Source organism: Saccoglossus kowalevskii, chromosome 11 (genome assembly GCF_978046115.1).
Source record: "Saccoglossus kowalevskii chromosome 11, keSacKowa6.1, whole genome shotgun sequence".
Classification (NCBI taxonomy): Eukaryota; Metazoa; Hemichordata; class Enteropneusta; family Harrimaniidae; genus Saccoglossus; species Saccoglossus kowalevskii.
Window position 1 is genome coordinate 22355395 of NC_140651.1, and position 144179 is coordinate 22499573.

Below are 144179 nucleotides of genomic sequence, written 5' to 3' on the forward strand. Positions count from 1 at the left end.
CAATTTTAAGCCTTTCCCTTGTTTTTCGAAATCGATCCAAAAAGATTTCAATGAAAATTGTTACACAGATGCTCTAAAATAATGCACAGACTTGATTAGTTTTTGGTTGAAATCAATGCAAATTAATGATCTTATTTTCATAATAATTAAATATTTGAACTTTTTTCTTGAGTAGAGATATGACAAACATATTGCAGAGAAGCATGTGCAACCATTGCTATAATTGAAGCATTGGACATGTGATATGACTGAAATATATAAGGTCATGTGATCTAATAAAGGTGCATAACTGTAATATGAAACACTGTTGTAACTTAGCAGATAGCAATACGTGACCTCATTAATTATGACAGCATATCATATTAACCGAATTAAACTGTAGATATGCATGTACAACAAACTGGCAATTTGTGACAATATTAAATATCATATGGTGTATAATGCATACACAACATGCTATTAGCCATGGTGCTCGAAACCCAGATATTGCTGCTTTATATTTCATTATGTAGTTTACATGAGTTAGTTCATGGTTAGCTTTTTTTTTACAGATATCTCAATACATTCGTCAGATTTTAATGAAACTTGAATACATATCTGCTTTAGTTTAGAGTCGAAACGTACCATATTAATTATCAAATTTGAATAATTTAACTATTAAGTACCACCACAGTTTAATGGAACTTCGTACATAGATGCACCGGGGTAATTCACAAATGCGTATAGGATTGAAATACATGAATATTAATTCCCTGAATTTGCACAAATTAGACAACGTTCTGATATATCATAAACACTTAAATTATGTATTATGTGCTTTCGAATAAATCAAAGTCAACAAACCAGAGATTTATGCAATCAGATTCTGTCTTTTGCTCTAATAGATCAAGAAGTGATGTGTTAGTAATATAAACTGTGGGTCACATTCCATGGCTATATTAGTCGCTTGTTTTTGTAAATGGCTTAATTTCAAATTTTGAAGTAATTTCTGTTCCGCGCATCCCCAATACCGTTTTTTGTTTGTTTAAAAGGTCCAACTTCAAGCTCAAGATTGACTCAAAAATCCGCGGTATGGAACGAAGAAGAAAGGGAATATAAGGCTGAAGGTTTGAAGCTAACTGCGTTACCATCTGATCTACTGACAACCTACAAACATGCAACTCGAGTAGATTTAAGTAAAAACAGATTGGCAACATTGCCAAACACTATATGCAACCTAAGACAATTGACTGTACTACTTCTAGAGAAGAATTACCTCCAATCACTCCCTGATAATATTGGTGATTTACAGCAGCTCTATCTCTTGAATGTAGTACATAATAGATTGACATCATTACCTGATAGCATGAGAAATTTACATCGGCTTGATTTCTTGTTTTTGAGCAACAATTCATTGGAGGATTTACCTGATAGCATTACTGATCTAGACCAGCTTGATTATTTGCATCTGAACAATAATGCAATAAAGTGTTTATCTGACAGGATCGGTAATCTAACAGAGCTTACTAAATTGTTTTTGGATGGTAATAAATTGCATACTTTACCGGATAGCATCTCTCAACTTCGTAATCTTGATATACTAGATGTCCATTCAAATTTGCTTGAATCCTTACCTGATAAGATTGGCGATATGTCTTCTCTGCTTAATCTGAATTTGGAAGACAATCTCCTGACAGTTTTACCCAAAAGCATTACAAACCTACGTAATTTGAGAGTTTTCAATGTTGGAAGTAACTCACTTGAAAACCTACCAGATTGTATCGGTGAGTTACAACAACTTGGCGAATTGTATCTGTATGACAATCAACTGGAATCTTTACCTGACAGTATTGGGAGTCTACGAAAACTCACAATATTGAAAATTAGCAAAAATATACTGATATCAATACCAAATATTGGTAATCTACAGCGACTGGAAATATTAATGTTTCACAATAATCCTATACAATCACTGCCTAATGGTATTGGTCAATTACGTCGTCTTCACACTGTGCAGTTTGACGCAATTGGAAATGTAACTGCCAAAAGTATTCACAATAATATAGACGAGGTTGCTAAACTATTAAACATATTGAGCAAAGAATAACAAGTCGCAACAAGTCATTACAATACCACTTCTAGTATATTGATAGTTTGAAATAACCGAGACAAAGTAAAGTTTTCATGAAATATGTGGCACCTTTAGTCCTAATTATTTGTCTTCAATAATTATGACCTAAAGCTGTCTCCACTCTTACCAAATGAAGCTATATTTGTCAAATTCAATTGTTGTTGTTGGAGTAACTTGTGGGAATGTGGATGTATTCTATCAATTTTATATATGATGATGAGTAATCATATTTGTACAAAGTTAGACAATTTGTAATCTATTAGTCACATAATAGGGTCTATGCATGGTTGTGTTAAATAAAGAACAATTATATCCAATTGGTTTGATGGCGTGTATTTCTACTTTTTATAGATGCATTACGACGATTAATTAAACTTATTGTCAATAACAAGTCGGATTATTTTATTATTATACAGCAAATCGTGAGCAATATGTCACGGCTTCTCTTTGTTTACATCAGGGATTTTTGTACCAGTGGTAACGATCGACCCATTATGTATTTTTGTATGTGAGACACGTACGATTTGATATGACGTTCAAGTATATCCAGTACCATACGTGCTGAACTAACCAGATGTGTGTTAACCACAGCTAACAGCATGTACTACCCGGTAAGAAGAACCCCCTGTCCAGTGCGAGTCCTTTTCAATATCAATAAGCAAGCCTTACACTGTGACAAATTGTACACAAGGGATATTTTTTTTCGTTCGAACGAACGAACGAACGAACGATCTATTCCTTTCATGCCTTGATGCGCCTGTGCACAAAACAAAGCCATTCTGAAAACGTCATGCTCAGATATAGTCAAGTTCGCCAATAACAATGTAATGTGCGAATTTAAATATTATGATATGTGAATGGTTTCTAACCTATCTAATCAGTGTGTTTTTTCGCTGATTACAATAATTATTTAATATATGCGCATAAAATACACGTATGTAATTCAATAACTCTTTGAGACCAACTGGTGAGACATGAAGACTTGACATCATGAATGTATTGTTTTAAGATCTCACTATGCAAATTGGTCGGTCACATGTGGGCAAGAGCCGCATACATATGAATACAGTACACTCAGCTGTCAAAGAACAAATGAAGATAATCGTAGTAAAAAAAACTACCAACAAATGAAAAAAATTAAACATATTAATGAAATAGTGGATAAATTTGAAGTTCGCCTGAGTGACACTCAGATGTTTATAGTGAATTTTATTGTGAGATGTCGGAGAATGTTAAGCTTAAGAGTTTTAAAGAAAGGTGTATCTGGTAAGATGGGCAAACTGTTAACCCCTGTCTTAGTTAGACAAAATGAAAGAAATGGTGAACGGTGAAGACATTGAAATGTATGTTTGTATGTATATATGATCGAGGCAAAACCTTAGAATATAAGCAAATCACCCTACGAATATACATGGCATTCGTCGTGCAGTGTATGAACAGAACGGGTTTCTACTATCAGGGTTGTTATAGGTAAATGGCTCTTCGGGTTGAATGTACGGAAAGTGGTTTTATCGGGGAATGGGTAACTCGAAAGGCGGTGAGTAGTACATTAGGATCGCTCGACACTTATACGCACTATTCAGTCATAAAGACACCAGTAGTATAACATACCAATGTATTTATTGAAACTACAATCGTTACCATATGTCCCCGGTTCTTTTCCAAACTTATTACGCTAGAACCCTCCATTTTTATAATCGACAGTGTTAATTGTTCAACCAATAGTTTTAATACTTTACATGCGTTTCATAACTGCATGTGGAATACACCACTGAGAGCGTCGTCATGACAACATCAATGCAACTTTGTGACGATCCCCTGTATAGGTTGTACTCGATGCGAGGAATTTGGGATTTTAGGAGTTTGTATATTTACTTTTTGTAAAGGAAGTCCATATCAAGTATAATCATGTATGACTCGTTTGTATTCACTTATTTACTAATATGGATTGGAGCAATAATTTATTTAAATATTTACCTGATAGCATCGGTAGTCTACAGAGCCTTACTGAATTGGATATGAGTGATAATAGATTGGAGTCTCTACATCGGCGACCATACGCAACTTATATACTTAGCTGTGAAACATAACACATTGATATCCATACCCGTAACAATTAGAAAACTACTTAATTTGAAACAAATATTGATATCTAACAATGATCTTGAAACGGTATGATGCTATTGGTGATAGGAAAGCAGTGAATGTGCGTACATGTGCATCAGATGTCTGTGTAGGCACACTATATAATTTATGTCAACCAAATCAATTCGTGAGAATTATAATTAATGATATTGTACATCAAGGTGCACAATGTTTATTAGTATTACTTTACATGAATATTGAACCCCAAAAAGGCAGTACACAGGTTGTCCGATTCCCGAATTACTAAGATAACAGATGTGAAGTAATATTTAAAGAAATCTTTTAATTTTTATTTTAAGTAAATTTCCTTAGGTGTCCTTTTGGTTTGGACTTACTATTAACTACTGCATCAATGTCATTGAGCCCATGTCTACATGACTTATAATCATGAAACAGCAATTATCAGAGAGGGTATTCGAATAATTTATTCTTCGATCTTACAGCCGAGAGAATATAACCATTGTAACACTCGCATAAATTTACCTGCAAATTTTCAACTTTCAATACAACTTTATCATATAATTTGTAAAGTTGCCAATACATTCAGCAGCCTCTGATATCAACATAAATTTGTGACGGGCAATGACGTATACTAAAAACTGATTGTCAGTAGTAGCACATTTTACTGTATATTCTGAGTTTGTTTGAACTTAGTGTGTGTATATGAGTGTATTTACTGAACATAGATGTAAAATATTGATTTCAAATATATTCCTACGTTTCATTATATTACAGCTGAAAGAGGGTACAATATACTGCAATATACTACAATGTGATTCTGTGTAAATGTATTGAAGATCATTTTATTTTTTTTTCTGAATTTTGTTGCCAAAAACTACCCACGATAAAATTTACAATTTGGCAAATAAGCCTCGAACTAATACATTTATTACATGGTATAATTGTCATATGTCTTAGTAGTTGACATATGTGAAAATATGGGATATTCTTATTGACATATGATAAAACAGATATGATAATTAAGCAATAGTCGTCGCTCGGTGTGGTATACCACGAATTGAATGTGAATTATGTGACCTATACGAAATTAATTTTAGGAATACAAAAATTCCGAAAATCACACAAACTTATTCACAGTGCAACAGCGCCTTCAGGAATAAAGTGACAAACTGACATTCCACAATTTTACGACTATTGTGGTCGTATATTTTTCTTCTGAGGTGTAGAACAGTATACTACATAATTGCCAGCATGGCGTACGACACAATTTCCAGTACTGTACACCACAAATTCCCCATCCTGATATACCACACAAGTTCCAGTATATTTTGCAGACTACCATTAATTATTATTTAGCAATAATATTAATAATGTGATCCAAATCTTATTGGTGATGTGATAAAATAAAACACAATTCAGAATTAAAACTGGAACAAACTATCTAAACCACATAACCATTTGATTTCGTTCCTGTGTTGAATGTTGAAGATTTGTTGAAGCAAAATTCATATCTTCTATAAGCGCACGTGATATAATCAACATTGGGTTACAGGTAATATGTTGCTGTGTATTGATTTGAATAAAAATATTGAAAATGTATTGGTGAAGCTGATATGCTACAACAAAAATTGAACACAGAACACACACGCAAGCTGGGTTTCGGGCGTAAAATGTAGTAATAACTGCGACATATATTTGGTTATTGGGTGTATTAGTTACAACATGTTTTGAATGAATGTAATAATCTATCTAGTTTATTTCATAAACTGTTCACTTATAACTATAATTGTTAAATTTCCAGGAGAAGAACCTATGTTCTTACATTTATTGCCATATTAAATAAACTATATAGTATAAAATAGTGAACGACTGCCCAGCATTTGTCCCGATAGTTCTTCATACTTAAAATACTTAATACACTGTGTCATTTCACGCATTTTGCTTAACAAAAAACATGTTCTGAAGATAATTGGAGATTGCCACAGTATTTTGAAATTCAAATGTAATATTTATCTGAGGTTTGAGGATAAAAAAAAGTGACAGCAGCAAGAACCACCCTTATCTAAAAACTTCATCATCTGCTTTATTTGTTATTGATCCTGATACCATTTGAAAGTGCATAAACGATATAAAACATGATGGAGTTCAAAATATTGCAACACTTGGTCAGATGCGGTAACACATGTTATTGTCCTCCCATGAGACATTACCCAGGACGACCGGGTGAGATAAACCAGCGTATAAATAAAACCATTATTTTTTTTTCAACGTGCATATATATAATTTAAAAAATATAAAGACACTCTACCAAATAACGTATTAAGACAAGTCACGAAAGAAAAATGGTGTTTGATATTACTGTATTATGTCTTGTTTTAAATCAGCTGATTGGTTGAACATAATGTGTGACGTCACAAAGTGCACATCTTTTGAGGACGTGGAGTGGTTAGCCATATTCAATTAGATAGAAAAATAGATCATCGCCGATTATCAATTATTCGTACAGTAACAGAAGACTGTAATATATTGGCAGGTCAGTATAAGTAATTATGTATTTTTAAACGCATCCCATTCTGAATATATATAGCATCATGTTTATTTTTTTAGTTATGTTACATACATTCAGTTCATAACAATATCGTGCATTGCCTTCATTTTTGTATTCCCATAAACGACCATAATATCTTTTCTAATTTACGTTTATTTCATTAATAATACAATTGAATTTATTTACGCAGATATGTCATTACGTAACATAGACATATCATTATGAGAGGCACACTGATGAGCCTTGCGCATATATATTCATGTGTGAATGAAGTTGTTCCATGAAGTGTTGTTGAATTTACAAGGGCTGTACAAATAAGTAAATAATTAGCACAGTGTAGAGAGAAATATGAAATAAGCTGATTATGGAGAGCATCACAGAAATAGTTCTCTTGAACTAATTTAGTCCATGATCTTTAAAATAATAAATGAATAATATTTAGCAATAATGATGATGATAATTACTAAAAAATAAATCTAAATTGTAAATTTATTAATTTTATGCCCGAGCGCTTGCCTTTATTTATATCAGCTGTGGAAATATAATATCAATAAGTATCGCATAGTCACGAATCTCACAAAATGACATTCGATGATACATATTAATTCCAAATGGTGACATCACGTCATAAAAAGTCACTGTATTTTTGTCAAACAAATGACATCTAAAATGACAAATTTGCAATAATGACATTAAATTATATACGTATATAATATCTTCATGTTAATCAATTATTCACCATTCAGGTTATTTCTCACGATAATAACGAAATAGTGCATTCGCTAAAATGCCAAGAATATGTAAACTGACTGTTTAGTCATATAGTATTAATACGATATTTTATTTCAAACGAAAAATGGTTCATAATTTAATATAGAAAATGATTAACGAGATGTAATAATTACATTGATTTTTTTACAGAATGCGCGGATTGAACATGGTTGGGCTGATGGTGTGCCTACTTGCCAGTCTGGTTATGTCAATCAATTTCCACGGTCAAAACAGAAGAGTATGAACACTTTTTTTTCTTTTAACTATCTGTTTGCATATTGAGCATGGGTTGGCCTTTACAGGTTCTTTAGTGTGGCAAGTTTTGTGAGCAGGTGGTTGAATGTGACTTTGTTAAAACTCGCAGTGCAGTCTCATTTTAAATCCCACAAAGCAGCCAATGTGAAACAGACACGTCGCTATATCTGTCACAGAACGCTATCACAAAACCAGTACGACAGATCACTCACAACCAGTCCTCGCTAGCTACTCCGCCATCTTAGCTCCCCCTGTGTATATTCTTCCTGTCACAGAGGGCGCACCTCGTAAAACCACTTACGCAAATTAATGTAAGAATAAATAATAAGAATTCATGACAATATCATAACACGTGGAAGCAGAAGAATTAGCTTGCTATTACATATAAAACTTCACCAATGAATGTAGTCGTATACTATTTCTGTATTATATTTCAGAATGCATACAGAAAGGAAGCTGACATTGGTAAGTAAATAAACTGCAGTATAATGAAATTGTGGGTATATATATATATATATATATATATATATATATATATATATATATATATATATTCGTTTTTTCTCAAATGTCGCAATAATATGTTACTAGCATTTTAGTAGTGGTTTGTGGAAAAAAAATAAAGCTAAATTAAGATTAATTAAACAATTAAACAGTACCACATACATATCATTTTAAGATGATAAAGTTTGAGAAAATATAGTTTTTTTTTTCAACTTGAGTTGTAATACACTGAAACCATTAACTGATACATCATCACTAATACCCTATTATATTATTAGAGTGCTATACCAATCCAGACGGTTCTGATTATCGAGGAAAGAAGTCTATGTGTAATTTTCTCGGCATGCAATGCGAGAAATGGTCAGATCAACGAGGATTCACAGTCCGCGATTATCCCAATGCTGGTCTGGAAGGTGCCTACTGTCGTAACCCAGATCTATCTGAGTCAACCGCTTGGTGCATTATCAAAGATCACAATAGTGGTGTTACTGTGAAAGCGAAATGTGATATTGGAAGACCAAGCACACAATGTGGTAAGCTCACATGTATCCAAAATATAATTATTGATACAAGTATATATAAAAACATTTCCAGTGTGATATTCGATGTTAGTTATGTTCCATAATGCATTGAACAAATATGCAGTAACTTGTTCAGTATTGACGACAGTCACGTGATTCGTTCGATGGTTATAATCTGCTGGTGATTGTGATCGATCAGGTATGCTTAACGCATGTGCATAACACTTATTGATCCGTCCAAATGTAGTTTATATGACAAAGTACATGGTATGTGCAATTGGACTATTTACAAATTCGTATCCTACAACATGACAAAAAATAATGCGATGAAACCAAGTACTAATTATTGTTTCGTAACCAAAAACATGTCAGAAATCCCAAAATAGAATACGTTACTATAACTAAATAACAGCAGTGCGTTTTCTTGTACATTGTTTCATTTCACGATGGGTCCATTCATATATTTATTAATAATTAAATGAATGATAGATATAACCTCTTTATGATTGCCTTCGTCAGTGATCACGTGATACATTGCATGTTTTGTGAAAATCTAGACCACCAAAAACAATGCATAGACAGGTGGATCGAAAAAAACGTATACATAATGAATACTCATCTTTCATCGCATTCAGGGACAAAGTTAGGCGCCGGGGGAAATGGAGACCCTCACATGGTTACATTTGATGACGTTAAATACGACTTCCAAGGCTACTGTACCTATGTCCTTGTCGAAGACTGTGAACACTTTGGCCAGACGAACTTTCAAATCACGGCCGATTTTCGAGGACACCACAAATCTACACAACCTCCTACCCGAATGGTAGCCATTACTATAACTGGAATTGGGATACCAAGTATACGTTTACTAGAAGATAACACGTACATTGTGAGTACTCGTATTGCTGGGTAAAGTTGGTAATATTGATACAAACATATTGATGTTTCTGGTTAAAATACCAACACCGTGGTAATGTTTTAGGTTAATACGCTAAATTGCGCACTGATCATGTAGTAGATGAAGCCATTGAGGAATAATTTGTTTTGTATGTCCGTATATCAATTTTGACTTGGCAAGCTTGTCTTTGCCTAGGTTATTTCTATTAGATACATGCATGACATGATCTAATTCAGAGAACTTATTACGTCATGTACAGCTACCTGACTATTACAACATTGGTTTCAACTTCGATAGTTTGAGTTGATTTCTAATCAATCCTAGTGAGAAGGCAACATGTAGAATAAACCTATTACAAATTTACTGGGCATAGTATATACTAAAACTGGGATTCCATGACGTCTTTGTTAATTTCTATATTGAATTGTTTATATTGCATTTCACTTGTATTCACAACTCTACTTATTTTCACAGATTGGTGATATTATATACAACGATACAGAAGTCAATCTTGGTGACAACATTGGCTCTATCAAACCTATTGATAAAACAGTTGAAGTGAATCTAACGCAACTAAAGCTGTTTATCACGTGGAATGGAAAAGCGCATGGAGTAATTGTTTACATGGATGAAAATGATAAGTATGGAAGCGTCTGTGGGATGCTGGGTAATTTTGATGGAAATCCGAACAACGATTTCATCAAACCAGATGGCACTCTTGCGACAGATGTACAGGAGTTTGGAGACAGTTGGGCTCTACTGGGAAGGTCAGTGAATTATACACATTTGTGATTTATACATTATAAAAATAACTGGTTCGTACCAGTAAGTATTATGGTCATGATGTGACTAATGGGACACACCCAAGCTTTTTTCAATAGGGGATTCTCAAATTCGTCATCAAGGAAGTACTGTATACAGATTAAAGCGGAAGGGTCGTCATAACAACACACGATAACAACACGCGCTAAAAACGTAAAGGCTCATGGTAGACGCTTGTTTGTAAACTATGGCCATCTGAGGCATGCGCAGGTGACGACTCCCTCGCTTTAAATCAACCCGTCACCTAAAATACATGCAGATCCACAGGCTAATCATGATTGACACGTTTGTATATTACAGTTGTCCGTAATTACGCAACAGATTCAAGGAGAGGGATAAGCTGAATGTTGGAATTGCGACCTTTATGCTTCAAGTCCTGCGTTATATTATTACAAAGCTATTAGTACTACTTTGGTTATTATAGCTATTCTAAACCCACGGATGTATATATGTATGTGTCACGAAAATAAAGATCACTCAAACCATATTACGTATCACTTTTCACCGTTCCCTTTAAAAAATGGAGAATATGTTATGAATTTCAGAAACCTTACATTCATGTCTAGAAGAATTTGAAGGTAGTTTTTATTCTAGTTGAATTGATCAGACAATATATGCATGTAAAGATTTCTTTATGTGAATGATTCGTACAAAATATCAGTCATCTAGTGAAATATCAGTTGTATGTATTGTGGCAGTACTAGTGCTTAGTAACCACGTTTTTAATACTAAAATGATGCTATATCTTACTAATTATAATAATCATATCCCAACTAAATTTCCTAAAACAATCAAGGTTTCAATCTACAAATTTGAATTCAGCCTCAATTACAGATATAACATAGACTAGTAGGCAAATCAATTGCTGAATAGTGGAGTAGCTAGATTGATTATTTGAACAGATGTGAAATAGTAAGTGACGCATGTTATATGTGAAGACATCTAAATATATTGGTGTTTCATCAGTGTTCCCTCTAAGCCTTATTTTCGCTCAATTTTTTCAGATTGAATTGTAGTTTCTCAGTGAAATTTTGTTTTTTGAGAAACTTTCCATGCATTTTGTATGCAGAAAAAAACATTTCAAGGGGAAAATGGGCAAATTTTCACAGTATTTTCAAGATTCAAAAGAATTAAAGGGAACAGTATGTTTCATATGTGCTTAAATATCAATGCAAATACCTGCAAATAGGATAATACAAACATGCCTTATAACATTGGCCTCAATTTTGCGAGGATTCATAGTGACCTGGAAGTTTCACAATTCTGTGTTTGACCAACCATAAATATTCTACCACAGAATGGAATCTCCCAGAAAACAATAAGCAAACTCAAGAGACATTTTGATCTTGAAGACTTGAAGGTGTTACACATAGCCTGGACGCTCATTGCACTGGATGACCGTTACACTGGTTATCTACTCTCTACAAGTTTATGGATTGATCAGCTTATAAAACACCAGCTCCATTGTCAGTAGCTACTCATGATCTTGATTGGCTGATAAATATAGCTTGCAGCTAATCTGAATATGTTAATTTTCCAAACAGTGGATGACAGTTGTACACTTCCCCTTATGTGCTTTATCAACACAGCGATAGTTGGCACAGCGATAAACAAGCTTCCCAATGGTCGAAATAGCTCCTGCCTGTGTAGTGTCTTCCTTCCTTCCTTACTTTCAATGGTTATTAGTGTTCTCACAATGTTCTTGCTATATACAATTGTTATCATCTTGTTACATATTGCACAAGATTGCAATAAATGTTCATAGTTAGTCAGCGCAATGTCCACACCTTACTAAGGAGTGGATAACCAGTAGAGAGAAGTCCATCTGAAGTACCTATGTATATGTATAATATCAAAGCAATCAGACTTGCAGTTTTCAAAAAGAAATCAAAAATATTACTTTTCACTAAAAAATTTCAATAATATTCATAAAAATTAGAGAATAGAAGATATCATAACGAAATATAATATCAAAGCAATCAGATTTGTGGTTACCAGCAAGTCGAAAATATCACTTTTTACTCCAAAATGACAAAAATATTCATCAAAATTGAAGATATCATCACAAAATGAATAAATTTGAGAGAGGTTCATCTGAGGTTCCCATGTGTATAATATCAAAGTAATCGGACTTGTGGTTTTCAACAAGAAGTCGAAAATATCACTTTTTATCAAAAATATTTATCTAAATTAGAAAATTTAAGATATCATCACAAAAATAACAAAGAAGAAGTCGAAAAAAATTCAAAAGTTGACATGGACAATCAGTAATATGAACAGCTCCACTCAAGAAAGTCAACAGCGGAGCTAAAAATTGGTGGTAGATTTTGGGGGCACATTTTTATTCAAATTTATTCAACAAATTTATCAAGCTGCGTTTTCCCTTGACTTCTTTATTGGCTGCCAGTGGGTCATGCCAACATATCCCTAACCAAGTGAAGTGAATGTGTATGCCACCACATATATTTCAAAGCACATCTGCAAATTGATGTCATACACAAGTGTGCTCATTTTGATGCGTCACTGGCACAAGGGGATTCCAAATGATGCGATGAGAAATAATGATTATTGACACATCTTTGACACAATTAAACAAATGTAATTCATTGAAAAAAAAAATTCTTTCTGTAAACAAAGATTTGGTAACATATAAATTGATTGTAATTCAAAAAATGCCATCTACAGCCATCTTCAAAAATCGCTAACTGACAACTATATTACCCTCACCCATACTTGACATATCAAACTCAGAATGTGTAACACTGCTACTCATTGCTGATGTACAGATTGACTCACTAAAACATCTTTTTTTGACTCGCAAACCACTGTATGTTAGAGGGCACACTGACCAAACGTTTGAACACAAAATACAAAGTCCTTGTTCTGAACTTATTCCAAAGGGAAGTAACAACAATACAACCGAAGGCACTAATGTGTTAATTGCAAGAAGTAAAACTCTCAGTCTTTAACCGACTTCAAGCACCAACAACAAAATATTTATAGTCGCATTTTTTATTAAAAAATAAAAGGAATGTCACATTTTCTCTGTTTTGCACAATTTTTAGATTGAATTGAGCGAAAATAACAGAAAATGTGAGAAAAATTTACTCAAATTTTAGTGGGAAAACAAATTGGGCACTCAAATGGTTAAATCTAGCTTGGATGTGTCACGAAAGTAAAGATCACTCAAATGTAATCTAGTGTTATTTCAGATTTTAACCCATAATGAAGCAACAACCACTCAATGAGCATCTCAGTCTGAGCAAACACTACTGTAAAACATGTTGAAAAAGCGACACGCAATTTTAGCGAATTGTGGTAAAATGACGTAATAGCGAAATGTTGATTTAATGAATCTCTCTTGTCATTGTTGATTTCCTGTATACAGTATACAGAGTTTGCCTTCAGGTAAATCACTAATTCAGTCTAACTTAATTAATGAAATAAGCAAAATCCAAGTCAGTTTATATTTATTGAGTGATATATTGTACAAGAACCATGGGTGTAACTTTACTGTGCACTTAAGGGTTTTTCTAAAATGTATTATATGGGATTTCCTCGATTTTAATAAAATGATTTTATGTTTTCTGAAAACCCACATAGAAACATAGAATGTGGTTGCCTACAAACATCAAACATCAATAACAAAAAGTCCGCATTAGTTAAATGGTATACAAAACTGAAATAGGTAAGCCACTTTAAATCAGATCATGAAACAAATTACAAAATGTATATTGTAATTGTAAAATTTGATTGTAATCAGTCAAGAACAGCATTTGCATTTGACCATTTTGAATCTGATTATTAAAAGAATGAACATACATATGTATTCTAAGATGTACGATGTATGCGTAAAATTTGATCAGGCAAGGCATGTTGAGGTGGGCACGCACATACATACTGCGTCCAAAAAGAGATTAATATCGGTAATAACTTTTGAACCATTTACTATTGAGGAAAAACATTTTAACACAAAATGTCATGTGCAGTTAAACCCCTACAGACCATTTTGAGTTCAATATGGGGTCTATAGCGACATATATTTATATACAACGGATGTAATATACATTGTTTGTTTACATGAAATTTGAACACGCACTGTAGCACTTTACTAGAAACGGATACTTATGGTTTTCATGAATTATTAGAAACTTCTGCTGAACACTACATTTCAGCCTGTTCTTCTTCAAGAGTATTTTTTGTAAAGTTCATAAAACACTTTTGAAACAAAAAAATGTTGATAAATTTGTCACCCCTTATTGAATGACACGAACATTGAAATTTGTTTGTTTTCATAAAACCATTATAGTAGTAGTCCTGTATACATGTACCTAATTATACTACATTATAATACAAAATATATAAAACACCATATAGTATTTATTCATAAATGGCAGCATATGCTTCCTGTCCCATCCTGATATATGTTTCCTTCTCAGTAGGTGACATTTTAGCTACCATTTCATCAGTGACTTCACTCAGCGGTACTTTCATGTTGCCAATGGTAACCATCTCCTCCTCCTCTTCCTCTTCGCTTTCCATTTCCATAGTGCTTGTGGTCGCTATGGCTGGTGGTGCTTTCTTTGGCAGCATATCATCATCCGAATCGCTGGAATCGCTTGCGTCGCTGTCAGCAGCAGCTGCCCCAGGTATGGTTGCATTAGTTGCGCCTTTCCTTTCATGGGCCAGTAAAGCACGCATAATTTCTTCTCTGTCCTGCTGCGATTTACTAGCTTGTGTCATGTCTTCTGAGCTACCAGATGCTCCCATAGACAGGTCCATTGATTCCATAGATGCACCTTTGACCGTGCTCTCCGTCATCCAAATTGGTCTTTCCTTTGCCTGTACGGTTTCCTTGGCAACCTGCTGCATACCTTCTTCTTTCATGTCTATTGTGACTGTTTGGTCATAAAGATCGTATGTCCTGTTTCTGGTTGCATCCCCACTCCATGCCTCCATGCCCTGGTTTTCCTTGTGACCACCTTGGCCAGGTCTCCTGTGTGATAAAAAAAGTGACAAGTTGTTCACAAAGTAAGTCCTTGGTAAAATCTAAGGCCAGTGAGCACTCCACTTAGCAATCACCCGCTACATGTAACTATCACTATAATCTAAATCCATATCATTTTTAAGAGATATGGCATAGCTATTCACTCATGTTACTGTATACAGAAAAGACATTTTCAATTCCAACGTTATTTCAAAATGGCAAGGCCTGATCACTGTATAGCAATCGTTCCTCTAAAACAAAATTGGCATTGAGTAATATTGTGATTTCATCTTAAGAAACATGTTAAATGTACATTCAGAATTACATTGAATACAAAATTCATGAAAGTAAAAAGGTGTAGCAAACATTATTCATAATTTTCGGTTCTAAATGAGAACATTAAGCAAAAAAAAGAGAGAACACTGCTGCCTGTTACAGACAAATTCCACTAATTGTATATGAAATAATTACCAACTTTGAACAAAAGTGAATGAATCCAAAGAATAATATTTGCATATACATGTACATAGAACAGACCATGCATAACTTAACACACAAGCTGGCACTCAGCAGGCTTTGGGTTGTCATATAAACTTCCAATTATTAAATAATTGGCCACCGGTCAGCCATTTTTATCGGATCATCAAGCCAATACATTTGTATATCTATGACATTATGTGTAATAAATTTGAACATAATGATATGGCTCTAGAAAAAAAATTCAGCAATCAAATCATGAAACAAATAGACATGCATTTGTATAATATTGTGTATGAAGTATGTGGGAAGTTTGAATGTTATTTATCCAAGCACATCTAAGATATACGGCCGGATGCGGATATACGGCCTATTTTCAGAGTGATTGCTATGAGAAATGTTATTTTCTAAATGGACATCTTGAACTAGTACATGTACAGCTGTACATATATAGCATGGTACACATTGTACACATTATACATTTCAAGCAATTTTTTTTTCTGGGTTAATTGCAAGAATATGCACGATTTGTGGCCATAAATGCTGTACTGTGAAATACTTTATTTTAGCTTGGATTAATTTTTCAAAAATATCAAAAAAGTAAAACATGGTTGATGCATGTAATAACATGTATGAAAGCTTTCAATACATTCAATACATAGAAACAAATAATAAATCTGGTTTATAAAACAAAGAATGGGAGCGATGAATTACTGTCTATTGTATGCCAGTAGCATCCAATATAATATTTGAATGAAAATTATAGAAATTGAACCAGAATAAAACAATAAACACATTGGATGAAAATTTAAAATCCACACCACATACCTATGTGTATCCCCTGGAGCTGAGGTCATTGGTTCTGGCTCCAATATCGATGGAGCAAGTCTCAACTCCTCAGTCTCTCGAAGCAGATTATACAACGGTTGCATTTCATCATTAAATCTTGCAATCAGAGTACGGGAATCCTTTTTAGGCATGGCGCTTTCATCTTCGTCGACGACAGTATTACAAAACGTACACTTCATTTCCCCGGTGTATGGATCATACAAGTCTTTAGCGTCAAAATCATTGTAAGTCTTCATACAGTTTGTACACTTGAATGACGCCTTGCAGCTAGAGTCCCGCTCCTCTGTTTCGAGTTTCTGACGCATACGGTCAAGTTTATATTTAACAACGTTCACCAATATTTTATAATTAATGAAATAATAATTATGTCTGTTCATCTTGCCATCTTCCTGAGTTTCCACTCGCATACGCTGCTTGATAAACTGGTCATTTTTCAGCTGATTCAGTATACTCCGCAATTGTTTTTTGTCATATTTCAGAAGCGCTGCAAGATCTTCCTCTTTGATGCAAGGGCTGACAATCAGAACATCAATTACTAAAGCAGCCTCTATGCCGTAAAAACCTCTGACAATGAACTTGGCCAGTTTTTTCAGTTCACTGGGTACCACAGTCAACAACTCTGATTCGGATACAGGAACAGACATGGTTGTTGTGAATCTACTAAAAAAATAATTTCAGTAGCATTAAAAAATCAAACAAATTTATTGCTATTTATTCTCCCTCAGAGAAATACTAGAACATGGATACAAGAATGGGCAAATAAAATATTGTTGTTTCGGTAATATTAAAAATGTGTCCTTATTTTTTTTTATTTTAAGGAATTTTGCAATTATGGAGAATTCTGGGAAAGACTAAATGAAAAAAGTACTCAGACAATCTTGTGTTTCTTTGACTATTACCCGGTATTACAGAAAATCAGTTAAATTTTGGTCATTTCATTTTATGTTTGGGGGCGTTTTTAAATAATTGTATTTATTACACTGTATTTTCATGAAAACTTTCAAAATAGAATTTATTAAAGCGAGGGAGTCGTCCCCTGCGCATGTGTCGGATGACTAAAGGAATTCAGTTTTTTATCCGACATCAATCTTTTGACGTCGTCCCTTACTTGATTAATATAACAATGGAAAACAAAACACAGATTAACATTATAAACAAAAATACATGTCCTTGGTAAAATCTCAGGGATTGACTGGTTCCTCTTCAAGGTCTTGAGTATAAGTTTCTTTTTTTCTGCATTTGTTTCATATGGAACAATTTTTTATGTTTTCCAGAGTGAATACATGCATGTGGATTGACATCAATTACAAAGACTATTGCCCATCAGCTCCAAGCAGTGTATTAGCCAGTCAACTTGTTAACTTGACGGACAACTATTTTTTTTGATAGGCAGCATGTTATTATTTTGTTGGTGTTTTCTTGATTCACAGTCAATTCGTCCCAATTCACATTCGTCCCAACACATTCGTCCCACAAGTCGATTCGTCCCAATTCACATTCGTCCCACGAGTCGATTCGTTCCAATTCACATTCGTCCCATTTCACATTCGTCCCAATTCACATTCGTCCAATTTATTTAATTTTTGGTCAGCATTACGATCTTGAGCAGGGTCAATTTCTATGCCAACTGTTACGTGTGTCATGCTAATTAATAACTCCACGCTGCGTGAACGGTGTATTTGTATTTATTTATTTATTAACTAATAACTCTACGTTGCGTGTACGGTGTATTTGTATTTATTAACTAATAACTTGGGTGTATTTGTATTTATTAACTAATAAGTTGTACGTTGCGTGTAAGGTGTATTTGTTTTTATTAACTAATAACTCTACGTTGCATATAAGGTGTATTTGTATATAACGTCGGCAAAAACAGTGCGTGGGACGAATCGACTTTGGGACGAATCAACTTGTGGGACGAATTGACTTGGGACGAATTAACTTGTGGGACGAAACGACTTGGGACGAATGTGATTTGGGACGAATCGACCGTCCCCCGTTTTCTTTTGTTCTTTGACAATTAATTTGTCAAATACAATGTATAATGCCCAAAATCATCCTATTAGCATATTTTAGACAGACACTTTCAAGTTCCCGAAGTACAACCTGACACCAAGTAACTGCGAATAAAACTAAATCATATTCAATAAAGTCGGAAATATTATTGAACAATACGCAGTGGGAAAGTTCACATATACGTAACAAATCAATTCTCGATGACCACTTAAACGTTCCCTTTTTGTCGATAAATTAGATTAATTGTGAATAATACGAAAGTCACATCACTAAACAGGCGTGCGCACATACCTGTGTTTGTGAAATTTATCAGACTAAAATTAACAAAGTCAGCATATTTCTATCAAATCCCCGGCAGATCAACACCTTCTTGTCATTGTCAGTTCACTTCAGTTGTCATACACGTGAAAGGTTCTACTTCCGGGTCAACTGACTGAAACCCGTTAAAATGGACGAATATGCAATCTGTTCATGTAATCGTGGTATTTGAATTAGGATAACAATTTTTCACTAGCAATTTAACAACTTTGACGATATTTTGTTAAAACAAACAGTTATTCATCTACCCACAATGCAATGAAAAAAACATAATTTCAAAATGGCCGCCATCGATATTGATAAAGTTCGCATTCTCGTTGTCGGGGATTCAGGTATGTAAACCTAATCATTTAGTTTCAGTTTGCTGATGTTTACTTGACTGGTAGTTTGAAAAGTCTTCATAGGCGAAGTTTCAAAAGTTTTCCTCAATGAGAAAAGTGTTTTTGTACTGTCTAGATACCATGGTCGAGTGACGTGAATTGATTGATTTAGTAAAACAGCTGTGACAGCGTGTACGTTGTATGAAACTCATAGTCATACGCCGATGTTACACGTCATCTTTTTGACTTACCATCAACGTCTAACAATTGAGTAATCCGGCAAATGCAACTGTGTCAGAACAGTCATAAACTAGAAATTAACAAATTGTATTTATTTATTTATTTACACGTTATAAAAAGCAGTGTCGTGGGTTTATAAGAAATTATGAAAGAATTAGAAAAAAAAAAATATGACAAATTAACCAATAACTATTATTTTAGTGGGCTCTCACTGCATTTTTAAAGTGTAATACTAAACTGTACTAACAGTAAAATTCTTTATTTAGAAAGGTATGATGTAGACGAAAATAGCAAATATTTAAATATTAACACTTGTGAGGACAATATCACGATTTGTTGCCTGTTCAAGGGATAGTACCCGAGGGCAGACAACAAATATAGTGATATTGCTTGAATCACCACGTGTTATTTATTTTATCACATCGAACAGACATCGGTGTTCTCCACAAAAGGGTTTTAGGTGGGCCATCAAGTTTTACGGCCACCTAGTAACTCTCAACACCCGCCCACCAATGTACATCCAGCTGAAATTATTTGTAAAAGCTTGCATTGTTCTTCCCAAGCCTAAACAAAAGAGTAGTTGCCCAACCCTTTATTTTGCTATTGTTCCAAGAGTCCAAACATAAACAATGACCACTGGAAGTCTGCAAGCAGTTAACAAGTGTATTCATGGCAAAGTGTCAATCGCCTGAATTCATTGTCGCCCGACATTGTTGCCACTCATTGCTCACGATACGCAACTACAGTGGTTTCAATTTACAGCTGTATTTTTAATAATCGTCTTTCGATCACGAAAGAAAGAGTAAATAGGAACGAAATGTATATGCACAGAAAATAAACAAATATATTAGCAGACTGCATGTAAACTCGAACAAAAATTAAAATTCTAGCCGTATTTACAACGTTCGCTCAATTTTCATCGTAAAAACAGCATGGAGAAGGCAAACTGGTTACCTTTTGGCCTACCCCATTCAACGACCATCAGCCACCCACCGCTGTTGACGCTGTAACGATTTAGTATCTAAGTTGCATAGGGGAACAGTGCATTCTGGGTGTTCGTGTACTGAATTCGGAAAGCGGTAATAAACATCAAACATGGCTGCCGGATTAGTTTACCGCGTGTATTTGTAATTGAATAATATTTTAGTTATCTTTTCCACATACTTTTTTCAATTTATCCATTTTTTATGTCTAATCTTTCGAGAACAAAGCAGATTCTTTTATTTTGCCGATTGCTAGCATTTTTTCTTTAATTCCAAAACAACGTGTGAAAACGCAACGTATCGTGACCATACATGCGTAAATGCATCTTACCGTCCATCTGCACGGGTGAGTACTGATGCCACAAATAAAAAATGAGTTTTATTTTGACAAATCGCCCGTTTTGGCGTTGGGGACAAATCACCTCGTATATTTTCTACATTGTACTTGCTCTTGGTTACTCGAATTGCATTTCATGAACGCAGAATAATTTGCGAACGTATAAATCACCGTTTTCATTGCATTTCGTAAATATTAATAGTGACCAATCTGTTTGTAACATGTTTCAATTAAATTAAAAAAAGAGTTGTAAATAACTTGTATTGTGTATTGCAGTTCATGACATAAATGCTAGAATGCTGTATGTAAATGATATGCAAATTAATATGCAAATTTATGCTAATTAGGCCGCCCACCAGCTATTTTTGATTGTGGAGAACACTGGACATCCACTATTCACAACTACATTGAACATACATCTACTCGCTCTCCCACAAAACAAAACAACGCTTATATTAGAAATATGCAATATTGCCTAGACTGATTACAGTCAAAATTCACACATGCATCATATTATACATTAGCACATCTATTTGTTTCCAAATTTGATTCAAGATGGCTGAATGGCGGCCATTTGTGTGCTGAATAATCATCGAAATCAAGCATTTCTGGTATTCCGGAACCAGATTTTGTTTACAGATGGATTTTGTTGAAACTTGATACACACAGTGGACATTATGAGACCTTGATGCAGATCATTGTGTTTTTCAGATAGGATTCAGAGTGGCTGACTGTTGGCCATTTTGTTTTAATGTATGCGGTTCTAGTGCCATACATTGTATCTCTGACATGCTTTGACTGATTATGTTCAAATTTTGGATATTAATTATACATTGTGTCACAGATATACAGATGTATTATTGGTTTGACGAGCCAATTCAAAATGGCCGTATGGTGCTCATACCATGCTGTTGATTAAGTTGATTTAATATATAATTGTTATTTTTTTTTCCCAGGAGTTGGAAAATCATCTCTAGTTCATTTAGTGTGTCATTCAGAACCAATTGCCAATGCATCATGGACGATAGGTGCTGCGGTTGATGTCAAGGTGAGGGAACGAACATGAAGTGTGAATTTGAATATGCCATCTATTGATGTAGGGTCTATTATTAAAGTGTTGAAATTAAGAATTGATGACAGGTTCATCTTCTCTCTTTTTCATAAACTAGTATTCTCAACCGTCACACTTTACAATTTTGCAACGTCTATGGGCCATTCACGATACTGAGAAAATATGGTGAAACCAGTGGTTGAAACATGAATGCCCAATTTAGTCTGCGTTAATATTGGCATTCAAGGAACCAATATTTGTTGACATTGCTTAAGGAAGTTGTGATCTAAAAGGAACTTGATTTCGGCAGGAATATCGCCACTAATATTTTGTTGTTTAGTTGTTCGTTGTACGAAACTGGTTTTTACAACATTTGCAATTTGTCACTTCCCTGAAAACCTGTCCCATTAAAAATTATATAATTATAAATCTACCCACGAGGGAGAGGTGGAAAGATCTAAATTGTTATCTACATCTATGATTACATGTATATTGGACTGTTATTGCTAAGGTGAATTATATCATTAGCAAAACAGTGTCTCATACTGCAATATTGCCATTCCATTCTTTCATGCAGTCGCAGTAAATATAAGTGAGTTTTACTAATTAATGAAATGTATGTTTTGGTGAGATAATTTCAGGTATATTTCAAATTACCACAACCTGTGTTTATTTGTCTTTTGTGCAGGTACATGAATACAAAGAAGGCACACCCTCTCAGAAAACATATTTTCTAGAATTTTGGGATGTTGGCGGTTCAGCTAATCACACTAAGAGTAGACATATATTTTTTAACCCAGTTCACGGTAAGTAAATAATCAACATTATTGATCTATAAGCATTTGACTCCATCTCCAAAAAAAAGTATTGTTTATCATAATAACATTACAGTACAATATGGTCTTTTGAAGTTTGTGTTAAATGTTTTCTTTCTTCCTTTTAGGCTTAATTTTAGTCCATGACTTAACAAATCGTAAGTCACATCTTAATCTGAGAAAATGGTTAGCTGAGGTTCTTGCAAAGGATTCTAATGGTGCTAAGATTGGTAGCAACAGGTATGTTCATTCTAATTTTTGACTCCCATGTGCGAAGCACAAAATGGGAGTCTTTGCAGTTAGTGTGTTTGTATGTGTGTGTGTGTATGTGTGTGTGTGTGTGTGTGTGTGTGTGTGTACGTGTGTATGTGTGTCCGACTGTTCCACTGCTATCTCAAGAACCATACATCGGTTTTTGATGAAACTTGGTGCATAGATGCTCTGGGCCAATGCGCAAATTTGATTAGGTTTTGGTAAAATTCCATGCTCGTTAATTACCTAATTTGCATGATAATTAGCTAATTTTTAGCTGTTCTATGACTGTTCCACTGATATCTAAAGAACCACTCATTGGATTTTGATGAAACTTGGTACATAGATGCTCTGAACATATGCACAGATTTGATTAGTTTTTGGTAAAAATCCGTGCATATTAATTACCTAATTTGCATGATAATTAGCTATTTTTTAGTGGTTCCATGACTGTTCCACTGATATCTAAACAACCACTCATTGAATTTTGATGAAACTTGGTACATAGATGCTCTGAACTAATGCTAGGTTTTGATTAGGTTTTGGTAAAAATCCATGCTCGTTAATTACCTAATTTGCATGATAATTAGCTAATTTTTAGCTGCTCTATGATTGTTCCACTGATATCTAAAGAACCACTCATTGGATTTTGATGAAACTTGGTACATAGATGCTCTGAACATATGCGCAGATTTGATTAGTTTTTGGTAAAAATCCGTGCATATTAATTAACTAATTTGCATGATAATTAGCTATTTTTTAGTGGTTCCCTGACTGTTCCACTGATATCTAAACAACCACTCATTGGATTTTGATGAAACTTGGTACATAGATGCTCTGAACTAATAATTGGTTTTGATTAGTTTTTGGTAATAATCCGTGGATACTAATTACCTAATTTGCATAATGATTAGTCAATTTTCGGTTTTTCCACTGATATCTCAAGTACTAATCATCACATTTCAATGAAACTTGGTACATAGATGTCATATGACACTGCACAGACCTGATAATTTTTATGGTAATATCAGTACATATAATTACCTAATTTACATAATTAATTAATTTTCAGCTTTTGGTATAAGTAGTGAGCATTACATTTCAATGAAACTTCGTACTTACATACTCAAGGACTATGCAGAGATTGATTGTTTCGGATAAATATTTGTGCATATTAATCACCTAATTTGCATAATTAGTTAATTTTCAGCTTTTCCACGAGTATCTCAAGTACTAATCATTGCATTTCAATGAAACTTGGTACATAGATCCTTTAGGACTATGCAGAGACCTGATTAGTTTCAGGGTAAATAGTTGTGCATATTAATTACCTAATTTGCATAATTAATTTTCAGCTTTTCTTCTGATATCTAAAGTACTAATCATCATATTTCAATGAATCTAGAATTATGCAGAGACCCAATTAGTTTTTGGTAAATATTTGTGCATATTAATTACCTAATTTGCATAATTAACTAATTTCCAACTTTCACACTGATATCACAGGTACTAATCATCACATATCAATGAATGTTTATACATGGATGCTGTAGGACAATAGACAGACCTGGATAATTGTGGGTTAAAATCTGTACATATTAATTACCCAATTTGCATAATTAACCAATTTTAAGCTTTCACACTGATATCTAAATTACTAATTTCCATTTTAATGAAACTTAGTACAAAGATGCTCTAGGACAATGTACAAACCTAATTAGTTTGGGGTAAAACTCTGTTCATATTATTTCCCTAATTAGCATAATAATTCATAATTTTTTGGTTCTAATCACATTTCAATTAAACTTGGTACATAGAGTTTTTGTTACATTGCGCAGACCTCATTAGTTTTACAATCAAATCTGTTCATGTTAATTTTCTGATTTGCATAATTAGTTTTCAGCTATAAGTAATTTCAAATTATATTTAATGTGTCTCCAATACTCTTAGCACATGGGAGTTCTTTCTAAGCTTTCTTTGATTTCTCATATTCTTCTATGTTTGCCATCGTTACCCATAATAATTACTGGGTAGCTATCACATTTATTACTTACATACTAGGTAATGGGGGAAAAAATCTTATTGTTTGGTTTAAAAAAAAGTCATTTTAAGAGACTGCCTCTACCTACATAAAACATGAAAATTAGGAGTCTTTATTTCCACTTGTCATAAATAAGTAATTTATTTCCATATTAACACATACATGTATGAGTTTGAATGTTGAATTCACAATTGTTTACCTTTACCTTCAAATTGCAGTATAGTCACCAATTACCTTTTGAATTTTGTTTTGTTTTTCAGTTTTGGCCTTGAATTTTGGGTCCTTTAGTATACTATAATTGCAAATTTTAAAAATAGACTACAAAGACTCTAATAATGTACATACATCTCTCTGCCTTGTTAAAGTTTAACTCGGAGAGCATTTGAATGCTTTGTGGGTGGTGGTGGGCGATTCCCCAGGATACATTTCCCACTATTCATGAAAATTCAGACGATCCTTTCTAAGTTTTTCATCACCAGACTTTTTTTCTCGTATATTGTTTAATATTTGAACCCTAATTTTGCTTTAATGCTTGAAATAGTGTACACATGAATATAATAGTAGGTGGTTATTACGAGGATACCTCAACGTATGCTCAAAGACAGTCAAACCCTGGTGGCAGCCATGTTGTTTTCATTATTAGAGAACGCTTACATGCCTAATCATTCCATATTTGGAATTTGCATTTCCTAATATGGTAGGATGGAAATATCCTGTAAAATACCGCAAAATTACAGCACACTGTAACTTACATGTTTTTGTATAACGTTACAGAGACAGATGTATAATAATAGTTATGATTCCTCAAAATCAGAACTTTTGCAAGTTGGACTTTGAAGTTCCATGTTGTAAAAGTCCATAATAACTACTCATGGACTAGTGAACATTTTTCAGAATATTCAACTTTGTTGCAGTGGCAGTGAATATGATCCAGAGAGGTTTGCTGGGAGTCACATTCCAATTCTGGTAGTGGGTACAAAGATGGACCAAATAGACCCAAGGAGGGAGAGTGTCTTATCAAGGAGTAGTCCAGTAGCTGAAGAATGTGGTGCTGATGAAATTAATTTAGTGAGTACATCACAGTGACCTTTCTCAATACAATGTATAATAAAAAGTACCAGACTTTCTCACCCAAATTTTCTAGACTTTTTTGTTATATTCTTCAATATTTCTGGAAATGAATCCTAATTGAACCAACAGTCAATTTTCACTGGCTATTTTATCCCAGTCTTCTGAAGGAAAGTAGACTATAAACAGGACTATTTTGTGAATTTGCTATGAAAAGAGAGAATTTGTAATGAAAAGGTTAAATTTGCTTTCTCATTTTGCAAATATGTAAAACATCACTTCCAGAACAAGCTAAAAAACATAAAATGTCTTCAAATGATTCTATTTTAGTTAAAAAAATGATATATTATAAGTAGGTATCCTGCCCTCACTTTACTGCCCATGTACCAGAGGGTCTTATCTCTTATCACATAATTATCTACAATATAACTGACCTTCAAAGACAAACAATGCCTTCTAACTCAGTGAATGTTTGTTTACAAATCTTGAATAATTTTGGAGGTTTACCTAAATTAATATTCTGCCACTAATGTTTCATTACTTGCTCAAGATATCAAAATTAGAACGTATCGTATATATTTTGGTGTATATATTCAAAATGAGAGTTCAACTTTATATCTTGCATTTGAGGAAACTTGTAAATTTAATTAGCATAATTAGCATAGTACAAAAATGTACTTTTTTGGGAGCCCCTGCTAATGTAGTTCTTTTTGCTGTTCAGCAGCGACTGTAGCTAAATTGTGAATAGCATTTCATTCTAACCACAACGTAACAGATTGTGATTTGACAAATATAGCTGTTCAATATGAACACTTGTCTACACTAAAATACCATATCTTGTCTGTCCTGTTTATGGTGCACTGCTGCATTTAGTGGTAAACTGGTTTATCACCACACGTAGAGAAAACGCTGCTTCCTACCATTTCTAAGAGAAATAAAAAAAAATATGAAAAAGATGAAATGAATCTGTAAGCCTTTACCTTGTTAGTTAATACCAACAACTGAATAGTTTTCGTGCTACTGGTACCTCCATGACAGGGTTAAATTGCTGTATGCAAATTTAACATGCATCTGCTTTGGGTGGCATAATTGGCGTTGTGTTTATAATAAATGCATTCTATTGGTCGAACATGAACATGTATTCCCACTTTCAAAAACAAACATGTCTGTGTCTTTGATATCAAATAATATTTTTGTTCATGTTCATGTCTTCCCTCAGAAACCATGATGTCACACAACCCCTTTTCTCATAATTGACATGGGGGCACTGTTCAATATATTGCACCAATTTACATTGTTGTTGTTATATTTTCACCAGGATTGTATGCAGTCTAAAGACCTGGCAGCTGGAACATCAAAAGCTGTCAAGTTCAGCAGATTCTTTGATAAGGTAAAGAATATACAAATTGGCTATACTTCATATTGATGTTTTGATTGGTTCTATGCTTTATGCAAATTAGCAATATTTACATATCATTTGCATATTTAAGCATAATGTTTTTGTGTTCTGTTTTATTACTGCCATAAATGACATCTTAACACATTTTAGCATAATTTAATAATTAAATTGCATATAGTGAAGCTTCACTATGTATCTTATTACACCCAAATTTAATGGCAAACAAAAAGAATAAGTATAAATAGGTGTATGGTACATGTATATATAATTTGTACAATGACCCAGTCATTGATATTTAACTCTGGCACATTTGTCACTGCTGTCTTACAAACATTGTGTTTATTACACAACAACACATTGATACCTGGTTGGAATATCAAATCAAAGTATTAACATTGCCATAGTGGTGCTGTAGATTTGATAGGAGCATAATTATTTTTAATTTGTTCATAAAGCACAGTCTTAGCCACATGTCTTATGGTTCTAATCACAAATACTGCCAAATCGTTAATTTACTACCTAGCCACCTCCAACCCAAACACTGTAATATTGATGTATGTTATATTGAAACATTTGTATAACTCAAGGCACTTTTCCCTAAAATGGAAATTATCTCCAAATATGGAGACATTCTTTTGATTAGAATCCAAGTGCTTTTTGAATCTCCTAATAAATTGTGTAAACAAATCATGTTAAAATATTTGGTGAATATCCTCCAATCGATTTTCTCACCAAAAGGTGAATTTTGCTGTTGGTATTTTGAGCTGGGCTGCTTATTGGGTTGACAAAAATATCTCTGGTATCAAGTAACTGTATTCCAATTGAGACCTGCATTCATCTTTTCATCTGGTGAATCTTCCCAATTTGGAGTTAGTCTGCATTTTGTTAATACCCCAGAAATTTTAAATTTGTTTTGTCAGAATAATAGAGTAATCTTTTCATTAAAGGTGCATTTAGGTAAAATGATGGTATTCCACAATAGTGATCCACTGTACAAGTACAATTCACGAAACCTTGATTATTCTCGACCCCAATTGCTAATAAACTTCAGCATCATTGCTATACAAATACATCACAGTATGTGCTTCACTAATAATAACCTTATATCACCAATAACTGAATAAGTAACTATAACATCAACATGCAAGTCTGCAGTAATCACTTAACAACATTGTTCAAAATCATTTATCTTTGCAAGTCTCTCCTCTATTTGACTTTATATTTGTTCTATGCAGTGCTTTGAGACTTTGCTTTCCGATTCTGTCTATCCCTATGTTTGTAGGTGATTCGTCGTCAGTTTTACTGTAACACGTCTAAGGATTCACCTGCTAAGGTCTGTCTCTACATTCATCACTACAGCCTCTCAATAAGTTGTAGCATTGTTGTTGTTTTTTGTTTCATAATCAGACGTTATGTTCTCTTCATGGTTTTGTTTAAAAATTGGGTGTTGAGTGCCAAACCAACTATCTCTCTGCACAAAATTACATTCATGCATAGTTAGTGTTTCCTCTAAGCCTTATTTTTGTACATTTGTTTCACTGTGAAGCCTCTAAGTTTCTGTGAATAGTGAGAAATATGAGATTTTTTTTTATTTAATCTATTTTGAAGTGAAGTGAAGTCAAAACATTACTCAGTGCAAAATGTGCTATGAAAGCACATTGTTTCCCACTTGAAGATAAAAACTCAATTTTATATTTTAAGCTTGCTAAGAACTAAGAACTACACAGGTTACATTGTTGTGGTGTGACACCTGATGACAAATTGCAGATGAATTTGTAATTTATTCTCACATGGTGTGCTTTATCGCAAATGGCACTTTTTGTCTGAAATTTGGAATTGGCACAACCCCTAATGAAAATAGATAGCTGTCTTGATTTGTAATCGTTCTCGTCATCCACTTCATTACATTATATAAATAGATACATAGATTTATGTGTAAGTATTTAATCATTTTTCGTTGTGCACAAGAGATAGTTGGTCTGCAGTGAATATACATCTCTGCGCATCACTGCCTAACATAACAAGCATTCACCACCAGACTTTCTTGCCCAAATTTTTCTGCACTTTTTTTTTATATTCTTCAATATTTCTGGAAATGAACCCTAATTTTGGACAAACTTTGAGTGAATTTTCACCCAAATAAATTAGCTATTTTTGCCCTAGTCTTTTGAACGAAAGTGCAGACTATAAACAGGACTATTTTGTGTATTTGTGATGAGATGAAAAGAGGGAGCTGGTGGTGAAAAGGTTAAATAAATGCCCACACTTGTACGGCTAATATCAACGTCTGTTGTATATTTGAAGATAAATAAATATATTCAAGGCTATATACTTATTGATGGGCTAATCTATAGTGTCTTTACCTTCACCCCTCTACCCCTTCCTCCCAAAAAATTGGTCATTATGGACCAAACTATATTGTGATAGGGGGTTGAAGGCAAAGATTAAAAACATAAATAAACAAGTTCTAGTTCTTTATTCATTGTAACCGTATCTAATGGCATGTGTCTGATGCTACTTACTTTTATGCATGACTTTCTGCATAACAACTGCTTGTTTTGTGCATGATGGCTTGTATGTTTACATCTGAAAATATTGGTGTGCACTTGACTTGACAGATCTCTTTCCTGACTTGCACTGAACACTTAATAATCAAAATAATTAATAACAAGTCTAATAAGAAGTTCTTTCGTTGTGAACAAAACGTTTTGTTACGGTCATGCAGTTTGTCACTGCGTGCACATTTATACATCATTGCAGTAATGAAAGTTATTCACTGATACATGTACATTGGTATGATGGAGTATTCATGTACAATGTATGCATATGCACTGATTGAGGATGGCATGCAACAAAAAACATAATTTCACTTAAGTCATACAAAAATTCTGATCTGGATTCAAACTTGTAGATCTATTGAAAATAATTGTTGATCTACTAGGTAGAATTAAACCTTATACAATGTACATGTGTGGCATATTTGCTCTGTTAATAGTGTTGTATATGCTTACGTAAATTACAAAGTTATGTCTAAGACCAGTTATGTCGTATATACAATAAATGCAATGTTGGGTTTATGTGCACCCTCTATTTGAGATGTGCTTCTATTAGAATATTAAATCTCACATGTAATTATTTATATATGATCTCCAAAGTGAAATTATTGTTATTTTGATAATTCAGATAAAATAAAATAAATAAAATACATTTCTTTCACAATCTAAACTAAACACGTCACATGTCAGATCACATGTTAGGTCACTTGCATTTTAGGGTGTCCAGTACACAGGTCATTAGTTGGGTTCTACATAGTGCGTACCGGTATATAAAGGTGATTAGTAGGAAAGAATGCATAAAACTGCACTTTGTGGTAAATTGTCTCTGTTTTCAATAATTTGATTAAAGAGCCATCTACTGCAATTTTTAATTCATGTAAACTTCTGTCAAATTAGTATTGACAAGTTGTAAGATGTTGTTTCATTTGTGTACATCAGACCGCATGTTAGATCAAGTGTCTGTAAGAATTGCACTCGAGCAGTTCTCCTATGACTGTCAATAAGCTTGTGGGCACCTCACCAAAGATAGTAAGAGTTTTGATTGGTTACTGCTTCTAAGAGTCATGATTTTCCTACTACACGACTGGTCACATGTAATTGCAGATGATGTACACCAGTGACTGGTTATGTATATTTACTGAGATAAACCCACCCTACAACTGATTCAAGTCAGATGGAAAATTAATGTCAGAGAATGCAGCTCATGTTCCTTTAACTACTTTAAATAAAAAACATGTTGTGGTTCCTATAACAAACTTTTTGAACAAAAGAGTACCGGTAGCTCAGCTAGATTTTTTCTTTTTAATTTTCCAACTGTTTACTTTTTTCCCAGCAAACAAAGACTGCCTTTGTAGTTACAAATGTCATCATAGATGTAAATCATATATGAAGTTGTTTACATTACCAAGTTTTGCAAAGATTTAAATCTCTGTAAAATCTCATTCAAAACCTGGCACAATTTTGTGATGTTTTTCTCAAATATGGCCAAAAACAAAGGTCTGGTTGTCAAAATAAGGATAGGTTGAGTTATAGGAACCACACATGTTTTTTTCTGTATTGAATGTCAATGTGTTATGAAAATATATGTGTGTTTAGGGGGTTAAAGTGTCAAATATGTTTAACAATCTCTGGAATTTTTTTAGTTCACATTCCATAGTCTCCAACACAGCCATAATGTTTTAACCTTTTCACCACCAGACTTTCTCACCCAAATTTTGCTGCACTTTGTTTTTTAAAATTTTTCATTATTACTGGAAATGAACCCTAATTTTGGAGCCAACAGACAAATTTTGAGTCAATTTCCAGTTTCTGCTGCAAAAATTCTACTAATTCAGACTATAATATGGGACTATTTTGTGAATTTGTGATAAAAAGGGGGAACTGATGGTGAAAAGGGTAATCATTGGTGTTACTATTGGAGGGCAAAACGTGGATTTTATAATCACTGTATACATGGGTAATGGGTATAGAATTCAGGTTGTAGCATGTTAACCCATTCCCATAATGGAAGTAGACAGAGAGGTGAACTGTTCTGGTATGGTAATTCTGATGTTAGTCTCAGCCCTAGTGGGAGCACTCCCTATGGTTTTGGAAAACATGGAGTGTAAAACACTGCATGTGCAGAGAGATGTTGAGTAACACTAGATATACATGTACATCATGTCTTCAGCATTGAATGAGTTTGTATGCAAACGTTTCAATGTAATGGCGACGACATGTAGGTTTATTTAAAATGTGTTTATGGGTGTGGCTGCAGCCAGCTGCATGAACTTTTCCATCTAGGTGGGTCAGGTATGACAGAGTATACATTTCTTGATAATGTTTTATTTATTAAAATCAATTTACAAAGATACAGTGAAGTTTTTCACACGATTTAAAAAAATTAAAAATGTTTGGTCTGTAGATTATTGTAAACTGCTGTAATTTCCAGTGAGACAAATGTTTGTAGCAGTGACAATTTTTATTATGTTGTCTGACACTGAGTTCCAATCACTCTTGCAAAATTTAGTCTTTGTGAATGGTACAAAATCCTGAAATCTCAAAAATGTTTACCAACGAAAATGGTTTACAGTATTTCTCTACATGTTGAAAATTTTATTAAATTGAAATTATTATTTTTTCTTGCCCACTGGATGGCATTAGTTATAACATTATCAAATTTGTTATTTATCTGTCATACCCATGAAATCATCTACAATGCCAATTTTACCAAATTTTATTTTATTTTATGAGAAACTTGTGTCGAAATAAACAGTCACTCATAAATGCCCTGCTAGTGAAATTGTTTTACATGAATGTGTTAATTATTAAACAGGTATGTAATGTCCATAAGCGCATAGTGCCCGACTTACATGTACTTGTCCAGTGGCATCACTATATTTCCCAGTGTAATACATCATCAGAATAAATTTGTCTATATTTTCAAGTTTGTTTTGAAAACAATTGCAGGGGAAAAAATGTTAATATCTCAACACCATCAGTAAAAAAAAAATTAAACAAGAAATGATTGGCATTGTAATGATAACAAATGTTAGGTATTCTTGGGTTAATGAGAATTCTATGGTTAACTTGGAGGGTTTTAAATACTTTTTTTCCGATATTACATCTTGATGTACTACTGTACATTTGCATGTGTGGACCATATCTTATTGTAAACTAAAATTATTTCGTTCATCTAGTATATATGTTCATTTTATTTTTGATAAAATAATGCATAATCTATGCGAGTAAAAAATAAACTTTAATTTATTGATACGTACAATTAAAGTTATTTTCTGAGATCATTCATAAAGCTTCATTTAGTGTCTTGAGATTTATATGTGTACATGTACATTTGGTGACATGGATATGTGTCAATTGTGGGAAATACTCATACTGATAAGTTCCCACAATTAATGCAAATTCCGACCGTCAGCTTCACATTAGTCACATGACCCTTTTAGCTTTAGGAATGATATCAGAGTGCAAATTTAATTCAGTGTTCCTTCCTTCCTTCAATGAACCACTACTCATTGTGTTTCATTAGCTGCAAAACCAATTAAAAAATTAAGTTTACAATGATTAATTACCTGGTTGTCATCAAGGTGCATTATTAAAAATAAATATTAGTATTTTCTCCAAATTATCCATATTGCTCATTTAAGATAGTTATGCATGCGTGAAGGCTAAATTACGAGATCTGAAATATATTGACTAATTTCCATTGTATATTATGATGAATCAGAAAAATGGCCCCAATGCTTCTTTGTTGCCTTCTTGGCTTAGTTGGTACAAATAAGTTCTGAACTGGTAAAAACAGGTAATATTTAATTTTTATTTTATTTTTTGCTTTTCATTTATGCAGATACAAAATGTATATCAAAGAGTACTAGTAATGCATACATATTTTTACGCTGAGCTGCAAAGTTATTAAAATAATAATATCATTTTATTTGTACATGTATTTTCAGTTTGGTGATTTTATATTAAAAGTACATAAATTTCACCTGCATATGACAGACAGCCATAGCATTTTAGTGTGCATTGTTATCATTACTTGCGACTCAGTTTCAGCATATGTGCAGATTCAAACCTCTCCACTTTAAATGTTCTTTTAATGAACAGGGGAACAAACCTGTGACTTGATATAGCTGCAAGACAGCTAATAACAAATTTCTTCAACTGTGCTGTATAGTGAGATGCATGTATATTTCTTGGTAATTTTTTTTCAATGTATGGTTTTCTATTGACAATGATACGTTAGGGAATGAGCATAACAACATGTAACCAGATTAAGTTTTGCAGGACAGTCCCCTCTCAACTACCGGTACATGTACTGTCTAGACATAAAGCACCTAAAATGTCCACATGGTTACATAACCAAAATCCTTCATAGGAGATCCAGGCTACTGTCAAAAGGGAGTCTCATAGATATACATTGTAACTCATGAAGTCATGCTATTCTGCTTTTGTGACCACATAATCATTACTGACATATAAAATAATGATTGCAATTTGGGAATAACTTTGAAAAGTATTTCATTGCCTTCACAGGTTATAGAAAGAAGATTTTTTGCAAAAGACCCATTCCAAGTAAGTTGCTATTCACAAGACTTATTTATTTTTTGATAGTTATTTATTGTCTTTTAATACTACTGTCACATTAAAGCGAGGGAGTCGTCACCTACACATGCGTCAGATGGCCGTAGCGTGTCATTGTTTACCCATGAGCCTTTGCGTTTTTAGCGTGTGTTATCGTCGATTGGGACTCAATTCCCGCACGTGTGCAGATGACGACCCTCTCACTTTAATATATCAGTCATGCATTGCTATTTAGATTTATACTTTGGCTGAGTGTATGTAATGTTTGAATTTCACTTGAATGCAGTGGTAGTGTCCTATAAATTCAGGGGTGAGGGTTAATCTTACGAGGAAATGAATATTGATTGTGTAATATAGTCCATCATCGAACAGAAAATCCTGCATGCACTTGGGAGACTTGTGGATTCCATGAAATATTAAAAAATCTATCACAACCAAATCTTTGCCAAAGTTCTTGGTTATATTCATTTACTGGAAAAAAATTGCTCACTCACCGGAAATACCATAATTTACATTATTATATTACACATATTGCCTCATGTGGCTAAATTTTTCCTAATTTAAAAATACAACTTCAATACCAAGTATGGAGATTTGTGAACTATTAATTCTGTGGTTATTTAACTTGGACACCATAAAAAAGGGGCATGGATTGAAAAGCTTTGTAAGGGCCTAACCCTATATGACTTATAACATTCCATGCACCTGGACATTGCATTACATGGTGATAACCTTATTATTATACATCTTTTCCCTGCTGTTGTAATAATTTAATTTAATTTTTAATGAGATTTCCAAATAAGGAAGACATTCAAACATGTCTGTAACACTTTAAAACATTTCCATTTGTGGATGGATGAATTCTATTGTTTTTGATGTCAGATGTATAATAATATGAGGTTATTACAAGGATACTGCAAAGTATGCACAAAGACAGTACAGCGGGAGTATCAACTGACTCAGAGTGGAGGTCAATGTGACTGCGTACTGTCTGAGTGCATACTTTGAAGTACCCTCATAAAACCCTTTTTATTATACATTTTTTTCCACCAGAAATACATCGTGGGAATGTAGAATTTCAAAACTTTTAGAACAGATTAGCGAACTTCTTTGTGTGGGATTCGGTGAAACCCCAAGGGAAGCCTTACACATGTAATCGTTCCATATTTGGAATTTGTATTTCCTATTATGGTAGGATGAAAATACCCCATAAAATACAGCAAAATTCTGGCATGCTGTAACTCATGGTGCTACAGTGACAGATGTATAATAATATTAATTATATGCATATATTCAAACATAAATTCATGAAACGCAGAATTCAAACTCTTCTTGCCACTATAATATATGATTTGTGATATGTGGTATGTAGATTGTAGCATAATGTAGGTTTAATAATTCTGCCTATACATGCATGTCACATAGGACAAATTTATTGCATCTGCAATGTATATGCAAACTGCAACATGTCATATGAAGTATTTGTGTCTGTTCCTTTGCAGTCAGTTTCCACTAGTTCTTACATGTACACAGACAGAAGACGACCTGTTGCGCCACAGTATATTTCAAAAACATGCCATCAAGACTGACGTTTTCCTGAAGCTGCAGAAGATCTTTAATATCTTTCTATCTAATATGGGGTTATTTTCCAATTCTACGATATCATGGTCACCATAGTGAACCAATTATTCTGCTCTGAAAGTGTATTTATTTAAAGGTCAGAAATGACTGAGAAAGAGAACGTACCAGTCTTTTACAAAATATATCTAGTCTTACAATGGGTGTACAGATAATGGAGCATGAAAGGACATTTTGTATTCCTTCATTGACCCTTTGGTTTTCTACTGCCATGACTAAAATAAGGCAATCTACTGCTGAAAGTTGTGGTCTGTTTAATACGGTGTAGGATTATTGGCATAGTCTTGCAATACATGCATTTTTACTACCATGTAGCTCTTTTGTTTTACTGGACAAATTATTTTCAAATGTGCAATACTGTAATAGCTTTCACTAAAACCAGTAAACAAATTTTATTTGCCACCTTGTACAAGATTATTTGTTCTATCTAATCTCTCTTAGTCGGTATTGACCATTTCCATATACATATGTCTGAAATATGGTTAAAAATGCCGTGTAATTGTAATTGTTTAAAATTGCTTTCACAAGTTTTGAGAATATATGAAACATCACTGCCAGAACAAAATTGAAACATAAAATGTATTAGAATGATACTGCATATTTTAGCTAAACGTATGTTATATTAAAAGTATCGAAACCCCACTTTCCCTCTAATTTCATTTTTGAGGTTGAGACTGTTTGTAAGTTGTACATAATATTTGAAACACTACACTAACATATTGTGGAGTTATTAAAGCCATGTCCTTACTCCTGTACAGTCATGGTTGAAAGAATTTAGAACCAATGGGTGTTACTCGGCACTACAATACCGGGTATATACATTTCACGCTGGTCACACGAACATGAGAACATGAACAAATTTGTTTTGATTTTTAGCAAATAAAATTGTATTTGGGTTTTTTTAAATTCTCAAAATAATGACACTATCATACAATATACTATATAAATATATGTACAACCACGTCAAGAGGGTCAATATTTATGTATTTAAGCACTGAAGAACCATCAGTCTAATGTAAGTACACGGTAATAATGAACACAAACTTTACTTTTATTGTGAATTGAATTAATTGATATATTAATAATTCATGTCATTATGTATCATGTTCCCCTTAAATATTTTATTCTTCTTTCGACTTTATTTTCAAAATGTCACAAGGTAGTGTGATGTTTTGTTATCAAACTGGGACTTAAGAGAATTTTTAGATATATGACCAATGGGCTTCATGTAAATAAATGGGACATTGTTTTCAAAGAACACTTGAGTTAATGTGATCTATCTTCTTTGATTTGTTCACTGTATTTCAACTGATCCAATATGGTAATATAGGAATAATATAGCTAACTAGTATTTATGTATCCTATCCAATATTTATAAGATACAATATTGTCAGCAGGTATCTGCATGTATTCAAGATGGCTAAATATGCTTTGTGTTTAAGGAATAACGCAATACAATGCCCATCACTGCACATGGTATAACACCGCTATCAGAATAAGAGGTTTTATGATGTCATACATTCACATTATCACACAATAATCTCTATTTGCAAGTGAATTCATTTTAACAAAATGCCCCAAATTTAACTAAATTCTGATGGTGGTAATTTATAACAGTAATGAATCCCCCATAGCTTCATATTGGATTTGTAGAAAAGTCTAGACGCGATGTTTTTGACTCGCCTTGCCATTATCTTGCCATAGACCTTTCTCAACTAATATGGTACTGTGGTGGATTCGTTTTTGATTAAATAACAGGAAAAGGACAGAGATGTATGAAATAATTTGTCAGACGAAATCAACATCCCCATTCAAGCCCTGTTATTAGTCTCCGTCCGAACGAAGTCCGAAAACGAGGACTTATAATTCGGTCTCCGTGCGTCCGTCCGGAGTCATATCTCAGAATCCCTTGGACCGATTCCGTTCATTCTTTGCATGTGCCTAGTACTTTATGTGGGACATATGCACATGCAGTGGTTTAGTGATTTGATTCAAAATGGCCGACTGACAGCCATCTTGTTTTTTGAAAATGTTGCATTTTGGACATGCTTTGTCAGTTTTCATTCAAACTTGGTACATAAATTATACCTGTTGGGATACATGTCCATGACGATTTATTTCACAATTGGATCAAAGATGGCCGACCGGCAGCCATCTTGTTTTTTGAAAATGTTGTATTTTGGACATGCTTTGTCAGTTTTCATTCAAATTTAGTACATAGATCATACATGTTAGAATACATGTCCCCGACCGTCCGTGAGTTCCCGTGTGTCCGTCCGTCCGTTCATGCGTCAGTCTGTTCAGAGTCATATTTCAGAATCCTGTGGACCGATTTCGTTCATTCTTTGCATGTGCCTAGTACCTTATGTGGGACATATGCACATGCAGTGGTTTAGTGATTTGATTCAAAATGGCCGACTGACAGCCATCTTGTTTTTTGAAAATGTTGCATTTTGGACATGCTTTGTCAGTTTTCATTCAAACTTGGTACATAAATTATACCTGTTGGGATACATGTCCATGACGATTTATTTCACAATTGGATCAAAGATGGCCGACCGGCAGCCATCTTGTTTTTTGAAAATGTTGTATTTTGGACATGCTTTGTCAGTTTTCATTCAAATTTAGTACATAGATCATACATGTTAGAATACATGTCCCCGACCGTCCGTGAGTTCCCGAGTCTGTCCGTCCGTGTGTCCGTCCGTCCGTTCATGCGTCAGTCTGTTCAGAGTCATATTTCAGAATCCTGTGGACCGATTTCGTTCATTCTTTGCATGTGCCTAGTACCTTATGTGGGACATATGCACATGCAGTGGTTTAGTGATTCGATTCAAAATGGCCGACTGGCAGCCATCTTGTTTTTTGAAAATGTTGTATTTTGGACATACTTTGTCAGTTGTCATTCAAACTTGGTACATAGATTATACGTGTTAGAATACATGTCCATGACGATTTATTTTGCAATTGGATCAAAGATGGTCGACTGGCAGGCATCTTTTTTTTTTATGCTGTATCTTGGACGTACTCTGTCAGTTTTCATTCAAATTTGGCACATACATGTACTTTATACGGTACATGTTAGGATGCATGTCCATGACAATTTGTTTCAAAATCTGGTCAAGAAGGCCGATTGACAGCCATCTGACTTTTTGGCCTTACTACTATATTTCCACAATTTATGTACCATTTTCATTAGTATTTGGCACATACATCATACATATCAGTGTGTTTCATAATCAGATCAAAGATGGCCGAATAACGGCTGTTTTTATTTTTGGCCATATTACTACTACACGCAACACGTGTTTTGATGTAATCTGTTGTATACGTCACTTGGAACACAAGTTTCAAGGACACAATCGTGACAACCCCTCCGCTTTAATATGACGAGCACGAAGAGAACTTTCAAAAATTTAACGGGGACTGTGTCATTTTCAATGACTTGTTATGCAGTAAAAGGCAGTGCGAAGTACTTAATCATGGACTTAATATATGTGCAGTGTTAGCTTGAATAGCAAGGAATAGATATTGTAGAGGAAATGTCAAGTCATACACACAATTACAAGTACCAATATGCCCGTACATTGGCCTCAAGTACTGCCCAGTTTGATAACGTGGTTGCACATGGATCTGACCAATGAGAGTGCAACATTTTGATAAAGGGCAATACACAGTATTATAATTCAGTTTAGCTAACTAGCATGCATCTTAATCCACAATGGGAGTGCAATCGATCTGATATTAAACAACATGAACACTGCACAGCTGAGTGGAGTTCAATATCAACAACTATATGACCGCAAGTACAGGTTTACAGCACATCAACCAGTGACGAATACCGTACATTGTGTTTGTACAAATTCCCTTTAAAGTCAGAGAAAAATAAGTTCACTTGGACAACAAAGGGGTCAAAAGACCATTGTGTTGTAATGACAGAACTTCGCAACTGTTATGAATATATGAACACCATCAATTCATCTGCTCCAATATGGTCATCAGGCATCTATCAGATTCAATACGGCGAATTAGCATCCACCTGACTCGATATGGCCAATAAGTATCTATTTGATCTAATGTGGCCAACAACCATCCCAATGAACATTTTTCCTGAAACCTATCACTCAATTGCTTTAATATTTGATATGAAATTACATTACCATGTGTTTCACTTCAATTCTCTTTTTTTTTCAGTGAAAAACTTTATGTATTAAAACTAAAAAAATGAAATTGACCAGCTTCAATGTGTCTATATTTACAGTGATATTATCATTGATTTTCAATTTTAGCAACTAGTTTTGCAACCTTCAGATCAATATATACAAGATGGCCAATTAACATTTATCTGGTTTATTCCATTATGGCCAACTGGAATTTATCATATACCTGGTATCGCCCGGCCTCGTAAGGCTATGGGAAGTGCACCATCACATCAGAGCAATAATTTCCTGTATAAACCATGGTAAAATTGTACCTATAAGGTATATGATAAAACCTTTATGGGCTGGGTACGGCATTTGCTGCCCTCGCAAGCTCTCGGCGCACTACTTCCGGCCGCAAAAGCCGTATCCAGTCCATAAAGATTATTATCCGATCCAGTATGGCTAGCTAACATTTATCTAATTCAATATGACATTGTATTTATCTGACCCCGTATCATGACCAATTATTGATTTAGTTCAATTTGGCTTTTATCTGAATGCATTACTTTATCGAATGACACATAATAGCGAACAACAATAGAGCTTATAGTTGTGCTGGCCATGTGCATATCGTTTTCCAGTTCGAGTACTGAACAAAAAAGTGTATTCATCACACAACTATGTTGCAAGAATAGTGGGTAAACATATATTAAGAATGGACTCTTACTTATGTCTTTTGAATCATAGCAAGCATATATTTATTAACGAATTAAACTGTATACAAATGTTAGGAATACTCCAATCTTTTGGTAGATTACGTTATGAAAGTTGTAAGGCATATTTAACTTTAGAGATACTACTGATAGATTTCTTGATAACAAATCCCGAAAGGTGATGATTTGGGTGGGAGTTTTATTGAATGCTTTAGTTTAAACCTAATCGGTAATACATATTAGTACTCTATCAACTAGAAATGATTTACTGAGTATGAATTACAATGATAAGATGCCATGTATAATTGACATTTTAACTAATGTATGATTCTTGCAGAACTGGTGCTATAGTCAGGATATGTTGTGGTCTTGTGGGTTTCGCTGTATCAGTTCACAATAGTGTGTCACCATCACCCAGATCTTGAACCACTTCAGAATTTTCAATGCCGTTTTCTTCATCTTTTTTGTGGGTACGGGAAATTGTTGCATAGACAGGTACTGCAAAAGGAGATGTTCAACATATTATGTCGCCGGTTTAGATGGAGGATGTATGTAGGAATTAATACGCCAATGTAGCATAAGTATGTGTTCATGTGAAGACGATTAAATCAACTAGACAAGTATTTTATTCTACCAGACCATATACAGACAGGGTTTAGCCAAATACGACTTTCAGGAAGAGTACTTACCATCCTCCTGCACATAACCAGAATTGTCATATGTCACTACACTCTGTGTGAACTGGGTGCCATTTGTATTTGTATCACCAGGGACTGCATACTCTTGATTTTTACTTGTCTGTTTACACTGACATTTCACAATAAGTATGAATAACAGGATTGCTGCAATGCCTAACATCACACACCCAACTATGATTCCTGTTGTGCGGGAGCTATCATTTGGGACTAAATTGTTGCATGTACTTCCTTGCCAGTCACTGCTACATTTACATTTGTACCCATCACCAGTAATACTGCACTCCCCGTCATGTTGACACGGATTTGGTTCACATGGATCTTGATCACGACATTTGATTCCCATCCAACCTGCTTTACAAGCACATTCATACCCTCCATCTGTACGGCTACACACTCCTTCATTCTCACAGGGAGAGCTGCTGCAGTAGTCGAACATCTCGCATTTGTCGCCATAATACGATAAGGTGCAAGTACACAAGAATGTACCTCCCCCGGCCTTACAGGTACCCCCATTGTAACATGGGTTCGGTGCACACAGATCATTCTGATCACATACCTCACCCTCAAAGCCGTATCGACAGTGGCAGTTGTATTTACCCTCAGCATCTGGTGTGCAGGTTGCTCCATTCATGCATGGCATGGAGGCGCATTCATTCACTATGTCACAGTGTTTGCCAACATGGCCATCATCACAATCGCATTCATAGTCATACATCATGAAATCTCTACATGTCCCAGCATTGCATGGTTTGTTTTTGTAGCAGATACTTTCATACTGGCATAAGTTTCCAAGATAACTTTCTGTACAGTCGCACATTACATCGCCATCATTACATGTTCCCTCATTTAGACACGGGTCATCGTCACATGGATCAACAGGTGTGCACCCTTTGTCTCCAGCATTCATTCCAGGAGGACAGGTACAGTTATACATATCACCAATTTCTAAACAGATTTCTGAATCATCACACGTGTTATTTGTGCAAGGCGTTGTACAGCCTTGCATCAGTTCGGTTGGTTCTCCTGCTACTTTTCCAATGGTTTCACCAAAGCCAATGTAAGATTTGCCAAATCGGGCATCTTTCATGCATCCTATGAAATCACCATGGATCACCCCAGTAGACATGTCATATCTTGCTCCTATGACAACTCCCGATGATTTGTCAACCTCGAGGTCAGTGTAATCACCAGCACTGCCTTCAACACGTCGACATCCACTACCATTGTCAAGAATAATCTTGAAATATGAGCGTGCGCGATGTACAACTACAGTGTGCCACGTGTTATCATTCACTAATATACTATCCAATGACAGTTGGTGTTCTCCGTCACCAAGGTCATACTTAACTGTGACATATCCATTCATCAGTTCTATGAATATGTACTCTAAACCTTCTCGCATTTCAGCAGATCTGATATGCCCCAACGTAGCATCGCTCTGCTTTGTACGAAAGGTAACTTGATAGTCTGATATTCTGGAATTGGCTACACCATCCTCTAAAGTGTATTGTACGTAGCTTCCGTCTCCAAATGTGTACTCAGGCGTAATCTCGTCACAACTATCACCATGGTAACCAAGCTGACACACGCATCTGTGTGAAGATCCAGCTGCCATACATTCTCCATTCATACATATGGGATTAGACTTGTCGTCATAACAATGATGGTCTGTAGACGTGCATCCATTTTCACTATTCATCTGAAATGCAGGATTTCCTAAATGATATAGATTTCCATCAATGTCAATTGCTCCAATGCACCCGTTAAAACCATCAGTCATTTCTGTTGGATACGCATAGCTACTGTCTATGCCTCCGACTTGCAAAGGTGTATTCAAGTACAGATTCCTAGAACGATAACAGGAACATTTGATTACAAATTAGTAACAGATTGCCCTCACACTTATCAGCAATACAACAGCATAGCAGATCCTAACTTTTGACCCAATTTCGTTTTCAATCCGTGATCAAGTCTGAGCACGCAGAAAACATCATTATATTTTCTCTAAACGTTTTAGTTAGGCCACACTGATTTAATTTTATGGATGACATCCTCTGGAGACCCCAAAACCAATGCGAGAGGGCAAAAAAAAAAAACCTGCCAAAAAAAAAAAATGCTTCTAAAACCACAGGACTACGAAGCTGGTATTACGAATTGAACCACAGAACACAATGTATCAAAAAACAACAAGAAGTCTTTATTTGTAGGAGGCACATGTTGATATACACATCTCGTACTGTATTACTGTCACAGGTATAACCATTTCAGACAAGCTCTAGTACATGTAGTCATTATGAAGTACCTTCAGTCAAAACACTGCATTCAAGGTACAACATGAACATCATTTTCAGTACAAGTCAAGGCGGAATGTACATATCACTACTTTATGACAATAACTAAAAGAACATTGCAATGATACAGAAATGTCCTTGCTTACTCCTCTCTACACAGTAGGGGTTAGCTTTAACCAATCTCTCGTATAGCTGTGTAAACGTCACAACTCCCTGGCCGACGTCAATTGCGTACCAGTCTACAACAATCCCTCAGTTTTTTCTCTGAACTTTTATGCTCACGTATTCCCGGCAACGCAATACGCATATGCAGAAGATCATTTACGACAAAATTGGCACGTTTTAAGATAGTCCAAAAAGAGTTTAACGACAAGCCGGCGCTTTGCGACGATATAAGTCGGCAAGTTCCGGACAGAAAACCGATCTGTGGAGGCTCGTCGTCGGAGATTTTTTTTTTTTTTTTTGAGAACAGGCGAAAACTAATGCGCGCGTGGATGTCATCCATAAAATTAAGTCGGTGTAGCCTTAGTAAAAAAAAACTTACATGTTTGTTTCGTCCAAAATCCCATTGATTCGACAAGTTGACGTATCTTCTTCCCGGTAAGTTGGATATTCCATGACAGATGAAGAAATACAGAAGTTAACCATTAGTTCAATTTCAGATCCACTTTTCAAGATTGTGATGAGGTGCCATCTTCCATCACTAAGCTTAGACGATTCAGTGAGTTCCAAGTCTAGGGATTGTGATCCAACACGAATACTCAGCTTTGGTCGTCCCTTGACCAGTCTCAAAGCTATGTAGTCACCTTCGTCAGTAGTCATCGGACCATTATAAAAAATCAATCCATTTTCCCTTGATGTCAGAAACTGTATACGTATAACGGAATCCTGGCAGATCTCCATAGCATCATACCAGGCGTAGCTATTTCCTGAAAAACTTCTTTTTGTGCTTTGGCACCTTGGGGACGAGTAACCTTCTGGGCATGCGCATCTGTAACCGCCTTCAGGCGTCGGAAAACATGTTCCACCATTGAAGCAAGGATTCATATCACAAGAGACTTCCACGCACGACTTGGCTTTACACTCGCATACCGCAGTCTGCTTCACAGTGAAGGGAACGGACAAGGACACGTTCTTAGCACCCATTAACACTTGACTGGTTTCTAAAGAAGATACGACGGAGCATGACTGTCCAGGACAAGTGGACTCGTCTTGGCATGGGTTGACAGTCACACTCTGGATGACGATACCAACATCTTCTTCAATCTGAAAAGTCAAATTATTATTATTATAGACTAAGTGTACAAATTACAAAGTATCACAATGAAATGTACACAAATAAATTGGCATGACAAAAACAAAAACAATACGTATTTACCGAATAAATATAATTTATAATAGTAATCTCACAGCTCAGAACAATAATTGATACAATATGTTTTGATTGCCCATTACGTGTTCCCAAGTTATGCGTAAAATCAACAGGACAAACAAATGTCATGATAGCGTCGTAGTCACGTCAAAAGATTTCGTGGATCTATTGGACAAATTAAAGCGAAAGTATTTTGGGTATTTTCGCACTTAATACATGTGCTATACAAATTTTATGAGGGTCAATTTTGATGACGTAATATTTTGGGTATTTTCGCACTTAATACATGTGCTATACAAATTGTATGAGGGTCAATTTTGATGACGTAATATTTTGGGTATTTCCGCACTTAATACATGTGCTATACAAATTTTATGAAGGTCAATTTTGATGACGTAATATTTTGGGTATTTCTGTACTTAGTACATGTGCTATACAAATTTGTTGAGGGTCAATTTCGATGACGTAACGCCATATTTCTTTCTGAAAGATCGACATTTCGAACTATAAAAAATAAAGAAATTTCAAAATAATTTCGATTTTTGCGGCAGACGTTCGGTCCGCGCTCTTCAGGCAATACGAGAGATTTCACAGTGAAACGAAAATAGTCTATTTTTGACGTTTTTTCTGTATAACCCCTGGAGTTACGAAACAGTAGATCTCAACAACTGCATATGTCGGTGTAATGATTTCACTACTTCACATTTATAATATTAGCTTATGTGTATAAAAACCCATGACAAAATACCAAATAGAATTAACTGAGTTTTGTTTTGACAGACACTAAATTCCATTCCGAGGCTCAAAGGAATACAAAACGGGATACTTAAAATACGCCCTCTAGCGACGAACATTTTCTGACATGTTAATGTGGGGGCGCCTTTCACTGTGTCGATGATGTTTGTCCGTAAATTAAATATAATGTTAATATTTTAGATAATTATTACGTTCTAAATAATATGCATATTGTCACGATCGTTATCCGTTAACAAAAGGCGCGACTACATAATAATATCGTTTCATTTCAATAAATAAAAAAATAGCTTGCACCTACCTGATTTTTGTTTTTACCTAAGATGGCTTCCGAGGCTGTTGCTTGGTAACCATGTACGCTGTAACTGACATCAAACAGGTTGTCAGAGGTCAGCATCACTCCGACCTCGTTATCTGAGTCAGTTCGAACATTTTGGACACCAATAATATAGACTGAGTTGCTGTGAACTTTGAAAATGTTCGCCAGTGAGGCGACAAATCTCCCCGCTTGTCCTGCTACCAGAAAGTGTTCTGCCGAACCCTCTAGTCGAGTTGTTGTTGTCTGGGTTACAATGTCCTCGAAGAAATATTTCACGTTGATTTCTGCTGTGCAGTTTTCAGTTGGGTGGATGTCATCTGACACTTCAACGGTGAGCTGATATACGCCCTCTGGAGTTTTGTCTTCGATTATAATGTTTCCAGTACCTGTCTCCACCTGTATTAGTGTATAGGTATAATGCTCACTGTATGTATTTCATTAATGAAAAAGGCAATTTCTGCTCAGATGGCGCATTTTTTTTCATACCATGCGGGTTTATGTGACGTGGTGCTCTCACTCTCGCCTGATTAGTGGGTGGAGTAATTTGTAAATACACGAAAAGATGAAGTGGAGTACTGTGAGTAAGATGTTCTTTTACTGTATTCACCACAGTCAGCAAGGGAATAGATACATCGGGGGGGGGTATTCACCTTGATTTTGGAGAGCTTTTTGCCTCCCTAATTGGGGTCATAGCATCGGCGCATACCTGCCTACTACAGCGATGGAAGTCCCTCGGGAGATGCATATTCCCACCACCGAAAGTTTCTACTAAATGGCACTGCTCTACACGATGCCCCTCAACACATTTTCGAAATGTTGTTTTCATTGTCAACAGTTTATGAAAGTACTAGTATTCGCAAATTCTGATGTTCCCTAGAGTGGGTTTAATGATCAAGGGCAGGACGGTAGACATTCATTTCACCTCAGTGATCACACTCAAGGCGATATGTACCAGTTTCGGGTCAAATATACATTTCATAAAATGTTGTATCACGCATACCTGAAAATAATCCGTTTCCGTGAGCAGATTAAATGTCTTGTCCCCGCTAACTTTGTCGTCTGGGTCATTACAAAATATTTTGCCTACAAAGCCATCTTTTTGGGATCGGCCGCGATATTGGTATACCGTAGCTTCCAAGTGGCCAGGGCTATGAGGATTATCGTTCATATTGTCTATCTCAACGGTGACAGTGCTCGTTTCTGTCATGTTCCCGCTGTCTGTGATCGTGATCGGTAAATAGTAAAATGCCTGTTCCTCACGGTCGAAAGTCGTGTTAGTCGTCGTTATATTTGCAGTTTCTGTAAAAGACAGTACGGGTATCGTTATTATATTATAAACAATATCCAAATTACTCTGTTTTATCTTCGGAAAAACGAATTCTATCATTTGTTGGGTCCTATGTTATACTTTTAATAAGCATAATACAATTCCTTTGATGCCTCTCACGATGTATATCTCTCATTCATTGGATGACAAGTTATTGGAAATAGAAAATGTTCATATTTGTTTGCAACACAAGAAACAGTATGCGTTTGAAATATATACGTGAACACTATAATGATAAGTATGCAATAAGTCGCTGTACCAAAAACTCCGGGCGCATCTGTCCGAGCAATATGCATTCAAATATATATATATTTATTAAACAGGGGTAGAAATGGTACCAATTTGTTTTCTTATACATTTTGAAACATATAAAAACGTTTCCTCAAACTTAGAATAATCACTGTACCCAATTAAATAAAACGAATTTCGCCGGGATGTCACTCCAATGAGAGTTTACAAAATTAAATCAGACTAGCACTGCTGTGTTTTAAACGATGTATGTCTTTGGGTGTACTGGTACTCCATAAAAATTTCACGTATGAAAAACTGAAAAAATAAATGCATGTCGCAAAAAGCAGCAACCTCTCCGGTTTCTGTCGGAGCATGTAAAAATGTGTATAGATAGTGACCATTGTGCGTTGAACATATTTTAATAATCATACCACCATCTCCATTTTCCAGAAGAGTAAAACGATCATTTTCATCGGAAAGCGTGAAGCTAAATGGCCAACCATGATCTACATCGGCATCAATAGCTCTGATAGTAATGACAAACTGCTGAGTTGCCACATTTTCTTTTATCAAGGCGTTGCGAGAGTGTTCATCCAATGTAGGAGCATTGTCATTGATGTCTGTGACATTGATTGTACATAACGTTGTCCCAGTCCTTGGAGGAGAGCCTGGAATGATGACGAGAAACCGATTACATAATGCAAATATATAAAATTAAGTAAGCATACACGCGCCAAATACACAATTAATGCAATGTGTCCTCTAATTTGTAGTCTGACAGTCTGACGTGGCGGCCGATAGTTACTGCGCCCTCACCGACGGATTCACTATAGTTTGCGTCAAAGTGAATCCATCGGCGAGGGCGCAATAGCTATCGCGGGCCATGTTAGGCTACCCAATTTGTTACTCTATACGTTCTTTGATACCTCTTCCGCCGTTACTCGATAAGCGATCCTAGATGTAACCAGCCTCGTTATGGTCTCAACCCGATGTTTTAATGGAAATAAAAACGTTCGGTTTTATGCATCTTACAACGGCACAGCTGCAACAGCTACAGTCGTAAATAATTGCCATCAACTCACCATGATCTACGGCAAAAATTGTTAAATTGTATTGTTCTTTTTCTTCTCTGTCCAGACTTCCACTGAGAGTAATCACACCAGTCATACCATCGATATCAAATATTTCACTGTTTTCAGAAATCATGTATCTAATAAAATAAAAAGAAACATTGAAGTTTGTATCTATTGTAGAAGTACATGCTCCATACATCGATGATCAATTTCCTGTATATAAGAGTATGTTACATTTGTATGAAAAACGTCCGTCGTTTCTAGGCGATTTTACAAAATTTTGGATAGCGCATATTTTAGGCAAGCACGTCTTAATGAATAGCATACTCACGTTATATTAGAATTGTCACCAACACGGTCGGAATCAGTCGCAACCACAGTGCCGATGTATTCTTCCGTCCCTGCATTTTCCTCGGAAGCAAATTGGTAATTAAGTTCGGCAAACTCCGGGTCATAAAGATTAGCATCGACGAGTCTCAGTATTAATGAACTATCAGATTCAAATATGCCATCACTTACTTTCAAAGTTAGGTTGTATTGTTCAGGATCGGTGCTGATATTGAGGCTCTTTAAGTAAAAATAAAGAGTTATTAAATACCTTTAATATGTACCGTCATATTATAAATCGCGCCCCCTAGTGACGAAGCGCTTTTATGACGTCAATGGTGACATGAAAGCTGTTCAAAGTGTCGATATCATTTTTATCTGTAGTGTCCATCAAATTTTGAAGATTATGTTTTTTCAGAGATTCTAATGTATTCTAGATGACTAATGACGACAAAACCAACTACAGTGATCGACTTCAACGACATCGCCTTCACCCATACACGTAATTTTGGCATCAAAAATAACCCCGTCACTAGAGGGCGCGATTTTTAGGAATGGAAAATGGAATAACTATAGTGCAGATACTTCATATTAGTACTACATTTGCAGATAGCAGGATTTATATGCTTTAGGTGTCGAATGAATACGTATTGTTATCAGTCATTACAATATATAAAAGTGTGATATTGAAAATCGCCAAAATTAAAATTGATCTAACTATTGCTACACTGGACTCACTCGTGTTAGCTTCACAGTTGCTGTGTTCATAACTGGTCCGGCCTCAATATCAAAATGACTAGTACTGTCACCATTCACTATAAAAAATGTGACATTTTTATTGACGTCATTATCCATCGCTGACACGACATATACGTCATCCCCAGCAACCATATTTTCATAAAGCTCGGCGTAATACAGATCGTTAGTAAACCGTGGGGTCTCGTCATTGATATCTGATAGAAAGATTGTTGCAGTGGCACTACCTGGCAAAAAAAGAAAAGCATCTGATAAACGAACTGTGATGGCGCATTACTTTTCTCTGTCGTATAGATTGCGGCTGCGCGCCAACAAGAGCTGTTGATTCTATTGGTTCGTGCTTGTTAATGCAGTCACAAACTTTAAGTGTGTATGTGTAATTATATCGTTAGCAAGGTATTACTGGCCATGGGGTAATATTCACGTTTTTTCTATGAATATGTCTGTTGGTTAAACGGAAGAATCGAATCGAAGACATGATACCATATTTTCTCGAACTCCAGGGTGTGACTTTTATTTTCACTGTCAACAGACTCAATGATGAGTGCTTTTAAAGGTAGAAATTACTGCTCTAATAATCCAGTGCGCGTCTTCAAACTAGGAGTACAGCGAATCATATATTCTCTGGTCTTTAATCGCGATGTGACGTCAGATGACTGCTGTGTTAGGATGCTAACCACTGCACGTGTGACTCACCCGTCAGTCCAAGCTTGTCTGTTGCCTTCACAACGATTTCATAATAAGGCGCCACCTCTCTGTCTAGTGCAGTGGAGTTCAAGACTGTGATCATTCCTGCGCTATCAATAGCAAAGATTTCATTGTCGTCGTTCTGTGTAATGTTGTATTCTTTTATTGACACGTGGTCTAGTTCATTTGGATCGTCTAAGTCAGTAGCTGTCATGGTAGACACAATTGTATCTAAGGAAGTGACGTAATACATTCAATTACCAATGAGAACAGACTTTATTTACATAAAATTGTTTTTATTATATCCAACTAGCGAAGGCCATCGCACAGTGTAATCTTAGAAGAGCCCTCCTGTGACGAAATCCTTCTATGATGTAAATGGCTTCATGACCCAAGAAGAGTATTGTTTTTAGGAATTTCCTATACACAACCAAGCCGTTTTGTTGCTAGAGGGCGCTACTTATTGTTAAGAGTTTTTCAGGTTATGTCTGCCGCGATGAAAGTTGAAGAAGACTGCCCTCAAAAACGAAAACAAATACACGTTTGAACAGAAGTGCCGAATGCTAAATGGAAATCGCGCCCTCACATTTTTTCTCACTTACCTGTGGCGGCCATTTCTTCCACGGAGAATACATATGGTTTGTGCAGAAATTCAGGCGCCCGGTCATTTATGTCATACAGACCAATAATGACGTCAGCAGTAGTCGATTCCCCACGACCAGAGTTTTCTGTTGCCATGGCGACAATATGATAAACGGCGCGTTCGTCTCTATCAAGTGGTTTTATCAGTTCTATTTCACCGGTGCGTGGATTTATAGTAAAATAGTGTTCCTTGGTGTTTTGTAGACTGTACCAGATATCTTCACCAGTGGCTGAAATCTTAAAAAACAAAAAGCGTGCTTGTTATGTCAAGGTACACTGTCAAATCAAGTCAAATTGGCTCACATTTGCTTAAACGATGAAATGTAACGTGTCCCTCAGCTCTATTTGAATTCTCATATTTGGTCTTACCGTCTTTAGGGGAATACGACAAATAACACGCCATATAGTGGCAATTGGTAATCGTAGCGATCATCTTTCAACTATACAGGTATAATTAAATTCTCATTATCTAAAACATATGACTATATTGAATGAATACGGTAATTGTATAGTGTATTCATTGGTCCTAATCGGTATTACCTATTTTCAACATTTCTATTCTAAAATAAAAACTGTAACACGATAAAGACTTTCTATTTTCAACATTGTGAAAAATACAGTATTTTCACCAAGTAAATTCATATTTATTAAAGTTATTCCTACATGAGTTGTTAAACAACCTACATAATTTGTAATTTCATTCAGCTTTTTCAGTTATAATTCAAGACAAATAAAAGGAAATATGTAGAAAATATAGAAATAAATATAGAAAATTATTTGCTTTCCGTAATATTCTTGCGTAATCGGTAATATTATGAAAATTATTTATGGTGCATGGGGAATACATTTTTTGTGAATTATTCTTAATATATTTCTGAATTATCTTGTCAAAATCTTTTCTTTTCTCCTAAAAAACGAAATAATTTCACAATGTCGAAAACGGAAAGTCTTTATTTTACGTTTTCTTACCTGCAACACCTGTACCGGGGTTTCCGCGTCTTCTTCCCAGATGATAGTAGAGTACACCATCTCATCGAATACCGGTAATGCGCAAACGTGACCAATCACAGCCAGGGAGAGGAATAAAGTAATACCTGTCATCTTTGTGACACCAAGAGATGACGTCATATTCAGACAACCGTGTCTACCTGAATGGAATAATATACCGTTTACCATTGGTGTATTTCAAATGGTTGTACGTGAATGTGTTTTTCTAGTACCGAACTGAAGTTTCCGAGGTCCCCCGACGCCAGACAATGCCTGACGTCAGAGTTTATATTTGTAACTCAAATTTGTATTCGTCATGGAGTTCATTTTTATAACTTCTCAGATTTAAATGATACAAATGTCCTCTTAGCCGGTAGTCAGTTTGGTCTCCGAGGTTGGACGTTTCTAACATTTTCGCAATTCGTACAGTTGTGTCTACTGAACTCAACGGTTCAGTTCTTTCCAGTCGCCACTCGAAACATCTGTTTTGACTTGATAAACCCATACGTCAAAGAGAAATTTACATTTAATATTAATCTGTAAAGTCCCATTTACCCGATTTCCTTAAGATTCTTTCGTATAGTCATAGGTGTTAGTTATGAAACCATAGTGAAATAAACGCACAACATGCATTTTTCTAAAAGAAAAGTCAACAGCCAAAAGTCTCGATTTTCCATGTGCTAAATTTAACACTACCGATCAACGCCAGCACAGGTGAATATATGTCGTATTGCTAACGTATAAACGCAATTATATATTATGGCATGACAACTATTTTTGTTTGAGTTATTGATATGACGTATATTAGTATTATTACTCTACGACATGATATGTATCTCCGGCATCGCCCTGGTAAGTTATCGCAGACTCGGAGTTGAGGGCGCTTTAGAAAACAACAAGGTGACAAATGATACACGCCCCTAACATTCAGTCGATACGCATCGTTATTAATAGTGTTGATTTATTGTCATATAAATGCTGAATAACAGCAATAAATAATTTCGCCAACTTAAGTATGTAAGGGCTGTTGATAATTAAATGCACAGCAGTAAACGCCTTTCCCTAAATTGCGGACAAATGGAGCAAACATTAAAATAAACTCTGTGTGATTTCTTGCATAGTACTAGTATTTGAAATTACTCTCATCGCCCACCAATCCCTAAACGAAAAGATTACGTATGTGTGCATGTTTTAATTATCAACGGCCCCTAACATGAAATGGCACACTGTGTAGAGTTCAATTGTTAGTTCCTTGGGGTGAGTTAGTGTCACTGTAAAACTGAAATGTACATAGATACCATGGTATGTCGGTGTCTTAACAGTGCTTAAGTCTAGGACTCATGTCCGGGCTGTAATGGCGATAAATGTACATGATGCTAGCTTTGCTCGTACTAATTTTACAAATATTTTTTACTTTTATTTGCAAAAATAATACGCAGAGTGCCGTAATTTTATTTCGAGTATTTGTTTTTTCATTTGCATATGAATAACAACATGTGTATGATAAGATGGATCTGATGTCGATTTAAACAATTACACGGTGTGTTTTGACACTGGATTGCGGCTGCAACCTCAGATCATGTGTCTATTAATTTTATGCGAAATTTATAATATTAGATGTATGATCTTAACTTTTCATTTTTAACTTTTTTTCAGTGCCTTCAACTATGCTGTCTGTCGTGTTGACTTCCCCCATTTATATGTGTTCGGAATCTATGTAGCTAATCTGAGCGCTGTTGAATAAACTCACAAATATTCGCCTCTGTTCCGAATTACTGCATGTCGTAATCATAAGGTTTAAATGCTGCTATCCAGTAAAAAGCGAATATCAGTGGGATTAAAAATTGAAAATTTTGCTTTAATTTCGCTTTCCAGGCAATAACCGGATTCGAATATGCTACAAGATTGGAAACAACTTGAAGGGTGCGGTATGGGGAACGTCACCTCGTATGTATGCGACGGTGGGAGGTACTATACTAGTGGAACAGCAAGTAACAGCCACTCAAACGACAAAATGTCACACAAGTTGTGATATATGAAAGCTTGCATGACAAGCTGGAGTAATAAATCAATTCAACAATTCTCGGTGTTTTCTATCGTGAAAACAGTATTCCACGACACGCCACTATCACGTGATACGTTTTTTCATGTTACTAGTATGTTGGCGACTGGCTTCTATCGCCGTCCACTTTATCGGCGTAATTCACCCAAATCGTTCACGATTACTTTGCTCGAGTCCTGATGTAAAATGGGTGGAATGTGATGTATGTTTCTACGTCTGTGCGAATGTACACTGTAAGATATATTAATTGTCCCTGCAATTCGGCGAGTTATATTACCCGGGTTGAAATATTGCGCAAGACTTGTGCACTTCACCCAGTTCCAAAACTCGGAGACTGTTGAAGGTCTTTTCCCTCACGTGCTTCAAATAGAAAGTTAAAAATAAGCCTTTATTTTAAGTAAATCTTGCTCCGAATATCAAGTTCCGTTCGAATCAGTTCAAATGAAAGCTAAAAAAATGGCGGTAACTTACGCCATGATTTTCATATACTAGTATTTCACACACCAAGTGTTGCGTTGATGCACATGCCGTCCAATCAAACGTCTAGCTGTGTATCACGAATTGCGTGACGTGCATATCGCTATGCTGCTTAACATAGACGAACAATTTACAAAGTACAACTAATACTTATAAGTTTCCAATTTGCTGCATGTGTGAAAGTTCAGCAGTAAAACTGAAAACGTGATCAATGATCACTTCACAATAAACCAGTAACGACGATCTCATACGGATGCATTAAAATACTGCAATGCTTCCATGGTTACAAACATCACTTACCTGCCTAAAATAAGTCGTTTTTAGAAGAACTGGGACGAGCCGCTACTCCTGAAATCAAGTGAGCTCTGCGACTTGGAAGGACACTTATGAGTTCAACACAGTATATAGGTATGTTTATGAGTCTTGAGAGTTTAATAAGTAACATATTTTAATCGATTGTCTACATGGGAGTAATAAACATCAGGTTTAGTGCTACTTGACGAGATTTGACGTTTATTAGGGGCGCCCCCTATAGTTGACATGTACGCGTTCAAGTATTCGGTTTCAAGTTTCGCTGTGTTTTTTTATTTACGTAAAAAAAGACATTTTGGTGCAAACTATGTTATTGCCCGTAAATATTACGCGGATGTGCCGAATGATAATCTGAATCTTGTTAGTTAGATTCGAATTGCCGTTTTAACAGCATTTTCGTGGCAAATTATGGAAATCGCATTTTTTTAGTAGAGAAAATATTTTAGATTGCATGTCATATATCTACATAGTGTAATCATTTACACCGAGCATAAAACAGATTCAGCGTGATTCTTAGTGAATGCAAAGTGATATTTTCTGATAAATTCTGTGATACGAAAATGTACCAGTAAACACTCACAAATCCATGAGTAGATTATTAAGTATTTGGGCACACAAAATACCGTGTACAAGCGACGACATTGTCCCACTAATAAACACGTGAGTTTACCGAAGGTTTCCTTCGGTGAATAGCATCATGCGGTCTTGCGTGGCTCGTATCGGAAACCAAAACTAGGTCACAGAAGGAGGTAGTGTTGACATGGTTGCTGAGATACGTATAACGTTACATGATAATTGATCACGTGATTTAAACAATCAATGACGGACAGGCAGATTTAGACAAATCCTCCTCCTTGAAAAAAGCTCAAGGCGACCCAGAGAACGGAGACGGATGTTATTGAGTGTATAACGTCACAACAATCACGGGTAAGTATAGTATATCATATTGTAATTTGTTGTAACTAAAATCTTGTTTCGTAAAATTTACTTCCGGGTTTCCTAGAGCAGTTGTCTCGACACTGAGTAAATGTGCTTGTCGGTTGTTACACTATAGATATGATTTGCATAAGGTAGTTTGAAGCATGTGTGTTTATGTGTGACAATGTGAAATAAACAAACGTCGGTACTGTAATGGTGCAACGGGCTCAAAGTACACGAGATGATTGTTGCTGTAACAAGCCGTCCCTATATCCGGGTCGCGCATACATAAGCATCCGGGTAATCTCAGTATAAACTAAACATGAATTGGTGATTCGAACATAGCCCAAGTATAAATAACGAATCGCCTCTGGTGTTTGAATGCTCATTCTACCTTAACTATATCTCCATAATTAGGGATTGGCCAATGTAGTGTTAGGCCGGTTGTGAGGGGGAAGTAATGCCTTGGGCAAATTCACAATTTGTTTCTTCTGAAGAAATTCTAAGCCGCATTAAACACATTGTTAAACCCCTTGGTACGAGGTAGGGCTTTTACAATATCTACTGTCAAATATTTAAAAAACAAATACTGCTCTTACTTTTTTTGTTTTTGTACTTTCATCGACAGAGGGCAGTATAACAGTCCACTTAAGAATACATGGATAATGGGATCCAATCCAAGTACAAGTAAAAAACTAGAAGACACGACGTCTCAGGAGTCAAGTCAGCCTAAGCCACGTGACGATGAAAATGACGTAAGGAATGATACTATTTATAAATTCTTTCTGTTATATTATAACAATACTTTCGAAAAACTTGATTATGACAATTTCAATCCTGCAATGGTTCACAATTAAGGTCGTTATGCAAAATCTAACAATCGCAGCGATGTATTGTGTCCGACACGTGTGACCCATGTGCGTGTACATTGTTTTTTTGTGTGCATATAGATATAGATATAGCATATAGATATGGATTTTTCGAATGACTTGTATTGATGGAAGGTACTAGTAGTCTCAAATATTGGACTACAATTAGTAGCAATTTTTGGAAAGGTACTCTAGTTTGTTAAGGCTTCGCAAAAAAATGTTCTGGTCAAATTTCTTTTCAAAAATGGAAGCGACACATTTTGCAAGTCTAATTAATTCTTCAACGGAGGGCGCTTTACAGTGGCAGAATAAGTGAAAGAAAAGACCGGCTCGCCCTTTGTTTGGTGGTGCGCACGCCGAATAGAAATATTCATTTTTAATCACGCCTAATTAATAATTTCCCTGTAAACACGTCCATCCGAGCCTCTCTGCAATATTGCTCTTGTAATTGTTTCATCACACTTATCTTGCGGTTTGCTTTGTATTTTTTCATTCTACTCCTTCCAAAATTGTCTTTGATTTTGGTGAAACCATGCGACCGTTCGACAACAATAAGGGCCATTCAAATGATGGAGCAAAATAAATAACCACAAAGACATTTTAATATTTTTCAAGTTTCATCATAAAATGTTTCAAATACAGCAAAACATCCAGGGCTAATAGTTCAGACAACAATCGATACGATGGAACGTTGTTGTATGTACATTTTCATCTAATACGTACTAGTATAAGGCAGATATTTTAATTTTTAGATGAACTTCGCGCGCTACTATACTTGGCATCTCCAACGAGAAGAATGTGAGCAGGTAAGTAAATCAATAAAACACTCGAATCTGTGTACTACTCCTGTAAACACGGCTTATGGGCGAAGCGTCAACTTTGTTTGTTTAGGTGTGTTTTTTTCGTAGCAAATCTCCTAAAACATTATTGGTTATAGACGGAAAAAAGTCCGTAGAACAAAATATTTGGGCTCAATGAGCGGCTAATAATGAATTGTTACCGAGACGATTCATCGATGTTTCTATTTTAGGAAGGGCGTATTGAAGACCACCAAGATACCTTTGGGATGAATGGAAAGGTAAACCACTCCCACCTAAATCAGATTAGAATATTACGCTCGTTTGGGCTTCATTTTTTTCTCAAATATATACTGTTTTTTTATGTTTTTATTATTTAAAATTATTTTGAATTTGCTGGTAGTTTTGGTAATCGCGAATGTATGTGGCGTAAGACAAAATACTACAAAATAAGTTGTACATAATAAAACACAATTACAAAACTATTTAAAAAACATAGTACATTTAAAATAAAATATACGGCAGATTTTTATCAGATTGCCCCCACTTCTGCTTTATTAATGATAATGTTAATTTCAACAAATCTGACTTTGTATGCAAAAAAAGTGTACAATTGTGATCTTTGGAAATAGGCGCAATTTGTACATATTACGTCAAAATATAATCCACTTAATTAAAGTAGCATTAAGAGAGCATTCCTAAAATTGCATTTCGGGTCTTGGGGCTATTATTTGATGAAATGAATTTGCGTGAATTGTGGGAAGTACATAATAACACATAATAACGATTTCAACGCCTTTCTGTGAGTTCAAACTCGAGCTAGTCGGTGGTTGTTTCGGCTTCCCATTAGAGTGTGTGTTTGAAATTCCTTAACTACATTTTGAATAGTGTTCCAACGTGTTTAGATTTACATAGCAGATAATATTTCATGGATTCCTTATTTTATTTTACTATTTCAACAGTTCATAGATTCTAATATGGATTCGCTTCTGTTCCGAATTACTGGCGAATCCCAAAATTTAACTTTAGACTATCCAATATCTCACATAATCAGACCCATATCTCTAAGTTCTATGTATGCTCTCAGATTGCAACTTTTTCATAACTAAAAGTTCTATACATACTGTAAAACATGTTGAAGCGGCATATTATTTTAGCGAATTGTGGTAAAACGACGTAATAGGGAAATATTGATTTATAGAATCTCTCTTGTCTTTGTTGATTTCCTGTTTTCGCAATACTTGTCTGTCGCCAGCCAAAACAAATGCACAGTTATCACCTACATAGAAACAAAGAAAAACTGTCAAGTGTAATAAGGAAGCCCTCCAGATTATTAGGTTTTCTGTGTTGTTTACAAAGTGTATGTGTGGAGAAAAGACGTTGTTTGGACGCCATTTTGAATTTTTAATGAAGTCATTAGCGACATCTTCAATTAGCGAATTAGCTCTCTCGCTAAATTCGCTAAAATACATGTCCGCGAAAAAGACATGTTTTGCAGTAGTATTTGGCCCGGGATTCAACCATAAAATACAATGGGGTATTACCAAAGTGCCATATTCCAAATTTAGTGCCTATTTGTTATACTATTTTTGCATTTACACGACTTACATATCTCATCATTCTTTGCAGTCAGACGTCGAGCAGAGCACATTTCACCACGAGGACGGAACTATTTATAACTGTATAATTGACGACGGACAGCGTTACTATTTCGACTCGAAAGACGAGCAGGTAAATTTTATTTGATTTGCTGTCCGGAGATTCATAACAAGTATTCAAATTATCAACGCTGGAAACCTTATATTAGAATGTTAAAGGGACTGTTCTAGGGTGTTGTAGTATATCATGAAAACGTTCGCTGTCGGTACAGCAAATGAGATTACAATCGGCAAAATTATTGCTGAAAGGGAGGTCACATAAGACACGTGGTTGCAAAATTGTAAGTGGTCACTATAGGCAGGTGGTCTTTATATAGAGATGGTCACTAATCCAGTTTTCACTGTATGACAACACTCTCCAAGAATTGTTTCAAGTTGTGTGTGCTTCGAATTCTCTGTTAGATCTAAGCAGACTTTGAAAACGACGGTGTGAACTAATTCTACGCCACTGGAAGACGCGACGTTATGGCTTTGCCATTTATTTTGTATTTTATGTTTCGAATGTTAAATTGTTTCCCAATTAAGACATACAGTATAACAGGAGAAATACCATGTCGAATATAAGAATACAGCACTCAGAATAAGACGATGACAGAGGATCGCTTCGATTGTGATATTGCCATTGAGTAGTGCAATAATATATTGACTGCTTACAGGTTTGGAAGCCGTTTCCCTCGACGTGGCTGTCGCGAGGAACTCTGGTAGAAGGGACTCACTACGATGGAGATGACATGGTTAGCGACCCTGGTGAAGGAATCAAGACTCGGATGCAATCTCCTTCACCTAAACTAGAGGCCAATGAATCATCTCAGGCGGTAAGATAGGTTTTAACTGAAATTGGTTTACCATCATCAAACTGGAGACAAGCTAATCTCTCACAAACACTAGTTTACATTGATGCACTATAATAGATTCAAATAGTAACCCGTAGTGACGTCGCAGAAGCAGTTAGACGTTAAAAGCTAGAAATGTGTGTTGTACACGATTCACGATGATTAGGGTTCTTGTTAATCATTAAAAACATTAAACAAGATATAACCTCATTCAATAATGTTGTAATAAGCTAATACATTGCACTTCTCTCCTCTCCACCGCAGATGGCGATGTTGCTTGCCCCGGGAATGAAGACATTGCGACAGACAACTAAATCTCTGAGGATAGCAACCCAGCAGTTAAAATACACTTGTCAACAACATTTCACAGGTACGGTAGTGGTATTAATATAAGCATAGAACTCCTGATATGAATTAATATCCTGGATACCGTTTCGCTTGCTACGCTATCTAAATTTCGCGGTGATCGAGGCCGATGGTTTGCTAAAAATCATGTGATTCGATCGATCGTTTCCGCATACTTGCTTAATCTCGGGGCGGTCATCCTGTAATTTTCACAGCTGGAAATAGTCACGGCGCAAACGACGGCCGAAATTATCAGAAAACTGTACTTTGAGATAGTTGTTGGGACACTCCTGGACAATGTGACTATATCTCCCTTACATGTGCAACTTATATAAATTTGGTTCTTTCGAACATGGAGGTCTTTTTTTATCTACATGCTCCGGATTTATTCCAAATTGAGTTTGTGCTGTTTCCTTGAATTTTCACCGGCTTTGCTAGCCGCGTTCTACACTAGAGTTCATAGAAATACATGGTACAGTGGTGCGCGTCTTAGCAACGTATAATATTATGGGGCGTAGCTCCGCCCGACAATTTTAGTGTGATTACCAGTCGCTAATTTTGTGGTCAACGGTGATACATTTTGCCGATATGCAATAGGAACCATTAGTTGTCACGTGATAGAGGTACGACCCGACGATGAATAAATTTACATGGTTAATGTCGCTAACAGATAGCGGAAGATTTCTGACTGTGATACGTGCCGTTGATTTATTCCTTGAAGTTGTGTATGCATTTTCGTCGAAGAGACTGACGACTTTCCTTTCCCCTATACTTGAGCGGCGCCCTGCGATCGGAACAAATCCAACATCGACAGAGGGCGCAACTCAAACAACTACTCGTATATCCGGCCAGTTAGTATTTAGTGTTGTGATTGTTGTCTTTTTATCAGAAATTAACAACTTAATACAGGACGCTGCCTTGAATTTGCCATCACTGAACTCACCAATGACGTCACCTAGAATCACCAATGACACATCAGAGACAGAATTGTTGCGTTCGGCATACAGATTAGAGTGTCTGCAGAGAAAGAGTTATTACAATAAGGTAATTACAGTCATATTAAATCGACATGCTCACATCAATAATATCAGTTCGAATCTAACAAAACCATATGTAATATCAGCGTGGCATACCATGTATTAAACAGTGTATATTGTGTACACAGTCGAGTATTATAGTAACTTTACTTGCAAAGACGTCACCTTCATTATGCCGTAAAGTAATATATGATGGGTATCACGTGGGATAAAAGATGCGTTCACTTGGTGACACTTTCTGTATGTATATCATGTTGTCCATGCATCATTGTTAATCTTGAGTCTGTTGAAATGAGCTTGGGTCACTAAAATAACACCGTATACGGTTACGCCAAGTAACTGTGCACCATACAGAGTCATTTTTGTTTAGCAATATATTTAGCATTACTTTTCTTGAGAAAAATTTGCTTCGCAGAGGAAGAGATTCTGATGCTAATCAAGGCTCATCGTAATCCTGGCCTAGCAAGTATCTACACGCAAATGATTTTAGCGTTCTAATCGTTGTAAAATGTTCTCTTATTCGCGCATGCTTTATTCAACCAGCTTCAGGAGACAAAGGGGAACATCCGGGTATTCTGTCGTTGTCGCCAACTTGAAGGAGACAAATCCAACAAATCATTTGAGTTGTTGACAGACCAAGAGGTGATATGCAATGACGGACGGACTTTTAAATTTGATAAGGTGTTTCCACCGTTTGCAACTCAACAAGAGGTAGGCAGCTTAGTTGAATTATTATTAGAATGGTGTAATTTTATAATGACTTATAATCAACTTCAAGTGAGATTAAACTCAAAATATTGGTGATAGATGTAGCGCGATTACACAATTACTTATTCTAGGTGGCGCTTTCATTTAATATTGAAGGCGGACAATAACAATTTCTTTTATATGTCCCCCGTAGTAGGCGGGCAATAACAGTTCAGTTTATACGCCAGCCAATAAACTTTTACTGACGTCGGATGTTTCGTTCCATTTACGGCGAGTTAAATTCCGACAGTATATAGAGGACGGGAAGGGGTTAGATCAAGGAACAGTTTTATATCATTGACAATATTTACTCATATATGCTGTTTTGGTGTAAAAATTAATATTACGATAATAATCTACACAATGTTTACTTGCTATGAATTGGTTTTTAGTGCATTGTAATTTCACTGTAATCGTAACATTCTGTGAACCAACTAATGCAATCAAATTCAAAACTGAAAAAAACCTCTGTACGTTGTACTCTTATAGAAACAACTTAAAATGTCATCAATAACATCAACAATTTTTGAAGTAATAAACGAACATATAATTATATTAATTATTGTATTTCATTATTGCATTTTATATCAAAAAAATACTTCACTGACGTTAAGTATGATTGGGGATATGAACTAAATGACTAAATTCAAAGTACAATCAATCTACTTGTCCACAGGTATTTGATGAGGTTATGCCGCTCACCTTGTCGTGTATAGATGGATACAGTCTGTGCGTGGTAGGGTACGGACAATCAGATTCAGGTACAACATACACTCTACTGGGTACGCAGCACGAAGCAGGAATTGGTATCAGAGCGATTGGAGATATTTTCAAGAAATGCTCACAGAAACATCTGGTGGATTTTGCATTCAAGGTAATTGTAAGATATTCATTGACGTCATGTCCTGGTCACGATGAAATCAATGAAATATGTGTTTCGAGTTTAATAATTATTATTTGATCACATTTGACCACTTGATTTATGGTTAATTGACATTATTAAAACACGATTCCGATTTATTCTAGCTCTACCCTGGTTATACTTGTGATGCGATGTGACGTTGATGTGTTATCACGTAGTTTGATCACTTGTAATGAAACATAATTTAAATAGAATTCTTAACTGCTCTATCTTCGTTATTTGTACCGGGGGTGGATATATTGCGACATATATTTAAACGGGCACTTCCAGTTAAGCCTAATCTCACAACAAATTTACTTTTTGGATTAAAATGACAATGGATAACAAAAGATAGATTAACTTTGTAAACAACATAAACAATAGTGTCCCATGATTCTTTGGTGCAATCCCTGGGATTGGAAGCTTCCCCTTTAAGGTATTGAGTTGGTTTTGCCAGGTAATTCAGATTTGATTATTTGTCCCCATGATGATTGCATTTGCCTACCACCCCCAACGATTTATGTGTCAAACTTGTTCCACATTTTAGCCGATCGGAGAGTCATGTTGGTGTGTGTGGGATATAGCATTAAATTTACACAAATTTATTTACACTTCTGGTAGGTACTAAAGCATCATACCACAAATCGCCCACAAACATTGTCACTGTAGATACGATCTTAATCGCATTTAATCCGTTTGTCATTTATTTGTTCAATATGCCTAACCCTATTAGATAATATAATAATGAATATAGTTAGTATTCCCTGACGCATTTGAACAATTCAGTTATTTAGTGATTTTGGTGTGCATACAATTCCGCACATATGTATACGTAATTGGTTTTTTTGAATGCATGGATTCAAACAATTAACATCAACTTGTGAAATACTAAAGCCTTTCGTCAGTCTGTAACAAATACATCACTTGCCAGAATACAATTATGCGAAATCACACTTCTCTGATTTGCTGTAAGATGTATTAATACTAATGGGCTTGTTCTGTATTCGCCCAGATAAGACAAGATAATAGCTCACTAAATTGACCGCATAATCGGTTCTAAGCGTTTGAGTCGCGGAGCGTGAAGTACCTCTAGTGGGGGCGCATTTTGACAAGATGGATGCGACACGGTCATATCACCTATGCCCGGTTACCTATTCTATTGTCGATTATTATTGTTTGTTAATATGCACGGTTCAAAATAATTTAATGTATTGTTGACAGTTTTCAATGGTCGAAATATACAATGACTGTGTGTACGATCTTTTGGGAATGGATGCACGCTCGAATTTAACATTACTGGATGACCCCAAATCAAGCAACGAGTTCATTGCAGATGGTGTAACTAAGGTAATCGTCAAAGATGATACGGATGTAATGAAAAACTTAATACGAGGAATCCATGCCCGAATTAGCGGAATCACATCGACACATTCTTCAAGGTATGCTGTAGTGTAAATTGTCAAATCGCGTTACGAAACGATTTGTTTAGTATGATAGTGAAAGTAGTGATGTAAGCCGACTATGTCTATGGAACGTTTCAATAACCCACGGTAATATGTAGAGTCCATGGAAACAATGGATACTAAATATATCCATGACTTTCAATTTAACGCGTGGGTTAGGAATATGTTATACAAGTACCTTGAATAAAATTTCAATATAACTGGCTGCTCTCGAAACAACGAGTTCGTGTAAAAGTGAACTAACCAAAGGGCGGCTGATTAGGTTCGATGAATTTAACGTAGATGCATTCGTGGTATATGGCACCCACCCCTCCCGCGCGACCAAATGTTCTTAAATATAAGAACAAACTTTCTCGCACTCGGCTATTATTTTTCACGACATGCGAAGCAGTATCGTGGACTCTCAAAATAGCGTCCCAGACTGATAATGTCATAAACCCTTGGATGGGATCTGCCATAGGTGACCGTTTTTTTTTTTTTAATTTCAGGAACGTGTTTAGATGAATTGTCATTACAATAGCGTAGTTTTGTAATGACTTATAATCAACTTCAAGTGCGATTAAACTCTGAACTAAATATTGATGATAAATGTACGCGCCGTCATACAAGTACTTACTCTAGGTGGCGCTGTATATAAAATACACATGCTTTCCAACTAGTATATCATAATGATATGACCTTAGAAAAATACAAAACGCGTAACTGTTCGTTTGAAACTTGCATTGAATTGTAAATCTACTAGATTGTCCGTAATTTATATACGGAGAGGATATCTCATGGGACACCTGACAATATCAGATTAATTAACCAATTATACTGAATTTAATGTAGGCTGAAATTACTGCGCGAGTTTAATTGTAGGGTAACGATTTTGATATCTTGATCATCCCAGACATCGTTTTGAAACGCTAGAATACAAAACTCGTAATTCATTAACGCGTATTCAAGAAAAATAACGCAAAATCGCCGACATTTGGCATATTTGAGACATCAGCCATGATATCAACAGTTCCATGTGCTTGTATAGACCATTCAGATTACCGGAATGCACATGATATGGACATACTGAAAACAAATAACGATCAAACAGTGATGAAAAGGAACGAACGTGGTAATAAATCGTGATATGATTCTGGGAATTTGTCGGCAATGCGAAATATCTAACTTTTAGAAAACAGAATTTATGAGCGCACTATGTTTCTTATTAGTTTGTTTCAAAAACGAATGACGATTCAGAAACGTGATACAGAATCATTTCAATAACTTTCATTTGTAACATATTATGTTTTACACGTGTTTTGCTGTCCATAGTTGTAGATCCCATTTGCTGATAGCTCTACAGATAGGAGGTGTTAATAGAATATCCGGGGTTACAAGTAATGGCTCCATTGCCATTGTCGATTTAGCGTGCACGGAAACCATCCATATAGGCAAAGGTGATAATTCTGGACAGAGCATGGTTGAGTCTACCACAGTGCACAAATCATTCATGTCGTTGCAATTGGTAAGTACGAAAGATCCCTCTAAAGTCTAGAAAATGTTTTGCCGAAACCACACCAACAATTTCTATAAAATTGAAACACACATTATAAAAATGTGTCAGTCTTTGCAGATCTCTGCCTTGGTCTGAAATTATCCAACTGATAATTGCTTTTAATGAGATGTTGTTTGTTTTGTTTTGTCTTTGCGCTCATTGCGCAGCGCAAGGTAAAGTTAGTGTCCACCCTCGTCAATGAAAGGAATGCGATGCTCATTAAAAACTTATACCTGTTGAAACTCTTGAAGTACCTCAATTTTGATACTAACAATTCTCCAAGCAAGTCCAATTCACATGAGACTTTCATTGTGACTAAGACAACCATAAAGCGAAATTATTTCTTATTTCTAGAAGGTAGCATTTTAGGCCAAAGATATACACGGACGCGGTAACCAGTAAGCCTCAGTCACATTAAGACTTTGGTCATAGTAATCTGTCGATATTTTCTGTCTCCAGGTGTTGAAAGCTCTTCGAACAAAGACAGGCACTGTGCCCTTTAATAATTCCGTCCTGACCCAGACATTACGACCATTTTTTGGACCGGACGCTAAGGTAATGTATATTTAGTTAATCTAGTATCAAGTTAACGTGAGCATGCGTAGGCACGAGAGTGTACAAACGAGTAGATGTGTTGGCAGAACTAATCATATATTAATTAAAGGTATTACAAATTCTAGATCACCACATGCCGTCAAATTACGTAACTATTTTGCATTAGATATTTTCAAACTTATACTGTAACATGTTTTTCACCCAGGTATGCTTCTTTGCTACTGTCAACCCGGAACAAGATCACGTGAGTGAAACGTTGAACACGCTAGAATACGCGTCTACAATTATAACGCAATCAACACCAGGAAGCGAGAAATGGGACCAACAACGATGACGTAATGGCCCGTAATGGTTTATCGTTGCTGTCAGGCTCCATTCCTTTCCTACAGCTGAAATAACAGAAATGAACATCCGTCTGTTATCCCTAGAAGGGTCACAAGCCACGTTTCAAAAAAACCATGTGACACCTAACACATAGAGTTATGTCATGGACTATATTTATGATAATTGCATTTAAACATCTGGAAATGAATATCAAACTGCAAATTGTGAAAAGTGAAAAGTTGAAGACTTTTTGGCATACTATTATACATGTATTATACTTGGTAATGGAAACTTCTGCCAGGTGAATATCAGTTACTGAACACATTGATTGCAGCATTAATATTATTTTAATAACATATTAGAAATACAGATATATATTATGAGTATTATTATCAAAATGTTTTTTGAGAGCGAGAGCCAGAGGGATTTATTTTGCTTTTCAAACAGTCTTTTATTCTCTCTCATCATCGCATCGCTGTCCATGATAATTGGAACGATGGATGAAATGACGGTAAAAATGGAACACCGTTTAAAGGGCAAAACATGTTTCATTTCTCTCTCGCAATAAACGATATCTCGGCGTTCATTTGCTTCGAATGTCCATTTCCTTCTACTTATAAGAATCAATAACTAAAGAACATAGAGGAAACACTTGTCACAATTTGATCGTAAAAAAGAGAAAAAAATGAGTTGTCCCACTATCAAATATGGGAACATTTTAGATGTCATTGTATTATATTTTTAGCTACACAAGCAATATCTTTATTATTATCTCGTTGTTATTTGTGGGTTATTATTTTATATTCTGTATTGAGTTATATTTTTGATTAAAATATGACATGTTGCAGGGAAGACCCGACGAGTAGGCTAAATCGAGTATTTTATTGATTTACTAAAAATATACGTAACTGTATAACGTCGAAGTGCTTGAAATGCGGCCCTCGAGTTAATCTATCAAGCGTGATTCGAGCGGGATTCAAGATGGCGCCAGTCACGACTCGCTGCTCACCGGTTCGAAGCACCATTCAACGTTAAACTATTTTCAGCTCGCTGTTAGAAAACAATTGTCATATAATTAAACAACATTACTGAATTACTGAATGAGCTACCTGGCTTCGCATAACTTGTAAAACACACAAAATGGCGCCGCCAATAATTTGACGTGGCCGTGTACCATATTCTAAAGCTTAGGCTGTATAGATTTCTCCAATACTCCTTCTTAAACAGAGTATATGGCTGTATTATGTATCTGAGTTCCAAACAGGACATTGACCCCGTTGTACACGAGTTTGTTTTCGTATCCCTCTGTGTATGTGTCTATGACAGAAATCGCCGTTAATTATTCAATGTTTTCATACAGTATCCGTTATTTTGATATTTATATCATCACAACATTTCGGTTGGATGCATAATATACTTTAAATGTGATTCTGTAATGGGATCCTAGCAAAGTCTTATCAGTTCTAGGCATGTCTATTTTCTTCCTATCAGTTCTATGTTATCATATTTTATTATCTGTTTACCAGGAAGTTAACTCCAGGGGATGATACGCACAATGCTGCTGGTACGGAAGCCGGTGATACGTGTCCTGGCTTTTCTTATTAGTATTTGTAAAGAGTCAGTGGTCTGTTGATATACACAGCCGGTCGCGTGGATTCCTTTGCTTGCTTTCCCATCATAAACACCTCGGAAAAGATGAAAACGAATATGTTGACCTTGTGTTTCTGTCTTGCGTGTATGATGTTTACCATCGCGTACGGACAGAGCTTCATCGATGGGCCTGTTGATGTCGAACTAGTTGAACATAACACGGCTATATTGAAATGTAAAATTGGACCGGATCTAAACTTCGCCGAAGACGCTATGGGTGTTCTGTGGTACCACGGCGGCAAGCGAATTTATGATGAGGAATCTGCTAAGTACAAACGTATAACAGATGATCGTGGCCAACACGACCTCTTGATCTATAATATCACGGAGGAAGATACTGGATACTACACATGCTTGGTGTATGATGTTCAACCACAAAAAGCCGGTAAGCTGACAGTCATTCCGTACCCTGTATTGACGGAAGAGCCAATCAACAAAACAGTTATCGTGGGCGATACCGCTATTCTGAGCTGCGTGTTTGACACGTTTAGCGAAAACCATTTTGACGTGTTCTGGCTGAAAGACAAAACTGTCATAACAGTTAACGAGACAATCAAGACCGACGCATTCCCCGACTCAAGCTGGAATAGATATTTCGTAACACGCAAGGACGATGGAGTTTATTTGACTATAACTGACGTGACTCTCCAAGATATGGCAGATTACTCATGTGGTGTCGCTAATAAGTTAGAGGAGGATTTTTTCTTGTTGTCAAGGGCGACCGGGATAAAAGTTCTAATTCCTTCGCTGGAACTTCACCCTATATGTTTTCTTCATCAGAACTCTCGTCACTATAACGAAGACGATGAAGTAACAGCTAATTGTGTGTTATCTGGCAATACAGCCGGCGTTAGTTTATCTTTTCTTAAAAATGGTGAAACTATGACCGATTATAAAACACAGGGTAATGCAACATATATACGGCAAAGCGAGACATGGGCATTGTCGCCAAAAGACGACGGCTGCACCTTGACCTGTGTCGTTAAAACATCCACCGGCACGGATAATAGAATATGCGCGATAGGTCCCATCGATGTCAGATTCTCCCCTATTGTCGAAGTTATGATACTTCACGGAGACCCACTGCCAGGTCAAAACATCGACATATCGTGTGTTGTAAGCGCCAACCCTGAAGTATTCGAATACAATTGGCTGATCAATGAACAACACATTTCTACTATCAATGACACACGGTTTGCACTGCGGGAAAATGGTCGATTGTTAACGATAATAGACCCATCGACAAAATACAACGGATCAATCGTGACATGCCAGACGCACAACGCCATTAACGCAAGCACCGCAACATCGACCATCATGATGAAACCATGGCCAACTTACGTGACTGCTGAACAATCAACTGTTGGCGTACTGTCCGTCACGCCGGGTTTGGACATAGCATTACACACGTGCCCCAGCGAGACACTGTACATACGCATCTACATGCTAGCCAGTTTGCTGATTGTGTTCGTGGCGGTTACATGTTTTCTCTCTTACCTATCGTGTCGGCGCTACTACCGTGAAAAGGAGTTAAACAGAACTGAGGTGACGCCCTCTATCGGGGTGCGTTACCATAAATGCGCGGAGCCTATCGTACGTGGACAGCGCGAGGGAAGAGACAACCCCACTATGTACGCATGCGACGAGATGGTATATTGTGCTTAATTCAGCCCCACCAGTGATCCACAGACTATGCATGAACTAGAATTGCAGACGGTATCTTATGGTCTCAATTGGGCACTCTTCAGCTTTAGTGAGTGTGGGTACGCCACCAAAACAAACCATGCATCAAATATGAACCTGATTAGGGACTGAAACAAATGTAGATTTCAATCGAACGTGGTTAGATTTCCGTTCCGTTTCCACATGACCTTATTGTGATTTCACATCACGGTGATTCAAGGCGATTGCATTCAGATTTACTAGTTATTACTTTGAGACGCCTGCCATCAATTTATTGATATCCCTCGCCTTCTGAATAAATAATAATCATTGAAGTTTTAGCACCAAATTATCTAATAATACATACATACAAAAAACGATATAAAGAAGTGATAAATATTCTTTTAAAAAAATAGCATTTAATGTCAGAAAGGCAATCCTTATACATTTACCAATAAATACATTACGTCTATATCTCTATGTATTACGTTTTCTATTGTGTTTTATGCATAGTTCATGCACGCTACAAATGAACGTATGCAATCATACTGGTTGTATATTTGTTACTTTCGAACGCATTGTCAGGGAAGTATCAACATGTAATACAGAGACTATGTCTTCATTATCACGAAGTAAGCGTCCTCATTATAATTAATGGTGTTCATTATATTATGCGGTCGTATATTATAGATTGAAATTTGTTATAATTGCTTGATAGTCCCGGTCATCCTGTCAATTACAAAAATACAAAATTATGTAATTTCTCCATAATGTTAACACTTTAATCGAACAATTAATTTATGTACATTCAGCCAAACTTTCAGAACGAACACGTGTTTTACGGGTCGAATTGGACGGGTATAATTTTAGTATTCGAGAATATTGAAGATCAAATGTCACATCACACGTCATTCAACACAGCCGAACATTTTTCAGTACAGCATGTATCGATACGCGCCGTTCATCCCTTCAACTTCAGTACATCGTGAATCAATACGCGCCGTCCACCCCTTCAACTTTAGTACAGCATGTATTAATACGCGCCGTCCATCCCTTCACGGCCATGTATAGATTTTCGAAATAATCAATATTCCAAATCACGGAATACATCGTGGAGTCTGTTGGTTATTTATATGTATTAATGTAACTGACTTTATCAGCCTGAGTTATTACACCCTCACCGATAAACTCAGACACAACTCCACGCTATTAACTTGCTAGTCAGATTTAGACTAGTCTTACAAATACATTTCTTTATTGTAATAATCTGTATTGAATTTACATACTGTAGGTTTCCCCTTTTTCTTCCCTCCCCGTTAAACATTACTTTTAAGAAATTACTCTCTTGGAAGTACAATTTACTGGAAAATAAACTGGTAAGTTTTGATGTCGAGTTGACTTTATTTAATTTACCTTCCTTTTTTACACCAGACATGCCATCTCATCGCATTTGTTAGCGAGTATTTCAAAAACACGGCAAAATATTGCAGAAGTCGGTAAAGAAATAAAATAAGGGGTCTTCATATCGAATGTCGGAAGTGAGAACCTAGTCTCGTCACAAACACCCGGAATCGCGCTGTAATCGGCCCACTGCAGTAAAATACGTATATCTGCACATATCATTTTGTCTAACAATATACTCAAGCATGTAAATATTAAAGGAAATTTATTGTACGCGCTAATAATTGTATTTAATGGTACCTGATACGATACATAACTGAAACGGCTCCGACGAAGAAGACATGTTATTACTAGTATTATAAATCTGTCACCGTAATGCCACAAGTTACCGCGAGCCGTAATTTTGCGGTATTGCACTGGGTATTTTCATCCTACCATATAAGGAAATGCAAATTCCAAATATGGAATGATTACGCACGTAGGGTTTGGCACCAGACCTCATAGAAAGAAGTTCGCTAAAGACATCTGCTCTAAACTTTTTGGATTTCGGCATTCCCATGATGTATTATTGGGAGGGAAAGTGTATACTCAGGCAGTACACCGTCACATCAACCTCTGCTGCGCGTCGGTCGATACTCCCGCTGTACTGTCTTCGTGCATACTTTTCGATATCCTCGTATTATCCTCATATTATTGTAAACCTTTCAACATGTTGTAACAGTTTATGCATCTTTTGTCGCGGCTATACGACAACTTTAATACGACGTATGAACTTGTGTGATGTTGCCTACCACGGTGATGAGAATGATTACTTTGCTAGGCGACAAGAATCTTTGATCCAAAAATGTATTGTATCAATAACTGAGGAAATGTTTAATTCACTGTACCGTGAGATTGAATCGACACTATGAACACAAATTGCAAAGTATATATACTACTAGGTAACTTAGTAACAATACAAATGCAAATACCAATGATATAGTTCACCTAATGCAATGTCACAGTGTCATCGCGTATTTGCATACAACCAATAGGTATGTGTGGCATTCCTCATTTAAATATTACAGCAGATCAATCATAGTAACTACGTGTATACTATTTTAACTGGGAGATAGTTAACAGCAAACTTCAATCCGAAAAATAAACGTTGTTATCAGCGTATAGCATATCAGTACTGAAAAGCAATAACATCATATAATCTAGTATAAGCGATATGTAGAATGAATACGGATTTCCAATTAAATTTAATGACATTTTAAGAATTGTTTTTCAATGTATGTAAGCATATTTTTGCATCTTCCACTACAGGTACAGAGTGTCTGTATATTTACCATAAGTAAACATTATAGTATAGGGAAATAGCTGTGCCCAGCTATTATCATGTGTAAACTTTCTACTCTTGCAATTAATTTTAAAAGTGATGATTTCAGAATTTTTGAATAAATTACCACAAGTGTGTATTCATGTCAGAATCACTTCTGTTCTGGCAATTTCTCCCCTAACTCGAGATGATATGTTTTTATCTGTGACACTGTTAGTGTATAAGACGCAATTATGGATGGATTGGATCGGTTACTATGGTACCTCTGCACACTGTGCTGAATTTGAATAGCAAACAAAATGTGATCTTTGCATAAAAGCTACTTCTAGTTGGAGCTCCAGATTCTGTATCTGCTCAAAAAATATTGATTCTACATTGCTACTTACGTTTTTTTATTGCTCCTGATTGCATTTATGCTGCAATATTTGATGCCCCTGTAAAAGTGTATATTTTGCTCAAAGATTTTGAAGAAATACTCAAATTATTATTTGTACTTATTTGTTTTTTGGCATTGTTTAAGATCGTTTGTATGATTTAGAATGCGTGGAGTTTGAGTGAATATTACGGTTTACAGTCTCGAAAAAGGTGTTAGTTACCATATAGATGTTATAGCCATATGTTTACTTAACATGAAATGGTATCTTACAAATTATTTATTGTTTTGATATACTTGCGAGGTCATTTGTCATTGATTAATTACATTAGATTTGTAATCTCATTATTGAAAAATCTGCCAGGTATCTTAGACTTCTAGCCCAAATGGGTACTGTTACCAGATATTTGTTATACATCATTCCGATTCACCTACAGCATTGATAATTATCTAAGAGGAGCACGTGATGTAGGGTCAACACAAATTTAAAGTTTTTCTTATGATCTAAAATCAGAATGAAAATCCTTTCTACGGTCTTATGAATATATTGAACATTAATTATTTTAGCTAATATTATAAGGTCGTGAATTATGCCTAAAACAGACAAATGTCCACAAATGAGCCACAAACCAAGGTCTCTATAATTGTCGATATTTAAACGGGTATTTACCTTGAGTAATTAATAGGGATGGACCACAACCATGTACATCGCATTGCAATTTATTCATTCAGGTTCACCATGAGGTGAAACGTACGTTATTGTGGTCAGTCTCTCCACTCGATTGTCTTATCACAAATTCCTAGTACAGAGAGACAACGAAGTTCACAGTGATAGTGTACACTGGGGTGATCAGCAAAAATGTAACTAACAAATCTGCATTAGTTGCCGAACTATTATATTTGAATAACTGATGATATTTAACCGAATGAGATGAAGCTAAATCAATTGAAATTGAAGCTACAGAAAGATTTGTACGAGCGTTACGGCGAGACGTTGGTAGGTAGTGCTTTTACATCTGTGTACGAATTTTTAAAATCATGTTATAATGTTTATTTAAGTTCAGTCAGCTCCGCTATGTTCACCCATTATAAATATCTTTTCAGAAACATATATATGAAGTACATATCATGTGCACATTATACGAACTATTGACTTTAATGTAGTTTGCACTTTCGTGAAATGCATTTAATAACGTGATTCATATTCTCTTAGCTTTCAGGTTCTAATTATTGTCTATTAGAAATTCCGTGTTCTCCTTGACATGGCATGTACTGTTTGTTTATTCTTTACTGTGGTGAGTATTGTCATTTTATTACTTGATAAATGTTCTAACCTAATTGATAATAAAAATGATATATTTTTTACGTCAGATTTATATATGTTATTAATATCAGTGTACATGGTTGCGCGTCTTTTTATACTAACAAGACCAATTGTGCTGATCGTGATTTAAAATTTTGTGTTTCTTTTTATGTGTTCGGATTATGCATGTCATTTATATTACATCCCATCCATTTGTTTTAGATATTAGGAGGAACGATTTCCGCTGTTTGGAGTGACACTGGTGAGTTCAAACATGTAATTCATCAGCAGTTATTGTAGCAAAGCATGTTAAACCTCTATGTCCGCTGAATTTTGATTTGATTAGAAAATATTCAAGTCCCGCATTAAAATGAGCATGAATATAAGTGTGATATTATTGAAAATATTAATGATGTCATAATTAAAACAGTCAACACATGGTATGGTATTTGTAATTTAAATTTCAACATTTCTTCATGAAATTTCAAAATAAAATGTATACCATTTGAAAGAAAAAATCTTGGTCAAACCATCCAATAAAAGCTGCTTCATTATACGATGTCAAATGTTGATAGTACACAAGCAGTGTACTGGAAATGTAATTATTTTTTTCGTTCCTGAAACATATAAATATATATATATATTTATACACAAAATACAGTTGGAAATACACATAACTTAAATATACAGTTTTTACTACAGATTTATAGTTTAGAACAATTGGATCAATCTGGGCACACAGTGTTATTACACATGACAATAAAAACAGTTACTAATCCCTAAAACTGTAGAAATCTATGTATTAATGAATGTAGTCACTTATTGGGAAAAAATTATTTTCATCTCAATTTCTATAGGAGGTTTGACACAAAGCGAATTTGACCATATATCAGACTACGTTTTAAACAATGATGGAACATTTATGGTAAGAACTGATGATGAGGTTTTGAACTTAAAATAACGACTCAGTCTATCAAAACTACAAGAAAAATAAAACAATTTGACACAATCTTCAAGAAATATGATTCAATAATATTACTCATGATTATGTCCACAACATGGTGTGTAACTATGTTTTACTAATTGAATTCTTATATTTTCTATAATAAAGAATCAAATATGGTACGTTTGAAAGTGCAGATTCACTGTTGAATTGATGTACAGTTTTGTTGATATTCATTAATTGCCATAAAATGCAAAAAGCGTATCATGTTCTTAGAAAATGACATTTCACTTCCTGCGGCTGAATATTTGTGCAAAGCTTTGTGAATGGTCTTATCATCAGGAGCAATCAACTATATGTGTGTTATTTTACATTACACAGGGTAATTTGGCTGATTTCATCAATGACGTCAGAAGTAACATTCCTGTATTCGATTTGTTTCCTGTTGATGTAAAAGCATCTCTGGTTGATGCCGCCGTTAGTAACACTCTCAGTACAGATGTTATAGACATGATCAACGACGAAAGTGTCACGTGGACAGAAGCTTGCTATACATATGTAGATGTGGAGAACTTTTGGAATGCTGACAATTTAGGAACAGAAGGTTGTATCGATTTTATTATCGCTATTGAGTTCCTAAAACTGAAAAGCATAACACTAGAGCAGAAACCTATTCGGGTAGTTCAGGTGACCACTCATCACTCACTAAATGAGTGATATAAATAACTGATAAATTGTCGTTTTATTCAAAGGACAATCCCAGGAAAAGCATTATAAGATAACATGTTTATTTAATTTGCTCGTGTAATTCATTTTATATCATACTAATCAAAAATTACATTAGTGGCACAAAACAAGAGACAATGTGCCACGTGGTAGCATGGCCTACCATTATGCTAATATCATTCAAAAAGCTAGTTTTGAGTTGCTATGCGACACTGTGTGCATATCCCGTACAACTTAACTATTATCACGTATGTATTTATAGAAAAATGCAAAGGGTATCATATACAGATCAGATGACGCAAAATTAAAATTATTGAAAATTACAAGATTCTTCCAGTCGTTAATATAGCAGTGGAAGACAGCACAATTAGGACATTTGATCCAAGCAGATAACAGATACAAAGAATAATATTTCGAGAAATGTTTAAATGCAAAAACGTTAACATGGGTCAGTGATATTACACAGTGGGCGTAAATGAGCTTGGCAAAGTGTATGAGTGGACAATAGCATTTGTATAGTACACTGAAGTACAGTACAGTACAGCAGAGTATAGTAGAGATATCTATGCGAAAATCTACCAGCGGTATTTGCGACCAATTGATGACCACAGAAAGTCATTTTAGTTTAGTATTACACAGATCGGGAAAGCACATACTGTTATACACCTAATATATATTTCAATAAATTAATCAGATTGTATTATTTTATTTCCAGATCTTAGGTTGAGAATGCAATTAAACTGTGGAGTAATGTTCTCTTATGGTTTGACAACTGATATGGTGGATTTTGAATACCACGAATATGGTGATATATCCTCGTACAACAATTATGAATATCATCGCGATGACGAAGACAACTCCAAATACAATCCTTGTTCTGATAACTACAGTAAGGGTCTGATTACAACATATTCGTAACCAATGTTTTTTTTTAAGTATTATGTAATACGATTATATATTAGCTGACTTTATTTCATAACAATGTCTTTGATTCTACATTTTTGGCGAACACGCTGTCTTATAGTCGAGACTGATGAACTAAACATCTAAGCCGGATAGCTGTCATGCGTACAATGCATTGTATTTCTCTCCGAAGTATTCTACAAAACAAATCTATATTAGATATTACTAAGATATTTGTTATTAAACAGCATGTACATTTTATCTATATAAAAGTATCTATATGTTTACTGTTCTTAGAAGATAACAATTTCATTTTCTCAAACGTGTATTTAAGTACACGTGCAAAATGACAATTTAATTGTTTGTTTAAAGACATATCACCCAAACACATGGTACACAGTAAATGTAGCGTTACTATTATCTACGCTATTCTCCTTTCAGAACTAATGTACCCGTATGGTCCAAAGTTTGACGACAAGGCAAATGTCATCAACGACGATGGCTCTTCCGGGGAAATCCCACTTTCAATTTCATTTCCTTTTTATGGTACAAGTCATACATCACTTTGGGTGAGAGAATTATGCTATAATTATACTATGTGGATCACCACAACCACGTTATAATATACTGTAAACAAATACTATATTTCACACGTGGTGTATTGTCGTATGGAATGAAACAACGCATTTACACCAGCTAACACGTAGTGTTAGATATATTATGAGGTTATTACGAGGATACCAACAAGTATGCACGAAAACAGTACAGCGGGAGTATCGACCGACACGCAGCGGAGGTCGATGCGACCGTCTGAGTGCATACTTTGTAGTATCCTCTTAATAACCTTATTATTATACATCTTTTCCTCTCAGGAATACATCATGGGAATGCCGAAATCAAAAACGTTTAGAACCGACTTAGCGAACTTCTTTGTGTGGGGTCAAGTCAAGTTTGTTTTTATTATTAGAGGATACTTACGCGCGTAATCGTTCTATATTTATAGATGTAATTGACAAAAAGGTATTGCCTGAGTTGAGGGTCGTGTTACTTGACGAATATGTACGTTATAAGTGAAGTAGTGTTTTACTAAATACTTTTATATCGCATATAAAATTCAAACCCACGCACAACGTGTCGTCCAACCGAACGCTCCGTCTCCAAGCAACCGTACTGTGGAATATAACGCCGTATCCATCGTAATGTATTGTTTTTTTAGAATCATGTCGCATACGATATATCCACGGCAACGTATACATGCGGATTGCAATTTAAATAACGACTCGGCAAATTGCTTTGATACAATACTAATAAAATGCGAATGCTTTGTCGAGACTAATTACCGCGACAATAGTTACGCTTAGTCCTTTTGATCTTGCACCCACGGTATTTTTCACTTGTGGTCGAAACTATTGCATTCGTTCTGACAATATGTGCGTTACATAGACTTACTGTATTGTTTTAATCAGCAATTGTATATACTGTATATTGAAGTATATATTATTTTATCCATTGATGTACATCATTGAAACAGAAAGCGCAGTAGAGTGCGGATAGAAACAACAACAATAACAACAACTGAACAATGTAAAATACCCTATTTCAACATTACAGTCAATAAATACAGGCGCATTTGCATGGTTCACGACGGGTTGGCAGTATTGATAGAATGCGTTAAATTTACGTCAAATCTAATTTCACGAATCTAATAACACGGAATGCATTAACTAAAATATATAATTAGTCAGGAAAAATGCATTCACTGTTTAACAAATGGAAATTCAGTGTCTTGTGTCTCCCACCAACTATTAAATGTTCGAAGAACTCGAGCGCCGCGCATTTATATGACGCTTACTGTTCAGATTGCAGAGCCAGTTCGAAAACTACAAATTATAAAATTATCTTTATTACACAAGTTGTATAACCAAATTTATGAAACCATGTGATGATCCCTAATTATCACGTGACAACGGTGCACATTTTCACCACATATGTCACCAGTTGATACGGTTAAACGTCATCATCTCATACATGCTCGAAAACGCAGGAAAAATAAATCGTGCGGCGGTACCGCATTCATTCACCATCAGTTGAATGATCAATGGAATTAACTCATAATAATCGATTGAATGTTTGTTTCGAACAGTTATCATAGAAGAATAATATCACCGGCGGCCATCGACAACAGTCGGTGCCGTGAATATAAATGCGCGTCCATTGCCGCGCTTAGACATCATTACTTATTACCATAAATTAGCATATAAGTAGTAAGCGTGGTTAATGTGAAATTACTATGTATCTGCTGTTTTTTGCGACATGAAGTTGATCATGTAATAACAGTGCTATCACTTTGTGACGTCACGGGCTTTTCTTGGATAATACTAGCCACGACGTCGCTCGTATAAACCAGTTCAACAAGTGATATTACGTGATAATCCCATACTATACAACTGACTTAAATTATTGCTTAACACTTTCGTAGGTCAACACCAACGGAGATATATCATTCATAAAAGAAGTCTCAGAATTCACACCACTGCCATTTCCTTTGGGAGATGACTGGCTATTGGTTACTCCCTATTGGGCAGACATCGACACAAAAAGAGGTGGAAACGTATTTTGGAGAGAGACAACAGATCCCCGAATCGTTGCCCGAGCTGCCCGAGACATCGCACAAGCGGATCCTTGTGCCTTGCTGGATAGCGAAATCGACTGGGTATTTGTTGCCACGTGGGACAATGCTGCCTTCTTTGATGCGTTTGAAGACCACAGCAGAGCACTGGTAAAAACAAACACGAGTTGTCCCTCTCCTACTTTTGTTCAATACACTGATGTTTGAATTTAAACATTCCAGATTTGACTATTTTTTTTTAATCTGCAACGTTTATTCGACAACCTGCTATTTTTTTTCCATCTGCAACTGTGTGGGTTAAATGCAATGAAAGTATTTCTACACAAATTGATTTTCAAAAGCCTTGGGTAACTTTTAATTTGTCTTATGTATTTTTAATTTCTTGGTCCTCGTTTTCAAATCCCCATATACGGATTTTGAAGAGAATCAAGAGACAGATTACTAATGTTGGATCTTTTCACATAAATTATAAAACTTATATATTGATCTATATTGTTTTCTTTGTGGATCAGAGAAACACGTTTCAAGTAGTATTGACATCAAATGGTCATCAGTCCTTCGCTATATTTAACTATGTCAATATTGAGTGGACAACGGGTATGTCGAGTGGCGGTGACGAGTATGGCCTTGGAGGAACACCTGCTCAAGTGAGATTACGACTTTGCTTCAATTACATTTCAAAATCTCTGTTGTTATGCAGCATGTCATCACCAAGACGACGTATTCATATAACGTCTCTTTGTGTCGTCTACTACAGGTAGGGTTTAACGTAGGCGATGGTGTAAACTTTTTTTCGGTGCCATTGTCAATGCAACCTGAAGTCGTTGATATTGAGGAGACGACAAATGTGGATATTCAAGGTCGATACGTGTTCCAAGTTGATGCTCAGACTATTGTAGGTAAGTCACCTATTCAATTGGTCGAATCCCATGAATTCTTATTTACAAAATTTCACATCAATCGCGTTTTATTGAGTTATTAGGCTATTATATTAGGCTATTATTATAATACCAGTATAATGTTCAAATGACGGTTTTGTGATGATGCTGTTATAGTTGTATTTGGTGATCTCTTGTCATGGCGCACTAAAACTACTAGTATATTTTCTATGGTTTTATATAAATATATATACGTATTTCCTATAGAACACGCAACAAACTGCGGCGAATTGAGTGTGTCCACATTCCGTACCATTAACTTTTTCTGGTGATGTGATATCAAGTTACAATTATCTTTGATTACATAAGTAACATTAAAAAGCATATATTTGATAATGCATCGTCTGTACATTATCAGAACCAAATTGCGAACAGGTTTGCAATTTATATGTGGTACATACAAACGAGGTTGATTGGTCCACTGCTAAAACCAACTGTGAGACAGACGGTGGGAGGCTAGCAACTCTCAACACCGAGAGTATTTACAACGCAGTTAAAAAAGATATAAGGGTTAATGGTTTCGACGATGAAGTTAGAAAGGGTTTCTGGATTGGACTCAATGACCGCGACAATGAAGGTGACTTTGTTTGGTTGGATGGTTCAACATTGGTTGAAGGAGACTTTGCTAAGTGGGCGAACGGTCAACCAAACAATAACAGTAAATTGGACAACGTCAATGGCCAGGACTGCGTACAGCTTTGGTAAGTAAGCATATAACATAACGACTCATTTATGAAACGCTATTGATACTGATTGTGTCACAGTTAGGCATTGGGTAGAACTCACACGTGACACACTGTATTTTTATTCTCCTCCATACTTCCAATTATATACACGTAACCAGGAAGAAGAAAAAGTTTCAATGGGATGATGAATACTGTTTCAGAAGCAAAGGATACGTCTGTGGTAAAGTATATTCAATTGCTATAGTAATATTTATGGGATAACGTTTACATTCTGGCCTATCCGTTTTACTTGAATTCAATCACCTTATGAGTAAAACATACTTTACGTATATCACATTCTTAACTTGAGAACCTAAACTGACAATTGGATATTCTACTGTCCAACATGTGACGTGTTTTGAGATGATAATTGTTGACCTTAGTAATCAGTCAAAATATCAAGGCGATAAGAACAATGGTCTCCTCGGTATTAGTAGTATCTTGCATTCAACATTGAATTCAGAACTGCGGTTACCATAATACATTTTCTATTGGCGATCCGCTCAGTCAAAATCACTTGTTCACGTTTATGACCTACCATGGAAACATCCGATTTTGTTTTCAGCGGAGCGGATCGCCAATCATCCTACCTGTTTGTATATCATATTCCTCGGTTATATCATCTGCATATTCAATTGTTTTTATTTTGTTTGCAGAGATTCCTTGTTAATGAGAAACGTCATCGCAGTACAATTATACACGGATTAAACAACATGCATGCTAGTTGAAATAAAAAGCTAATTTATCCTTGAATTTTATAGACTTGTATTTCACTGAGAATTGCATTGAGCATCAAATACGATGTTTCTTGTTCTTATTTATAATATGTGTTTATGTATGGTATAAGATAGTAATATAGATAGAAGCTCGATCTTATATCCTTGAATCTCCAGTCCAATCCTGATCAGAGCATATACGTAGTATGCGATAAACTATTTAGATATCAACACTGGCTGAACATTCTCACAACTGGCTCTCTTCTACGTCTTTCATGCGTCAATTCATTTGCGGTACTCTCATTTATATAAAGACATGAAACGCATTGGGTTAATGAACAGACGATTAGAACGGCACGCATAATGTTTGTCAACATCTTATAATTAGCGTTTCATTTGCGCCGGGGGTTATTAATATATAAAACATGCCGTAGAGGGCACTATGCAGCCACTACAAAATAGCTGTTTTTATTAGACACTCACCTTGCTAGATTGTGTCGGCCCGAATGATCTAAGCATGGTTCGTGCACATCCAGAATGATATTTTTGTCGCTAGATACTCGTCATCTATTTTTTAGTGTATTGGTTTTTTTCACGCATGCGTAGTACATACCATATATTTAAAACACACATGCTATAATTATAAGAGCAATGACGATTTTAAAATTGTAATTATTATCACTTACGTGGTACAAAAAGTAGTTGTACCTAAGTTTACTAAAAGTGGATATAAGGTTATAATATTTTCACTAAAAAACAATTTCGTTTGATCGGTAAACCTCTGAATAACTATGTTATACCTCGAATTCGGCGAGTTTCACTAGTTGTTATAGACTTTAGTGAATTTAGTGTACCCCCATCGTGATTTTTGCATATGTTTGTTATGTAACTTATTTTGTGCAGATAAACAATGGGCCAATGAACAGATCAACAACTAAAAAACGACCCGGATGTACACCGCACACCTATTACAAGACATGTATAATCACGTTCTACTCGACCACCCACTTAGCTCAGTTGTTAAAGTATCTACTCCACAGCTTGAATGATTAGAAGGAACGTGGATAAAGAAGGCATGGGTAGAACATTACTGTAATTAACTATAGATTTGATTGGGAAAACAATTTTGCATTGATATCAATATGCACATTTGCTATACAAGTTTGCATTGCAGACATATGTTTAAAAGTTATCCTAAAACTTGTGTGGACAATATAACGTTATAACACTACCATAACACAGCACGGAAAGAGTCTCTTTTGAACCCCCACCCCTAATCCTAACCCTCACTCACACTAGAAGGGGCATTTACAATTCAATTGGCGTCGGATGGTAGGAGTAGAGTTATTGTTAGGGTTGAGGGCGCAAAAGAGAAAATACTCTCATGTGTTGTATTAACGCATGAATGTATTGTTGTTCACACAGTATGTGGAAAGAAGAAAACTGTCACTTTCATTTCATGGCATTGCATTCGGACTGTAATGATTAGAATTGTTTAAAAGTTTATTTTAAAAAAATGTCAAAAATATATTTTCGCTGATTGTCGACAACTTGTATATAATACACAAACTTAGTTAAAAAAAATAATTCTCGTTCACACACAACTAATTTAAAAATTGAACGAAAAACATGGAAGACATTAAAAGTCAGAATACTATAAATGCAGGTCTGAGTTGATGATAGTTATTATACAAAACATAAGGCCTCTTAAATTAGCTGTTTTCATTTCTGAATCAAACTGTTAGTTGATTGCTTGGATGAGTGGACAATATAACTGGGGAACTAATGCAGAACAATCGTACTAGTTGTTTTTTAACTTCAATATCTTGATCAAAACTTTCCAACTTGTGAAGAAAGTACATTACTAGTCGAGAACATGCATTGAAAAGCAGGACATACAGTAGGATAGTTCTATTACATCGTGTCAAAACGGGGTTTGGAGGTTATATCCCTTGATATGCTCACGGATCTTCTTTACATCAGGATTATTTGAACCAATAAGTTGAACCAATGAAGAGAATTTTTTATCTGCTTCCAATTTATACAACGAATGCCCCAAGCCTCAGTCTGATTCAAATAATATATGGTACTTGGTTTACATGTTTCGGACAACCAGTCCACACGTAATAACTATTGCAAAATGTGTTCAAGTTTGTATATATATATTTTTTTTATAATATGGTCTATATTAAAATATAATGGAATAACATACCCAACTATAGATCTTAATAGAACGTCACGGAGAGACATTCACAAGTCCAAACACACAAAACAAATGACTGTAAGCAATTGACAAAACATTCCACAAGAACAAAACAACTGACACGTATGCAACGCTACAGAAAGAGTCTATCTAAGATAATCTTTATAACAGTGTTATTGTATTTTACCGCAAGCTCATTATCCAGCAAAAAGCTTTTCGATTGTTAAGGCCATCTTCTAAACAAAAATATTTGTTAAGCGTAGGACGAAAGAGTATAATGTCTTCTCAAATTGTAGTAGTAAATGTACTACATGCTCTGGCATTGATTGAGCTAGCAAATATGTGGAGAATTGATGATATTAAAATGAAAATAATTCCTTTTGTCATAATTGTGTTGAAATCTCAACATTCAAAGTACAGATTTAAGTATGAAGCAGGATAAGCAGATTATGTAGTCCCTTTAACCACAAAATTCAGGTGAATATATCATTGGAATATAAATTTAAACTGTTTGTGGAAAGTAATATATAAAGGTATGTGAAATTAAAGACTTTGGCTTTTTACTTTTTCCTTTTTAATATATTATTGCCATTGAGCAAATCTAGGCATACATAATTTATTATGGGGTATTGGTTGATCGAGCATACATGGTATATACATTAATCATGGAGATTTCCTTTCATACCTGTATACAATATTGCAAAATCGAAAATCTATCATGAGGGCAAGCACTCTATTGCAGATACCAATCAAACCACAAGTACTATAGAATTGAAGAACTCGTTTGGTAGTTACATCTACTTTATTATCTAATAGCATTTATTGACTGACATATCGCAGGAATTCACGTATAGTAAATGTTAGATTTTAGATGTCGGTTTAGAATCTTTATGTTTAAAGATGTCTTATGATATGTCATGCGTTCTAGGTCATGGCTCATTGCCTCATGGTGCTCTTCATTAACATGGAATTTCTGCAAAATTAAAGTGAAAACACGTGAAGGATTAATGTTTCATAAACGTTATGCTATGACGACCGCGATTCGTCGACTGTATTATTTGACCTATGCTACACCTAAAAGTTGGAATGTAACATTGTCATTATCTAAATTTCACTATATTCTTCAGTCTCACTTACAGTAGATACATATTATAACAGGTGTAGCAAGTGTACCTTTCTAGTATCAGAATACAATTATTGGCTGTCACATGAGTTGGTCACTGTTTCAGTGTCGACTTTGTAACTTTGTAATTTTACCTTACCCCTAATATGAAGATGTATTTTTGTTTGTTGCTGAGGTGAGAATGAGTCAATTATTCACTCTCAATCTCTATAATTTAACCGCAATAAGTTGAACATTATCAACTGTGTATGTACAAGGATAATTACAATGCTTACCACAGATGTATCCCTTTTTCCGTTTCTCTCCTTCAGGGTTATCACCGCAGTAATCATCATCCCATTTTAATGCTCTCTCTGCCCTGAGTGAACGAAATAACACAATAGAAGCATGAGAGACATGGATAATATAACGTTCATAACTATGAATTAACTAATGCATTGCTTTACTGTATTATATATTCAAATACTCACCATAATTGCACACAGTCCTGTCCATTGATTGGATCTCCTTGGTGGTTATCGTTTGGTTGATCAGCAGCCCACCTAGTGAAGTCTCCTGGTTCCAACGCTGAACCGTCTGACCAAACAAAATTACCCTCACTGTCGCGATCATTGAGCCCAATCCAGAAACCTTTGTTAACTTCTTCGTCAAGAGCATTTGTTAATATGTATTGTCTGACCGTCTTGTAAATATGGTGAGTATTGAGTGTTGCAAGTCTTCCTCCATCCATCTCACATTTGGTCTTAGCTGCGGCCCACTTTATTTCGGTTGTGTGAATTTCATAACGATTACAACCTACAACCACGCAGTTAGGTCCTGGAAATATAACATTAACCAATGTATACCTGAGAGTATGACTAAGAAGCTTTACTCGATTAACGTCTAACTGGAATAGCAGAGGACAGAAACCTGATCAAGGCCCCAAAGTAGTGTGTATATTAACGACAGCGGCTGCATAGGAGTACGAATTTGGCAAGTTTTTCGTGTTTTTGCGGCGTTATCTGGGTTTATGTGAAGCGAAAGTTGTACTATTCATTTGGAGCACGTGAGAACAAACAAGCCTATGAATGAGGTAAGTCCAATTAGGAGCATTGACGGTGTTAGTTATTAGACTCGAACGCCACACGCATATTAAGCTGGTCACTTTTTATGAATACGGTTAAAATAAAAATTGTGCACTCATACGTTTAGTTATTGGAAACATTGGGAGTAAATTAGTAATACCCTGTAATATTTGGGTGAGAAAATAACATTCGTTTTCAAGGTTCCCTGGCCCAACTCTCCAATATATATTAAGGAACCGATGGACCTACCTATACACGAACACGCCTCAATAATATTTTCATCGTTTAATTGAAATACATATCGACCAGGAACACCAACATTCGTGGTTTCTTCGATGTCAATCACTTCTGGCTGAAACGAAGATGGCACTGTAAAGAACGTCGCACCGTCGCCTGCGTTAAATCCGACCTGAGATTAAGAAGCAATTTAAATAGTGTCAATAAGAAATAAGCTTATTAAACTCGCTTAATTATGTGACAGTGGATTTTCATGTGAGTAATATTGTTGTGTATTTGAATGTATGAAAATTGAGTCGCAAGAACACTTACTTGAGCAGGTGTTCCGCCGACGCCTTGGGTATCACCATTACTTGCTGTTCCTGTTGTCCATTCAATGTCACAATAATTATATATTGCAAACGATTTCTGGCCATCCGATATCAGCACTGCTTGAAATGTATTTCTCTGTTTCATGGGAAAAAAACAGTTATTATCGCAGGTGCTACACAATACCAGTTTTATGGATTAAGGGTTCATGACATATTAAATCACGCCATTTGTATGTGTTGAACAGTTGTTCACATTATTGTGACTTCCGTTTGGATGGTTTCTAGCTACATACTGACTTTCGTATATACATATTTATTCATTGGTATTCTGCATAGTATTATTACGGTCACATCTGTATTCTGCATGCAATTATTGTGAACAGTTAGTTTACGATGTAACTGCACGTTCAATTATCTCACCAGTTCTCTACTAGCGTCTGAGTGGGCGCCAAAGAAAGCAGTGTTGTCCCAAGTAGCTATGAATACCCATACCACATCTAACAAATCCCCTGTGTACGTGTTGATATCTTTGATGGCACGTGCAACAATTTTGGGATCTGTCGTTTCCCTCCAATACACGTTTCCACCATTCCTTGTGTCAACATCTGCCCAAAAGGGTGCAATCATTTTCCATTCATTGCCAAGGGGAAATTCTATTGGAGTATATTGCCGAATTTCTTTCACAAATGAGATCACTCCGTTTGTGTTTACCTACAACAAACATGGTAGGTGGTTAGTTACAGATAAAGCAAACCATGTACAAACACTAGTAATACAATGTAAACGATTTGGTCTTACAAAGTTGTTTTGTTGTTCAAAATATATATGGAATTAACAATATAACCATAACAATTCAGTAAACATTATAATCTAATAAACGGATGTTCTTACCCATAATGAGCAATGACTGATACCGAAAAACGGGAACGCATGATTAAGGTTAATTTCCCCGGAGCTTCTATCGTCATTAATGTGGTTTGCATTATCATTAAACACTGAACCATAGGGATAAAATTTATCTAAAAGTAAATAAAAAGGAAATAAGTAAATATTATAGCAATTGTGTAATTGTGAATACAGACTACATGGCTAGGGAGGGTGAACTATTAAAGCATTACTTTATGATCATCAGTTTAATCTGGTATTGTACTAGAAACAATTGTAACACATATTATATAAAAACTTATTATATAATCAGACGACGCATTCATTTTCCTTGTTCAAATATTGCAATTCATGCTACATACAGCTTGACGCATTCTTTGTATTATTACAATAGAGTATAACAAACTTACTGCAGTCATCAGAACATGGATTGTAGGTTGATTGCATGTTTTCCTCATAATAATCATAATATGAATCATCATCATCAATTCCAGTGTCATAATCGCCGTCATTTAGTAATATACCGTAAGAGTAAAACACTTGGCAGTTTGCTTGCATTCTCAACTTGAGATCTGGAACACAATTAAAGTATGGATGCAGGTTCGTAAGTAGGTACGTAAACAGTCTGGGCTTACACTGTTAAAATGTCGAATTGCTACAATAAATATAACAAACCTAATAAACTCAAATACATATTTCAGATGCACTGCAAGACAGTAAATTTAATAATGAAAAGTAATGAATGGTAATTTGACTGTAAAGTACTCGATATTTCTGGCAATATTGTTAGTGAACCTTACACCACATAAACAAACCTTGACGTCGTTTTTTTTAAAAAAACCCACACACTAACTACATCAGGCGAAAAACATATATACTTAATTACGAAGACAATTTACAAATTGTATAGTTCCGTATTGAAATCCGTACTGTTCTTGTGCGTTTGCCCTGTCAAAAATATAATTTAATTTTTATTTTTATATATATTTATAAATTTGTATATATTTATTGTGCAAAAGCTAATGTGAATATGCATTGTGATACACTTCACAAGAAGACAATAAAGAGCTGTTTGTATTCACAGTCGGATGGTAGAGAGCCAACCGATCGTTGTAGTCGAGAATCAACAGGACCTAAGAGACTACATAGTTCGAGAGACAGCAGGAAAAATGTTGTTAATCGACAGGTCACAGGCTGTGACAGGTCGCATTACATTATTGGATCACCCGGGATTATCGACCATCAACATGAACACTAGCTTACCAAGACAATGTAAACAAGTTTCGATTCCTAAAGAAGTTTATTTCATTTGGGACGCTACCTAAGCAATATATAACATCAACGAGGATTTCATTACATCCGAATATTTGTCACAGCTGTACTGAGTGATTAAACTAGGCTGGAAATCATCAAGGGGAAAAGACTTTTATACCATGAATTACCATGAATTTTCTCTTCGGTTGATGTCAGAATACACAAGTGATTACCGCTAAAGTTGTGTATCAATCAGTTGAGTGGGAACCCAGGGAAACATCAAACCTGTTAGGGAATACTTAAACAACAATTAACCCGAGGTAAAAAGCGTAGTGAAAAATTAAGTGAAAAATTGATTAAAAGAAAGGAAAAAAATGAAACCAAATTCAACAGGATCATAGCGGCCCTTAATTTGAAAAGGAGCCCTCAATGTCATCTTACCTTATGCTAAGTATTTTTTTAAAATATAGGAGAGGTTTCTCAAATTTTATTGTGGTTGCCTTTTGAAAAAAGAATTATTTTTAAAAAGTTCAGTCTAGCTTAGCTAAATCTTAGCTACTACTTGGTCATATCTAGGCACAGGATGTCAATGTTTATACGATGTTTTAAATACAGTGGCAGTGAAATTTGGAATAACTTGCCCCATATAAGTCCGCAGCATCAGTGATTTTTTTCAAATATAATTGGAAAACGTTCTTAAGCATAATGATGTTTAATTTGTCAAACTGTTTAGTTTTTTACATGAACATATAATATTTTTATTGCACTCGAATCTATGGTAGAAAATCGAACTCCAATAAGGAGCATAGAAATTATGTATATTCCAAATAAAGAAATGTGCGTTAAAAAACTCACTTTCTGACTCAAAATGACCCCAAAAGCATATTTATGGGAGGATATATTTGATGAACATTTTCCAGTCAAAAATATCGAAAACTATGGCTTTAGCTGTTTTATCTGCGACGGGGATTGAATTTGACCTAACGTAGTTTTAGAAATTTCTAATCTAAAAATAGGGCAATATTTGTGTTCATATTTTGGAAATCAAAATTCGTTAAACAGATTGGTTTAAGGGTGTATCTGGCACAGAGGGCACACTGGTGTCAAATCAGCTGCGACCTTTGGTCGAAGATTTTCCTTGATCAACCGTTATTGAAAGTGGAACTATTATAAAAATATCACCGAATACAAATATGTCATTGGGTGTGTCTCGTATGCTAATTTTGTTGTTGACACCTTGTCTACAAAGTGTGATGATTTTGCACGTTCGTTATATTTGCTCCAGTTACCTATGATTTTATTTCTTCTAAATTTCAACAGATTGTTTTCAAGGAACTGAATAATAATTCATAAAATACACACATAAGTTTGCTGAAATGAATAAACCATTTTTACCACAATCCGTACTTATCAGACCGTATATAAACCCGAAAACTTCGGGCAACCTTCAAGCAGCGTGTACAATGAAAAGCAATTCGGCAGTAGGTGACGTCAAAACATCGTAATATGCATTTTTGGTATGGCATGTATTACGTCACAATGTGGAGGTACACGCGTTGTGTATGTGATAACTAAATAAATATAATATTATGGTGAAATACCACATGCTAATGATAAGCAAATAACTGGCACTAAACGCATGTGACTTAATTAACCATATTATTTCCAATTTCCAAATCACAAAATGATACACTTATTATACTGGCACCGTGGAAGCAATTTCTATCGAATACCAAATTATGTTTTGGCTATCGACCTTAAGTTAATCCAGAACCTGGTTCAAAGTGAACGCCTCGAGAAGAACGTGAAGTTGATGCAGCAGTCACAATTCCACGAGATAGCAATAGTCTCTTTGGTAACATGCCATATATCAACAAAACATTTTATCATGCCATCGGTAATTAGGAAGTAGGATATGCATAGATATATAAACGAAATGCAATCTATATTGTAAATTCGTTGAAAGATTTTGTTAAAATACCTTCTGTTTCCAAGATTGCGGCATCCCAAATACTCTCCACGTCTACATATGCATAGCAAGCCTCTGCCCACGTGACACTTGCGTCATTGATCATGTCTATAACATCTGTACTGAGAGAGTTGCTAACGGCGGCATCAACCAAAGATGCTTTTACAACAAGAGGAAACGTGTCAAAGTCTGGAATGCCACTTCTGACGTCATTGATGAAATCAGCCAAATTACCCTGTGTAAAAAATGAAATCAAGTTTAAATTTTTGTAGAAGTGTGGCGTACGATGATATTGAAAACAAACAACAAGATGTTTTAGTAAATTTTCGGTATGAGAGTCCGTGATAATGACCAGGTCGGGTGATTGAAACGAAGAGGTGGTCAATAGAATCGGGACATATTGTGCTGTAATGATTACTGTTACTCTTACCATAAATGTTCCATCATTGTTCAACACGTAATCCAATATATAATCAAACTCGATTTGTGTCAGACCACCTATAAATGACAACAGTTTGGAAATATTAATCTGGTTGCTATTTCATGATAAAAATAATAACGAAAATATGCAACAAGGCGATTTCCTGAAAAAGCTTATATTATGATGTCATGAATATATCAATGATAATTTTGTCCATGTAATTAACATTTTTATTTACTTGGACCAACAGTTAAGGTAGTGCTCTGTGAATAATATGAATGCCAAATGTTTGCAGTCGCCAGCCAACCATGTCTATATGAACAAATTCAAAAGTAGAATTTTAGGGCTCTTTGGGCATACGAACAAGAAATACCATTGTTGAGTAAACGTATGTGTAAATGAAAATTAGACTAACCTGTATCGGCGTGAACATCAGGAAAACTACTCACCAATGCCTACAACGGAAACGCCATAGGTTACAAGTATTGTTCATGGTGTTATTAATTCGTGAGTTATTGTACATGAATGAATGAACTACAACTTACCAAAAGTAAAATAATATGCATACACGAGGCCATTTTTTACGGCAGTACACCTCTAACAAAAAACAAAAAGATTATGTAAAAATAAATGTTGTCAAGCAATCTATAGTTGACAAAAGCCGACTGTGTATTTTAACTGCAAATTCAGCATTATAAATAAATAAGGTGAATGATAAATGATGATATCAGTGAAATAAATTAAACATTATTTTAAAACAGTAAATAACGAATATTAGGCTTATAACGTAAGGTAGGACTCCCACAGTAAAGGATATATCTGACGAGATCACAGTATAGTGGCAGCATCACACTGTAAGGGACTCGTACATCGCAGAAAGACAATTTGTGGTGACACAAAACGTACAATAAATGATGAGCGTTTTTTGACAAGCCGGCATATTACGTTGAGTATGGAAAACGCAGACGAAGACGGAGACTATTTGTCAAAAGATACAGATCGTGTACAAATGGAATGGACACTTACCTCACATGAATCTGTATATGTGTTTGTTCGACGGGTTGGTTTTCAATGTCTGGTGCGAGTTTCCAGTATCGACCCCTTTTATGTGGATTTCACATCATTTCCAATAATTGATTAATTATTCATGTAAGACCCCATCTATTTTGAATAATGGTGTTACTGAATACTAATTTGTGCATGGTGTAAAAAACAACAACATCGGATTCATTGCTATACCAAGTGTTGTTGTTGTTGTTGTTGTTGTTGTTGTTGTTGTTATTGTTGTTGCATGTTTGAAATCAAGTAGTTAGCACTTTGTTAATACGACAAGGTTATTCAAATATAAATGCTGATATTATAATCAACTGAAAATTATACTAAATGCCATATGCTGTAAAAACAACAACCGATCTTTCCAAGAAATAGATTAAAAACAACTAATCCTTCTAAGAAATAGATTAAAAACAACTAATCCTTCTAAGAAATAGATTAAAAACAACTAATCCTTTCAAGAAATAGATTAAAAACAACTAATTCTTCCAAGAAATAGATTTAAAACAACTAATCCTTTTAAGAAAAAAAGTAAAAACAATACACACTGTGCATCGGTTGTATACTCATATTTGTGTTAAATATTGTTTTGGCATGTAACCAGTTTGGCAATGAGTCGTCAAATCGAAAGTGTTGATTTAAATAAATATGAACCATATTCTATAAATAAAATTCGTATGTCAAAATTCAGTGAAGTATGACTGATTAATCCACCATAGATAGCAATTTGAGAAAAAAAGAGATTTATCTTTGTTACGGTTATCAACTTATCAATGCTATACCTTACGAGTTTAGAGTTTGTTGTTAAATTGGTGAAGTAGTTTTAATTGTTATTGTGCATTGTCATTCATTTACCATTTATCGATCGCGATATAGCTGAATAGTCAAGTTTTTAGATATATACCATACGTTGAAATGTGGTTCGAAGGATTGAGGTCACCTTCATAATCCTATAAAAGTGTCGATATCATACTCTATATACATAGATAGTATGAAAATATGCAACTTGAAATTTACTATATATTTACTGTCAGCAGACCGATGTTAACATATTGTTACACAAATGATTATTATCTTATCTTTTAGCTAGTTTTACAAGACTGTAAGAATTAACGCTGCACGAGTAGTATGAGTAGATGAAAAGCATTTCACGGTGAAATATAATGAAATTATCATTATTATTAATTTAGAACGCACATTTCACCAGTATATATTTCAAACCCAATCCCGAAAATTACCTGTAGAACTATCATCAAGTGACAAACACGTTTTAAAACGAATTTCAGTTGTGATTGGGTTGTGCTGTGAACTACATAAAGGACACCCATAAGGTGAGCTTACATTTATGAAATATCAGAGTACCGACAATTGACTGCCGACACTCGATTACCGACCGTTGAGTACCGCCACTTGTGCCTTTTTAAACATAAAATTATAATGGGAATTCATATGAATTATATTTTCCCTTTGGCTTAATTTCAGTGCACATTCACGTAATTTAAATAATATTATAAAAACAAGAAACAAAATGATAGATATATATTTATTGTTAGTATTCTGTTCAGAATTTTAACAAAAATGGTTGTCATATGGAAAAAAAACTTGACAGGCGGTGTAATAACTATGTGATTTATGTTATATTGCCAGCCACTAGATCAATTAATTGTTAAAACAAATCAAATCAATTATTAAATCAAGGTTTTGTCGAAGCAGACAAAATGGCATATAACAAGTATTGTGCACTAAATGTACATAGCATCAAAATTTGTTTTCTATTCTGACCAATCAACATGATGTGTGTAAAAGTGATGATAAACTTTTTTGTCAGTCCAATACTTTAGCATAATTTAGCCGAATTATAAAAAAACAAAAACATAGCGTGTGTGATACAGAAAAATGCTGTCCGATGGAAATATATTTAAATAACTAGCAAACGGAAAATTAATGTTGCTATACGTCTTTGCTGAATAATATTGACCCACTAAAAACAATATTTAGTAGTGCGGACTTAATAAAGCGCAGACGTGAGAATCGTGAACAGAAATGTGCTGAATGAAAGATCTATAGTTAATTACTTATTTTTTTTTTATATTTTACTTTTGTATTTTACTTACACAGTCCACGTCATTACGCATGAAAAACAATGCTAATGCAATGCAGGCGGCACATTACGTTGGTAATAGGAGCTACAATTATTGCATTAATTACAGTGAGGGGATAGAATACAGCAATGTAACGGGCGGATTATTGTAGTAGTAGCACACCAGCGCTATAATTAGTGTAAAGATTACAGTGATGGGGGGGGGGGGGTCGAGCAATGTAACGGGCAGATTATTGTGGTAATAGCAACCAGCGCTACAATTAGTGTATTGATTACATTGATGAGCGGAGGATCAACCTATATAATTGACAGATTATGATGGTAGTTGCAACCAGTGCTATAATTAGTGTAATGATTTCAGTCAGTGACGAGAGACAGATCAAGAGATGTTACGTGCAGATTATGATGGCTGTAGCAACCAGCGCTACATTTAGTCTAATGATTCCAGTGATGAGTAGAGGATCAAGCGATATAAAGAGCAGATTATGGTGGTAGTAGCAATTAGTCATACTTAGTGTAATGATTACAGGGATGCGGGCACTTCATGCGATGTAGCAAATTATGACAGCAGTAGCAACCAGCGCTACAATTCCCGATTCCCTTAGCGTTTGTGCGTTTGTAGTTTGTGTGCATGCGTATATTGCGTGATCTGAGGTCAACAAAACGGAAGGTAGGACAGATGTCGAACGTTCTAATCGTTTCAGTACACCGAAAATCAATATTTCTAAAATCAACAATTCTCTCTCTGTAAAATCGTAAAATGAACAGCGCTACAGTTCGTGTTGATTACAGTGATGAGGGGACGAGCAAGCAATGTAAGAGGCAGATTATGGGGTAGTAGAAAATCAGCGCAACAATAAGCATAATGTTCCCAGGGATGAGAGACAGAATAATCATGTAAGGGCAGATTATGGTGGCAGTAGAAAATCAGCGCTACACTTGCAATGATTCTATTGATGAGAAAAATACTAAACCAGAGCTATAATTATTGTAATAATTCCATATTTGAGGTTCCATATGTTCTATTTTTATAGAAGAACTTTCCCAAATAAAAAAAAATTCAGGATCTACAACAGTAAATAAATAAACAGAAATCATTTTGATGCGTGGTTTTTAGACGACACTGCCATATCGCACAGATATTCAACACCACCATATCGAATTTGGATTTGGACCATACCATTTCAAGCTGCAGGGTGTCTAAACAATGACTCAACAAACAATAAACACATCTTCCACCCACCACACAAATTTTAGCCACAATTGAACAACCAAGAAAGCAAAAAATATCAGGCTGCATCTTGAAAACAACGAGATACCGCATTACAACCAGTCATTACAAACATGAAATCCTCCACTCCTCCCAGTACACCCTACAGCATTAATGGTTCCTATACTCATTTGCATCTATGTACAACAAGCTTAGCCAATAGATGCACCTCACTCATCAAACTTTTGACCAACCACTCATTCTAAATATTGTGGAGTGAGGGCGCTATTTACTGATGAGAGGAATCTTTTAAACGAATTAAACAGATCTAATATTACAAGCAGTGAGTATCTAGTTATGCTATAATTAGAGAAGGTATACAATTCATTCACCTGTAAACATACTATGGCATGACTTATAACTTGTTCCTATAGATTTGGTAGCCTAGGCGCAGTGAATACATCTACAATATACGTCTCAGATATTGAATTTGCTTTAGTTCTGAAATTAAAATAAAATATTAAAATTAATTCATTAATATTACAAGCAGTGAATATCTAGATATGCTTTAATTATATAAGGTATACAATTCACTCAACTGTAAACATACTATAGCATGACATATAACTTTTAGCCCTAGGGGGGGGGTGTCAGTCTAGCCACAGTTGAAATCTTTTAAAATTTGATTTCACAGGTAGTGATTAAGCTTTAGTTCTGAAATTAAATTACAATAATTTAAAATGTTTTCATTAATATTACCAGCAGTGAGTATCCAGTTATGCTATAATTAGAGAAGGTATACAATTCACTCACCTGTAAACATACTATGGCATGACTTATAACTTGTTCCTATAGATTTGGTAGCCTAGGCGTAGTGAATACATGTACGATATACGTCTCAGATATTGAATTTGCTTTAGTTCTGAAATAAAAATAAAATAATAAAAATAATTCATTACATCTGTTCTATTTTTATAGAAGAACCTTCCCAAATAAAAACAATTCTAAAATTTAAAAATATAAGAGGTAGTCACTAAAACATGTACTTTCACACTCAAGCAAGAGAATAGACATGTTGGTGAACTAGCCTTGCACTGTGAGTGTTTTATTGTTTACACTCCAGTTATTTTCACAAATAAAAAACTTAAAAAAAAGAACTGCAGACCACACTTCTTTATATTTTTTAGTAGGCAAGCCATGTTTCCACATACAAAAATACACATAATATTTCTATTTAATTTATTTTATTTAAAAAAAATATTTTAGAAGCGTAACAATACAACGACTAGATTTGATGTCACAGTTTGCTCCCAATTCATACTGGAATATTGCCAGCAATAATTAATAAAGCTTGTTCAGAAAACCATTTATTCCCGACATCATATTCAATGGCTAGTTCTCAGGATCTACAACAGTAAATAAATAAACAGAAATCATTTTGATGCGTGGTTTTTAGACGACACTGCCATATCGCACAGATATTCAACACCACCATATCGAATTTGGATTTGGACCATACCATTTCAAGCTGCAGGGTGTCTAAACAATGACTCAACAAACAATAAACACATCTTCCACCCACCACACAAATTTTAGCCACAATTGAACAACCAAGAAAGCAACAAATATCAGGCTGCATCTTGAAAACAACAAGATACGGCATTACCAGCAGTCATTACAAACATGAAATCCTCCACACCTCCCAGTACACCCTACAGCATTAATGGTTCCTATACTCATTTGCATCTATGTACAACAAGCTTAGCCAATAGATGCACCTCACTCATCAAACTTTTGACCAACCACTCATTCTAAATATTGTGGAGTGAGGGCGCTATTTACTAATGAGAGGAATCTTTTAAACAAATTAAACAGATATATATATATATATCAGTAATATTAATGAAAAAAAGTACATTTTTCTTAGTAATAGTGACACCTGTTGTTTAGTGTGATGGACCCCCACGGTTAGGTACAGAAGCATAGAAGTTTATAATTAAAATTGTTTTCCATAAGAAACATGAAACCATCATACATGGCCTTATAAACAGCCTTTTACTTCATAGTGAGGTGGGTGGAGTAAAGCTGTGATTATTTTTATTACTTTCTGACCATCTAGTTTGCCATTTACCATGTCCATATAAACTAAAGCTCCAGCCAATATCAGATTTGACTACTTGTTTCAAGCTATGGCACTTGGAAATGAGTGTTGTGACATGTGGCAAATGTCCAACTGTCTTGGTTAATAAAATTGGCTAAATTTCAACTAGAAACAAGTAAACCAGTATAACTGTATGTACAAAGCCAGTGAATGTTATTCAAGCCAAAGAAACTGCATCTATTTATATAAATACACATGGACAGAGAATATTTTCTTGGAGCACTAAATGTGACAATTGCCCTACTGTCTGTGATAAATATACCACACCAGCTACATAGTGCCCGACGAGGAGTTGGGTAGATAGTGAAGAAAAACATTGACTGAAGCCTGGCAGAAGGCTGAATTGTTGTCAACAGCAACAAACATACTGGGAAAGTCAAAGACAGTGAAAAAACAAACAAAAAAACCACAAAGGCATATAAATACTAACTTTCTAGGATCTTTAATGACTCCAAGTAATCCAGAGTAGAACGAGATGAATCAACGCTATACTCCGCCATCTTTATTTTAATATTAGATGCAACCATTATTCTGTAGGGGACAACGGGTCATAAATTGAGGGGAGTTAACACCCATGATTTTTAAAATGCCTTGATCAATAAGAGTCTAAGTTACAGGGAACATTATTTTCATTTTTCAGTGGACCAATAAATGCATTTGACAGGAAAATAGAAAAACTCTACCACAACAGCAATTAGAACAGCTTGCTGCATTATAAGTATCACTTCCCTGTCAAATTAGTGGTTCATGCTTATTTGAATCTGAACATAACAGGCCAATTCTATCACACCTTGCTAGGCTTGAACTTCCATCCAATCAGAGCATTCCAAATGAACATGATTCTCCACAATACTAGAGGGCGCTCTGACCAAAAAATTGCCATTATCTAAATAAAAAGAACTGAATGTCCACAGTTATGTCTGTAGGTGTACCTTACCTGCATGCAGAATGAAAGCCCAAGATTGGTCGGCTATGTACGTACTTATCCAGAGTGAATTCAGACCCATTTTAACACGTAGCCAGTGTAGTGAAATTAAACAGTACCCACCGAAAAATACACAGGGTCAGAACCCTGACCAACACATTGAATTAAAGTCCAAGATTGGTCGGATATGTACGTACTTATCCAGAATGAATTCAGACCCATTTTAACACGTAGCCAGTGTAGTGAAATTATACGGTACCCACCGAAAAATACACAGTGTCAGAACCCTGACCAACACATTGAATTAAAGACCAAGATTGGTCGGTTATGTACGTACTTATCCAGAGTGAATTCAGACCCATTTTAACACGTAGCCAGTGTAGTGAAATTATACGGTACCCACCGAAAAATACACAGTGTCAGAACCCTGACCAACACATTGAATTAAAGACCAAGATTGGTCGGTTATGTACGTACTTATCCAGAGTGAATTCAGACCCATTTTAACACGTAGCCAGTGTAGTGAAATTAAACGGTACCCACCGAAAAATACACAGGGTCAGAACCCTGACCAACATATTGAAATAAAGTCCAAGATTAGTCGGTTATGTACGTACTTATCAAGAGTGAATTCAGACCCATTTTAACATGTAGCCAGGGTAGTGAAATTAAACGGTACCCACCGAAAAATACACAGGGTCAGAACCCTGACCAACATATTGAAATAAAGTCCAGGATTGGTCGGTTATGTACGTACTTATCCAGAGTGAATTCAGACCCATTTTAACACGTAGCCACGGTAATGAAATTAAACAGTACCCACCGAAAATACACAGGGTCAGAACCCTGACCAACATATTGAAATAAAGTCCAAGATTGGTCGGTTATGTACGTACTTATCCAGAGTGAATTCAGAACCATTTTAACATGTAGCCAGGGTAATGAACCAATGCATTGCCTGATATTAAATGTTAACTAACGTCTTAGAACATAAGTATAAGCATTCAGTAATTTTAATGAAAAAAAAGTACATTTTTCTTAGTAATAGTGACACCTGTTGTTTAGTGTGATGGACCCCCACGGTTGGGTACAGGAACATAGAAGTTTATAATTAAAATTGTTTTCCATATGAAACATGAAACCATCATACATGGCTTTATAAACAGCCTTTTACTTCATAGTGGGGTGGGTGGAATAAAGCTGTGATTATTTTTATTACTTTCTGACCATCTAGTTTGCCATTTACCATGTCCATATAAACTAAAGCTCCAGCCAATATCAGATTTGACTACTTGTTTCAAGCTATGGCACTTGGAAATGAGTGTTGTGACATGTGGCAAATGTCCAACTGTCTTGGTTAATATGATTGGCTAAATTTCAACTAGAAACAAGTAAACCAGTATACCTGTATGTACAAAGCCAGTGAATGTTATTCAAGCCAAAGAAACTGCATCTATTTATATAAATACACATGGACAGAGAATATTTTCTTGGAGCACTAAATGTGACAATTGCCCTACTGTCTGTGATAAATATACCACACCAGCTACATAGTGCCCGACGAGGAGTTGGGTAGATAGTGAAGAAAAACATTGACTGAAGCCTGGCAGAAGGCTGAATTGTTGTCAACAGCAACAAACATACTGGGAAAGTCAAAGACAGTGAAAAAACAAACAAAAAAACACACAGGCATATAAATACTAACTTTCTAGGATCTTTAATGACTCCAAGTAATCCAGAGTAGAACGAGATGAATCAACGCTATACTCCGCCATCTTTATTTTAATATTAGATGCAACCATTATTCTGTAGGGGACAACGGGTCATAAATTGAGGGGAGTTAACACCCATGATTTTTAAAATGCCTTGATCAATAAGAGTCTAAGTTACAGGGAACATTATTTTCATTTTTCAGTGGACCAATAAATGCATTTGACAGGAAAATAGAAAAACTCTACCACAACAGCAATTAGAACAGCTTGCTGCATTATAAGTATCACTTCCCTGTCAAATTAGTGGTTCATGCTTATTTGAATCTGAACATAACAGGCCAATTCTATCACACCTTGCTAGGCTTGAACTTCCATCCAATCAGAGCATTCCAAATGAACATGATTCTCCACAATACTAGAGGGCGCTCTGACCAAAAAAATGCCATTATCTAAATAAAAAGAACTGAATGTCCACAGTTATGTCTGTAGGTGTACCTTACCTGCATGCAGAATGAAAGCCCAAGATTGGTCGGTTATGTACGTACTTATGCAGAGTGAATTCAGACCCATTTTAACACGTAGCCAGGGTAGTGAAATTAAACGGTACCCACCGAAAATACACAGGGTCAGAACCCTAACCAACATATTGAAATAAAGTCCAAGATTGGTCGGCTATGTACGTACTTATCCAGAGTGAATTCAGACCCATTTTAACACGTAGCCAGTGTAGTGAAATTAAACAGTACCCACCGAAAAATACACAGGGTCAGAACCCTGACCAACACATTGAATTAAAGTCCAAGATTGGTCGGATATGTACGTACTTATCCAGAATGAATTCAGACCCATTTTAACACGTAGCCAGTGTAGTGAAATTATACGGTACCCACCGAAAAATACACAGTGTCAGAACCCTGACCAACACATTGAATTAAAGACCAAGATTGGTCGGTTATGTACGTACTTATCCAGAGTGAATTCAGACCCATTTTAACACGTAGCCAGTGTAGTGAAATTATACGGTACCCACCGAAAAATACACAGGGACAGAACCCTGACCAACACATTGAATTAAAGTCCAAGATTGTTCGGTTATGTACGTACTTATCCAGAGTGAATTCAGACCCATTTTGACACGTAGCCAGGGTAGTGAAATTAAACGGTACCCACCGAAAAATACACAGGGTCAGAACCCTGACCAACACATTGAATTAAAGTCCAAGATTGGTCGGTTATGTACGTACTTATCCAGAGTGAATTCAGACCCATTTTAACATGTAGCCAGGGTAATGAACCAATGCATTGCCTGATATTAAATGTTAACTAACGTCTTAGAACATAAGTATAAGCATTCAGTAATTTTAATGAAAAAAAGTACATTTTTCTTAGTAATAGTGACACCTGTTGTTTAGTGTGATGGACCCCCACGGTTGGGTACAGGAACATAGAAGTTTATAATTAAAATTGTTTTCCATATGAAACATGAAACCATCATACATGGCCTTATAAACAGCCTTTTACTTCATAGTGGGGTGGGTGGAATAAAGCTGTGATTATTTTTATTACTTTCTGACCATCTAGTTTGCCATTTACCATGTCCATATAAACTAAAGCTCCAGCCAATATCAGATTTGACTACTTGTTTCAAGCTATGGCACTTGGAAATGAGTGTTGTGACATGTGGCAAATGTCCAACTGTCTTGGTTAATAAGATTGGCTAAATTTCAACTAGAAACAAGTAAACCAGTATACCTGTATGTACAAAGCCAGTGAATGTTATTCAAGCCAAAGAAACTGCATCTATTTATATAAATACACATGGACAGAGAATATTTTCTTGGAGCACTAAATGTGACAATTGCCCTACTGTCTGTGATAAATATACCACACCAGCTACATAGTGCCCGACGAGGAGTTGGGTAGATAGTGAAGAAAAACATTGACTGAAGCCTGGCAGAAGGCTGAATTGTTGTCAACAGCAACAAACATACTGGGAAAGTCAAAGACAGTGAAAAAACAAACAAAAAAAAACACACAGGCATATAAATACTAACTTTCTAGGATCTTTAATGACTCCAAGTAATCCAGAGTAGAACGAGATGAATCAACGCTATACTCCGCCATCTTTATTTTAATATTAGATGCAACCATTATTCTGTAGGGGACAACGGGTCATAAATTGAGGGGAGTTAACACCCATGATTTTTAAAATGCCTTGATCAATAAGAGTATAAGTTACAGGGAACATTATTTTCATTTTTCAGTGGACCAATAAATGCATTTGACAGGAAAATAGAAAAACTCTACCACAACAGCAATTAGAACAGCTTGCTGCATTATAAGTATCGCTTCCCTGTCAAATTAGTGGTTCATGCTTATTTGAATCTGAACATAACAGGCCAATTCTATCACACCTTGCTAGGCTTGAACTTCCATCCAATCAGAGCATTCCAAATGAACATGATTCTCCACAATACTAGAGGGCGCTCTGACCAAAACATTGCCATTATCTAAATAAAAAGAACTGAATGTCCACAGTTATGTCTGTAGGTGTACCTTACCTGCATGCAGAATGAAAGCCCAAGATTGGTCGGTTATGTACGTACTTATGCAGAGTGAATTCAGACCCATTTTAACACGTAGCCAGGGTAGTGAAATTAAATGGTACCCACCGAAAAATACACAGGGTCAGAACCCTGACCAACATATTGAAATAAAGTCCAAGATTGGTCGGTTATGTACATACTTATCCAAAATGAATTCAGACTCATTTTAACATGTTGCCAGGGTAATGAACCAATGCATTGCCTGATATTAAATGTTAACTAACGTCTTAGAACATAAGTATAAGCATTCAGTAATTTTAATGAAAAAAACGTACATTTTTCTTAGTAATAGTGACACATGTTGTTTAGTGTGATGGACCCCCACGGTTGGGTACAGGGGCATAGAAGTTTATAATTAAAATTGTTTTCCATAAGAAACATGAAACCATCATACATGGCCTTATAAACAGCCTTTTACTTCATAGTGGGGTGGGTGGAATAAAGCTGTGATTATTTTTATTACTTTCTGACCATCTAGTTTGCCATTTACCATGTCCATATAAACTAAAGCTCCAGCCAATATCAGATTTGACTACTTGTTTCAAGCTATGGCACTTGGAAATGAGTGTTGTGACATGTGGCAAATGTCCAACTGTCTTGGTTAATAAGATTGGCTAAATTTCATCTAGAAACAGGTAAACCAGTATACCTGTATGTACGAAGCCAGTGAATGTTATTCAAGCCAAAAAAACTGCATCTATTTATATAAATACACATGGACAGAGAATATTTTCTTGGAGCACTAAATGTGACAATTACCCTACTGTCTGTGATAAATATACCACACCAGCTACATAGTGCCCGACGAGGAGTTGGGTAGGTAGTGAAGAAAAACATTGACTGAAGCCTGGCAGAGAACTGAATTGTTGTCAACAGCAACAAACATACTGGGAAAGTCAAAGGCAGTGAAAAAACAAAACAAAAAAACACACAGGCATATAAATACTAACTTTCTAGGATCTTTATTGACTCCAAGTAATCCAGAGTAGAACAAGATGAATCAACGCTATACTCCGCCATTTTTATTTTAATATTAGATGCAACTATTATTCTGTAGGGGACAACGGGTCATAACTTGAGGGGAGTTAACACCAATGATTTTTAAAATGCCTTGATCAATAAGAGTCTAAGTTACAGGGAACATTATTTTCATTTTTCAGTGGACCAATAAATGCATTTGAGAGGAAAATAGAAAAACTCTACCACAACAGCAATTAGAACAGCTTGCTGCATTATAAGTATCACTTCCCTGTCTAATTAGTGGTTCATGCTTATTTGAATCTGAACATAACAGGCCAATTCTATCACACCTTGCTAGGCTTGAACTTCCATCCAATCAGAGCATTCCAAATAAACATGATTCTCCACAATACTAGAGGTCGCTCTGACCAAAAAATTGCCATTATCTAAATGAAAAGAACTGATATATAAATGGCTAAATTAGGGTAATGTTGATCTAAACTATTTACGTTTATGTTTTACAGATGTATTTAGAAAATGAACGTAATATTCGTATTTAGGAAATTACTCTATGATAAGTATTCGTGGAATAGTCACATAGCACACAGTCGAGCAACATTTGTGTGATAGGTTTTAATAATTCATGTTTTTATTAGATATTTTATTGTATGAATATTTATTATGAATACTGCTTTAATTTCCTACAAATGTGGCTCAAATAGTAAATATTATGTTGGACGAACACTAGCATTTGGTCATTCCCCCTACAAACCGAGATGAATCTCCCATCCCATTGTATTGGCACAGCACAACGAAATTGGGAACACCTGGCGAAACCACATGGTTTGGCCCTCATTCCACACTAGTCTGCTGCGCAAGCCAGTCAAGTGTCTGGCAGTGTCTGGTGGTCAACGTCAAGCCAGTTTTTCAAAACGTACAGGAAAATGTATTGCAAGTTTTCCTGGTTCAAATCATTATTCAAGATGTACAAGAAACTTTTGCAAGTCTTCCATGTTCAACGCCAAGCCACTATTCAAGACGTACAAGAACCCGTATCGCAAGTCTTCCCGGTTCAATGTCAAACCATTATTGACGACACAAATTACTACCACATATTGTGACCTTCGATATTACGTGGATATCGTTACTGCTACCTAATCACTCTTATTTGCATATGAACATGTACAACAGATGAAAGTATCTTGCATATGCAAACGTGCACAGGTGGCTTCGTGCAAATCGCATCCGTTTTAATAGGATCAATTATAATTGTACTTGTACATAAGATTTTAATTGAAATTTGTTTTTAAAATTCGAATGTAAGATTAATTTCAATCTAAACTCTAGATTGTTATCGGCTTTACCGCGTCTATGGACGTCCGTCATTACATGGTTTGTTGGTGTTAGACTACTTTATTGTGCCAGTGTAAGGCTTGCTTATTGAAATTGAGAGAGACACCGGCAATCTCAAAACTGGAAAGGGGGTTCTTTCACAATGAAATGCATTAGTCATAAGTCGCAGTTTCAAGATATAAATATTGATGACACTCAATGGCTTCTGCAACACAACAACGCAATACAGGAGTTTTGCTTGCAGGGGAACGCTGGTATCAGGAGACCACAGAGCAGTCTATACAAGTCTCGCAGAATGATGATTAAAGCCTGTATCACCTGTCACACAATATCGCAACAGCAACACACAGAATACTCAATTGAAATGGTAGACCCCAACAATCCTCAATCTAGCCTATTTATAGGACATAAATTGCAGAGGTTCAGGTACACCACCTGGGTTTTCATAGGAGCCAATCAGAATGTGGTCTTGCTAGCAGCTGTCTCGCGATGTCATAAAGACACTCACTTTCAAGACAGTTATCACACGACAATGCACACTGTTTCTTCCCATGATTCCATGCACACTTGTATTTGCAGGGTTTCAGATAATGTAAAACAGAGTAAAGGATGCTTACATTGCCCTTTCATCAAAACATGGCACATTTTCAGTCCAAAAATCATCTGCCAATAAATTAACATTTTTGAAAATTGGGCAAAAATAATGTAATAGTAATTCTAAGCATTCTTAATCCTGCTTAAATGGTCGGTACCTATATTTATTATATTGCACTAATGAGGTAGACCCACTGCATTAACCTACTGTTTTCTTCTCATGCCTCATGCATAAATTAGTGGCTGTTGATCAGTCACCAAAATAGAATGTTAACACTATAAATACTGGTGAAATTTATGCAATGCCCAAATCACTGCCAAAGACTCTTTTCAATTACAGAATAAGACTTCCTTCTGGTTAGCAATTTTGTTAGCAATTTAGCTAGCAATAAGACTGCACCAAGCCCAATCCTGATGCATCACATTACAAAATAAAACTATTAGTAAAATCAGGCAACCTCAAAATTGGTTGCTTACTCAATAAAACTTTCAAGTGATTAAATACACGTTCCTGGAGATCTTCCCAGTCTACTTTTCTTGGCCGATCTCTACTGGTTAAATCACTGGGAGGAGCTGCTAATTGATTGAAAGCGCAGAAGTTGCAGGTACGGAGGAGTTTTCTATTCCTAACCAGTTTCGAGGTTTTAAAACTAAATATCAGAGGCAAAATTATAATGTATTCCAGTCATAGGAAACAAGAAAATAATAAAAAAAAAAATATTTATTAGAACAGGAAACTGGCCTTAAAATACAACAAATTAATAAAAACATTCAAAAGGAACAACTGATAGAACTGGAAAATAAACAGTCCGAACTGGAACAAATGCGCTCTCAAGTGTTGAAAGGCGCTATGATAAGGTCAAAGATAGAAACCGCCTAAATATTTTTGTGCACTGGAAAAAAGACAGTATGCAAATAAAACTGGTTAAAAAAGATGTTTCAGAAATTTTAGATCAAGGAAATATTGTGAAAGAAATGAAACAATTTTACAACAACTTGTATAAATCCGCCAATCTAACGATCGGGGATATTTCTAATCGAAATTTCTCATTTCTAAAAACAAATATACCAAAATTATAAACAGAGGACAGAAATTCGTTAGAGGGAAAGCTTACAATACAAGAATGTGCCAATGCATTAAACAATATGGTCAATGGAAAAACACCTGGTTCAGACGGTTTACCCAGTAATTTTTACAAATTCTTTTAGAGAGATGTTTCACCTTACCTTTTAATGAGTCTAAATGAATCTTATGAAAAGGGAGAAATAAGTACAACACATAAACAGGCCATTATAACTTGTCTGCCTAAACCAAACAAGAACAGATTCTTTTTTTTTGAAAAACTGGCGTCCGATATAGTTACTGAACACTGATAATAAGATTGGCTCAGCGTGTTTGGCAAATAGAATGAAATTAATTTTATCATCAATTATTAGGGAACCAAAAGGGATTTATGAAAGGCAGAAGCATCAGTGATGATACCAGATTAATTTATGATATGATGTTTCTTGCAAACCAATAAAACATTCCTAGTATGTTACTTCTCTTAGACTTCAAAAAGGCTTTTGATAGTTTAGAATGGAATTTCATTCAAAAAGCAATGATCACTTTTAATTTCGGGCCAATTATCCGTAAATGGGTATCCACTACTATATATGCTAATATTTCCAGCTGTGTAATTAATAATGGAAATTTTACTGACTTTTTTCAAGTACATAGGTGAGTCAGACAAGGTGACCCATTGTCTCTATATCTATTTATTCTTGCCATTGAAACTTTAGCAATCTACCTTAAAAATAACGAAAAAGTAAAAGGGATTACCCTGTTAAAAATGAATATTTTCTTGGGCAATATGCAGATGACGCCTTTTTATTTTTAGATGAACTGAACGGTCCGTGAGGAAAGTGCTCAATACCTTGGATATGTTCTCTATTTGTTCAGGACTTCGCCCTAATTATGAAAAAAATAGTGTTATTTGAATAGGGAGTAAACGACATTCCCATGATAAGTTTTTATCAAACAGAGGTTTAAATTGGACAGACAATCCTTTTCAAGTACTGGATGTCACATTTGATGTGAATTTAAATCTACTATGTGACCTTAATTATATTCCCGCTATCAACGATATTAAAAAGTTGTTTAAGTCATTAGAAAAGAGGCACATGAAACTCTTAGCAAAGTTACAGTGGCAAAAACATTAGCGATTCCAAAACTGGTTCATTTGTTGACAATTCCTCCAAACATGCCGGCTAATATCATCAAAGTCCTGGAAAAAATAATTTACAATTTTATTTGGAACTCTAATTATGATAAAATTAATAAAAATAGAATTTGTCTAGAATACAACGATAGTGGCTTGAAATTTACCTATTTATTATCATTTATGAAATCATCCTGGAATTATAAATTACTCAGTGATGACTTTTATACATGGAAACAACTTTTTAATAGTCAACTAAAATTTAAACATCACTTGCTCAAGCGTATGGGGGAAGAACAAATACGTTATATTAGACATACAGTATTTAGAGATAATACATTTTGGAAAGATGTATTTACTGTATGGGATGAAATTTGTATTACCAAAACAGAAGCAGATTTCGCCAAAGTTTCTTCAATATTAATCTTTAATTATAAGCAAAGGTCTGATCCCCATAACTTTCCTGGATCTCAGGTCCCATTGTACCCACCCTACAAAATATGTTCATTATATTATTGTGCTTCTATGTTTTATGAAAAACAATATTTTTTTGGTGTGCTCAGACAAAAAATAATTGCGATCACCTTCAAATTCAAGATGTCGTCCAATATGGCTACTGAATGGTAAATGTACACATATCTGGTTAAATAAAATGCTTGAATGTTAGTTTAAATGGCTATACGCTTTATTGACTGAATAGTCCACATATTTGCATTCTAAGTTGATATCAATAGTTGATAGCAATATGTTCATGCTAACCGAGTCCACACTAACATTTTAGTGAATTGTTCGTCTCGTGGACCTGACTTTAGTAATTATAGAAGTACCAATTAGATTCTTCAACAATCAGTAGTCAAGAAAAATATACTGAACAAAATGATGATATCGAAACATCATGAGCCTCCACAAGGGAGTCAGACCAGGTGCACGTGAAGAGTAAGCACCTGCTGCTGGCATGTCCCACCCTGATGGCATGTTCCAATGTCATGTCAGCAAAAAATGTCAAATCAAATTTACTAGACAAACAACCACATCAAGTCACAAGGTAAAACAGTTTTGTATGATATATAATATTGGATAGCGGATCTGTTTTAATGATACATGTATAATATTGCTCACTTTAAATTGACAAATATATACCACATTGTGTACAAACAATTTAAGCAATGAGCAGTTCATAACTATATGCCGGGCCATGTTTTTCATAGCTGTTTATGAACCATATACATAGGTATTATATATTTTTTATTAATAAACTGCTAAATTTATTTGCCAGATAGAAAAAAACAATTGCAATTACAAGTTTAAGTGAAGTTTATTTTTAAATGCACAATATAAAGTATTAAATGGGCAATTAAAGATATCATTATTGTTTACGAATATGTATCATAATTTTGTCTGGCATACACTAACATATCAAAGTAACACACACGTTTTATTATCACGATCTGAACAGTAACTACTAGTATATGATTCTGCACATTTGTACTTCCATAGTTATTGGTATGAATCGGAATCATCGTCATCATATGCATCAATGAATCAATGTTTTTGATTTTGTAAATCAGCAGCTGATGAGACAGTAGTAGCTGCAGTATACATGCATGTACATGACATGTGAACTGTTCTTAAAACATCACCTCTCTTGGGTCGACGGTCGGTCTTGCAACCACAACATGTAATTGCAGATGGGACTGCAGATGGGGCTATCAATCTCCAAATTATTGTCTGTAATAGCCCATCTGATGTTGGTTGTTTTTCCTTTTATGTGAGGCAGTTTCTGTAGAGGAATGTTTGATATTTGACTCGCTACACTTCTTTCCTCATTGCAAAACATGGAGGTTATATCTCTGGATCTGATGTTCCACATGCAAACATGATTGTGCGCATTTCATTGACCTTGGTACTTTAAATAGGCATGATGCGTTTGGTCCTGACATTGAAGCTGTAAAATATGCAAGTTGCTTCTTCGCAAGATATGAATAGGTTATTAGGGAGATTAAGACTTCTTCAAACTGATGCCATTGCACTACGGACCTTTGAAGGCACTCGTGGTGTCACATCTAGTTAGGTCTGGGTTTAAATATTCCTTGCAGCGGTAAAATCCTAGTGCAACTAAACAAAAATCCCCCAAGAAGAGTTATCCTGTACCAAATGATATGCTTGCTGGGGACTGGTTTTTTGCCTCTGACGTTACTGGCTAGAAGAAATAAAAGAAAGCCGTGCGATCTGAATCTAGCGGGTATTTACGTGGCCATGTGGCCTTTCAGTGTAACGCAAAAATACGCCGTCAGCCTTGGGCTTGTTTTTTAAAACCATTGTTTTTAAACCAGGCTTCATTTATCTCTTCGATCACGGAATTATGACAAGCGGTCAAACGCTTGGCCAATCAAAATCGTCAATTCACGCACCCACAAGCTTAAGGTAGACACTTGTAAGAACTGAATTTACTTTCAAGCATGGCGGATGCATGCCGAATCAACTATGTGGCTGTCGTACTCTTTTGATATTATTGCTTATCATAGACATTTACAATATATATTTACTGCTCGATGACTATATAATTATCCAGCAAAACAACTTTATTGTTATGTGTGAATGAAACACTTTTTTTTCGACGGTCAAAGCTGTGCTTGCTGCGACGATCGCCGGTGGTCACAGCTGCTCGAGGTATTCGGTAAAGTGTACATGTCGTGGCAATAAACACATACTGAAAACAAGTTATATGGCGACATTGATGACAAATTAATATAATAGGATACAAATTATTTTTTAACGTGGCGAATTAATAATATACAAATAATAATAAAATAAAATAGGTGGGCAAATTAAGAGACCGTAAATTAATAGTTTTTTACGGTAGTGTAAATAGCTGTCCTATCCATGGAGTCTGTCCATGTCCTTCACTAACCGAAAACCACCTTTATTTCAAAAACGGCAAGGCAGCATGTCGTTACTTTGCTCGTTTTCAATAAAATTAGCAAATGTCACTTGCGCGAGCATACTTCTTCGTCAACGGAAATGACAGTGTCGCTGTCAATATACAATTTAAATATTCTCCGTACAAAAGTTGCGTCTTCTAAATTATCTGAAACAGGGTTTAATTTTCGGCTGTACCCACTCAGTCGGACCCGTTTCTCTTCACTCATGATTCAAAATACTTTGTTGACGACCTTGCCGGAAAAGGGTGTTGTGCGTTCGCTCTTCCAATAATGACTGTGTGTATACGGGAAACTGTTGACACTGACAATATAACGGAAACTGATAAGATGGGCTTTTATTTACAATAGCAAACAGCCGAGCTGTAGAGACAACAGATTACTTGAAGCAACGTAATGCTATTGTTCACTATTTGTCCATCATTTGGATTATGTAAATAATTAAGTGGTTGTTTGCATTTTAAATGGCAAATGGAAGTCAGCTTGCTGTGCTCAGTTTTCTCTCCAATTTGCGTCTAAAATAACATTAGTACTATTTTTTTTAGTTGTACTGAAAGAATACATTAAAAGAAAGTGATATACCGAATATTTAAAAAAACATGAAAATTTGACCAGATTTCCCCTGTTGCTACCTTAAATAATGGTTAATACTCAAACGTTAGCACTAAAACAATCACGTGCCAGTGTTCAGTGTTTGAACAAGCGGTCAATGTTTTTAATAAGCGAGTGAGAAAAAAAGGGATGAAAACATGGTCGTTTTTCCGTTCGGAAATTAAGCGATATGCTGTTTATTAAAATGTTATAAAGCGCAATGAGTATTGATGTCCATTGATAGCTTGACATGCGTCACCAAATGAGAACTTGGTTAGAGTTGGTAGTACCAGTACTAGTATACGCGGGGTTGGAGTCCAGAGAGGGAACAGCCAGCATCCCTTTTACGGGGAAAACGTGAAATCTCGACGGATTTGTTTCGTTCTCACATGTAATATTAGGTTTTGAGAGCTTCTGAATTCAAAAACGATGACTATATCAACCAAAAAGCAAGCGTTTAGAGACATACCTATAAAGAAGTTGGTTTGCCAGTACTTAATTCATTTTAACACCCAGGCTACTCTATTGACATTGGTTGTTTATTTCATGGGTTTGGCACTTGAGGTGACTGATAAGCGGTGTCGTTTACGTGCACAAAACGAACATTCTGTGCACGTTTTCGCCACGGATTAAAAACCAGTTGTAAGCACAAATTTTCACATGATTAATTAAAACAAAATGGCCACTGATCGGTCATTTTGAATACAACTGTATATCTACGACATGATGTATAATGAATATATAAAATTTGAACATAATCAGTCAGAGCATGTCAGAGAAATGGCCATTTTAAATTCGAACTGAAAAACAAATGACATGCATCAAGAACCCATAATGTCCAATGTATGTACCAAATTTGAACAAAATCCATCTGTAAACAGCAGAGAATGCCAGAAATTATTGATTTCGATGATTTTTCAGTACAAAAATGGTCTCTATTTGGCATTCTTGAATCAGATCATGAAACAAATTGATTTGAATGTGTATAATATTATGTATGACATATTTGTGAAGCTTGAATGTAATCGGACGAGGCATGTCTAAGATATAGGTCCGGATGGGGACACAGATCAACACACGGACAAACAGACACACGGACAAACATACGCATATACAAAAACTAATCCATAAATCTCTACTTTTGGACTGCGTATCAATAGGAACTAAAAACACTAATAACTTTTTTTTTCAATTTTGATTTTGATCTGTCCTTATTTATATGCAGGGTTATCAGTGCTATAGACTATGCAATGTCATCAAAATGTCACACAATTACAAGTTTAAGTGCTGAATTTGATAAGAGCACATGGCCAATAATTCAACAGTCACACACACATAAAACTAGGGAACTCATCAACAGAAAGCTATTGCTGGATATATTTGATTTTGTTGTACCTTTCGGACTTACAATGGCTGCCATTCGGCCATCTTAAAGCGGTTCACCATGAAACAAATGCATGTGATTATATCTGATTTAATGTCTGATGTATGGATAAAGTTTGAGCCTGATTGATTTAAGCCATAAGTATAAGCCATAAGTCCATGTTTCCAAGAGAACTAATAACACATCTTACGGTATTACCTTGTGTGTATAGTTACTGTACTTGTGTGCACACTTTCAAATGAGTAAGGTGACATAATTGTGGGGATTCGAAATATACATAACAAGCATTGATAATGCATAGTCCCCGTTCAGTATTAGCTGTAGTCGATGTAAATGTTCAGTACAAGTGACATGTATATCAATGTTTTTTAACACTAACACAGATTATAGATTGTGTTACTGTCAGTATAGTACCTACGTGGAAACTTTGAACTGAATTGGACCATATCTCACAGCGGAAATAGCATGAAAAAAACGCAGCCATTGTTGTTCAAGTTTCTTCAAAAGAAATATAACTTGCACCGTAACCTAATATACATGATCACCATACAAATTTGGATTGAAATCGCCCTGTTCATCTCCAAAAAACAGTTTTGGACATGTTACAGAATGATATTTTACAGTTTTTTGACAAAATGGCCACCATTTCGACAAATTGTATCAATTCTCAAGACAAAACATGTTGTTGTACAAACTTTGAACTGAATCAGGCCATATCTTTCAGAGGAATCGACACAAAAAGGCAAAAACAAAATGGCCGTGAGTCGGTTCAGATTTCGAAAAAAAGTATGCCGTGCAACTGTAACCCAATATAAGAAAAACGCAGCCATTGTTGTTCTAGTCTCTTTAAAAAAATATAACTTGCACCGTAATCTAATATATATGATCATCATACAAAGTTTGATTGAAATCGCCCTATTCAGCTCTGAGAAACAGTTCTGGATATCAAACAAAATGGCCGCCATTTCGACATATTTGATCAAATTTCAAAACAAATCCTATAAACTGCTAAGTTTGGATTGGGAAAAATAGAAATAGAAAAGTCTATACATACAAGAAATTGAGATGAACATCTGAAACTATCAGAATGCAGCACATACATAAATTAATATTTCCAAATTGTTATTTAAAACAATATTGTCTAGTCATCATACGAGTCATGTTTCGGTATCTTTGGAGATTATGTCACAATTTTGAATTGAGTTCAACAACCAATCAGATCGTCAAATAGCCTATTAGCTATTGTAAATTACTTTATATTCACTTGGAATTTATTTTCGCTGATAGAAAGAATTGGTGTAAAATAAATTCCACCAAAAATACCTTTTTTACATTCAACTCAAAATTTATTTTCAGAAAAAAATTATTTTCATCAAGATATCCAATGGTCTGTATCACATGGGACAGACATGATACATGGGATAAACTGTAATATGACACAGTTTATTTAAAAAGTGACATGGCATCTCCTAAATATGTATTCTGTTATTAACCAATAATGGCATGTATTTTATATTATATATTTATTTTACTTTTACTATTCTTTTTAAATTATTTTGTATTTTTACGTTTTGTGTTATATACTTGTGTTTCAGTATACTAGTATTTTTAACTATTGCCACATACATCTGAACCAATGCCTATGTAACAAGATTTCAACGAGATCTCCTCTGACTGGTTTAGTCAACGAATCACAGACCTCCTTATATAACGCACCTGACGACGTCACCAGTCAAATTCAGGTCACAGACACACTCACATAAAATGGCAGATTATATCGACGTTAGCAATGAAAACTATCGGCTTTTCGCTAAGTTTGTCATTGTCAAATGTAACGAAAGTCATCTATGATTTTTATGTTAATTTTGTGGCTTAAATAGTACCAGTTTAGGCCGTTATTTTGCATAGTTATTCCAGAAGTGACGATTTTTTCCACTCACTTGCCCTAGAGACGGGCGATGTTTTGTTGACAAACTCATCTACGGTTATTAAAGCCGTAGCTGTAAATATTCATAAAAATTTATCAACACTATGTAAAATAACTCTTCATTAAAGTAATAGAGCTGATTTGGACTGGAATAAAATATTATCTATTTGGAACACATCGCAATTGATCAGAAAATAGTTTTTTGCTCCAATATTCTGCATGGACGCCGTGCGTCGGTGACCGTTATACAATTTAATATCAGTTTGCATTGTTTACTATAGCTGTTTACAGTGTTCTAATCATTATTTACTTATTTTTTAGTTTCCATTCTAGATAATTATGCTTGTATTTGGTGTAAAATTGAAGCGATGACTGAATAAACGAGCCTTGACTGGCGAAGATGCATCAGGAAGTGAACACATTTTTGGGGAATGAAAAAATATTCAGTGTAATTAAAAAAATTGTAAAATGTTGTGGAAAATATACTACATATAGTTTTTTCTATTAATGTTTTATGCAAATTAATTTATTGAGCCGCGTACATGAATTGGTGGGCAAAATATAATATACAGGAAGATTGCTAAACTGAAAAGTATGTTAATACTTTGCAAAACCAATTATGCTAGAGCAATTATATTCTCGCACCTCATCTATCTACACTTGATATTATCCTCGCCACTGATATTGTTTCAACTGTTTAATGACGAGAATCCAAATTCTCACTTTTAATTTGTGAGAATTATCAATGTGCAACAAAGATTTGCGAGAAAATGCATGGAAGAAACAAATTATCACCAACACCGATGAGAACATGAAGTCTTGAACTGCGAAAAGTATGCGCTTCTCACACTTTAACAATTTGAGGTGCGAGTGAGAGGAATAATACTGTCAATCTCAATGTTACTGCAAATTAAGTACGCAATAGTTGCATTTAAATAATTTTTTTATGCCGAAGAAATTTAAAATTTGCAGTTGTATTTTTGTGTAAATCGTAGCCACCTCCACCATCCCAACAAAAATAATTCCTGCTGAACAGGGCTTCGCGATCGGCAGTCAACCGCACATTTAGATCGCCGGAGAAATGACGATCCAGATGGTACATGTCTCGCCGTGTTTTGTGCAACTTACAAGAACATATGGTCAAGAACACGTCAGTCAAAGGGAAAATTAAATAAATTGTCCGTCACAGTACACGACAGAACATTATTTTTTAGCTTTGAAAGTCAAATAAAAAATTGACCCGAGTATATAACCACCTTTTCCGAGCATTTTTCCCTGGCTTTGATTGAGATGATTGCCTTCAAAATGAAACCCATGCGACGTAACACAATCTTTTTTTGTGTACAATGGAATTGTTTGTTAATTATTTCCACCAATCAGTACGCCGTTGACAATTATAAAAGATTTGAATGGGGTTCATATTGGGCATTTGGTCAGATCCTTAAATTAAATTAAATTAAATTTAAATTAAATTAGGAAATTATATTAAATTAAATTAAATTAAATTGTGATTAATAAAATTGTGAATGTTTTCGGTGTTGGTGCCCGCGAGCCTCATCATGTACATGCAATGCAATCCTTGTGTGGGAAGGATGTCTTCATAGCGACAAAAACAGGAAGTGAAATTTTGTTTTATAATTTGGTACGCCAAAGCTGACAGGGCGCCTTGATTCGCGGCGCGCCCAATCAGATATCACTGCTTAAGATACGCAATTAGCCTATGCGATCCCGCACGGTATCGTGTATAGGCCTATAGGTCGAAGACACGGGACCGTGCAATTTGGACCATGCCTCCATGTGTTTGTTTGTAAAATTATTATAATAAGTATATTAAGTTCAAGCTCTTAATATTATAAATAATTTTTTTGTGAATCAAACACATATCTATAAGCTCAATCCGAGAGCGAACTTCGCCGTCTATGATAACGTATCAAACTATATCTCCTCTTGTTTGGCCTAGTGTCTATCAGTAAATTCTTTGTGAGTATTTTGAATTATAATGTTGGTAATAACTTTAGATCTGTTTATCCGTAGTTACTAACTAAACTGAACTAACGCTGTTTTCCCCATTAACTTTAAATACATAGTTGCACATACTCTGCACTGTTTCTTTAACATTATAAGAATCAAGTAGAATAACACACATAAATACCAAATTAGTATAATGTACAAATAGTATTAACACAATACGTTAATTTAATTGTTGAAATGATGATTACATCTTTATTTTTGTGATATATACTAGATACTAAATAAAATAATTTAGAGAACACAACAATTTTTGCAAGAAGGCTCAAAATTATTCCTTCTTGTTTTGCTATTGAAGTGGTAAAAAATCACAATCAAGCAACCTATGGCTCTGACTAACTATGTGATTGTTAGTGCACGTTAAAGGCATACTTGTAAAATATGTGGCAATACTATAATTATTGCTTATTATTGCATACAGGCATATGATGATAAATACTGTTCACTTTATTTACGCAACTGTGAAATTCAAAAGATTAAATAGGCATTTAGAAAGGTGTGGTAGATTGAACACTGTCATTCTAATAAAATATAGAATATAGTGGGTGTTATAGTATATATATCTCATCTAAGCTGTTATATTACAATTTTTATCAGTATTATCTTGAATGTGTAAATCTAATAAGAAAAATGTATGATCGACGTGGTACTAAACCTTTAGAGCTATAACCACTAATTATAACTCCTTAGGTGACAATGTTTTTTTGGGGTGAATTTCTCGAAAAACAGGTCACTAAGAGCAAAATATTGTTTTAATTTCTTGAAACCACACGCATGTAATAGTATTTTTGCCAGACAACGCATTTCACTAGTTCAAACTCCTACAAACTTGATGTAAACAAAACACATATTTGTCGCGTCTTCTATTGTCAATGTTTCAGTTTGTAAGTTTCTGTAGTTTGTAAGTAACTGTAGTTGCCCAGATCCACAGGTAATCGGTACTTGTTAATAAATATAGTTTCAAAAACGGCTAACGCTATTGAGATAAACATTGTGTTTTATATAAAGCATGGTAAAAAAAACTTTATTGCTAACATCTGAATGACACTGATAGGCTAATTAGTAGTATGGAACCATCAACATGTACCTAATGACTACATTCGACATAGAACTTTGCACATGTTTCGCAGCCATGGATCTTTAAGTGGGAGCACACTTTTGGTGATGCTAAAAACGTTAAAGTTAAGTACGTTTTACCATTGCCGTTTAACTCGTATTATACACAGTGTTCACCCAACCCATTGTGAAATTGAGGTTTTTGCTGCAAGTATGCTGTCTTTTTTGCTCCGTGTTATATTTATCATAAAAGATGATATGTTAACTATAATAACCATTAACATTAACAGTTATGTCAGCACACATAACTGAATATTTTCGTTCTCTCCTACATATTTCTGAAATCAGTTTTGTATCAATTACTAGGTACGATACATCAAAATAAACAAAACATCCACATCATTGATAAGACCTATAATTTGATATTACACAATTATACATACCATCATACCTTATCTATATAATGTTGGCATTAGCTAGCGATCAATGCTACAATTCACTCTATGGCATCAAGAATATCGAATTCATTTAGCGATGTACATAATGAGTATACACGTAGTGGTAAAATAAAGATGCTGTTTTAATATGTCGATGCGAACAACAAATAATTAGGGATAACGAAGCAGATTTAAATACAATGCCTCTAACCAAGAATATCGAATTCATTTAGCGATGTACATAATGAGCATAAATAAACCAACCATCACGTAGTGGTATAATAAAGATGCTGTTTTCAATATGTCTACGCGAACAACAAATAATTAGGGATAACGAAGCTGATCTAAAAACAATGCCACAAACCAGCTGCTGAAAAACCAATCTCCAATCGAAGTATGTGATTTTTTACAAGACGAAGTTGACTGGCCTGGCCCAGTGTCGAGTGTAATAAGCGTTAGAGTGCAGTGAATGTTTCCAGCCATATTTTATTTTATATTGTCCTATTAGATGTTATATATATACATAGCTATATATTTTGATATTATGTTTATGAACATATATTTTATTAATAATTTGATCGTGTACTGTTGCATAATTAAGTTTTGTTTTGTTTACCATATTATCACACATATTGAGTGTTCACCTAGATAAAACATTATTGTTGTGTGAAGCTTCTTGTGACAGCAACATCATTTGCGAGTATGATGGTACATTACTTATTATTTTGATGCAATAAATGACGTATCGTCATTACACATTTCTCATACTGGACATACAATTTCACTAAACAAAAGTACGAAAAGTCAATAGGTTATATATGTGCCTGTCAATGCACAGGGGATGTATTCCAATCAGGGCATTTGGGGTTTAAGTTTGAGAGACAATATAGTCCAAATTTATTTTCCAGTATCGACAAGTCGTTATCTAAATTAATTACATACGGGCGTTCTTCCTGCAGCTAATGTCATGTCATGTTAGCAAAATCCGGTTACACGTCTATATCTAATGGGAAAAACAAATTCAACATCTTCAAGAAATGGGAACTCAATGCATTTAGCAATGACAGTTTTTGCTGACCCTCCAAACAAACTAATCTGTTTCACATTTGACCTTCAATGTATAACACTTATATTATATTATATGATATATACTATATACGAACAGGCGATACCCAGCCACAAACAAATGGCGTTCTCTATTAGACACTCACCTTGCCAGATCGTGTTGGTTCGAATAGATCTGAAGCATGGTTCGTACACATTAAGACTGGTATTTTTTTGCTGCAACATCACGTGCTCATCTCGTTGCGAAACTTTTCATCTTCGATTTTTCAGTATGCTGTTTTTTATGCATGCATAATACACGCGACATGTTTCTATTTCAGTAAATTTGCTCCTCCATTCTCTTGTTAAATTGAAATCGTCCAGAAGCAGTGATATATCCAAGTTGACAAAACTTGTTCGATCTCCTGGATAAAATCCGCAGAAAAACAGACAGACATATGGACAGGACAGAAATGACTCGTAAAGGCGCCTCAGCAGCACGTGGAATGTTGACGTACATGTATTTGTGGGAATCATTGCATTTACAGTAGTCTATTGCATATGCCAATCTTACCATACAATTAAAGAACGCGTTTGCTAGTTACATCTACTTTATTATCTAATTGCATTTATTGACTGACATATCAAAATATTCACATCGGTTTGGATTGTTATGTTTAAAAATGTTTTATGATATGTTGTGTAATCCAGGTAGTGGCTCATTATCCTATGGTGCTCTTCGTAAACAAGGAATTTCTAAAATAATAAAGCGAAAACATATATTACTGAATAATGTTCACAGTCCCAACTTATCAAAACAATGGTATGACAACAACTGCAGTCAAGAAAGCTATGCTACACCTGAATGTTACAAGACACACTTATCATGGATAATATCTAATATTCATGATATTCTTTGGATTTCTACAGTCTCACTTATCAGTACATACATCTGATAACGGGTGTACATTTCTAGTATAAGAATACACTTATTGGTTATCACATGAGAGTTGGTCAATGTTGTATAGTCGGATGTGATTCGATGCCAATTAGAATGATAATAAGAATAATTTAATTGTAGCCTACGCCTAATACGACGATATATTGTCGTTGTAGCTGAGGTGAAAATGATTCAAATAATTGCGCCCAATCTCCACAATTTGATAGTAATAATTCCATTGTGTCTGTACAAGAATTATAATATAATTATAATGCTTACCACAGATGTATCCCTTTTTTCGTATACCTCCATCAGGATTATCACCGCAGTAATCATCATTCCACTTCAATGATCTCTCTACCCTGAGTGAACGAGATATCAAAGTAGACAGTACATGTGAGACACGGGAAATAACTATAACTATAAATTAACCCATACATTACTTTACTCTATTATATATTGTATCTTATAATTTAAATATTTACCATAATTGCACACAATCCTGGCCATTTATTTGATCTTTTTGGTGATTATTGTTTGGTTCCAACGTTGAACCGTCTGACCAAACAAAATTACCCTCACTGTCGCGATCATTGAGCCCAATCCAGAAACCTTTTTTAACTTCTTCGTCAAGAGCATTTGTTAACATGTATTGTCTGACTGTCGTGTAAATATCGTGGGTATTGAGTGTTGCCAGTCTTCCTCCATCCATCTCACATTTGGTCTTAGCTTCGGCCCATTTTAATTCGTTTGTGTGAATTTCATAACGACTACAGCCTACAACCACGCAGTTGGGTTCTGGAAATATAACATTAACCAATGTTAACCTGAGAGGATAACTATGAAGCTTTAAGCTGCTGTCATTAAATAATGAACTGTTTGTCCCTGGGTCCGATGAATGTGTAAATGGAACAGCGCCGAGGACTGAAACCTGACCAAGGCCCAAAAATAGTGCGTTTATTAACGATAACGGCTACATAGAAGTACGAATTAGGCAAGTTTTTCGTGTTCTTTGCGGCGTCATCTGGGTTTGTGTGACACAGCGTACGTGTGTTGGGGAACTTTTGTATCAGGTGTTGCTGCTGCTGATATTCTATTTTTAAATAGTGAAGAGAATGTTGTACCATCCACTTGGTTCACGTGAAAATAAACTAGCCTATAGAGGAGGTAAGTCCAATTAGGAGCATTTACGGTGTTAGTGATTAGACTCGAATGCCACATCAATATTAAGCAATGGGCTGGTCATTTTTTTAGGTACAATTTGAAATAAACATTCTGCACTTATTCGTTTAGGCATTGAAAACTGTAAATTAGTAACACCCTAATTTGAGATAAATAGCATTCGTTTTCTAGGTTCTCTGGCACAAAACTTCAATACATTAAGGAACTGATGGACCTACCTATACACGAACATGCCTCAATAATAGTTTCACCGTTAAGTTGAAATACATATCGACCAGGAACACCAACATTCGTGGTTTCTTCGATGTCAATCACTTCTGGCTGAAACGAAGATGGCACTGCAAAGAACGTCACCCCGTCGCCTGCGTTAAATCCGACCTGAGATTATGACCCAATTTAAATAGTGTCAATAGGCAATAAGCTTATCAAACTCGCTTAATTCTGTGACAGTGGATTTTTATGCGAGTAATATTGTTGTGTATTTGGATGTATGAAAATTGAATCACAAGAACACTTACTTGAGCAGGTGTTCCGCCGACGCCTTGGGTATTACCATAACTTGCTGTTCCTGTTGTCCATTCAATGTCACAATAATTATATATTGCAAACGATTTCTCGCCATCCGATATCAGCACTGCTTGGAATGTATTTCTCTGTTTCATGGACAAAACAGTTATTATCGCAGGTGCTACACAGAAACTAGTTTTATGGATTAATGGTTCATGATATATTAAATTTGTATATGTTGGACAAGTTGTTCACATTATTATGACTTCCGTTTGAATGTTTTTTTATCTACATACTGACTTTCATATATACATATGTATCCATCGGTATTCTGCATAATATTATTGCGGTCACATCTGTATTCTGCATGCAATTATTGTGAACATTTAGTTTACGATGTAACTGTACATTCAATTATCTCACCAGTTCTCTACTAGCGTCTGAGTGGGCGCCATAGAAAGCAGTGTTGTCCCAAGTAGCTATGAATACCCATACCACATCTAACAAATCACATGTGTACGTGTTGATGTCTTTGATGGCACGTGCAACAATTTTGGGATCTGTCGTTTCCCTCCAATACACGTTCCCACCATTCCCTGTGTCAACATCTGCCCAAAAGGGTGCAACCATTTTCCATTCATTGCCAAGGGGAAATTCTATTGGAGTATATTGCCAAATTTCTCTCACAAATGAAATCACTCCGTTCGTGTTTACCTACAACAAACATGGTAGTTGGTTAGTTACAGATAAAGCAAACCATGTACAAACATTGGTAGTCAAAACGATTTGGTCTTACAAAGTTGTTTTTTTTGTTCAAAATCTATATGGAATTAACAATATAACCATAACAATTCAGTAAATAATCTAATAAACGGATGTTCTTACCCATAATGAGCTATGACTGATACCGAAAAACGGGAATGCATGATTAATGTTAATTTCCCCGGAGCTTTCGTCGTCATTGACGAAGTTTGCATTATCATTAAACACTGAACCATATGGATAAAATTTATCTAAAAGTAAATAAAACGAAAATAGGTAAATATTACAGCAATTGTGTAATTGTGAATACAGACTACATGGCTAGGGAGGGTGAACTTTTAAAGCATTACTTTATGATAATCAGTTTAATCTGGTATTTCACTAGAAACAATCGACACACTAACTTATTATAGAATTAGACGACGCTTTTCCTAAGTAAGATTGTCGCTGTTCTTAAATTTTCCCAGTTCAAATATTGCAATTCATGCTATATACAGCTGGGCACAATCTTTTTATTATTACTATAAAAAAAAACTCACTGCAGTCATCAGAACATGGATTGTAGGTTGATTGCATGTTTTCTTCAGAATAGTGATGATAAAAATTATAATTACGATAATAGTCATAATTATCATCATCAGAATCATCATCATAATCATCATCATCATCAATCTCAGTGTCATAATCGCCGTCATTGAGTGTTGTACCGTAAGCGTAAAACACTTGGCAGTTTGCTTGCATTCTCAACTTGAGATCTGAAACAAAATTAAGGTATGGATGCAGGTTTGTAAGCACTTTTATATGTAAAAGTCTTGGCTTACTCGAATTGCTACAATAAATATAACATCCCGAATAAACTCGCTCAAATTATCATAAAAAGTGCGAAAATGCATATTTTGCATGCACTGCATAATTTACCAAGACAGTAAATTAATAATGAAAAGTAATGAATGGTAATTTGACTGTAAAGTGCTTCTGGCATCATTGTTAGAGAAGAAAATACCAAATACACACACCTGGACGTTTTTTTTATAAACAAAACACACTACACACATAGTAAAGGAATTCCTAAACCAACGAGCAGAATTTCCATAAGCTTTGCAGGTTTGAAAACCAAAATTTGGATAATCCCCATTTTTAAACAAGCAATCACGTATAACATATAGTTTTGATATCTTCAAATTAAAAAAAAGTGACCAATCTTTTTAATGCAATAAATGTATGTCAAATTAGGGATCTATATTGGCTACATGACATCCCATAGGCTTTGGATTTTGCTTTCAGAAATATTATCCAATAGAATCCCGAAAGAAAAAGAAGTTAGAATAATATCCTAACATAAAGCAAAGTGGCCTTGAGTGTTTACAACAACAGCGTTTGATTAGGCGATTCGACACAATGACATTCAGTGCAGGTTATGTTCAGTCTTCCAAGATTTTATCAACAATAATCAATGGGAGGTGTTCCGAATATAATAGAGTATGCGGAAATATTATTTAATCTGAATGGTTGAGCAAAGTGATTATTGTAACTCTGTTATTCATGAGTAACTTATACCAAATTAGTACTGCCATAAAACATGTATTGTTTTCTGAATGAATACTGTGAAGAAAAACATGTATACTTAATTACGAAGACAATTCCCAAATTGTAAAACTCCGTATTGAAATCCGTACCGTTCTTTTGTGTTTGCCCTGTCAAAAATATAATTACATTTTTATTTTTATATATTTATTGTGCAAAATTAAGTATAGTCAAGGCGTATATGGCATGTATTCCCATAATCGTCATCGAGCAACAGGTGAATATGCATTGGGATACATTTTACAAGAAGACAATAAAGAGCTGTTTGTATTCACAGTCGGATGGTAGATAGCCAACCGATGGTAGTAGTCGAGAATCAACAGGAACTGAGAGACAACATAGTTCGAGAGACAGCACGAGAAATACTGTTAATCTACAGGCTGTGACTGATCGCATCATATTATTGAACTACCTGGGATAATCGCCCATCAACAAGAACACTAGCGTACCAAGACAATGCAGACAAGTTTCGATGCCCTAAAGAAGTGTATTTCATTTGGGACAGCGACCTAAGCAATATCTATAATCTATGAGGACTTTATTTCATTACATCTGAATATTTGGCACAGCTGTAATGTGTGACTATACCAGGCTGGCATCATCAAGGGGAAAAAGACTTTTATACCATTAATTACCAGTACTTTGTGTACTACAAAAAGCAATGCGACATACAATCCCATGATATTTTCTCTTCAGTTGATATCAGGATACCTAAGTAATTACCAAGGGAAACACCCAACCTGTCGAAAAACACTTAAACAACAATTAACCCGAGGTAAAGATCATAGTGTTTACCTAATTAATAAGTGAAAAATCGATTAAAAGAAAGCAAAAACATAAAACAGAATCCAACAGAATCATGGCGGCTCATTAATTTGACAAGGAGCCCTCCATGTTATCTAAACTTGTGCTGATCATGTTTGTGGAAATATGGGATAGGTCTTTCAAATTTTATTGTGGTTGTAAACAAAATTAAAAAATAAATATTTTTTTTGAGGCTGTGTTAAAATGTTCAATCTAGCTTAGCTAACTCTTATTTGAATAACTTTCTTCCTATAATAGCATTAATTGCGGAGCTATTTGGAGCACAAGTTGTAAATGTTCATACGACGTTATAAATATAGAGGCACTCCAATTTGGAATAACTTGCCACATGAAAAAAGTCAGCAGCATCAATTTTTCAAGTATAATTAGAAAACGTTCCGATGATGTTTCATTTTTCAAAATGTTTAGTTTTTCTTACTAACTATTTTTTTTTATTGCACTCGATCTATTGTAGAAAATCCAAAAGATGCAGTTTCAAGCAAAACACAGGGAAAATTAAAATTGTTTGACTGAATAGGGAGCAGAGAAATTGTGTATATTCAACAGAAATGTGTGTTACTTTCTGGCCCCAAAATGACCCCAAAAGCATATTTATGGGAGGATATATTTGATATTTTCGTATATCTCATCAATTTGCGAACATTTTCCAGCCAAAAATATCGAAAAAGATGGCTTTAACTGTTTTATCTGCGACGAGGATTGTAGGTTTAGAAATTTCTAATCTAAAAATAAAGTAATATTTGTGTTCATATTTCGAAAATACGGAATTTGTAAAATAGATTGGTTTGAGGGGGTATCTGACACAGAGAGCGCAATGCTGTCAAATCATCTGCGACTTGTAGTCGACGATTTTCCTCGATCAACCATTATTGAAAGTGGAACTGTTATTGAAATATCACCGAATACAAATATGTCATTGGGCGTGTCTCGTAAGCTAATTTTGTTGTTGACACCTTGTCTACAAAATGTGATGATTTTGCACGTTCGTGATATTTGCTCCCATTAGCTATGATTTCATTTCTTCAAAATTTCAACTGATTTTTTTTTTCAAGGGACTGAATAATATTTCAGAAAATACACACATATGCTTGTACTTATCAGACCGTATATAAACCCGGAAACTTCGGGCTACCTTCAGACAGCGTGTACAATGAAAAGCAATTCGACAGTCAAAACATCGTTCTAAATCTAAATATTCTAAATCACAAAATGAAACACTTCATTATACTCGCACCGTCGAAACAACTGAATGCCAATTTATGTTTTGGCTATCGACCTTAAGTTAATCCAGAACCTGGTTCAAAGTGAACGCCTCGAGAAGAACGTGAAGTTGATGCAGCAGTCACAATTCCACGAGATACCAAAAGCACGCCTCTGCCCACGTGACACTTGCGTCATTGATCATGTCTATAACATCTGTACTAAGAGAGTTACTAACGGCGGCATCAACCAGAGATGCTTTTACATCAACGGGAAACACGTCAAAGTCTGGGATGCTGCTACTGACGTCATTGATGAAATCAGCCAAATTACCCTGTGTAAAAATGAAATCAAGTTTCAATTTTCAATGATATTGAAAGCAAACGACAAGATGTTTTAGTAAGTTTGTGGTATGAGAGTCCGCGATATTGATCAGATCGGGTGATTGAAACGAAGAATACCTGATTGTCAATAGAATCGAGACATATTGTGCTGCAATGATTACTGTTACTCTTACCATAAATGTTCCATCATTGTTCAACACGTAATCCAATATATAATCAAACTCGTTTTGTGTCAGCCCACCTTTAAAAAACAACAGTTTGGAAATATCAATCTGGATGCTATTTCATGAAAAAATATGCAACAAGGCGTTTTCTTGAAAAAGCTCATATTATGATGTAATGTATATACCAATGCCAAAAGTAAAGTTTAATTTTGTCAATGTAATTAACATTTTCATTTACTTGGACCAACGGTTATGGCATATATGATGCTAAATATGTTTTAAATACCATTGTTGAGTATGTATGTGTAAATGCAAATTAGACTAACCTGTATCGGCGTGAACATAAGGAAAACTACTCACCAATGCCTACAACGGAAATGACAAAGATTACAAGTACTGTTCATGGGGTTATTAGCACGTGAGTTATTTTACATAAATGAATGAACTATAACTTACCAAAAGTAAAATAATATGCGCACACGAGGTCATTTTTTACGGCAGTACACCTCTAGCAAAAAACAAAAAGATATTACGAGGATTATGTGAAAAGTTATGTTGACGAGTAATCTATAGTTGACAAAATGCAACTGAATATTTTAACTGCAAATTTGGCATTATAAATGTGTAAGATGAATGATAAATGATATCAGTGAAATAAATAAAAATGTAATAATATTTAAACAGTGAATAATGAATAATAGTCTGATAATGTAACGTACGACTATCATTGTACTGACGAGATCACAGTATAGTGTAAGTACTACACTGTCAGGGACTCGTACATTGCAGACAGCCACGTTGTGGTGACACAAAACGTACAACAAACGATAAGCATTGGTGACTTGTTTTTGGTTAATTTACTGCATGTTTGACGCAGTCATTGAGTATATACTACAGTAAAACCAAGGATGTAGTTCAGATGTGACAAGTCAGCGTATAACGACGTTGTGGACGGAAAAAGCAGACGAAGGCAAAATTGATCACAGACTATTTGTCAAAACAAGCACTTTTCTAGGGATTAAAAACATAAAAAAGTCAAAACGTGTACATATGGAAAGAACACTTACCACTCATGGAGCCGTATATGAGAATGTTCAATGGATTGGTTTTCAATGTCTGTTGCGAATTCTGAGTATTTGTCCCTTTTATGTGGTTTTCACACCTTTTCCAATAACTGATTAATTATTCATGTGAGCCCCGACCTATTTCAAATCATGCTGGTACTGATTATTAATTTCTACATGATTCCAAAAACTTCGAATTCATTGCTATACCAAGTTGTTGTTGTTGTGGCAAGTTTGAAATCAAGCAGTTAACACTTTGTTAACATGACAAGAACAGTCAAATATAAATGGTAGACCGTAAATCACCATGGAGATCTTCAGGTAAATTCACCTATGCTGACATTATAATCATTTGGAAATTGTACTAAATGCCATATGCTTTAAAATACAACTAATCTTTCAAAGAAATAGATTAAAAACAACTAATCCTTCAAAGAAATCGAGTAAAAACAACTAATCCTTCAAAGAAATAGAGTATAACAATACACACTGTGTATGGGTGGTGTGAGTTTCATACTCAAATCTGTGTTAAATATCCTTTTGACATTCACCTGACGACGTTTTCAAATTAAGTGTAAAAATACGGCATGTAAACTTTTTGGCAATGAGTCGTTAAATCGAAAGTGTTGATTTAAATAAATATGAAACATATTCTATAAATAAAATTCGCACCGCGCGGTGATGGTGCTGAAACGATGTCGATAATTCACAACATGTGCTATCTTGCAAAGATAAAGGGCTAGGTTTAACATACATCTTTACGTCTATGTGCACGATATTTTTGCCAATAAAAATTGAAAAAGCAGTGACCTTCCAAGTGCATATTTTGTTGTTAAATTAGCGAAGTAGTTTAAATTATTATCATTAGTGTGCATTGTCACGTATTTAACATTTACCGATATTGTAGATTATATCTAGTAAAAGCGAAATATACCATACGTTGAAATCTAAAATATGGTCGGAAAAATTAAGCTTTGAGATCATCTGCATAATCCTATGAAGATACCGATACATACTCGTATAACCATAGGTATTATAAAAAAAAACATGCCACTTGAAATTCACTATATTGTATTACAGTGGTAAAGTATATGTTGCTCATCATGATATATTAAAATCAATCACAGAAGACCGATGTTCAAATATTCTTACACAATTGATTATTATCTTGTCATTTAGCTAGTTTTACAAGACTGTAACAATTAACACTGCATTTATTGATATGGTAGATTTAAGACCAAATACACAATATAATTAAAACAACTAGCATCAGTTGTTGCATAGACACGATCTATCTAACATATGGTGCGTTTTAATTGGCAATTGAATATCAAAACTCTTTTACGGTGAAATACCATGGAATTATAATTATTACAACATACATTTCACTAGTATGTATTTTATTCCCAATGCTGAAAATTATCTAATTATCCACAATTATCAAATGACAACAAATTTCTGAAACTGATTTCGGTGATGATCGGGATGAGTTGTAAACTACATATAGAACATCTAAAAGGTGAGCTTACATTTACGAAATATCAGTGAGTACCGAAAATTAATTTTCCGCAACTCGATTCCCGACAATTGAGATTACACCATTGTAGCAAATTTTAAACATACAATTGTATCGTAAATTCACATGTAGTATTAGGTGTAGTGTGTTACTTTTATATATAATTAATAAAAAATAAATGTCTGACTACGTTTTTAATTGATTTGCGTTTTTCCTCTGTTAATCAATTGAATGGTTGCATGTCTTTTGTTTTGCACGCAAAGTCTATCTATCATTGATAAATAAATTATTTGTACATAGTATAATATGCTGCATATATAGAAAAACCACTGCCCCAGTCACACCCAATGTGCAATTTCCAATGACTGTCTTTTTTTATTAAGTTCAAAACAACAAAGGTGTATATATTATTTTGATAGTTGTATTATGTACAAGAAGGTCAACTCGGTCTAAGCATTATGAACGACATACACCTAATACATCGTATATACTCGCGGCCTTTAGCAAATGTTTTTGAATTTCTATAACATATTCTTATATTGGTAACTTTTTCGGAACTTTATTGTAATTAGATAAACATGCTAACAATTACAAATTTTCGAAAATAACAGAGTACATATTTTATTCATTTTAGGCGTAAATTATAGTTAACAGTTTCAAAATTTGAACTGGATGAATGATTATGTAATCATTCATTTTCTCAACGGTTTCTCTCAGTCCAGTTTTTAGTTTCTGGTAAAAAATTCATCGAGAAAAACAAAACATGTGTGATATTAGATGTATGTGCACGTGTCAAATTGTGTGCCAGTAATATGACTAAGCCTACTCAAGTATTCATAAATTTTGACATAAATTTGAACATAAAATTACCTCGGTGCTATTTTTAGAGAAATACACTCTCTACGAAAGTTATTTAAACTTGAAACTTTTCTAACAACTGGAGAAACAACAAAAATGTGTAATCTCTTTAAACATAAAGAATATACCTCAGTGTTTATAATGGTCAATGCAGAGACAACACTAATTCGACTGCATATGAATACATAAATATAACAGCCAGCTGAAAAATACATTTATCATATATTGTTATTTCAGTGTAAAATACAGTTGAGTTTTTAAGAATGTCGGTTGAATCATTTCCAATTACTATGTGTATATGAACTATTTCGTTTTCAAATGCCTAATTTATAATGTTAATGCTGAACTTTAATTTACAATGTAGTATTTACTAATTTGTTGTTATTTTACTAGCGCAATTTGGAGTGACAGATGAGTTTACTTTGTACTATAAAATAGGTGAGTGTATTTGGGGTAAATCTGCAGTGTGATTTGAGCAGTTGTGTATCCGTGGTGATTAATCGTTACTCGACTGGCAAGGCATTCTCGCCGATGTAACGTATGGTACATAGGTGCATTGAGAGAAGTCGAATAGAAAGAGTGTGAAGTGGAGTTTTGGACTATTAGTAGTCCACAGTGAACAATGAGACTGAACTTGTTATAATAACATCATGTGGTGCCAGATCCTGGTTTACTGCTTGTACTTATAACGTGTTAAACTTCAAACATAAGCATGCAGAATAGCGAGACTCTGTTTTTTTAATATTAAACTGTAAGTTTGTGGAAACGTGACAATTATTAATTTAACTGTGTCACTATTTTCTATAGTAAAAATTTTTGTGTAAAAATGTCCGTTATCATGAATTCTGTACTGCACTTTAATATGTTTTCTTCTTGTGCTTGGTAATATATGTGGCTTGCCAGATATTTCTGATATGTAATATAATACATATCGTAAATTGTACAAATAGATTGGGAAATCAAAAAGACATTAAAGAAAGTGATCTTGATATCAAATTGTTCAAAATGTTATGCATTACATTTATGTCTCTTCCATGTGTTCGTTAGTAGAAATATTATTATATGTTCAATTTTATGATTAATATATAAACACTATATTATTGGAAGAGTTGTTGTGGGTCATACGCATATCTATCAGAAAGACCAGCTCAATCCGACAGCGAACTGCGCCCTCTATGATAAAGTACCAAGCTGTACCTCTTCTTGTTTGGCCCAATGTATATCAGTGAATTCTTTCCAAGTAAAAGATTTGCACTTAAATTCCAAAAGACGTGTTTCTCATATATAAAATTTTAATTTGAGTACAAGTTTTTTTTTACAATAAAAAACAGCATTCTTTATTCATTTATGGTACTATGATTCGTCGTACAGTATTTCCAATGACGGTAATAACAGATCCGTTTTTTCGTTTTACTTACTAACATGATCGTTTTACTTTTAACATGATAAGAATCAAGTAGATTAACACGCATACCAAATTAGTATAATGTAAGAATAGTAATAACACATTACCTGTAAGATAATTAGTGAAATGATGATCACCTTTATACCCGTGGTACAGTATACAAAAACGCGATGAAGTAATGTATTGTGTTTCTTTGTATATACTATTCGAAATAATTTGTAGAACACAAAAACAATTTCTGACGGAGGGATCACAATAATACTTCTGTTTTTGCTATTGGGACGGTAAGAATATCATTGAAGCGGGCTATGGCTCTGACTATCTCTGTTTGCTATAAGTGCACGTAAAGTCATACTTGAAGAGTATGTGGCAATATCTGACTATTATAATTGAAAACGCTGATGTAGAACAAATGTACAGTATTTGCAAACACTACCATTCTCTCAGATTCACTTTATTCACCTATTCAACTGTATAATTCAAAAGAGTTAAAAGAGAATTTAGAAAGGTACGGTTGCAGACAATATGTTCATATACGTAAATACGCCAGAAACACGCTACTATATCAGAGAGCATTCCCAACAATTAGGACTCGTGCTTGTGCTTTTCTTGTCTCTCCGATGACAATAATATGTCTTATATAAATATATGGTTTCTAAGATGTGGTTCCATATAGTGATGTATCAGATGGATAAATACATCCGTCATTATCCTATACACCAATTTCGCTTACCATTGAGATATGCTGATGTTGGAACATTTCGTTCCTCTTCATGACTTATTTCCAGTAATGAAAATATCGTGGTTACGTGTATAACCTTGGTGGAAGATATTATTACAGGGTAACCCAATATCAAAATTACCTGTCTCCGATTCACAAAAACTGTTGCAATGGTATTCTGTAAAGATAGAAGCGTGTGCACACTTGAGATGTGGTTTGACCATTTGCTCTTTGTGTGATGAAGTTTGTACACTGTTCAAAAATGAAAACGTATGCACTACCTTCAAATTTTACAAATATATCTCCCTTGCTGCTCACAGTACCTTGTCGAATTTCAAAGTCAAGGGGCAAACTAAACTGTGACTCCGATTATTGATATTGACGAAATCTGACGCAGGTTGCATTATCCGCCAAGTGCTATCTAGTTATAAATATAATGACAATACTAGACCAAATATAAGTTTAAGGGACTAGAACAAAATTACACAGGACCGCATAACAGTCTTTCATATAAGTTTCTTCACTCAATAAAGGATGCTTAAGAACATGTAACCAATATTATTAGGTTGAAGTTTCGCCTTGATCAGTTGATTAAGATGAGATGGTCCTTGCATGTCACCGGATCAAACTTCAAAACTTCTAAGCATTATGCCCGACAACCCAAAACAACTCCATTATACAGATGATCCCTACCTGAAGATCGAAATGTTACATATTTTTATTCAAAAGACTGGCATGCATGTCTTTCAGCATAACATTAAAGACGTAACAGCGAAATCGTATATGAAGGCATACCAGATAAGACATTATTGAAAAAAAATTGTTAGCTCAACAAACATTGGTATATGTGTAATTTGATATTCAGTATTGGCTACTGGTGCGACGTCACATGGTTACATTGTTTTCAATGTGAACATTTTGATAATAATATGTTGCTAAGGAAACAACTATTTCGACAGTTATTGCTACTAGAAATGATTTAGATGGATTCTAATTATGCTCTAAAGAGGTTGCCCTGGATATATGAATCAATAATATTTTAATAAAGATGAAGGTTTAGATGCCATCAAAACAACAATTTCGAGGATTATTGAAACATTATAAATTAAAATGTCATCGATGGATTCTTATGACAACAAGTAATAATTGGTTAAGTAGTTGAAATAGGAACAATGTTATCAATATCTATTCACTGACATGTTTTATGGATACTTCACAATTGCCAGATAGACTCATTGTATTTTTTCCTATATATTTGGGGAAAGCTAATAAAACAAAAAATAACTAATATATATAGTGACACTGCCATGTGTTCTTAGAAAGTAAAATGAAATAACGTGATAAGCCATTTGGAAGTAATTACATATATCAAAGCTGCATCACGTAATTAGGTTTAATTAGTTAACCAAGCAATCAACTCTAGATAGCACAGTGAAAAGTCAAGGTGGATGAGTCTGATCAATTTAATCAGCCCATCTGTGCGGTAAATAAAGTTTGTGCCGTACTTTATAGTTTTGCTATACTAAATAGAATATTTTGTATACTGATCCTAAAAGTTTCTTCTCAAGCTATTGGGTCATTAAACATAGTCGCCCAGACATTTCACCAGGCGCACCAGACATGACAGACGTTCAAAACGCAAACAGTGAAAGCATCAATATGAAAAATGTTGATAGTATAGTTACTTATCTGTCACCGTAACTACACAGACGATATTAGTATAGTTATTAAGGAAATCCGTTTTTACCCCAAACCAGAATTACCCGACAAACGTGTCATCATGACTGAAATTCGAGCATTCAGTCGTCAAAATTGTATCAAACCAAAGTCGTGGTTTCAACTACCACACGACAGACAACTTGCTTTGTGATCTTTTATCACAGCAATTAAGAATGGGATAACCAAGATCGCCCTCTGCCACCCACGCGATAACATTAGCTTCCCTTTGCATCAGGCTATGAAGGATAAAGGTGACACATTTGTCACCATGGATACCATGATTTTAGCTAAAATACATAAACATGGGACACAAGGCAGATTCTTTTTATTTGGATCCATTGTCTCTTGTAGTGAACGTATCTCAAATTTAATTGACCACAATTCGATGTATTTAAGTTGTTGAACTACTATCGTAACTCAAATTCCGCAACTCCTACCATCGGGTCATACTTGAATTTGCTGAGATTATTTCCACCTGCATCAATTTTGAGTTCACTGGCCAGCACTATCATCAGCAAACGCATGACTGTGCTGTGGGTCTTAAAGTGACAATTACCAATGCTAATCTTTTTATGAACGGTGTTATTGTCTGCCTCTGTCTTCACTCTTCTTTGCTGGAGACGTTACATAGCTAGATATATATTTTCATGACTTGAACCTACTAACTTCAGTAAATATGCTTTAACTTTCTGAACACCGCTAGTTAGCCAACAGATTCACACCGCAACATGTTGCTCTGATCATGTCATCCCTATTACTTGAAGGAATCCATTTCACTCAGTCAGTGTTTACGACTGGTTTGTGTTTACGATGTGTTTGTTCTAATAATAAAAAATATGAGCAACATGTGTCAGAATGAATACTTTATGGTGCGAGAGCAAATCATAAAACCAGCTATATCACGCACAGCATGTATCTTCAGACTTTAAACGTGGTAATAGTAAAATCACTAAAAATAGCCCAGGTCCATTTGTACTGAAAGTGTTTCTTTTTTCTTCAGGATTCCCCATTCCGCATATTGTTTCGTACACACGTTGTCTAAATCTAGGTGATAAACTCACTAAGTCTAAACTCAATTATTCAGTCCACACGTTGTGTTACTTGCAAGCATGCAATACTTTTGACAGTGGGTTAGCCATTAGAAATACCTCATACAATCGTCATATCAACTGTAAATCTATCAATGCTATAACACTATACCTTATTCAGTGTGATGTTTGTAACATTAGATACATTTGCAAAACAGGGAATAAACGTAAGACTAGACTGTTACAATGCCATACATCTATTCTTACTCCGAAACACTAACTATCCACACCACTTTATTCATTGACTATAACGAACCTTAAAACGAAGTTCAATAGTTCAAAAGTTGGCCCCTCATGGTTTGAATAGGAATGATGAACATTTGTTGTGACATTACCACCTCTGCATTATTATAGTTTCTACCAACTACCTTTATGTTAAGATAGCATTACACCTACTTTATGCCGTTTCAGCAAATCTTATTGTAGTACAAACACAGGTACTCACACACTATATACGTAGGCTATAGTGCCATTTGTTTGCCTTTTCAGTTTTGCCGATATTTACTTTCCAGTCCACAAAGTTTGATTATTTAATATCTACCCATTGTACTAGATTTGACAATGATGACCATAACTTTTCTATTTTATGAATATAGTTGAATATAATTTTTGCTGTTTGGAGAAAGGTGTTTTACAAAATCTACAGAGAAACGTCACCTGAATAAAATCTATTTTCAGCTAAGTCGTTGTAATGAGTGTGATCTATATCCAAAGTCTATATGGATCACATATATTGTTGTACTATATCCATTTATATTTCCACACCACTGCCAGCATCAGGCAATGCTCATTGATCTGCCACTGCTGATAGTAACAACAGCGTTGGAGGTCAAAACCACTTCGTTTACACACAATATGTTACTGGTATTATAGGGAAATAATATACCTTTCAAAAACTGCATATCCCTGGTGACCAGAAGTTCATTGACTCCCGTCTTATTAGAATAATTAGTTTTAGCAAGATATAACCAGTAAATTCCTCACAGCAATATGGCTTCATTTTAACAATCACCTTGTTGGTTGTATTATCAGTGTATGTATACAACTGCAGCGGATATTTTTCTTTGATATTTTCCCGTCATGTTAATCCTGTTCACAGATCATATAGTGATTTATTTTAATCAGTTTTCATATAGCAATAATAAAAAAAAAAAAAATAAAAAAAAAAAAAAAAAAAAATATGTTTGTGGTTGATGTTTTCACGGCAATACTTTTCCCAGTATGAGCGTGTCACTGGCTTTACTTACATATTCCGGTATTTACGGTAATTCTAAAATACTATGCTCAGATCATAGTAGGTGAGTACACGTTTTCACTTCATAACTCTCTTGTATTTTGTCAGGCATGTCACGTTTGTGGTATATATTCTGAATATAAGCTCACGCTTAATGTAAGCAACCTAATGACGAAAGTAATTACATCCCCATTATATATTATATATCCTTTTACAGTGCAGAAATCATTGATGTTACTAGTAGTATCGACGAGTTATTCGAGAACACATGAAACTCCAAGTAGTCTTTCTCAAACTCTTGGTAAGTAGGGTTATGTGTCATCACACGTATTCAGCTTTTGTCACACTTTACTTTCAAATTCATTTTAATTTATTTTGAATTCTTTAATTCTAGGCATTATTTGCGACTATTTCCAGTGTTTGTGGCGACACTGGTGAGTTTTACTTTTATTGCTTGACTTGTATGACAATATGTTGTAATAAAGTGTACTACTGAATTCTTGGATCTCCCAGCTACTGTTTAACATGCAACACATCGGAATAGTTATATTTAAGTGTGTGTTTATGCGTTTGTTTGTTTGATGAAACTGATCTTAATGAATACAAATTTGATATTCGTTTCGCGGTAAGAGTATCACTCATAACATAGTGGGTAACTGAGAAATACTTTTTTCATTAAATTATTGAAATTGTTTGTGAATATACATTTGTGTTGATGTTACAATTTAATAAACTCTATGTGGGAGACTTATTCACTTGTTCCACTAAATTTCCTGTTTATTTATCACACCATTATGTTTCTTTACGATGATTGTCTATTATTGTGATGTGTATGTGATAGTTCATACTGTTTTGTGCTTTCATCATCACGTTATGGTTATGCTAGAATCCAATGTCGTTTGGATCATATTCTTCATCAACTTCGATTTTATGTTTGTGTGATAGTTATGCTGTGTATTCAGCATGGTATGATGTGCTTTCCGTACTTCGTTGTGCTTTTATCGTAATGTCATCGTTTTTACGTCAAATTCCGTTTGGACCATATTATTGATGTCATTTCTTCATAATGTATTGGTGGTTACTATATTGCATTGATGTTGTTGGTTTTTCGTTAACTTGTTAGTCGAGGCAGTGGATAGGCAAGGTGACTGCCCACAAAGGTATACGCAACAATCAACGTCACCTTTGTTCAATTTAACTCGTAATCATGCAGCCGCGTGTAATAGTGTTGATAGTGTTTCTGTTGAAAAGTATGTCGAAGCCATTGCACAGGAAGTTGGCAATAATAATATCATAATCAAGAATGAACCATGCTGCTGTTGTCCCAGCAACATGCATTGCGATCCGTCATAAATCCGTGCGTGTTGAGCCTTTTGTTCGTCATGCCACTAAATTGATTCTGTCTAATGTACATTTTTGCCGTAAGCGTGCATTTTAAAATCTTTAGTTGAATACGGTTGAGTTGTTAGCAGAATTCGGACAATCCCGTTGGGTTGTGAGCTAGCTTCTCTCAAATACGTCAAGTCATTCAGGCGATAGGTGTTTATTTTTCAGAACGAAGATACTAAGAACATCAATGGTATATTATTGGTGCGGTATGATGGACATGATTACAATATCTATGCTTCAACGGATGAAATGAAATTTTTCAAAATGTTTTCAAAGTTCATGTCCGTAAAAAAACTTTTAACAATAATGAAATAACTGATGAAAATGCAAAGGAAACACCGACGGTCACAGATGGTAATAATGAACTTTATGTAAACAATGTTGGTGTAAATGGCAATGACACCGCTGTGTCGGCTGCGCAACTTTCGTTGAAATTACACCAGATAGGGAATCGATTGAGTCAAATACAGCCGAAAACGGGGATGTAACTATTAATATTAAAACGACTACAACTACAACAAAAGAAATAAAAAAACACAGAAAAGTGTGTGTAGTTGGTAAGCTCATACATACTATGTCAGCGGCTACAGATGGATGGGGTCTATTGATTCTCAACGCTGATGGTACGTTCTTTGCACTGCCCCCTTCCCCCAATGCTTTAAGGAACTCAATAGAAAAATATATCAAATTTAATCCAAAATAAAGTTATTTTTCAAAACAACGAATGAAATATCGTAATACACACCCGCTTGATAGCCAGGTGAAAGCTCGTACTGGAAAATGATTCGATACAATATTACTACATATTAAAACAAATTCATGTTTAAGGCGTAAGTGTATTTCCTTATAATTCAAATGGCAGGACTATATACAATATTATTGTTGTCATGACATCTATCGCTTGGATCTCTCTAAATGTCAAAGGATATCGAGAAGCTCTGAAAAAGTATCATGTATTTGAATTTTGTTTCGGATGATTTTTCTCACACTCTTGTCAGTGAAGAGAATATGCGGTACCCTGTTTGGCAAGAATTGGGAGTTTTTGTCACATTGTGATTCAAACAGTGCTGGTGTTGCGATTTTATTTTTATCTACTGCTGAAATTAATATTCTGCAGCAGACTGATATAATTCTAGGCCATCTTCTTCACATACATCTAAAATAAATGGCATTCCCTGTGACGTTGTGATTAGTTGATGGATGGCGCAATTTCCATGGCAATACCACTAACTAACCATGAAGCCACGGGGATAGTCGGGCCTGTCTAGATAGGTTCTAGGTTAACAAACATATGACTAATCGAATGAAATCGATAGAAATAAGTAATTGGTCACATGCTAAACAATCATACAAAACTACAAAATACGAACATGTTGGGATATCGGAAAAACAGAAATTGCTAATGTGGAACAAAACAATACGCCATATTTAAATATGTATGTGTATTGCAACGAAAATAAACTCCTTGCATAGTTAAGGATAAGATAAAGGTTCATGGCATATTTTGTGATAGTTTTTGTTTGCATATTTTCAAATTTTGCTAAGTTATCTTCACACTAGTTAAAACAAAATATTTGAATTTGTGCTTGGAAAAGTGCTAAATATTAATAAAAAATGCGACGATAAACAGTTACACGTGTTCTTGTTCTTTGGCGAGACTTATCATCACACATTGACAGAGGATTGTGCGAATCACTGCCTACTTCTCGTTAATAAGTTTTGGCATGCTCCATTTAGTCATAACATCAACAAAATTGGGTCGATAGATCAGCCGACAGATAGCCGTTTCATCTTTCTGGCTGGGCGGAAGGTTGAGTAGCCTGAAAAGTTGGAGTAGGTGGGGCCGGTGACTGCTGCGAACCCACCCAAATTTGCGCATGTTGAGCCTTATGTTTGTCCTGTCAGTAAATCGATTCCGATTCTTTTATCACGCTACGACAAACTAACGTGACTTGTTGGCTCAATCCCAACTACCCATTATAATTTTCGTTTATATATTTGTGTTAAAATTAAATCGTTTTTCTTCCCATAATTATTCAGTGAACAAGTGGATCCATTTCACCGGGCGGTTTCCGAAACTTCGTTGCATTTTCCCCTAAATATGATCTTTTCGTCGATCAGGATGTCAAGGAGTATTATCCAAGCCAATTATCTTGACAAAAATAATAGTTTCCCACGTGTGGACTTAGTGGGCGACGAGCCAGACGCCCCCTTCAGATATCAATTGATAAACCCAGCCCACCGGAGGTCTACTTCGGCCAAGTCAATAGAAACGCGCCCCTACCGACATTCTGTTTCCATTAGGTTTCCAGTTGAATGACTTGACGAGATGACTTTATGCAATTTGCCATTTTCATTTTGCAATATTTTAATAGACGTTGGACAAACGCCGGATTGATGAAACAGTTTTTATTTTCAAAGTAGATTCTCATCTTGTATACCAATAACTCTACGTATCATAATTCGACGAACTTAATAAGACGACAGAATTACGAAGTCCTAAGTAGAATAGAAACAAACGGTGGTAATTTATTCATAAATTCAGAAGTTTTCAATTTTGATTCTCATTTCGAGAAAACAAACGCTGATCAGTTCATAACAATAAACAGGGGTTCTGCAACCTTTGTATGAATATTTGTCCCATGTCAGTAGTGACGACTTTGATCCTGATGACACCTTTGTAGAACTTACACAGACAGTCAGGCTTCTCCCTAGAGAACGGAATAAAGACATTGATGGTTTTCCAAATGTTATTAAACATTCTGGTCTCTCCGGTGAGAAGATCTTTTCGCAGTTCTACTACTACTTCAATAAATAATGGTAATCGTCCGTACGTGCTGTCATTTTTTATAATAGTTCATTAAAAAACTGGCTTCCTGCTAGTCAGCTTTGCAGCTAGTTTTGTTCATCACGATCGAAGTGGTAGCGTTCATGAGAGTCATATCCATGGCAATATTGATCTTTTTGTGTGAATGCTATATAATAGTTGCACTTGACCAACAAAAAGCCTTTGACACAATCAACCATATATTTACATAAAACAGTCACAGCATTTGGTTTTGGTTTTCATATAATAATTTACTAAATACTGATACCCAATCCTTGGTGAGAATTGACAATTCACTTTAACTGACCCAATTCTTTTATCCATGGGGCGTATCCAGACAAGGTTGTTCACTGTCTGCTCAATTGCATGTTCTTGCTATAGAACCTCTGCTAAATAAAACTATTGATAGTAATATGAATGATCATGTCAATCCGTGTTTTGAAGAACTACAACTTATAGGCTAATTATAGAATTTTATACATTTTACCCTTTTCCACAGATGGTTTTCAGAATTCTACAGGTTATTTAAAAGTTTTAATTAGGCAGTATTCAAGTCACCATTCAAAGCTGTTCTATGTTCATTTATTGATCACTAGATTCACATCACTAGTATGATGTTTAAAAGCTTTAACAGCTAGATATTGCTTCAAACTGCTCCTCATTAGTGGGTGTTTTTAAATGATAGAGACCATTATTGCGAAAATAAAAACAACCACTTGCCGACCCTGAATATAGAATAATTTATTATCAATTATAGTCTATAAACATATAATTTATTACTTAGTTATCAGTTTCATAACTCACAATACAGCTGTCACACAAAGACACAAAGAGTAAAGTAAACTTAAACATTAAATGCGTGAATTTCTTGAAACTTTGTAATAAAAACCTTAATTATCTTCTGTGCTGTCTTGGATAAATTAGATTACATATTAATCATTTATTTTTGGTAAACATGTATCATGAACATGAAGAAAAAGAATTAAATAATATAACATATGATTTGATCTTTTTAATAAATTATTATCACATATTTTCGATTCTCTATTTTGGTTGTACCTATTCGAAATGAGAATTGTCATGACCATCTCCTATATGTGTTTTACTCTGAATCTAGCAATACATTTATTTCATAAATATACCGCCGCATGTCAGTGAGAGTCACCCTATTTTGACATTAAAATACATAAAAACCTAACTGTGTTGGTGCATTTAGACTATATTCAGCAATGGTGTAAGTGCTGCAACAAGTTGTGTTTCTATGATAAACTCTTTATTGTTCATACATTATTACATAAATAAAAAAAACTGATGATGGAAACAAGTGTGTCATGACGATTCTACACAAATGATTCTACAAAATTGTATAGACTTTCTATGGACATTTTATCAGATTTATTCTAAAGAAACAATCCTACAAATAATCTTCAGAACTGTTTGGAATTCTATAATAGAAGTATTCCGTAAGGGTTTCAACTTATGCAGAGTTGCAATCAAGTGCAAAAACGTTTCAATACAACAGATATTCGAAGGTGATAAAGGTAGTTCCATTGGTTTACTCTGTGAAGCCAAGGAACACAGTTGTTTTCACAGTTAACAGTTTGATTTCAGAAAAAGAATTAGCTGTGTATTAGTGCCAAAGCTGATAAAACATTTCTGTACATATCTGGTGTTTACACACAATACTATGATGTATGCACATTGTAAAACGATATGTGCACACGATAACATAATAAGACATACTAACGTTATGTAAGAACACAATGTGATGTTTGTGCTCCATAACATGATAAATGCAAAACAATATTTGCACACACTGACACGATAATTGCCTTCAATAACATAATGTTTTAAGGCTACATTCATAAGATTTAGCCAATAATAACAAAAAGCTTCCGATATTCTGATAATTCTGATATTGTTTCTTGACTGTTACTTGAAACATTTCAAAAGTGTATTTATCTATCTACAACTGGATAGTATGAACGCTTCATTTCACACCTACAACCTCTATGATCCGTGGTACATCGTGGCCATTCCAGGATGTAAACTCGTTCTTACAATTATATAATTACAACATTAGTATATCTCTACTTCCCGGAAACGTGCTTTCCAATACGAGACTGATTTCTCTATAAGTTCGGCCATTTAAAATCATATTCTGGACAATTAAATGGTCAGCTTCCATTGCTACTCCAA

At 35.1% G+C, this 144179-nt stretch overlaps 9 protein-coding genes across 12 annotated transcripts in view; 5 read left to right on the forward strand and 4 right to left on the reverse strand.

Annotated features, from left to right (window-relative positions):
• Positions 1–2427, forward strand: part of LOC146736528 (uncharacterized) — a 13667-nt gene extending 11240 nt beyond the window's left edge. The window contains exon 6 of the mRNA XM_085505482.1: positions 1032–2427. Within this exon, the coding sequence (XP_085361608.1) occupies positions 1032–2086 (1055 nt within the window). The 3' untranslated portion in view covers positions 2087–2427. The remainder of the gene's footprint in view (positions 1–1031) is intronic.
• A 4225-nt stretch (positions 2428–6652) lies between these two features.
• On the forward strand, positions 6653–11022 carry LOC144354188 (BMP-binding endothelial regulator protein-like). Its single transcript, XM_085505483.1, has 7 exons — positions 6653–6749; positions 7686–7773; positions 8228–8255; positions 8573–8827; positions 9451–9704; positions 10188–10480; positions 10836–11022. Exons 2-7 carry the CDS (start codon positions 7687–7689, stop codon positions 10843–10845), a joined length of 927 nt encoding a protein of 308 aa, XP_085361609.1. The 5' UTR covers positions 6653–6749; position 7686; the 3' UTR covers positions 10846–11022.
• Positions 11023–13146: 2124 nt separating this feature from the next.
• LOC100366706 (general transcription factor IIE subunit 1-like) lies at positions 13147–19262 on the reverse strand. Of its 2 annotated transcripts, none has more exons than XM_002734402.3 (3): positions 19156–19262; positions 16828–17505; positions 13147–15531 (listed from the first exon to the last, which is right to left on the reverse strand). In XM_002734402.3, exons 2-3 carry the CDS (start codon positions 17490–17492, stop codon positions 14916–14918), a joined length of 1281 nt encoding a protein of 426 aa, XP_002734448.1. In that variant the 5' UTR covers positions 17493–17505; positions 19156–19262; the 3' UTR covers positions 13147–14915. The 2 variants fall into 2 exon arrangements, with proteins under 2 accessions (XP_002734448.1, XP_077865052.1); XM_078008926.2 differs by having other exon boundaries at positions 16828–17508.
• A 196-nt stretch (positions 19263–19458) lies between these two features.
• Positions 19459–36661, forward strand: LOC100366858 (rab-like protein 3). Of its 3 annotated transcripts, XR_014930834.1 has the most exons (10): positions 19459–19514; positions 22019–22110; positions 22802–22919; positions 23057–23168; positions 26136–26289; positions 27608–27679; positions 28971–29021; positions 33968–34042; positions 34777–34815; positions 36327–36661. XR_014930834.1 is itself a non-coding variant. In XM_085505027.1 (9 exons), exons 1-9 carry the CDS (start codon positions 19463–19465, stop codon positions 36411–36413), a joined length of 777 nt encoding a protein of 258 aa, XP_085361153.1. In that variant the 5' UTR covers positions 19459–19462; the 3' UTR covers positions 36414–36550. The 3 variants fall into 3 exon arrangements, 2 of the variants coding, with proteins under 2 accessions (XP_085361153.1, XP_006816081.1); XM_085505027.1 differs by lacking the exon at positions 33968–34042 and having other exon boundaries at positions 36327–36550; XM_006816018.3 differs by lacking the exons at positions 28971–29021; positions 33968–34042 and having other exon boundaries at positions 36327–36638.
• A 4670-nt stretch (positions 36662–41331) lies between these two features.
• Positions 41332–42523, reverse strand: LOC146736529 (uncharacterized). Its single transcript, XM_085505484.1, has 2 exons — positions 42007–42523; positions 41332–41815 (listed from the first exon to the last, which is right to left on the reverse strand). The coding sequence occupies exons 1-2, from the start codon at positions 42449–42451 to the stop codon at positions 41709–41711; spliced, it is 552 nt and encodes a 183-aa protein (XP_085361610.1). The 5' UTR covers positions 42452–42523; the 3' UTR covers positions 41332–41708.
• Positions 42524–42572: 49 nt separating this feature from the next.
• LOC100367011 (putative neural-cadherin 2) lies at positions 42573–52921 on the reverse strand. Its single transcript, XM_085505275.1, has 12 exons — positions 52763–52921; positions 51754–52030; positions 51161–51382; positions 50447–50691; positions 49713–49948; positions 49391–49518; positions 48740–48976; positions 47751–48049; positions 46733–47146; positions 44851–45572; positions 42613–43862; positions 42573–42577 (listed from the first exon to the last, which is right to left on the reverse strand). Exons 1-12 carry the CDS (start codon positions 52919–52921, stop codon positions 42573–42575), a joined length of 4194 nt encoding a protein of 1397 aa, XP_085361401.1.
• A 3529-nt stretch (positions 52922–56450) lies between these two features.
• On the forward strand, positions 56451–68471 carry LOC102806284 (uncharacterized). Its single transcript, XM_085505276.1, has 14 exons — positions 56451–56558; positions 57178–57304; positions 58171–58224; positions 58449–58496; positions 59845–59946; positions 60530–60688; positions 60971–61076; positions 61941–62095; positions 62632–62799; positions 63512–63709; positions 64958–65175; positions 66511–66703; positions 67193–67288; positions 67494–68471. Exons 2-14 carry the CDS (start codon positions 57215–57217, stop codon positions 67620–67622), a joined length of 1716 nt encoding a protein of 571 aa, XP_085361402.1. The 5' UTR covers positions 56451–56558; positions 57178–57214; the 3' UTR covers positions 67623–68471.
• A 697-nt stretch (positions 68472–69168) lies between these two features.
• Positions 69169–72317, forward strand: LOC144350859 (uncharacterized). Its single transcript, XM_078008927.2, has one exon. The coding sequence runs from the start codon at positions 69308–69310 to the stop codon at positions 70925–70927; it is 1620 nt and encodes a 539-aa protein (XP_077865053.1). The 5' UTR covers positions 69169–69307; the 3' UTR covers positions 70928–72317.
• Positions 72318–85876: 13559 nt separating this feature from the next.
• LOC146736530 (uncharacterized) lies at positions 85877–93446 on the reverse strand. The gene is made up of 13 exons (XM_085505485.1): positions 93396–93446; positions 92915–92966; positions 92785–92824; positions 92379–92446; positions 91961–92183; positions 89136–89297; positions 88732–88859; positions 88261–88551; positions 87842–87976; positions 87542–87701; positions 86699–87044; positions 86504–86586; positions 85877–86078 (listed from the first exon to the last, which is right to left on the reverse strand). Exons 2-13 carry the CDS (start codon positions 92945–92947, stop codon positions 86065–86067), a joined length of 1683 nt encoding a protein of 560 aa, XP_085361611.1. The 5' UTR covers positions 92948–92966; positions 93396–93446; the 3' UTR covers positions 85877–86064.
• Positions 93447–144179: the final 50733 nt, after the last annotated feature.

What these genes read in the sequence shown, in the direction of transcription:
- LOC102806284 (XM_085505276.1), top strand. Translation starts at nt 57,215, where the DNA reads ATGGGATCCAATCCAAGTACAAGTAAAAAACTAGAAGACACGACGTCT. An exon ending in GAAAGAGTTATTACAATAAG is followed by an intron (nt 62,096 to 62,631) that starts GTAATTACAGTC and finishes TTATTCAACCAG; the next exon opens with CTTCAGGAGACAAAGGGGAA. An exon ending in ACATCGACACATTCTTCAAG is followed by an intron (nt 65,176 to 66,510) that starts GTATGCTGTAGT and finishes TGCTGTCCATAG; the next exon opens with TTGTAGATCCCATTTGCTGA.
- LOC100366706 (XM_002734402.3), bottom strand. Translation starts at nt 17,492, where the DNA reads ATGTCTGTTCCTGTATCCGAATCAGAGTTGTTGACTGTGGTACCCAGT. An exon ending in GCTCCAGGGGATACACATAG is followed by an intron (nt 15,532 to 16,827) that starts GTATGTGGTGTG and finishes TTTATCACACAG; the next exon opens with GAGACCTGGCCAAGGTGGTC.
- LOC146736529 (XM_085505484.1), bottom strand. Translation starts at nt 42,451, where the DNA reads ATGTTCGACTACTGCAGCAGCTCTCCCTGTGAGAATGAAGGAGTGTGT. An exon ending in TGGTTATGTGCAGGAGGATG is followed by an intron (nt 41,816 to 42,006) that starts GTAAGTACTCTT and finishes CTCCTTTTGCAG; the next exon opens with TACCTGTCTATGCAACAATT.
- LOC144350859 (XM_078008927.2), top strand. Translation starts at nt 69,308, where the DNA reads ATGAAAACGAATATGTTGACCTTGTGTTTCTGTCTTGCGTGTATGATG.
- LOC100366858 (XM_085505027.1), top strand. Translation starts at nt 19,463, where the DNA reads ATGGCCGCCATCGATATTGATAAAGTTCGCATTCTCGTTGTCGGGGAT. An exon ending in TCAGCAGATTCTTTGATAAG is followed by an intron (nt 27,680 to 28,970) that starts GTAAAGAATATA and finishes CTATGTTTGTAG; the next exon opens with GTGATTCGTCGTCAGTTTTA. An exon ending in TTGCAAAAGACCCATTCCAA is followed by an intron (nt 34,816 to 36,326) that starts GTAAGTTGCTAT and finishes GTTCCTTTGCAG; the next exon opens with TCAGTTTCCACTAGTTCTTA.
- LOC100367011 (XM_085505275.1), bottom strand. Translation starts at nt 52,921, where the DNA reads ATGACGTCATCTCTTGGTGTCACAAAGATGACAGGTATTACTTTATTC. An exon ending in AGACAAGCTTGGACTGACGG is followed by an intron (nt 50,692 to 51,160) that starts GTGAGTCACACG and finishes TTTTTTTGCCAG; the next exon opens with GTAGTGCCACTGCAACAATC. An exon ending in TCTGGAAAATGGAGATGGTG is followed by an intron (nt 48,050 to 48,739) that starts GTATGATTATTA and finishes TGTCTTTTACAG; the next exon opens with AAACTGCAAATATAACGACG.
- LOC146736530 (XM_085505485.1), bottom strand. Translation starts at nt 92,947, where the DNA reads ATGGCCTCGTGTATGCATATTATTTTACTTTTG. An exon ending in ACAATGATGGAACATTTATG is followed by an intron (nt 92,184 to 92,378) that starts GTAAGAGTAACA and finishes TTTTTTACACAG; the next exon opens with GGTAATTTGGCTGATTTCAT. An exon ending in TCCATGTTCTGATGACTGCA is followed by an intron (nt 88,860 to 89,135) that starts GTAAGTTTGTTA and finishes ATTTACTTTTAG; the next exon opens with ATAAATTTTATCCCTATGGT.
- LOC144354188 (XM_085505483.1), top strand. Translation starts at nt 7,687, where the DNA reads ATGCGCGGATTGAACATGGTTGGGCTGATGGTGTGCCTACTTGCCAGT. An exon ending in TCCACGGTCAAAACAGAAGA is followed by an intron (nt 7,774 to 8,227) that starts GTATGAACACTT and finishes ATTATATTTCAG; the next exon opens with AATGCATACAGAAAGGAAGC. An exon ending in AAGACCAAGCACACAATGTG is followed by an intron (nt 8,828 to 9,450) that starts GTAAGCTCACAT and finishes CATCGCATTCAG; the next exon opens with GGACAAAGTTAGGCGCCGGG.